General features: G+C 48.1%; 3 protein-coding genes and 2 non-coding genes across 7 annotated transcripts; 1 reads left to right on the forward strand and 4 right to left on the reverse strand.

The window, feature by feature from the left end:
- Window positions 1–11,962: 11,962 nt before the first annotated feature.
- Window positions 11,963–32,170, forward strand: LOC118075962 (lysosomal acid glucosylceramidase). The gene is made up of 10 exons (XM_035098400.3): window positions 11,963–12,614; window positions 17,694–17,885; window positions 19,180–19,326; window positions 19,422–19,558; window positions 21,219–21,391; window positions 24,651–24,891; window positions 27,591–27,815; window positions 28,547–28,710; window positions 30,199–30,324; window positions 31,872–32,170. The coding sequence occupies exons 1-10, from the start codon at window positions 12,551–12,553 to the stop codon at window positions 32,026–32,028; spliced, it is 1,626 nt and encodes a 541-aa protein (XP_034954291.1). The 5' UTR covers window positions 11,963–12,550; the 3' UTR covers window positions 32,029–32,170.
- Window positions 32,171–37,261: 5,091 nt separating this feature from the next.
- On the reverse strand, window positions 37,262–67,948 carry LOC118076292 (lysosomal acid glucosylceramidase). 3 transcript variants are annotated; one of them, XM_088659299.1, is made up of 11 exons: window positions 62,727–62,848; window positions 58,725–58,829; window positions 57,672–57,863; window positions 54,976–55,125; window positions 52,784–52,917; window positions 51,362–51,534; window positions 45,647–45,884; window positions 43,764–43,988; window positions 41,547–41,710; window positions 39,808–39,924; window positions 37,262–38,829 (listed from the first exon to the last, which is right to left on the reverse strand). In XM_088659299.1, exons 2-11 carry the CDS (start codon window positions 58,780–58,782, stop codon window positions 38,691–38,693), a joined length of 1,590 nt encoding a protein of 529 aa, XP_088515425.1. In that variant the 5' UTR covers window positions 58,783–58,829; window positions 62,727–62,848; the 3' UTR covers window positions 37,262–38,690. The 3 variants fall into 3 exon arrangements, with proteins under 3 accessions (XP_088515425.1, XP_088515424.1, XP_034954832.1); XM_088659298.1 differs by lacking the exon at window positions 62,727–62,848 and adding an exon at window positions 59,748–59,895; XM_035098941.3 differs by lacking the exon at window positions 62,727–62,848 and adding an exon at window positions 67,799–67,948 and having other exon boundaries at window positions 37,263–38,829.
- LOC118076614 (U2 spliceosomal RNA) lies at window positions 60,906–61,096 on the reverse strand. Its single transcript, XR_004691522.1, has one exon. It is a non-coding gene; the product is annotated as a U2 spliceosomal RNA (small nuclear RNA).
- On the reverse strand, window positions 62,213–62,403 carry LOC118076615 (U2 spliceosomal RNA). The gene has a single exon (XR_004691523.2). It is a non-coding gene; the product is annotated as a U2 spliceosomal RNA (small nuclear RNA).
- Window positions 67,949–89,309: 21,361 nt separating the features above from the next.
- Window positions 89,310–99,312, reverse strand: MTX1 (metaxin 1). Its single transcript, XM_035099285.3, has 8 exons — window positions 99,205–99,312; window positions 97,712–97,781; window positions 96,633–96,712; window positions 95,324–95,416; window positions 92,775–92,957; window positions 92,348–92,424; window positions 91,368–91,522; window positions 89,310–89,965 (listed from the first exon to the last, which is right to left on the reverse strand). Exons 1-8 carry the CDS (start codon window positions 99,283–99,285, stop codon window positions 89,739–89,741), a joined length of 966 nt encoding a protein of 321 aa, XP_034955176.1. The 5' UTR covers window positions 99,286–99,312; the 3' UTR covers window positions 89,310–89,738.
- Window positions 99,313–104,581: the final 5,269 nt, after the last annotated feature.

Raw genomic sequence — 104,581 nt, forward strand, 5'->3', positions numbered from 1 at the left:
CTCCTCGGTTGCGGATTCGTCCGGTCATCTCAGCCAGTTCCATAAATTCTATCATCTTCATCTGCCACTCGTCGATTCGTTGGTAAAACATGGGATTTCCAGTTCTTGGCTAATAGAATTCTTGCTGCCGTCGTAGCATACATAAAAAAAGACACATTTTTCCTAGGGATCTCCTTGCCAACTATGCCCACTAGAAATGCTTCTGGTTTCTTAACAAATGTGTTTTTCAACACTTTCTTAAGTTCATTATAAATCTTCTCCCAGAAGTCACTTGCTAGGGGGCACGTCCACCACATGTGGTAAAAGGAGCCTTCTTCTTTCTCATATCTCCAACATTTGTTGTCATGATTGTGATAAATCTTAGCAAGTTTTACTGGTGTAAGATACCATCTATACATCATTTTCATTATATTTTCTCTTAGCAAACTACACGCAGTAAATTTAATATTTTCTTTCCACAATTTTTCCCAGTCCTCCATCATTATATTATGACCAACATACTTTGCCCACAAGATCATAACATTTTTTGTTTGTTCCTCTTTCGTATGCCACTCCAGCAACAATTTATACATTCTGGAAAGTAATTTCGTCTTAGGTTCTAACAACTCTGTTTCCAACCTTGACTTCTCAAGTTGAAAACCAAATATTTTGTCCATTTTAAACACTTCATTAATCTGATGGTATTGGAGCCAATCGTCTAATTTGTATTTCAGTTCCTCATAAGTTTTTAATTTAAATTGGTCTCCATCTTGATTCAATAAATCTCTATATTTAGGCCAACTGGTTTCCGCATTTAACCTTTTACGAGCCTTGGCTTCTAGTGGTGAAATCCATTTAGGTGTTTTCCTTTCTAGTAAATCCTTATACCTACTCCAAACATTATACAACGATTTCCTAATTATATGACTTTTAAAACCTTTGTGGGCCTTTACTTTATCGTACCATAAATATGCATGCCAACCATAAACATTGTCATAGCCTTCTAGATCTAATACCTCCGTATTTTCTAACATAAACCAGTCTTTTAGCCAGCAAAAGGCAGCAGCCTCATAGTAAATCTTTAAATCAGGAAGGGAGAAGCCCCCTCTTTGCTTATCATCAGTCAATAACTTATATTTAATTCTTGGTTTCTTCCCTTGCCATATAAATTTCGATATCACCTTTTGCCACTCCTTAAAATGTTCCATCTTATCAATTATTGGCACAGATTGAAACAAAAATAACATTTTTCGCAACACATTCATCTTAACCGTTGTTATTCGGCCCAACAAAGAAAGTTTCAAATTTGTCCAGATTTCTAAATGCTTCTTAACCTCATTCCACAATTTAACATAATTATCCTTAAACAAATTCAAGTTCTTTGACGTCATATTAACACCAAGGTATTTCACTTTCTTGACAAAAGATAAACCAGTAGCTTCTTGTAGTTTTTCTCTTTCCTTACTATCCAAGTTTTTGTCTAACACTTTGGTTTTTGTTTTGTTCAACTTAAAACCTGCCACACTTCCGAATTCATTAATTACTTCCAGTGCCCTACAGGCACTGGACTCTGGGTCTTGTAAAGTCAAAACAAGGTCATCAGCAAAGGCTTTAAGTTAATATTGTCTCTTCCCTACAGACACTCCTTTTATTTCCTCATCTTTCCTAATCTTTTCGAGCAAGACTTCCAGAACCGATATGAACAACAGTGGGGAAAGAGGGCACCCTTGTCTTGTTCCCTTTTCAATTCTAATTTCTTCTGATACCATGTTGTTTACTATAATTTTGGCTTTTTGTTCAGAATAGATCGCATTAACTCCATTCAAAAAATGCTGGCCCATCCCCATTTTTTCTAAATTCTTTTTCAGAAATAACCAAGAAATATTGTCAAAGGCCTTCTCTGCGTCTATGAACATCAAAATGGCTTTTTAATTAATCTTTTGCTCCAGCATCTCCAATATGTCCACCACGTTTCTAATATTGTCTTTCATCTGTCTCCCCGGAAGAAATCCGGCTTGGTCGTGGTGGATAAAGTCTTTCAGCACCATTTTCAATCTAGAGGCCAAAATATTAGCAAAAATTTTGTAATCCACATTCAACAATGATATTGGGCGGTAATTCTTGACTTGTGATCTATCCGTGTCTGGTTTAGGTATCAGCGTGATGTAGGCCTCCTTCCAAGACTCTGGTGTCGCTCCTCATTACATAGGTCCTTTAGGGGTTGCACTAACCAGTCTTTCATTGTCTTATAATATGTAGCTGTTAGTCCATCCGGTCCTGGTGTCTTGCCCAGTAAGCACCTCCCATTCCTGGTCTGAGTACTCAAAGAAGGAATTGTAGGCCTGTAAAGGAGGCAGTAGGGATGCGAGTGGTGCTGTGGTCTAAACCACTGAGCCTCTTGGGCTTGCTGCTGAGAAGGTCGGTGGTTCGAATCCCGACGACGGGGTGAGCTCCCGTTGCTCAGTCCCTGCTCCTGCCCACCTAGCAATTCGAAAGCACGCCAAAGTGCAAGTAGATAAATAGGTACCCCTCCGGCGGGAAGGTAAATGGCGTTTCCGTGCGCTGCTCTGGTTCGCCAGAAGCAGCTTAGTCATGCTGGCCACATGACCCAGAAGCTGTAGGCTACGCCGGCTCCCTCGGCCAATAATGCGAGATGAGTGCCGCAACCTCAGAGTCGATCACGACTGGTCCCTTTACCTTTACCTAAGGAGTCTCAAAGCAGCTAACATTCTCCTTTCCCTTCCTCCCCCACAACAAACACTCTGTGAGGTGAGTGGGGCTGAGGTTATGCATCTCCTCATCTCTCCGTCTTCCCCTGTTCCAGCCATTGCCTGCCTGCCTGCCTTAGAGGGAGTTTGAGGCCAGCCCCTCCTTGCTTTTGGGGCCAGGGAGTCTGATTCAGAGCCAGGCTTTGAAATGAGCTTGGGTCATGCTTCCCTCAGGCTTTCCTGTTCCTCCTTTGCTAGGTTCAAAAGGCAGGCTGCCTCCCACATGGAGTGTTTGGTGTGGGTGGGTGGGTGTGGGGACGGAATGGAGTATCTTGGGAAAGGGCATGGCCAGCTGGAATCCAGAACATGAGCTCGGCAGTCCATTAGGATTAATGGGGCCCTGCTCCACCAACCCTCAGGCAGGCAGCTCCACCTGTCTGCTTTCTTGCTTGTAACCAGCTCAGAGTCACTGCCTCTCCTGCCGAACTCAGGAAGGAGGAGGCAAACGGGGACAAAATGAAAGTCAGTTGGTGCTGCTCCTATTTTTTGGCCTCTCTGCCTTCTGCCTCAGCAGATTAACTATCACCTCTCCACATTGTGATATTTCGCAACAGGTCAGATTGCTTAATTCAGTGATGACCAAACTTGGCCCTCCAGCTGTTTTGGGACTACAACTCCCAACATCCCTTGCTAACAGGACCAGTAGTCAGGGATGATGGGAATTGTAGTCCCAAAACAGCTGGCGGGCCAAGTTTGGCCACCACTGGCTTAATTAATCACTTTGCTTGCACAGAAATGGGGCCATGTGGCACTACCATTTACCCCAAGCGCCAGAGAGCAGGTGGGTGGCATAGAAGACCCAAAGGGGGTCTCCATCAAGTGCAGAGGATCCCAAACGTATTTGGCATACCGCCCCCTTTTCAGGAAAAAGAATTACTCACTATCCCCCCCCCCAAGATATCTACTACAGCAGAACAAACAGAAAGATGCAGTGACAAATTTGCATTGTATTTTTGTCAGCTGCATTATTAAATCACTGCGATTAGCTATTTACAATCGGTTTCAGAGAGAGAGAGAGAGAGAGAGAGAGAGAGAGAGAGAGTTAACTTGCATTTTGAGTGTCTATGTGGAAAATAATCACTATGACTTTATCTCCATAAACGCTGGCTCCCTCAGCCAGTAAAGCGAGATGAGTGCCGCAACCCCAGAGTCGTTCGCAACTGGACTTAACTGTCAGGGGTCCTTTAACTTTAAAGGAGGCAGTGGAAGGCAGGACTGCCTGGTGTGCTCTGGTCCATGGGGTCACAAAGAGTCGGATACGATTAAACGACTAAACAACAACAAAGGATAAAATACACCTCCAGGCTTCTTTGGGGGAAGCATCACACTTTTAACGCATGGCACGTAAGCAGCTCTAAAGGTAGCAATTATGGTTAGTGCGCAACAGCGTACCCCACCCTCGCATAGCCGGCTTGTGCATTCCCTCTTCATTTCTAATCTTATGAATAATGTGCAAATTAGTAACAGCACAGAAAGAAGCCTCGGGCACCAAACAGAACTAGTTTAGGAAGTCTAACCTCCTGGTCGCGGCCAGGAGGAATCGAGTGAATCAGCAGCTGATCCCTCAGGCTCAGAGACAGAAGGATCCCACAACCAGGAAACAGTGGAACTCTGCTATCCCCAAGGAACAGCTTGTAGGTTCCAGAAAACCATAATTGCAGCTGTCTCACTCTTCCAAAGCATGGCACAGGGTTGAAAGATTTCCCCACAAATGCACTCATGAGGGCTAGTAACTTTTAGTGTATGTGTTCTTAGATCGAAACTTACCTCTTTGGGACAGTAGATTCCTCAAGCAGAGGTCTCTTTAGCAGAAGCCAAAGTATATGAAGGTCTAGAAAGTTTTATTCAAAGTTTACTTGCAGAACCCCTTCAAAAAACAGTAAATACAGCAAATGCAGTAAAGGATACACCCAAAATATCCACAAGGTCTTGTGCAATGTCCAGCGCAGGATCAGCATCTTAGAAATAAAAGATCGCTCCAAAAAATCAAAATAAAAAAATTCCTTCCAGTAGCCCCTTTGAGACCAACTAAGTTTGTCATTGGTATGAGCTTTTGTGTGCATGCACACTTCTTCGGATACACTGAAACAGAAGCTTCACTATATATAAGGCTTTCAATGTATCTGAAGAAGTGTGCATGCACACAAAAGCTCATACCAAAGACAAACTTAGTTGGTCTCAAAGGTGCTACTGGAAGGAATTTTTTTTATTTTGTTTCAACTACGCCAGACCAACATGGCTACCTACCTGTATCCAAAAATCAAAACAGTCTCTCTCTCTCTCTCTCTCTCTCTCTCCCATTAAAACCTGCCTTAGGCTGCCTAAGGCTATATCCCTCTTGGAGAGCCATTATTATCACATCCTTTTGTTCTCTGCGGAGTTCAGAGAAAAACTAAAAGTCACCACCCTTTCAAGATGACTATTTGCAACTCCTTGCCTTTGTCACATGATCAAAGGTTACATTCAGTTTAGAGTAACAGAAAACAATCAACAGGTAATCATTTAGGCACTTAGAGTCCCCTTAGAAAACTAGTGCAGAAAAAAAACCCCAGGTTAGCAATACACATTTCAGTGTACACCATTTCAGGGTCAATTGTTAAGTATAATTGGTATGCGTACGCTAAATCCTGTCTGTGGTGCCTACCCGCTTTCCCAATAAAGAGGCAAGAGTCAAGGGTATGGATTAAAATTGGCCACAACTTTATTGAACTTCAGAAGTGGGAAACATGGCCCAGGCTTTGGCAGGTAACCCTCTCAGCCCGTCTGCCTGAGGATATGCAGGCTGATGAGGCCAGTGAGAGGGGACTGTAAAGCGCAAACTTACACAGCATGCCCTTCCACTAACCCCATCCGGGAGTTTGACCCACGAGCCGCCGCTCCAGAGCCAGGGACTCCCGATTTTAGCCCTTTTAAATGGGCCCCCTGCAATGCCGCCGCATGGGAAGGGAGCCTGATTGCATCCCTCCCAACTCGAAGATAGACAAAAGGAAACCTTGCTGAGGCCTAAAACCGCCACCCGAGGCCCCTAAGGGCCTCACCGCCAAGTCCCACGACCGAGTGACCTCTGACGTCAGACCCCGATGTCTAGCCAGTCCCTGAGGGTCTGCCGCAAGTCATTTAGCCAGAGGTCATTCCCAAGCGGTGTCAGATGCAACGCATCCGCCCTGATAATGCCATCCACATCCGCCCTAATGGTAGGGTGTGGGATAGAGAATCCCCCAATTTTTTGCATGGTGTTGCGCATAGCTCTGTTGATTTTTTGCACCGCATAGTTAATGCGAGAAGGATTGGGAACCCCCCTCCAGCACAGGCGGGGGATTAGATTGGACCAGCCTATTGGCATTGTTGGGTACCAGGTGTGCAGCCTCTCTATATCTGCCCTTGCCACAAAGGTAAGGGCAATGCCTTTTTGCTCAACCAAATCGTTTCCCCCCAGGTGTACCACCAGTACTCCCGGGGGGCCATACATCGCTACAGCCTTACTAAGCGTCGGCATCATGCCCAACCACCGCATGCCCTGGTGGCCCACCCAATAAATGTGTACCTTGGGGTGAATGTTAAGGTTAAGACCCCCTTCGTGTGACCAGGCATGTTCCGCCGCCCAGTGTACGAAGCTGTGCCCTACCACCCAGATCTTCGTGATGGGCAAACCTGCAAAAAAGTTAAATTGTAAGCGTTAAGGAAGAGGAGCCAGGGCGAATGTAGCTTTTGTACGCTGCTGAGCGCCAATGCCCTAATGTCTTGATGCGGGCCGGGTCCCAACCCTGGATTGCTGCTAAAGTGGCGGCCCCAATACCGAAGGAGTGCCCAGAGTATCCTTGGGGATCTGCTCCACAGGCTGCTAAGACTTTGCACAAGACTGCCATAAATTGAAACCACAATAAAGGCCGTGTGCATTTTAGCCGGACCCTGAAGAAACTGCGTGAGTCCCTATAGGGGCAGGCACCCTCTTGTCCTGTTGGAGCAAGCATCAGCGTGACTCCTCTTTGCAGTGGGTCTGTTTTTGAGGACCGAATTTGGACATTGACAATGTCCCCAGAGAACTTGACATCAGAATCCCTCAACCCTGCTTGAAGTGCCCCAGCTGCCAGACACTCTCCAATACACATAGCCCCAAAGAAGGCCAGAGAGAATGCCGCTCGAAAGAGACGTGTTTCAAAATTTGTCCAGCAAATTTCTGGTAATTTTTTCCAAATTAGATTCAGGGTGTCGATGGTAATGGGCTTTCTGCCATCCTGGCATGGAGGGATGATGCGCCGCCAGCCTGCCAGCAGCTTTTTAACGCGAAATGTGTCGCATGGATCCGGCCAACGAAGGAATTGACAAAAGAAGGATATAGCTGCCCTGTAAAGCATTAAAGTTTTTATGGCCAGGCCCCTGTGCTTCAGGAGAACTAGGAATTGAAGTACTTCCCCCTCAGATGTGTGCCGTGTTCTGGAGCCACAAAAATGCCCAAAGGCGTCCCAGGCCCTGGAATATGAACGTCTAGTGGAGGGGGCTAAGGCTGACAATACTCCCCGGTTCACTTCTCGCTTCCAATCTCCCACAGCTCGTCTGGAAAGGTGTCCGGGGTCTGGGCTGCCTCTGGTGCCAGCTCGTGGAAACGCTCCATCTGGAAACGAGATAATGCATCAGCAATGTTGTTCTTGAGACCAGGTATGAAACGGGCTGTGAAGGAAATATTGTGCCTCAGGCACTCCAGCACAAACAGGCGCAGCACCCTGATCACCCGGACGGACTTAGGGGACTGCCTGGATATGATTCTTACCACCGCTTGATTGTCAGACCAGAAACATACCCTGGAATTTGCGAAACGGGTTCCCCAGAGGCGTATGGCAACTAGAATAGGGAAGAACTCAAGGAAGGTTAGATCGCGAGTGATGCCTGCTGTATGCCAGGCGGGCGGCCACGGTTGAGCGCACCAGTGGCCCCTGAAGAATATACCAAACCCATGGCGGCCAGAAGCATCTGAATGGACCTGGAATTCCACCCCTGGATCAAAGATTTCTTGCCAAAATGAGACCCCATTATAGTCCTGCAAGAATGTGAGCCAAATCTTTATATCTTCCTTTATCTGCTTTGTCACTCTTATGTGATGGTGGGGAGCTACCCCCCCCAGGCTGTCAAGCATGCCAGGCGAGCACAAAAAGCGCAACTACCCTGGCGCAACCACCCTACAAGAGAAATTGAGATGGCCCATTAGCGACTGGACCTGGCGAAGGGTGGTCTTCTTAGCCCGCAGCATTGATTCCAATAGCACTTTCAAGGAATCAAGTTTGGCCTGGGGGAGGTGTGATGATTGCTGTTGTGTGTCAAGTGCAATACCCAAGTAGGTGAGAACTGTATAAGGACCCTCTGTCTTATCGACGGCCAACAGTATGCCAAAGTCCGCCGGCAGGCGCATGAAACTGGCTAAAGCTAGGGCGCAGGTGGGAGAATCAGGGGGCCCATAATCAAAAAGTCATCTAAGTAATGTGTCATGTAAGGGGAACCAGATGTTGTTTTCATGGCCCACTCAATGAATGTGCTAAAAGCTTCGAAGGCCGCACAGGCCACTGAACAACCCATAGGCATGGCCTTATCAAAGTACCAACTGTCATTGAATTTAAATCCTAAGAGCCAAAAATCCTCAGGGTGAACTGGGAGCAGCCGAAAGGCTGACTCAATGTCACATTTTGCTAATAAGGCCCCCGGGCCTAGTTCCCTAATCATTTTGATCGCCACATCCAAAGACGCATATTTTACCGAGCAGTGTTCCCGTGGTATGGCATCGTTTACAGACCCGCCCCTAGGATAAGACAAATTGTGAATCATGCGGAACTCACCCGGGACTTTCTTGGGCACTATGCCAAGTGGGGAAACTGTTGTTGTTGTTTAGTCGTTTAGTCGTGTCCGACTCTTTGTGACCCCATGGACCATCGCACGCCAGGCACGCCTGTCTTCCACTGCCTCCCGCAGTTTGGTCAAACTCATGTCCGTAGCTTCGCGAACACTGTCCAACCATCTCGTCCTCTGTCGTCCCCTTCTCCTAGTGCCCTCAATCTTTCCCAACATCAGGGTCTTTTCAAAGGATTCTTCTCTTCTCATGAGGTGGTCAAAGTATTGGAGCCTCAGCTTCACGATCTGTCCTTCCAGTGAGCAAGTGGGGAAACTATAAAATTATTAAACGGGGGGTCTAGCAGGAAGAAATAACAAAGAGGCTTGTCCACCATGCTCAGCCTCCTTTCTTCGGCCTTACTCCGCCCCCTCTGGCCAGGCGTCCTTTGTCCTACCTGGCTGGGTGATGGGTCATAGGCCAACTCACATAGGTGGGTGGTACCGGCCAGGTAAGCCCCACGCAGTGTCGCAAACCCCGCCCCCCCTGAGGGGAGGGGTGAGGGCGGATATTAATTGACACTGAAATGGAATGTCTGTGTAGTGGAGTGAAGGTTTAACGTTGAGAATGGCTAAATACGTATTGGATCATGATGGGCCATTGGCATTGTTGTAAGAATTTTGAGGTCATATATAAAAAATTAAATGTTCATAACTGTATATATAAACCACATGCCTGAAACAGTACAGGAAGACAGTCCTGAAACCATTTTGACTCTCCTAAACTGACCAAATGTTTCTCTGCAAGGAGGGAGGAAATGAAAAAACCTTCCCATTGTCTCTGTGCTCACAAATCCTGCCTAAAGGGCACATGTAAGGTGTGAATAGGGTGAGCCTGTGACCTGGATTCTGGAATTAAGTAGTTATAATAACAAAACAGTGGCCAAAACCCAGATAATCCAATTAGGTAACCTGACAGACAGGAGATAAACAACACACAGGATTCTGTTTTCTTCTTTGGCGATCACTCGTAAGATTGTCTTTCATAAACACGGTTTTAACAATGAGTCCGTAAGTGACTGCGGAGGCCAATTCTGGATCCACACGTCCTTCCACAGTGGGGACATTGGTTTCCAGGTGGGAGTTGATCATGGTGTGGATTTGCCAAGCGTGTCTTCCTCTTAGCACGTTTCTCCCTTGTGACCTGAATTGACCTGAGTTCGAGTGTCTTCAAAACCCATGACACCTTTGGTAAAGGCTGTTCTCCAACTGGAGCGCTCGCAGGCCAGTGTTTCCCAGTTGTCGGTGTTTATACTACATTTTTAAAAGATTTGCCTTGAGACAGTCTTTAAACCTCTTTTGTTGACCACCAACATTACGCTTTCCATCTTTACGTTCGGAATAGAGTAGTTGCTTTGGAAGACGATCAACAGGCATCCGCACAACATGACCAGTCCAACGAAGTTGATGTTTTAGACCGCCCCCATGATGTATTTCTGCTGGAGACCACCTCTTTCTGTGATGTATGTGTGATGTATTGGGGTGGTGGTGGTCCTGGGCTACACCCCTTCTGTGATGTATGTATGACGCTTCTGGGTGGGCAATTTCAAAAGTCTATATAGGGGCTGGCACACCTTGGGGTTGGGGTCCTTCTTTTCTCTTGTGTGAGAGAGAACACCCTGTTGCAACAGTTAATAAAGATCAAGCTTATTAACTGCTTTGCTTCTCAATATTATCTGGTTGGCCTCTGTTATTTTCTCCTACTGATGGAGACCCTAAAAAGGACTCTTGTGTGCCCCATAAGGGAATAAGGGCAGATTTTGTTTACAACAGCATAATTCAACAGGCTCCAAAATGCTGGTGCCGTATATTTCCATGAGGATTTTTAAAAATATAAATTTTGCAAATTGCTGCAGAATGTCTGTTGCTGGCATCTGTCTGTATCGAGAAATAATGGAATGTGCCTTCGGGGGTGAAGTGAAGCTGCTGGAGAATCGCAGCGCCTGCTGTGGCTGCAGAGACCAGTAACTCATAAATGCTGCCTCCTGTGGTGTTTTTGCTGCGTTAGCAGCAGCAAAATAACCCCTCCAGTGAGCAGCCAGCAATATCCCCCTCTTGACCTTACTGATGTGGTCTAAAGGAAAGCAGAGTAATATGTTTGGTACCAGCTTGGCTGCAGGAGTCGCCCGAAGGAGGCGTACAACGCCCACTCCAGATTTGTGTAGGGCTTGCCCCTTAGCCTTTTCTTATCCCAAAGATGCAAAATGTGGGGAACTGGGAAAATGAGAAACAGAGAGAATGGAAACGGACAGGTCCGTCCATCCCTTGTCCACGAAAGGGCTCTTTTTGGTGCTGAGACTAGGGTGAGGGCAGGGAGCTTGAGAATTTAGATCCAGGGATAGGAACAGATAGAGACAGGATGTGGAGGAGGTCGGGAACACGTACAGTTAATGCAAAGGTCTAGCCAAGACTTGTGCATAAGGCAGGGCAGGCTGAGTTGCCAGTGGGCATCAGAAAGGAAGCTAGTTTTGGCCTCAAAAATTTCAGGGAGTTGGATGATCATGGGAAGAAGGGGACTGCCTAAAGCACTTGAAATCCACTCCATCATTTCTGCCTGCCAGAAGTGTTATACAGTCAAACTTCGGTTGTCAAACGTAATGCATTCCGAAAGTCCATTTGGCTTCCAAAACATTTGACAACCGAGGCGCAGCTTCTAATTGGTTGCAAGAGCTTCCTGCACTCGTGGAAGCCACGTCGGACGTTCGACTTCCAAAAAATGTTCGAAAACCGGAGCATTTACTTCCGGGTTTTCGGCACTTGGGAGCCGAAATGTTCCAAAACGGAGCCGTACGGGAACCGAGGTTTGACTGTACTTAATAAATTGTACAATGTACAAGTACAATAGGTTCATCCCAGGTCGATGTTTGGGCTGCATCTTTGGCCCAGAGGATTGCAGCATGTAATGTTGTCGATTGCTCCTGGCTAACCGCCCAGGAAATCAGAAACGCACAGAGGGAGGGAGGGAGGGAGGGAGGGAGGGAGGGAGGGAGGGAGAGAGAGCGCACTTTTCAGTTCTTTTATTTCAACCGGAACACAATAAGACTCAGAAAAAGCAGCTTGCTCTCAATCTGACGTTGCTTGGAGTAAAGCTCCCCTCCGCTCTGGCTGTTACTTAGGGTTGCCATATTTGGAAGAGCAAAAAAGAGATTCTGTGTGTGTGTCTGTCTGTGTGTGTGGTGTGTGTGTCTCAGCTGGGAATCAGGAGCCTCCCAACTGCGTTAGTGCACACACACACAAAACAGAAACAAATAACCCTGAACATTTCTTGTAAATAGTAAAAAATCCCCCCCCCAGACTGAGATGTTGCCCATTGAAAAGAGGACATGTCCGGGGAACCCCAGAGGTATGGCAATCTCATGTCACTTACTAGCAATTAGACTCCTCCTCCTTCTTATGGCAGCTGCCAAGGATTCCCGGTTCTGTGATGGGCAGAGCACGCCTGCTTCTCGGAGAGGGTGGAGGTTCTGGCAAATGCTCCAGCGCGTCACTTGGCTGCTGTACAGATTCTAACGCATCTGACTCCTGCCACTGTTCAATGCTACCTTGCTGCTGTTCTACATCACCCATTGTTTCCCAACTCCCTTCTTCTTCTTTTTCTTCTGTATGACTTGTCTCAAACCAAGATTCTAGGTCCATGCTCTCTCCCCCTTCCTCCTCTCTGGAAGGCTCCTGGGGTGGGTGGGGGTCTCCACCATTCCCCCTTTGGCACTACCCACCATTGGCACACGGCCCCTGGACGGTTTTGCAGAAGGCAATGTGGGTGGCACATAGGTTGGGAAACGCTCCGTATCTTGCGCTGGGTCCTGTCACATTGCAAGGCAGTTGTTGGGTTACTTCAGAGAGAGAGAGAGAGATTTCCTGAAAAGTAGGTCTCAACCCTTCTGCACGTACTGTAGGTGTGACGTCTCTCAAGATTTGAGGAAAGCATCATGAAGACTGTGAGGCTCAGCCTTTTCCTCCTCTTCCTCCTTCAGGTGGTCGCAGATGCCACAGGTGAGTGGAAAGGGCCACTGTACCGTGAGCGCCCTCTGTTTCAGGGAGAGGGGAAGCTGGTCCCTCCAGGTGTTGCTGAAATGCGACTCATGGGAGTCAAAGGACACTGCTGGACTACAACTCCCATCATCCCTGGCCATTGGCCATTCTGACTGGGGCTGATGGGAGCTGGAGTATCAGGCGGCAGAGGAACCAACCCCCCACGGCAAGTTGCCAGGAACGGATAAGACAAGGAAAAGTCCTTACCATCTGCTTTTATTCAATATTTACACACACACACACACACACACACACACACACAGAGAGAGAGAGAATGTTTCGAAGATTATATGTTAAAGTATTGTTCTAAGAAATATAGGCTAATGTGCTTAGGATAAAAAATGTAAAGTATATGCATGAATTGGAAAAGAAAAGAGATAAAAGAAGCACAAACAACAATATATTTGGAGAATGCAAGGATAAATGTGGAGATATTAAAGAAGTCAAATGGGGGAAGAGATGGAGGAGCAGACGTCATCCAGGGATGGGTGGCTGAAGAGGGTTGGGTGGCTAGAGGCGCTCAGGGGTGGAGAACTTGGGAGGTATAGATTAGGTGGGGGGGGGAGGACTATACAACAAGTATATACAGTGGTACCTCACAAGACGAATGCCTCGGCCTTGCACAACGAAAAACTCGCAAGACGAAAGCATCTTGCGATGTTTTCGGCGCTTCGCAAGACAAAGTTTTTTGACAGGGTTTTTTTTTTTGTTTTTTTTGCTGCAGCAAACCGAGCTTTGCAAGACGAAAATCTCGCTAGACAAAGCGGCTCGCGGAACGAATTACTTTTGTCTTGCGAGGCACCACTGTATTTGTTTTCAATGTTTTTGAACTGTGTTTCTTTGTTCTTTTTAAAATTTAATTCCCCCCCCTTTCTGTTGATGTTCTGTTTTTGCTATATTAAATAAATAAATAAATACATGAATAAGAATTTACAGAGAGAGGGTTGGAAATGCGGCCTCTTGGAATAATGGCGCAACCTCGAGTAAATCTCCCCTCCCCTTCTCTCCCACTTCCTCATTCGTCATCCCTTCTACGGGTGGCGCTGAGGCCCCTTTGCTTCTGAGCCATTTGCTCGCCTACTTTTAAGTCTCGCCGGGTTCTGGGAGATGGTGGGTCTGGAATGCTTTCTAGTGATAATGTGTCAGCCAGCTGCTCCGGCTCTGCCTCTTCCTCCTCCTCCTCCTCCTCCTCTCTCATTATTTCCCAACTTTCCCCCTCATCTTCCTCTGAGCTGTGACCTCCCTCAAACCCCTGTTGTAATTCTGAGCTGCCTTCTTCTTCTCTGGAAGAGTCAGGCTGGGGAGGCGGTCTCCACCATTCCTCCTCTGCCCAGTCCCTGACATGGAGTCCTAGAGCACTGCTGAACTACAGCTCCCATGTGCCTCTGAATCCCAAGTGGGTGGAGTGCCCTTGCCACCCTGGTCCTACTTGCAGCCCTCCCATGAAGGTTGGGCCCTGAAGGAGCGTCTCCACCCCCATCGTTCTGCCCGGACACTGAGGTCCAGTGCCGAGGGCCTTCTGGCGGTTCCCTCGTTGTGAGAAGCCAAGTTACAGGGAACCAGGCAGAGGGCCTTCTCGGTAGTGGCGCCAGCCCTGTGGAACGCCCTCCCATCAGATGCCAAAGAGAAAAACAGCTACCAGACTTTTAGAAGACATCTGAAGGCAGCCCTGTTTAGGGAAGCTTTTAGTGTTTAATAGATATTGTATTTTAATATTCTGTTGAAAGCCACCCAGAGTGGCTGGGGAAACTCAGCCAGATGGGCGGGGTATAAACAAACAAACAAACAAACAAACAAACAAACAAACAAACAAATATTATTACTGTGAGAAAAGGGTTCTGGATTAGATGGGACCCCTTTGCTTGCTCCAGTTTGAACAGCACCAATGAAGAGCCCCAAAGAGGACAATAAATGTACATAGAGATTAGTATCTGCTCATCTATAGAGCAGAGGGGGAGAGCTCACTTGGCAGAGCATGGGACTCTAAATTTCAGAGTCATGGGTTCGAGCCCCACGTTGGGCAAAAGATTCCTACATTGCAGGGGGTTGGACTAGATGACCCTCATGGTCCCTTTCAACTTTTCTATTATTCTATTATCATCATCATTATTATTAATAGTAGCATCCTGCCTTTCCGCCTGTATTAACGTAAATTCAGGAAATAACAGACCCTCCAAGTTACCTAATTTCCCAGGGACAGTCCTGGAATTACAGAAGTCCCAGTTTCTGATTTGATCCCAGACTGTTACGCTTGTTGTTTTTGAAGGATGTTCCTATTTTCCTGTCCTCTAGGTTGAGGCCTTGTAGTGTTAATGTTTCCAGTGTGTACAACCAGAATTTCTCATTTTTTGTTTGTTTTTATACCAATGTTGAGGGATCTGTGGGCATCCCTACCTACAGCAGTTATAGCAATTAACTGCAATAGCAATTAACTAATTTATGATTAGCTGCACCCTTCCGAGACCCAGATCAAACTTGCCTGAATTATGATAGGGGGGAAATGTGCATTGCAAAGCATATATCAGTGAAAACAAGATGCAGAAATGCATTAAATTAGGGCCACTTGCCACAAACATCTGTGCTGTTAAGCGAGATTATAGGCACAGATGTGTGTTTTAAGAGAAATGCGAAAGTGATGAAGGATTCTTTTGAGGGCGGATTCTTGAAGAAACGCAGTCTGGTGCGAAAATGTGGTGAGCTGAAATTAAGATTGGGAAAAAAGAGAAACCACAATTATTATTTTGTAATTTGTTGAAATAATACCTCGCCCCTCCTCCCCAAGGGAGCCCAGGGCACAATTTAAAAGCACGAACAGAACAGAAGCATCTTAAAACAGTTAAAACATTCCAAAAGAAATTTATGATAAAAAAATAAAATAAAATACAAACATTCTTAAAGCAGTCTTCTATTTTATATATATAAATCATTTTTATGAAATTTCCCAAATTAACAATTCAATCAAATCACATTAAATCATCCAAATTATACATATCCAATTCTGCCATTTTTTTAAAATTATTATTATTATTATTATTATTATTATTATTATTATTATTTTGGACTTCCCATGCTTCAAGGGTTGGAGGACTCTGATCTTCTCATTTTCACTGCATTTCCTGAATTCACCAATATTCCTTTGTTTCCTTCTGTTATTCTCCTTCATTCTTTCACAGCCTCTGAGTTGTTTCCACAAACAAGTTAAAGTCATTAATATGTTTCTGTGTGGATTTTATATCAATCTGATTCCCTTCCATGGATTTGCAATATCTCCTCAGTCCAACAGTCCTTCGTTGTTGGCAGCCGCCATCTTACATAGTTCCGATAACATTCAGTCTAAGCGTCTGCTCCATAATTTCCCAAGCCGGTTACATGAAACATCAAACATTAGCCTTTCCAGGGGAGTTTTGCCAAATCACATAAGGGTATAGGTAAACCACATATTAGAGGCTTGCCTTCCCCTATGGCTGTTTGTCGTTCTCCAGCTCGGTCCAATATGGCAGGTTTCCAAATTGTTACTACGCCATAACTCACAGAGACGCTGGGAAACCATCCAAGTTTTTAATTAGATTCCATTAGCTGAAGAGATACTCATTCTGTCCAATATCAACAAATTAAAGAATCTTTTGGTCTTCCAAACCGACCAAAAATCAAAGTCTTAATTATTTAATATTTTTATTTCCACACAGTTTATGATTTTTAAAGTCATATCATACCCACGAATACCAACTTTCCGAATTCCATTCTCGTTTGCTATAAGTAATATAAGTAATAAGTAATATAAAGGGTTCTTCTGGGGGTTTTGCCAAGTAAATAATGAAGCAAAATGCCATAATAAAAATGAAAGCTCGGCCCCCCTTTCAGTTCCGTTCCCACATACCAGTCCGATTTTTACCTTCTCTCTCAGTCTTTTTTAGCACCTCAGTGGCTTGATTATTTAGCAGAGTAATTTCTCCCTCCTTGCTTGAAGCATGTCCAGAACTTAAATCCAATTTTGCATCTTAAGTAATGGAACTTGGGCCTCTCTCGGGGACAGCGTCGAGGAGAGCCGGTTCTCGAGGGGGCTTTCCATCCAGGGCCCCCCAACCCCGCCTTCCTTCTGAATTCAGAGCTGGGTTATTGGGCCGCTTCGGATGAAGCAGTGTCTTCCCATACCCCAGGAAGATTTTGGGAGGCTGATTACTCCCATCTCAGCCTCTAATTACCCCTTGGGAGTCAGAGCGATAGAATTTTCAGCCATCTTCCGAAGCGACTCAAGCGGAAGTCCGGCTAAAAGCAGTCTTCCATCCAGGTATCTTGACTTGCCTTCAGTCAGCCAATGCCCTGGCTAAACACATAACCTCCAACATTTCTCCGATGGAAACAGGGGCATCCTAAGGAACTGCGGGACATTCCGGGATCAAAAACAGAAACAGACGGCTTCTGTAAATCCGGGACTGTCCCTGGAAAATAGAGACACTTGGAGGGTCTGTAAACATAGAATCATAGAATCGTAGAGTTGGAAGAAACCACAAGGGCCATCCAGTTCAACCCCCTGCCGAGCAGGAAACACCATCAAAGCATTCTTGACATATGCCTGTCAAGCCTCTGCTTAAAGACCTCCAAAGAAGGAGACTCCACCACACTCCTTGGCAGCAAATTCCACTGCCGAACAGCTCTTACTGTCAGGAAGTTATTCCTAATGTTTAGGTGGAATCTTCTTTCTTGTAGTTTGAATCCGTTGCTCCGTGTCCGCTTCTCTGGAGCAGCAGAAAACAACCTTTCTCCCTCCTCTATATGACATCCTTTGATATATTTGAACATGGCTATCATATCACCCCTTAACCTTCTCTTCTCCAGGCTAAACATACCTGGTTATGACAACCAACAGTTATTGGTTGTTAAATTTGAACAGCAGCTTCATCCATGTTTCCCACTATTCAACAACAACAACAACAACAACGTTAGGGAAGGCCACCTCGGAGCATGTGCAGAGCACCCTCTCTGAAAGGTGCCATTTCCTTCCACCTGCTCAGCTTTGTGTCTTTCCCATCTCTCACCTAGCGAGCTGCCCTTGCGCGGCCAAGCATGTCGGCCCTGGCGCCATGGTGTGCGTCTGCAACGCAACTTACTGCGACATGATGGGCCCCCTCTCCCTCCCGCCCGAGGGCACCTTCGTCAAGTACCTGAGCAGCAAGACTGGCAAGCGCCTGGAGCGAGGGGAAGGGAAGCTTTTGGCAAACAGGAGCTGCTCAGGTAAGGAGGGCCTTCTCTAAACAGGTGGGTTGGAGGAAGAAACCCGCCGCTCCATCAGGCCTCCTCTCCCTCCGCTGTTGCCTGGGAGTAGCCATGCCACCCGACTACCTCAGCGAGAGAGATAGGAAGTGCGGCTTGTAACAAATTGACATAGTTTTTTAAAAAAATTCTTTCTTTTTTTTTAGCCTGGCTTTGCAAGGGTTAAACCCACATGCAGCCTGATTGACTGAACATTCTGATGGAGGCGGGTCTGCTTGGAGCTTAAAAGGAGGGAGGAGCTGTTTTGTCCGTTGGAGAGCGCAAGGGAGTGGGAGCGTGGGTGTTTGCAGGGTCAGGGTAACGGAGGGTTTAGATGAGGAATAAGCAAGTTCCGTGTTACGTGTTTGACAATAATAACTTGTGACAGTAACGAAGCTTGTACACGCATGAATCTTTAAAGCAACCATTATGAATTTGAGTTAAACGTTCATCTTTTATGTGCCAAGGAGAAATCGTCTTTCTTATTTCCAGCACGGTATCGAAAGCAGTATAGGTGGAGGCTCTTTAAAAGACAAAACGTCCCTCAAGAGTGGCGTCAATAGTTTGTGTCCTTGAGTAACACCGGTATAGGCTGAAGGTGGCCGACCCGGTGTGTCACTAAGTTGCCTAAGCGGATAGGCAAGCTTTTAGAGCGAGGGATTGCAAGCTGAGGGAATCTCCTCACTGGGGACAAAGGATGTTAGTCGCACAAACAGCCTCGAGTTTCATAAGATACCTGGCCACGTGTGTTGGAAGCAAACTCCACTTACTAATAAACCCAAGATTGGAGAAGGGTTTATAAATGATCTGTAGGGAAATAGGGAGGTGGATTTTGCCTCAGGATTCCCTAGGAGTTCCTTTAGTAAGTGAGAGAGAAGACGGGTTCCCTAGGTGCTCTTCTAATAATAGAGTAAGAGGGGCAACTGTCGCGCCGTTTTAGCATTGGGTGGAAGGGATCCGTTGAACGGCTCTTCAGCTTTCCCAAAAGCCCAACTCCATCAGGTACTTCTTGTCCCTGAGTAAAGGGTACCCTTGGGTAAAGACGGCCCTGGGAGTCAACGCTCCTGCTCTCAGTCAGGACGGAGGAAGAAGAAGAAGTAGCATCTCTTTCTTACCTCGCCCCACCCCACTGCAATGGACTCAGGGCAATTCTGGGCTGGGTTAGAGGCAATTGGGGGCCGAGATTGGGTGAGAGGGAAGGAGGCTATGAGCAGCTCTAGAAACCTCCTCTTCTCCCAGACCTAACTCACTTCCCCCCTCTCTACTTCCTCTGAAGGGCTCCTGTATTCCTACAATCCCTGTGTTCACTACCAGTGCATTAAAGGTTTTGGTGGCTCTCACACAGACTCGGCCGCGATTAATATCATGCAGTTGTCTCCACCATCCCAAGAGCACCTGCTGCGGTCCTACTTCTCCGAAGACGGTAAGCAAATTCGGAGGTTTGCATTTTGTATTTATTTTTAATCCCTGAATCGATTCACTTAAAGCCCCCCTGCTTCCCTCTCCATCTCGCTGCAGGCATCGAGTACAACCTTTTGCGCTTGCCCATTGGCTGTTCGGACTTCTCCACTCACCCGTACTCTTACGACGACGACTGCCCCAACGACTTTGAGCTGAAATGTTTCAGCCTGGCGCAGGAGGACACCAAGTTCAGAGTGAGTGGAGCAGGCTTGAAAGAGGAGCCCTCTGGTCCCCTCCTGTGTTTCTCCCAGATACAAGCAGCAGACTCCCTTCTCCAAGGGCCAACCTGAGGTCACATTCACACCACAAAAATGAAAGCTTGATGATGCCGCTTTCAACAGCCACAAAAGGCTTCTGGGTGCCCCTAAGAACTCTCAGCACCCTTTAAAAAAAACTGCAGTTCAGGCTTGTTTTACAACAACGAAGAGCTAAAGTTACAACGAGAAATTTTGTTTTAAAAACTGAAATGTAGCTGTGTGGAACAGCCACAGGACAGTTTGTGAAAATTCACCAGCATTTTAAGATATATTTTTCCTAAAGTACAGTCATACCTTGGATCCTGAACGCCTTGCGAGTCAAACGTTTTGGCTCTCGAACGCTGCAAACCCAAAAGTGAGCGTTCCGGTTTGCGAATGATCTTTTGGAAGCCGAACACCCAGTGTGGCTTCCGTGGCTTCCGAACGTTTTGGAAGTTGAACGGACTTTTCAACTTCTGAGGTACACATTTATGCAAGTAGATTTCCCTAACATAATGCATTTCTGTACGTATCTTATTTTCATGAATGTGTACATATACATATAATATACATATGCATATATGTATATGTATATGTACACATATGTATACAATATGCATTTCCCACCCCAACATTTTCCCCTAATAGACACATTTTGATAAACGTTATTTGGTTGGAGAACCCCACTGCAAATTTCAGAGAAGTTCCAACAGATAATTCTCTGACTCAGCCCATGTGAATTAGTGTGTGTTGAAACACAAACCAAACTGGATTTTGCCTCCATCCCTACACACACCCTAAAACCACAAATTCCCTCAGTCCACAGGGGGTTCTGCAATTCCTCCAGAGGCTACTCAGAATAGGAGAGCCTGGCCAATGGGGTGACTTTTTGTGGGGCTGGGGATGTTGCCAGACCCCCAAACCCAACCTGGAAGTCTCCAGGGGTTTTCCTGCTCACCCCTACCCCCAGGTGGATGAGAGCCCAATCTCCACCCAGCCTCCCTAAGCAGGTTAAGAAGCAAGGATTCCCTCCCTTTAGCTGAGGTTTGCGTCCATTTCCATCCAGCGATGTAAATTCCTCGTTTGTTTAGACCTGGCTTCCTCAACCTCGGCCTCCAGATGTTTTTGGCCTACAACTCCCATGATCCCTAGATAGCAGGTCAGGGATGCTGGGAAATGTAGTCTCAAAGCATCTGGAGGGATCAGGGATGCTGGGAATTGTAGTCTCAAAACATCTGGAAGGCCGAGGTTGGTTGAGGAAGCCTGGTTTAGACGCTGCATTTTCAATTTTCATTTTCAAGAACTTCCTGACAGTAAGAGCTGTTCGGCAGTGGAATTTGCTACCAAGGAGTGTGGTGGAGTCTCCTTCTTTGGAGGTCTTTAAGCAGAGGCTTGACAGCCATATGTCAAGAATGCTTTGATGGTGTTTCCTGCTTGGCAGGGGGTTGGACTGGATGGCCCTTGTGGTCTCTTCCAACTCTATGATTCTAATTTGAATTCCATGCCCCCAGAGACTGTGCTCCATGCTTAACCTGCCCTGCTTGGTGACGTCGCTGGGGCTGGCCCCCTAGGCCTCAGGTACTGGGCCCTAATATCTCCCCATCCACTCTCCCCGTAGATCCCTCTCCTTCAACGCATGCTGGCCTTATCTAAGGCACCCCTCTCCCTTGTTGCCAGTCCGTGGACTAGCCCTGGCTGGATGAGGCTCAACGGCAACGTGGAAGGCAAATCGAGGCTGAAGGGCAAAGCCGGAGACATGTACCACAAAACGTGGGCCCGCTACTTCGTCAGGTAACAACCAATTGTCCGCCAACGCACATGCGCACACACGCTCTTTGGAGAAAGGGAGGGTGGGATGATTAATGCCATAGACCTGTGCCCTGGAGCTGCTTCAAACAGTCCAACGCTGGCACCCCGACCCCAAATTCAGACGTGGGGGAAGAGCATGCAATCCCAAATTACCCCAACAAGAACTTGGGGGGGGGAACCCAGGGACGCACTCAGCAGAAGGAGCCGGGGGGGGGGGTTCCCCAGAATAACAAGGGTGACTTATTGCAATTTGAGCGGATCATGCTGCTGTCTATGTGGTAATTCTACTTTACAGAGTTGCGTGGAATTTGTTTGACCCTGTTTAGTAGTTCTCTTTTTCTCTCGAGAAAAGGCTGTGCGGGATACTTGGCTTAGAGCCGTGGTTCCCAACATGGGGCACAGGCCCCATAGGGGGGCAATTTGTTTTTTAGAGGGGGGGGATTCGAGAATGAGTTATTAACAGTAAATGGGCTTTTAGGCTTCCTCCACATGAATAGGAGTTCACTTTTTTAATAATAAGAATTATATGTCAGGATAATAATAATAATAATAATACCCCGCCCATCTGGCTGGGTTTCCAGAGCCTCTCTGGGTGGCTCCCAACAGGATATTAAAAGCACAATAAAACATAAAACATTAAAAACTTCCCTTCAGATGTCTTCTAAAAGTCTGTGTATCTGAAGAAGTGTGCATGCACACGAAAGCTAATACCTATGACAAACTTAGTTGGTCTCTAAGGTGCTACTGGAAGGTGTTTTTTTGTTTGTTCTGAAAGTCAGATAGTTGTTTATTTCCTTGACATCTGCTTAGGTGGGGCATGGCGGGGGGAAAAGGTTGGGAACCACTGGTTTAGAGTTTAGAAGACCGCACCGACTTTGACTCGGCATATTTGTCCTTGTCAGATTGAATGTACAAAGCGGGTGGATAATAACTTGTGTCTCTGAAACACGTTTACATGAATTCTTATCTGAGACCGGCTAACATTTGCAGACTGACTCTGAGGCACACGGTGGCATGCAAACCACACACCAGTTAAAACTCACTCAGTGGTCAATAGCTGAGCTAACTGAAAAAACTGCCTTCTGTGGTGCGACATCCTTATGCTACAGCATTAACCCTTTGCGTGGTATTTTGGATGCACCGTTCTCACAGTTTAAAGCTCTAAACAACACAGGCTGCCTCCTTCCTTACAGGCCCTCTTGGGTAGGGTTGCCATACGTCCAGAATTTTCTGGACAAAGCCCAGAATACTGCAGTCGGAGGCAGTGCCGTCGGAGGCAATTTTCGTTTAAAATAGCTCAACAACTTTGCAAAAGGTCGGATTTTCACTGTTGGAAAAATAGCAACCCTCGTAGGTGGCAGCCTCAGAGAGGGCCTTCTCTGTGGCAGCCCCTAAATTGTGGAAGTTCCTGCCCACAGAGATCCAAGTGGAAATTTCATTATACAGCTTCTGTCAAATTCTGAGGACACATCTCTTTGCCCTGGCTTTTGACACTTGAGCTGTATATTTTTAGGACCCACCTTTTTCAAGTTTTTTTCAAACTGTTTTTAATATTGTGTTTTAATGTTGTAACCCGCTTTGGGAACTTAGGGTGAAGGGTAGTTAAAATAATAATAATAATAATAATAATAATAATAATAATAATAATAATAATAATATACCTCATCTGGCTGGGTCTCTCCAGCTGCTCTAGGTGCATACCTGCCAAGTTCGGGACCTAAAGATCCGGGATCGGCAGCGCGCACATGACCAGAAGTTGCGTGACGCAACTTCCGGTGGCGCTTTGCCCTTCTATGGGCACCAGAAAATGACGGCGCCAGCGCCAGAAGTCGCTTCCGCGCATGACCGGAAGCACGTAAAAGCGACTTCCGGCGCCGGCGCCGGCATTTTCTTATGCCCATAGAAGGGCAAATCGCCACCAGAAGTCGCGTCACGCAACTTCCGGTCATGCGCAAAAGCGACTTCCGGCGCCAGCGCCGCCATTTTCTGGTGCCCATAGAAGGGCAAAGCGGCACCAGAAAAATGGCCGCCGGGCCGAAACCGATTTAAGGGACAATACCGGGATTTTAACCTAAACGGGAGACCGCCGGGAAACGGTAAGAAAAAGGGGTTTTCCCGGCGGATACGGGATACTTGGCAGCTATGTCTAGGTGGCTTACAGTATATATAAAAACATAGTAAAATGTTATTATTATATCCACTACATGGTGTATATTTGATGATGTGATAATATTCACATCTGATGTGAAATATTCAAGTGGGCAGGTCACATTGCAACATTCTGCCTCCTGGTTGAAAAACATACACAGATCAACTGCACTATAAATGTACATCACGACCTCTAGTGCCACCATCTATTAGTTTCAAAATAAATTACACTGCAGAAGTACAACTTGGGCATTTGTGTATCGAGGTCACAGGACATCCCCCCAATTAATCACACATCACACAGCAAATTTAAGTTTAAGGTTTTTGGCATTATTTTGGCCACAACTTTATTTAAAATACAACCAAATGTGAGTGGTTGCTTAGGCATTGGTTCATCCATCTGTCCCCTGCCCTGGGACAGATCTGACATCCCTAGCCGTCTAGGGAAGTCAAGAGTTGAACACCCCTTGAGAGAGGATGGAGCAGTGTGTCAGGCCCTTCACCCATAGCTGCCAGGTCTCCCGTTTTTCGCAGGAAACCCCCGTATTTTAAACCGTTTCCCGCTGGCAGCCCAGATTGGAAAAAATCCCATAAATCCCCCGGATTTCAGTACTTGCCCAGGAGGCTCCTTCTGCGCATGTCTGGACCGATTTCGGGTGCTCTGCCCATGTCTGGGCACTGGAAATCGGGCAGAGCAGCACCGGAAGTCGCTTCTGAGCATGTCTGAGCAGCAGCAAGAACAACAACAAGAACTACTACTACTACTACTACTAATAATAATAATAATCTGCAGTAAGGAAGGTTATATGCCCATTACCAACAAAACTTTAAATTCTAAAGGGTGAAGGCCTCCATTAGGACTTTTAAGCCCAAAGTCCAGGATTACTCAACTGCCCCACTGCATCTTTGTAAGCAAAAGGACTAGAAACTTTAAATTGAAAGCTGAACATTTGGGGACGGGGTAGAAAATCCCTGAGACCCTCGCAACCCCCTCCCAAACCATAGCTCTGGCCCTTTTCATGTAATGGTAAGTGCAAGACTGGGCGCCGGGGCTAACACCCTCTCTCTCTTTCTTCCATCTGTTGGGATCCAGGTTCCTGGATGAATATGCCAGACACAACATCACCTTCTGGGCAGTGACACCTCAGAACGAGCCCTTCAGTGCTCTCCTCATGCCCAGTGGCGACTTCCCCGTCAACCGCTATAATGCCGAAGAGGAGCGAGACTTCATCGTCCTAGACCTGGGCCCTGAGCTGGCCGCCAGCTCCCACAAAGATGTCCTGCTCATCATGCTTGATGACCAGAGGGCCGACATCCTCAACTGGGCCAAAGTGGTAGGTCCCCAGTTCACTACCTCCCATTAAAACGCTGCTCGGTCGCGGCTGTTCAAAGCCGTGCCGTAGTGCTTGAAATGTATGGTGGGAACGTGGCTTTGCCTTTGTTGGCTCCACCTAAAATTGGCTCTGGGTCCGCCTGCTGTTTGGCTCCCTGGCGTCCGCCTCCACCAGATCCCAATGGGCATGGCGATCTGAAAAGCCAGTTTGCCATCCAAACTGATCCCACCAATGTGACCCACATTTTAAGCTGAGAAATTCAAGATGTTACTGGCTGGGGGGAAGCGAGAGGCACAGAAATACTCTGTACATGTTCAGAGGGGCTACTGCCACCTCTTCATTCCCTCACACATGACTAGGCGGGACCAGCCCTCCTTCCCTTTCCTCCTGCCCTTCTCCCACCCACCATGGCCGCTGCTTCCAATCTGCACCGTGGCCCTTTTAAGCCCATGCCCTTCTGTCTTGCTCTGTCTCTCTGCCTCCCGCTCCCGGTGGAGCCCTGGCGAATGACATCATCAGGCTGTGTTGCCCTGTCTGGAGCTGGCAACTATATTTGTGAGGGGCTGAGAGAATCCATGTGTATTGGATCACAAGCAGCTGCTCCAAATCTTGCTGCTCCAAAATGCCTCCAAAAACCTTGACGTAATAAAAAGAACAATGGGAGGATGACATAGGCTATGAGATTAACCGAACCCAATGGACTAGAATGTGGTCTAAACCTCCCTTTAAATCCATATCAGTGAAAAGGAAAGAACTCACTCTGAAACTCACTTACAGATGTTACCTAATACCAAGGATACTAGCACTAATATGCCCAGGAACCTCACCAAATTGCTGGAGACACAGGCACATAGCTCCACATGTGGTGGGAATGTCCCAAAATCCAACTCTTCTGGACAGCTATCATTTAAGAAAGATGAAAAATAACTAAGCAAGTATTAGAGGTCACCCCAGAACTGGTCCTACTAAACATGTTCTAAGATAATAAAGCCCGCTCACATCACAAAGAACTCATAACCCGCCTACTCTCGGCAGCCAGAAACATCATAGCCAGACACTAGAGAGACTTGGCAGGAGTCATCATGGACCAATGGTATCAAATAGTATGGGAAACAGCCTTATTAGAAAAACTAACCAATAAACAGAAACAGACAAGGGGACAAATAGAAGAGGATGCCTTAATCCCAGTATGGCTCCCCTTCATCACATACATAGCCCAACAAGAATCCACCAACAGCGTACAAATAAATTTGGCTAACCTGATTCAAACACACACACACAGACAAATCTCACTACAGCCAACCAAAGACAACCAACCACACCCTAGGCCACCCCCAACCTCTCTCACCACCAAGGAAACACAACGAGCGAATAGTAAGAGAACCCACACAAGTGACGCTGACACAAAACTCCATACATAGAGGAAGAAGAAGAGTTTGGATTTGGTACCCCACTTTATCACTACCCGAAGGAGTCTCAAAGCGACTAACATTCTCCTTTCCCTTCCTCTCCCACAACAAACACTCTGTGAGGTGAGTGAGGCTGAGAGACTTCAGAGAAGTGTGACTAGCCTAAGGTCACCCAGCAGCTGCATGGGGAGGAGTGGAGACGCGAACCCGGTTCCCCAGATTAGGAGTCTACCGCTCTTAACCACTACACCACACTGGCTCCTACACTAAGTAGAAGAATAGAAACATAACCACCCCACCCCACCCCACTCACCATTCCCTCTCTCTCCCCCTCTTTTATTCCTAACCCAACATAAAATAAAAAAAGCAAGCACTTACCTTGGAGACTCTGCCTGGCCTCTGTGATTGGCCGCTGTCACCGCTCTCTCCCTCGCAGTGATTTCAAGTCAGAAGTTGTGGTGGCTTTATGAATTCCAGGACCTCCCTGGCAAAACTGGGGCAGTTGAGGGGTATGCAGCCATACCCAATCATTTTGGAACACTGCTTTTGACTCGGCACTCTGTCTTCTCTTTTGCCTGAGCAAGGGAAAACACATCTTTAAAGCCCTATGCAGCTTAGGACCCTCGTACCTACGGAACCGCCTCTCCTGGTATGCCCTGCAGAGGACCTTAAGGTCAACAAATAACAAAATTTTGGAGATCCCGAGCCATAAGGTGGTTAGACTGGTCTCAACTAGGGTCAGGGCCTTTTCAGTACTGGCCCCGAGTCGGTGGAACACTCTCACAGGAGACCAGGGCCCTGCGGGATTTGACACCTTTCCGCAGGGCCTGCAAGATGGAGCCGTTCCGCCTGGCCTTTGGGCTGGACTCAGTCTGACCCCTATGTTTTCCTCCCTTATGGTTTTGATTTGGGCTACTTCAAAATGAGGCTGCATTTTTAAATTTTTAAACTTAAACCGTATCTTAACCCATATTTTAATTAATTGTTTTTCTTTCTTTTATGTCTTATTGTAATTTTACTGGTGTCAGCCGCCCTGAGCCCAGTTTTGACTGGGGAGGGCGGGGTATAAATAAATTATTATTATTATTATTATTATTATTATTATTATTATTATTATTATTATTAGCCTGCCATTAACTTTAAGGTGGAGTGGAGGCGTGGGAGGCAATATTTTTAAATTGCCCCTGCCCACTGCACAAGCCAAGGGATAGGCAAAGGACACTTGAATTCCTTCCTCCCTGGTGCAAATAAGAATGAAAGCTTTTGCCCTCCCCCCCCTCCCTTTGGCAGATCCTTGGAAACAGCAGTTCCGCCAGGTACGTGGCAGGCATCGGAATCCACTGGTACTTCGATCCCATAACCCTTCCGAGCCTGACTCTGGAGGCCACACACTCCCTCTTCCCCAATTACTTCCTGCTCTACACAGAATCTTGTAACGGTTATGGGCCGACTGACGTGGATGTCGACCTCGGGAGCTGGGACCGGGGCGTCAAATATAGCCAGAGTATCTTGGAGGTAAGGTGCTGCTACCCTTGGGCCCACCATGGCAGTAACCTGAGAAGAGGGGGCTTTCAGAAAATCTTCATCTGAGGGGTGGGGGTGGCCGAACGCACTGCGGTGCCCACGCAGGTTAAGGCTGGATCTACACTCATGTTTTTTAACGTTAAGGGAGGGTTAATAAATGGTTTCAGTAAAATAGGTGGACACACGACATCCTACCTCTTTACGTTCGTAATGTGTTCTTACCTTGATGGGGAAAAGCCAAGGTACAAAACATTTTAATTAACACATGTGCCCTGTGAGGTTTTAGAACGACATACAGCGGAACCTCGTTTTTCTAATGTAATCCATTCTGGAAGACTGTCCGACTTCCAAAATGTTTGAAAACCGAGGAGCGATGGGCAGTCGGCAAAATGCATTGAGAAAAAAAGAAAAACACGCAGCGGAAGACGTTCAACTTCTGAGGCTCATTTGAAAATGGAAGCAATCACTTATGGGTTTAGGGCATTCAGCTTCCGAGACACTTGAAAACCGAGGTTCCGCTGTATCTAATATCATTATAATAGCAGGAATTAACGCTAAACCGGGTCAGTGTAGATCTAGCCCTGGATGGAAGTGGTTTTGGGGAGGAATCGGGCAGAAGTATTTTCCCAGAGATGGGACCCCCAGGACCTCTTGCAGGCAAAGGGCCACCCCCTCCTCCCCGCCACCTCCCCGGCTGACCTTTGCCCTTTGAACCCTTGCAGAACATCAGCAAGCATATTGTGGGTTGGATCGACTGGAACCTGGCCCTGGATATGCGCGGGGGACCCAACTTCATTAAAAACTTTGTGGACAGCCCGATCATCGTGAATGCTGCAAAAGACGAATTCTACAAGCAGCCCATGTTCTACCACTTAGCTCATTTCAGGTAAGGCTTCAGAGGGTGACTTTGGCTGTAACTGCCCACTGAGGATGCCCCTGAAGGTAATGGGGGGGCAGCGAAGGAGCTCCGTGGCACTGGCATAATGTACCTTTTCACATAGCTATCTTGCTTCTGGTAATTGCAACAATTAAAGCTTAATTAAAAATGCTAATTGCCATAATTATCTTGGGCTGTTAACGCTGTGCATGGCCCCATCGTAGGCTCAGGTTCCTATATAGAGTGGTGCCTTGCTTAACGAATGCCCTGTTTAACGAAATTTCCGCTTAACGAAAGGATTTTTCGAGCGGAGGTTGCCTCGCTAGACGAATTCATTTTATGAAAAATTCGTCTAGCGAATCGCGGTTTCCCATAGGAATGCATTGAAATTCACTTAATGCGTTCTTGTGGGCAAAAAAAAAAAATGCATTCCTATGGGATTCGCTAGACGAATTTTCCATTATAAGAAAAGACCCGTGGAACGAATTAAATTCGTCTAGTGAGGCACCACTGTATGTGTAAACAAACCCTATATCAGTCTCCCTCGTTGCCAAAAAGAAACACGAACCCCTTGGAGATTGGGGTGGCATGGAACAATACACACATTCAGAAAGAAATGTCAGTTTGCATTTCTTAGTAATGAAAGTATTGATCGGATGTGTAGAGATCTTTCCTATTCTAATTAATTCAAGAGGGTTCTGGAAGCTTCTGGAAGCTTCTCTGTGTGAAAGAAACAAGCAGAAGGTTCTTGATGTTTGGGTTATTCCTTCAGAGAAGCTGAGTACAGCTGGCTTGAATTGGTTCTCTTATCTCTTTCTGACAAGGTCATGCTGACTATAAAAATAGGCCAGAAGGACCCTGGGTTTGACTCTATCTATCTATCTATCTATCTATCTATCTATCTATCTATCTATCTATCTATCTATCTATCTATCTCTTTTCCTTCCGGTGTGGTGTTCTGTACATAGTATGCTATAGTGTTAAGGTTCAGTCTTATTATAAATTATTGGAATTTTCAAGTTAAGTCTGCTGCAACTGGATTTCTTATGGACAGGGCCAATCCTGAAAGTATTGGATTTGTGACCATTATGCTCATTTGCCTTCAGTAGCAGTAAAGCTCTGCTGGATGAAATATTAATTGCCTCTGGCCTATTTTTGGGGAATCCTGCAATGTGTTTAAGATGTTACTCTGCTAACTATACATCTTAAGTTCTGCTCTGGATCAATACTGAGTAGTATTTCAAAGACAAGATATACTGGGGGCTGCTGCTCCTGGTTGCTACTGCCTACCCCTTGGCCCTTCTCCTACCCCTGACCAAACCCCTCCCTCCCTTCACCCCTCACCCACCCCCTTGACTCCCCCTACCCCACGCACCCCAACTGTACTTTTTTATGCAGATGCGAAGATATACCGATGACACGTGGTTGCCGTATAGAGCACGCCGTTGATCCTCTTTCCCCGCCACCCTCCTCCTAATTTCTCTTTTCTCTCCCCAGCAAGTTCATCCCGGAAGGCTCCGTCCGAGTCTTGCTGGCTTGCAACAGCCTCCTGGGCAATTGCCAACTACAGACCGAGGGCTTCTTACGCCCGGATGGCGTGGCAGTGGTGGTTGTGCTTAATAAGTGAGTGCGCAGCCTTGGGGAAGGAAGATCAGGTTGCCTGGCCGTCAGCATGAATTTGTTAGAAGGAAGTTGATGGATTCGTTAGAATCATTTAAGTTGAGCAATGCAGTCTGGCTTGCCCAGATTGGATTATTCCTGGTTAATTCCCCTTTCTTTCCCTCTTAAAAATAATAGCAACACGGCAGTCTTCTTTAATTAAATAATGGTACAGTTTACCAGACGCAGGTGGCACTGTGGGTTAAACCACAGAGCCTAGGGCTTGCTGATCAGAAGGTCGGCGGTTCGAATCCCCGCGACGGGGTGAGCTCCCGTTGCTTGGTCCCAGCTCCTGCCAACCTAGCAGTTCAAAAGCACGTCAAAGTGCAAGTAGATAAATAGGTACCGCTACAGCAGGAAGGTAACCGGCATTTCTGTGTGCTGCTCCGGTTAACCAGAAGCGGCTTAGTCATGCTGGCCACATGACCTGGAAGCTGTACGCCGGCTCCCTCGGCCAATAACGCGAGATGAGCGCCGCAACCCCAGAGTCGGTGACAATTGGACCTAATGGTCAGGGGTCCCTTTACCTTTACAGTTTACTTACATTCAGTTCACAGCAGTATCCTGAAGGCAGGCTTTAATCTTGTGGTTACAGTTACATTTGCAGAGAAAGAAGTCTGAGCTAGGCCTCAGACTTTCTACCTTGTGGCTTCCATCCTGTGTAAGGATGAGCCTTGTGCTGCTGGCTAAGAGCCAGCAGAGAGGAAGATAGCAAAAGAGAAAATGGAAAAAGGCGAAAAGAGGTAGACGGCTGTGTGGCTAGCTCTTTTATAGGGTCTGCTGGGTTCACGCCCATCTACCTGGTCAAACACAGGGGGAGGGTGCTCCGGAACAGGTATGACAAGAAGTCCTCCCTGTCTGGAGCAACATTCCCCTGTGTGTCCACCCTAGGAAACAGGACATGTTGTATTTGACTGCTACAGTGATGATTCATCCCACAGAGCCCCACGTTGGGCTAAAGATTCCTGCATTGTAGGGGGTTGGGATGGATGACCCTCATGGTCCCTTCCCGCTCTACAATTCTGTGGTGATAATCTATGACCTAGGAGACCCATGGAACCCACGCTACAGCTTGAGGCTGGCTGCTGCTGGGCTGTGGATTTCAAGCTGAATGCACAGTCTTCTTAACAGTGATAAACAAATATTAAAGATGGAGACTCAAGCCTCATCCTGGCTCTCTAGAATGGGCCAGACAAACTTGAAAGCTTCAGTTCCGCCCTGGAGATCTGGCAACCCTTCCTCTTGTTGAAAGCAAGGCGGAGATGCCAGGGATTGAACTGTAGGACCCCTTGCATGCCCAATCTGCCCATTTCCCAGTAGTGCAGAAATCCACCAGGAAGCCTGGGGCAAACCAGCCAGATGGGTGGGTTATAAATAATGAAATTATTAAAATATATATAATATTCCTAAGAGCACCCCTACCTTTTCCTGGCAACTCTGTTGGGGATAGGGGTGGTTCTGTGCCCCGCGCCATCCCAACCCCTGACTCAGACCTTTCCTCTGTCCTCCAGGTGTTTCCGGAGTGTGCCTTTCAGCATCTCAGATGATCAGCTTGGCTACATTGAGGATGTTGCTCCGTCCAACTCCATCCAGACTTACCTGTGGAAGACTTCCGGTGCCTGCCTCAGAGGAAAGGGGCAAAGGAAATGCCTTCTCCCCACAAGGTGACCCGGAAGCAGCCTCAATCTTCCCCCTGCCTCACCCTGCAAACCTAAAGATCATGGATAGAGCCTGATTGCTGTCAGGCTTTGGGGAATTTGATCCCTCGCCCAGTGGCAGTAAATAAGCAGATCAAATGAAAGGAGCATCCTTACCAGTTAGTTCTTTAATAATCACAGCGAGAGACAAAGGAATGCATATCTCTCTAGAAATGGTGGTGCTCCCAGTAAAGGTTTCCCCTCCCCCATCCCCATTAATCTGCGTCACTCCTACGTCAGGTAACCCGAGCTTGTTGCTGCTGCGCTCTCCATTCTATCACTCTCCAGGGAGAGAGGGGAAAACAGGGAAAGTGAACAACTGGCTTCGCAAATGGTGCAAACAGGAACGGTTTGGATTCTTAGATCACGGTCTGCAGTTTCTTGAAGACGGACTTCTGGCAAGTGATGGGCTGCACCTCACAAAGTTTGGGAGGAATGTTTTTGCCACAAAACTCAAAAACCTCATCAGGAGGGCTTTAAACTGACTTATGTGGGGGAGGGAGACAGTGGTCCGGAAGGTAGGAATTTGCTGCCAAGAAGTGTGGTGGAGTCTCCTTCTTTGGAGGTCTTTAAGCAGAGGCTTGACAGCCATATCTCAAGAATGCTTTGATGGTGTTTCCTGCTTGGCAGGGGGTTGGACTGGATGGCCCTTGTGCTCTCTTCCAACTCTATGATTCTATGACTCTCAGAGCCCGTCTAGTCCTAGGCAAAGGGGGGTCAGGAATGCTGTCCAAGGACACTGAATCTGCCAGCTGTCTTCTTCCTGGTGTTTCCTCTTCTAGCTGTTCCTCACCCAGTATTTCCCAGCTTTTCCCCTCTGGACTATGCCCTTCTACAAACCACTGTTCTAAATCAACACTGTCCTCCTGCCCTTGGGAAGGTTCAGGAAAAGGGGGCAGCAGCTCCCACCATTCCTCCTCAGTGCAGCCCCTGACAATTTTTGGGACAACGTGGAAAGGAGATGAGGCTCTGCCCAGACCTGGAATAGGAAGAATGGAGGCTAGGAGATGCCTGCTTACGGATTCCCCTGCCCCTTCCGCCAGCCCACCAAAAGGCATACATAAACTCTCTCCCTTTTTCCCAAGGCTATAAACAGACACTCGTTTATCAAGCATGAAATGTGATTTGAACCTTGCTAACGCAGATATATTTTCTGCATTCGTGTGGCTGACGGGGTCCGAGCGAGCAGAGAGAACGAGGATAGGACTTGCGTGCTCCTTCTTGGGTTTTGTGCCAGGGGTGGGGGTGGGAGGAGGAATTGGTTTAGTTTATAGCTGGGTTAAAAGCTTGGAGGCTGAATCAGCCCAGTACGGCCTGCCACCCGTTCTGTCTCGTTCACACATCACTAGCATTGCTTAAAAGAAAGAGGCCCCATTGGCAAAGGCACAAAAAAAGTTTATTTCCTTCCTGAGGATCTGTTTTCGTTACCATTGGGGGAGGCCATATTCCGTTAGCTGCCAAGTATCCCGTTTTTCACGGGAAACCCCCGGATTTTAATCGGTTTCCCGCTGTTCTCCCAAATAGAGAAAAATCCCGGAAATCCCCCAAATTTCCTACCTGCCAGGGAGCCTCCATTTTGGGTGCCACTCTTCCCATGTGTGGGCACCAGAAATCGGGCAGAGCAGCATCGGAAGTCACTTCTACGCATGCCTGGCGGCCATCTTGGTGGTGGTCGCATGGTGGCAGCCGTCACCAAGATGGCCGCCGCCATGCGGCCACCACCAAGATGGCCACCAAGCATGCGTAGAAGCGACTTCCGGTGCCGCTCTGCCCGATTTCCGGTGCCCACACATGGGTAGAGCGGCCCCGAAAGTTGCTTCTACGCAACTTCCGGTGCTGCGCCGCTGCTGCTCCCGCATTTTTCAGTGGGAGACTTGGCAGGTATGCATATTCCAAGGCCAATGGCTTTATTCTTGAAGCAGGGAGTGTCAGTTTACAATTCTTAGTACAGAAAGTATTGATCTGATGTGCAGAGATCTTTCTCATTCTAATTAATTCAAGAGGGTTCTGGAAGCTTCTGGAAGCTTCTCTGTGTGAGCTGGTTCTCTGGCTTGAACTGGTTCTCTTTTCTTTCTGTCAAGATCATGCTGACTATAAAAATAGGCCAGAAGAAGCCTGTGTTTCACTTTCTCTTTTCCTTCTGGTGTGATGTTCTGTATATAGTGTCAAGGTTCAGTCTTATTATAAATTATTGGAATTTTTAAGTTAAGTCTGCTGCAACTGGATTTCTTGTGGACAGTGCCAATCCTGAATGTATTGGATTTGTGACCATTATGCTCATTTGCCTTCAGTAGCAGTAAAGCTCTGCTGGATGAAATACAATTGCCTCTGGTCCATTTTCTGAGAATCCTGCAACGCGTTTAAGTTTTTACTCTGCTAACTACACATTGGAATCTGCTTTGGATCAGTACCGAGTAGAATTCCATGACATCCCTCCTTCTGTATTCAGAATTTTTGTACTTGTGCTATTTTACATACAGGTGAAACTCGGGAAATTAGAATATCGTCAAAAAGTGCATTTATTTCAGTAATGCAACTTACTATTTTTAATTCTTCTTTCAATTTTTACAAATGCTTTCTTTTGGAAATTCCACAGTAATAAAACAAATAATTACAATAATACAAAAATAAACAAAAACATACATCGCTATTACATTTCATTAATTACATTCCATTTATAATTGACCCGCCTAACGACAAATAATTACAATTACAACAAATAAAGGCTTGACATATCTTGCTTTGCATGTCATGCATCTATCTCATATATTGGTTTCACCTTTTAAGTTGCGTTACTGAAATAAAAGCACTTTTCGACGATATTCTAATTTTCCGAGTTTCACCTGTATGATGTTTCATACTGTTTCTTAAAGGAAGGCATTAATCCTCTTGTTTTGCGGGGAAGATTGCTTGCTCTTAGGATAAAGGACAACAAAAGAACATCGGACGCAAGGGAAACTTCCCCTTAGCTGAGCCAAACCACTGGCCCATCCAGCTCAGTATTACCAACTCTGACTGGCAGTGTCTTCCCATCATTTCAGCCAGGAGACATTCCTATCCCTTCTTGGGGACACCAGGGATTGAACTAGGAATGTATGAAGCTGGAGCTCTATACCTGAGCTCTGAGACCTTTCCCATCAACTTGGGTATTTTGAGTTTTCCAGAGAACTGAAAAGGAGGTTGGGAATAGTCTCCCATTAGAAGTGAATTATTTACTTATTCCCCACCCTTCTCCGTTCTACATGTGCTTTGGAGAGATTAGGTAGGTAGGTGAGATAGACAGGAGCTAGTCTTTGGGTTTGGAAAGAGTGTTCGTTGCACAGTGGTCAAGGATGATGGGAATCGTAGTCCAAAACATCTGGAGGGCCGAAGTTTGGGGATGCCTGTGCTAACCCATGGGAAGGCAAACTAAGGCCTGGGGGACAGATCAGGCCCAATCACCTTCTAAATCCAGCCCATGGACGGACCGGGAATCAGCGTGTTTTTACATGAGTAGAATGTGTCCTTTTATTTAAAATGCATCTCTGGGTTATTTGTGGGGCATACGAATTCATTCTTTTCCCCAAAAAATATAGTCCAGCCTACCACATGGTCTGAGGGACGGTGGACCGGCCCATGGCTGAAAAAGTTTCCAGACCCCTGTGCTAACCTGTTTAACAATCCCAGGCTAGAGGGGAGTGTAGAGATGATGTGGGATTCCTGACTCCCAGCAGCCCCAACCACCACGACCAGCGATGGGAGCTGGGAGCCCAGCAACATCCAAAAGGCCACAGGTTCTGAACTCTTTGTTTAAGACATAAAAGGCCTGTGGCACCACGAGGCCCAGACCCCCTCCGATGTCACAAACCTCCCACTCTATGCACCCCAGCAAGGGCGTACCCACCACGGGGCAAGTTAGGGCAGCTGCCCTACTCTAGAAGCCAGCTGCCCCCCCCCACAAGGGCGTACCCACTGCGGGGCAAGTGGGGGCCGCAGGCTGCCCCTCCCTAGAAGCAGGGCTGGTGGGCAGAGGCGGAGCACAGCCCGGCGGAGCGCGAGTTCGCCATTCCCGCCACGCTGCGCCGCGCCGCACCCTCCCTCCAGCTCCCCGCCGCGCCCTCAGGCAAGGCCAAGCACGGCGGGGAACCAGAGAGCGCGGCGCGGTGGGCGGGAACGCTGAACTCGCGCTCCGCTGGGCTGGGCTCCGCCTCCACCCACCCGCCCTGCTTCTAGGGAGGGGCACAGCCCGGCGGAGCGCGAGTTCGCCGTTCCCGCACAACGCGCCGCGCTCCCTGGTTCCCCGCCGTGCTTGGCCTTGCCTGAGGGCGCGGCGGGGAGCTGGAGGCAGGGTGCGGCGCGGCGCAGCGCGGCGGGAATGGCGAACTCGCGCTCCGCCGGGCTGTGCTCCGCCTCCGCCCACCAGCCCTGCTTCTAGGGAGGGGCACAGCCCGGCGGAGCGCGAGTTCGCCGTTCCCGCCCGCCACGCTGCGGCCACCCTCCAGCTCCCCGTCGCGCCCTCAGGCAAGGCCAAGCGCGGCGGGGAACCAGAGAGCGCAGCGCGGCGGGCAGGAACACCAAACTCGCGCTCCGCTGGGCTGGGCTGGGCTCTGTCTCCGCCCACCAGCCCTGCTTCTAGGGAGGGGCACAGCCCAGCGGAGCGCGAGTTCGCCTTTCCCGCCCGTCGCGCCACGCTCTCCCTCCAGCTCCCCGTCACGCCCTCAGGCAAAGCCATGCACGGCGGGGAACCAGGGAGCGCGGCAGGGGGGCCTTCCTGCCCTGGCGAACTCCTGCCTTGTTGCCCCCTTTCCTGGCGCAGCGGCGGCTGCACTATTGCCAGCGCCTCCCCAGCTTTCCTCTCTGTGACAAAGGCGCCCGCCTTTGGCCAGGGTCTTTTCAATTGGGCCATCGCGAGGCAGCGGGAGGAGCTTGGCTCCGTCATCTGCCCGCATGCAAAACCGTGCAGGGGTCGGCAGTTGCTGAGAACAGGGTCGCAAGGAGAGAGGGGCGTCTGCACGGTTCCAGATCTCTCTTTCTCTCTCTCTCTCAATCTCTCAATCTCCCAGCTGGAGGGAGGTCGCGCCACGGTGCGTTCTGTCGGGCTGTGCTCCGCCTCTGCCCATCAGCCCGGCGCCTCTGACTGCACTTTCCCTGCCCACTTTGTGGCCCCTCCCCTTCTGTGCCTTGGCCCCTCCCCTTGCCCCCCCAGTTTTGATCCTGGGTACGCCCATGCACCCCAGGCTTTGGAAAACTGAGTGGGAGGTGTCTCTCTACTTCTTGGGAAACACTGACAGGGAAAGCGTTCACAATACAGTCATACCTTGGTTTAAGTACACTTCGGTTTGAGTACTATCAGTTTAAGTACTCCGCGGACCCGTCTGGAATGGATTAATCCGCTTTCCATTACTTTCAATGGGAAACTTCGCTTCAGTTTATGAACGCTTCAGTTTAAGCACTCTGCAGACCCGTCTGGAACGGATTAATCTACTTTCCATTACTTTCAATAGGAAAGTTCGCTTCAGGTTAAGTACAGACTTCCGGAACCAATTGTATACTTAAACCGAGGTACCACTGTACACAGGGGGCAACACCAACACCAGCCCTCCTTCTGTCCCTCTGCACTCCCACCCTAGCCCGAAATCCCATGAAAGAAAGCCAGGAAGCCGATGGGTTTCTAGAAAAAGGGAAAAAAAACTGATTTATTGTATGAAAACATCTGAGATAGGAGGAGGAGGAGATCAGCCCCGTGAGGTGGGCATGGCAAAGCCCTCTATGGAATGAATGGCAACTCAAATAGCAAAGAAAGGGCTGGCTTAGGTGTTTTTTATAGCCAGTGCAGGGTTTTGAGACGTTGCTGAACTACAACTCCCATCATCCCTTGGGCATGCTTGCTGGGGCTGCTGGGAGACAGGAACGTCGTTCAAATCCAACTTCCACCAGCCGCGCTCGCGGGTGGGAGCTGTCGTTCGGCAACGCCGTTCGGGTCAAAGGTGTGCCCCCCCCCGGCACCTGCCTAATGGCATTTTTATGCAGTCGATGCTGGTCTTCCTCAGAGTAGACCCGCTGGAAGTAATGGGCATGGCTAGCTTGGGTCCAGTAATGTTAACAGGTCTGCTCTCTGGGTCATACCTGCCAAGTTCCTCTCTGAAAAATAAGGGACCGGACCGAAATTAGCATACCGGAAGTAGCGCGACAGCCATTTTGGAACTGGGCGGAGCATGCTCAGAAGTGACTTTTGATGCTGCTGTGCCCAGTTCCAAAATGGCTGCCGCACCAGAAGTCGCGCTGCAGCCATTTTGGAACTGGGCAGAGCAGCATCAAAAGTCGCTTCTGAGCATGCTCCGCCCAGTTCCAAAATGGCCGCCGCGGCAGAATAAACCGGGGGGAAACAAAAAAATCCGGTTTTTCAGCTGGGGACAGCTGGAAAAACGGGGGTTTCCCGGGGAAAACGGGAGACTTGGCAGCTATGCTCCGGGTAAAACAGAGAGTGTTAAACCTATCCAACACCAGCTGCAGAGAAAACACCCTGTTCAGTTCCTGGTTCATACAGGCCTTCCCACAGAGCTGGCAGACCCATCCCCAGGACTCCTGCAGCAACCAATTCACGATCTCCCCTTCTCCCTGCTAACGCCAACCCATCTCACGGGCGCAGAATATTTATTGCTGGGCGGGGGGTGCTGCCGCTGCCTCCATGGGCCGCTCCCAGAGGTAGGTCTGGATGGAGTCGGCGGTCGACACGGCCTCGATGTGGCCCACGCCTGGGTCGGAGATGACAAACGGGACGTCCTTGTGGGACCTGAGGAAGAGGGTGAGACAGGGAACGATTTAGAAAGATAGGCAGGCGGCGGGCTGAGGGGGAATTCTGGTCCAGGAATAGTTCTGGAGAAATCCAGGGAAAAGCTGCTCCTTTCCTCAGCCCACAAGAAAAGGGCAACCGAAACGAGCTCAAAAAAGACAAGGCAGCGGAGAGGAAGGCATTGGAGAAAAGGTTCCGGCATTGCAGGGGCTGGACTAGATGACCCTTGGGTTCCATATCCAACTCTACAATTCTATGATTCCCGCAAGGTGCCTTTAACTCCACAGAATCACACGAGGCTGAAGGAACGGCAGGGGGCAACCAGAACGATCAAGGGCACAGAACAACTTGCCCAAGAGGAGCAAGGTTACAGAATTTGGGGCTTTATAGTTTAAGGGAAAGGCGAGCGAGCAAGATAGAAATTTGTATTTTTGCATGACGTGGAGATAGTAGTTAGTGAAGAGGTTTTTTCCCCCCTTTCTTAGAATCCGAGTCATGGAATTGTAATGCAGGAACCTTTTCACCAATGCAGGGCTTGAACCCGCCACCCCGAGAATAATCTTGTAGCGCTAGAACTGGAGGGGGCTGAATGTTGGAAGATCCAGGCCAGATAAAAGAAAGGAACTTCTTTATGCTGCGCTTGGTTAAACTCTGGAACTCCCATCCACAGGAGGCAGCGAGGGCCACTAACCTAGATCGCTTTAAAAGAGGACTTGACAAGTTCGTGGGGCGAATCAATGGCCAGTAGCCACGATGGCTATGCTTTGCCTCCATCCACTATTGGAGGCAGCCATGTTTCTGAATACCACTTGCTGGAAACCACAGGAGGGGAGAGTAGCTCTTGTGTGAAAATCCTGCTTGCTGGTTTCCCACTGAGGATCTGATGGCCCACTGAGAAGGTGACCTTTCAGGTGTTCGTCTTATTTTCTTCTGACAGCCGTTCAGCGGCAGCACGGAGGCCACCTGGCTCCCACTCACCTGTTCAAGACAACAACAGCCGCTGAGCCATCTGGACGCAAGAAGGCCGAATATTCCAAGTCGGTCCACTTGCTCCTCTGAATCTCAATCCTCTGGGTTCCCTCCGGGAGGAACTTGCTGCATTAGCATAGTAAAGAAGCAGGGGGAAAGGGGAATGTGGTTTAATAATAATAATAATAATAATAATAATAATAATAATAATAATAAATTATTTATACCCCGCTCATCCGGCTCAGTTTCCCCAGCCACTCTGGGTGGCTTCCTTCACAATATTAAAATACAATAATCTATTAAACATTAAAAGCTTCCCTAAACAGGACTGCCTTCAGACGTCTTCTAAAAGTCTGGTAGTTGTTTTTCTCTTTGACATCTGATGGGAGGGCGCCGCTACCGAGAAGACCCTCTGCCTGGTTCCCTGTAACTTGGCTTCTCTCAGCGAGAGAACCACCAGAAGGCCCTCGGAGCTGGACCTCAGTGTCCGGGCAGAACAATGGAGGTGGAGACGCTCCTTCAGGTATACTGGACCGAGGCCGTTTAGGGCTTGAAAGGTCAGCACCAACACTTTGACTTGTGCTCGGAAACGTATTGGGAGCCAATGTAGGTCTTTCAAGACCGGTGTTATGTGGTCTTGGCGGCCGCTCCCAGTCACCAGTCTAGCTGCCGCATTCTGGATTAATTGTAGTTTCCGGGTCACCTTCAAAGGTAGCCCCACGTAGAGCGCATTGCAGTAGTCCAAGCAAGATATAACTAGAGCATGCACCACTCTGGCGAGACAGTCTGCGGGCAGGGAGGGTCTCAGCCTGTGTACCTGATATTAGATCTAAGTAGCTCAAGACCAGCCCTGCTGCTGCAGAGTGAGGGTCTATTAGTCCCATCTCAACACAACCAAGGGGGTTATTCTGAGGTGGTTTGGAGGAGGGGGAGCTGGGACTGAGAGTGTTTATCTGTTTGGTTGTTTATTAAATTTGTATCCCGTACCTTCCTTCCTCTCAGAAGAGCCCAGGGCAGCAAATATCAAATATTTAAAAACATTATGGTTTAAAATAATAATGGTGTTTTTTTTGGGGGGGGGGGGAAACTTCCAAAAAAACATACTTACAACATCTAAAACGTTTTTATTTATTTACTGAAATTATATACCGCCCTATACCCGGAGGTCTCACGGTGGTTCACATAAACGATAACAATATATAAAATCAAAGTAAAAGCAATAACCTGATAACACGACACACACACACACACCCAAAAAGAGCTGCATTTTAAAAAGGTACAGGATGTCGATCAGGTCAACCAAAGGCCTGGTTAAAAAGGAATGTTTTTGCCTGACGCCTAAAGGTGTGTAATGAAGGCGCCAGGTGAACTTCCCTGGGGAGAGCGTTCCACAGACGGGGAGCCACTGCAGAGAAGGCCCCGTTCTCGTGTTGCCACCCTCTGGAGCAACCACATTCTCTCATGGTTTTTTAATTTAACCCTTGCCTTGGCCCATACCTATCAGCCATCTAATGCCCGGGTGAATGGGAGCATTTTTTTTAAAAAAAATCCGCCTGCAACCCAGCAGCACGAGCGACAGGCGCACGTGTGCCACAAACGAGGAGCCACCACCGAGAAGGCCCTGTCATCCATCAAAGCCAAGCAGGCCGCAGCCTGAGGCGGCGCCACCCACAGGGCCTCCCCATTTTAGGACTCAATATGGTTGGCACGGGGGGGGGGGTCATGTGTGGAGGGTCCTGCCGTCTCACCTGAAGTGTGCCATGTGATAAAACATGGGTTGTTTGTAAAACACATCGTTGGCTGCGTCTACAATGACAGGACTGTCGACATAATTTTTGCTCCAGTTGGGACCCCCTTCCATGTCCAGGACAAGGTTCCAGTCCGTCCAGCCTGTGACGTAGTTATTGAGATTCTGCAAGAAGGCAGAGAAGGACACTTGATTTGTTTATTCATCTTATTTATTACACATTTTTAATGTACTGCTAGGTTGATCAGATTTTATGCACCGGCTGCATAGAAGTACAGTGGAACCTCGGTTTACGAACACCTCGGTTTACGAATTTTCAGTTTACGAACGCCGCGGACCCATCTGGAACGGATTAATTCACTTTCCATTACTTTTAATGGGAAAGGTCGCTTCAGTTTATAAACGCTTCAGTTTATGAACAGACTTCCAGAACCAATTGTGTTCATAAACCGAGGTACCACTGTACTTTTCAAACTAAGGAAGGAAACCAATATATCTTAGTCACACATGCCTCTTAATAGGCTTAATTTATTCATTAATTCAGTTTTTGGCCTTTCCTTTCCTCCCAAAGCCACCTGAGAGCAGCAAACAAGAAATGATTAAACAATTGGAGAAAGAAATCTTAAAAACATCTTGGATTTGTATCTCTACTGAAAAGGCTCCTTGAAAGAGGAAGGTATTTAGTAGGAACCACTAAGGCAATAGAGATGGAGCCTAATATTTAACGGGAGGAAATTCCTAAGCAGTTGTAAGAAACCGATATTTTAGTGTTGAAACTGGGAAAATTAGAATATCGTCAAAAAGTGCATTTATTTCAGTAATGCAACTTATTATTTTTTCTTTTTCTTTTAATTTTTACAAATGCTTTCTTTTGGAAATTCCACAGTAATAAAACAAATAGTTAGAATAATACAAAAATAAACATCGCTATTACATTTCATTAATTCCATTCCATTTATAATTGACCCGCCTAATGACAAATAATGACAATTACAACAAATAAAGGTTTGACATATCTTGCTTTGCATGTCATGAATCTATCTCATATATTGGTTTCACCTTTTAAGTTGCGTTACTGAAATAAATGCACTTTTCGACGATATTCTAATTTTCCGAGTTTCACCTGTAAATGTCAGTTTGCATTTCTTAGTAATGAAAGTATTGATCGGATGTGTAGAGATCTTTCCTATTCTAATTAATTCAAGAGGGTTCTGGAAGCTTCTGGAAGCTTCTCTGTGTGAAAGAAACAAGCAGAAGGTTCATGATGTTTGGGTTATTCCTTCAGAGAAGCTGAGTACAGCTGGCTTGAACTGGTTCTCTTTTCTTTCTGTCAAGATCATGCTGACTATAAAAATAGGCCAGAAGGAGCCTGTGTTTCACTTTCTCGTTCTATCTCTTTTCCTTCTGGTGTGATGTTCTGCATATAGCGTCAAAGTTCCGTTTTATTATAAATTATTGGAATTTTTAAGTTAAGTCTGCTGCAACTGGATTTCTTACGGACAGTGCCAATCCTGAATGTATTGGATTTGTGACCATTATGCTCATTTGCCTTCAGTAGCAGTAAAGCTCTGCTGGATGAAATACAATTGCCTCTGGTCTATTTTGGGGGGAATCCTGCTCTGGATCAATATTGAGTAGAATTCAATGACACTAAACTTTGGAACTCCCTGCAAATTGACTGCCAATAGGTAGGCACCTTCACCGTACTCTTTTGGGTGCTGGCTGAAAACGTCTTTGTCTAGGCAAACCCAACCCAGACACATAGAAATTTACAGGTGTTTTATTTCTTTTTAGCTGGTTTTAATGATCTTTAGAATATTTTAAAATGCAGGCAGTGACAGATTTGTGCAGGGGTTACCTTCTGAGACATCGGCGCACTTACAGTACATGAAATCGCGTACAATCTGAACACCCGTCGAGAAAACACCCCATCCCACCCCTTTCCGTGACGTTTTTGGATCACTTCCGAGCGGCACAATGTGCAGTCGTGAACATATCAGACGTACCTAAAACAGTTGCTGCCTGCACTCATTTTTAACTGGGTTTTTAATCTATCGCTTTCCTCTTTCGTTTTGTATTTATCGTTAACTGCGGAGAGGTTTCCTTCAAGTTGATATATAAATTTTGTTCAAACAAACAAGCAAATGCCGGACTCTGAAATTCTACTAAACTTTCATTATTATTATTTTTTAAAAGCCATTGCCGCTCGAGCTCCTACCGCAAGGATGCTGTGGCTGTACTTGCTGCCGCGGTCCCACTCCCCCAACACCACACGGGGCTCCCAAAAATACGATCCTGTAGAGGCCTCGGTGGAGATGAGATAATACTTGGGGAAAAGGTGGTGAGTGATGGAGAGAGTCAAGTCGATGGGGGCCAAGAAATCTAAATACCAGTGGATGCCGATCCCATTGATGTAACTGGCCGCCACAGGGTCCTTGAGAACCTAGAAGTACACAAGGGATAATAAAATAATAATAATAATAATAATAATAATAATAATTGATTATTTATACCCCGCACATCTGGCTGGGTTTCCCCAGCCACTCTGGGTGGCTTCCAACAGAAAAATAAAATAATCGATTAAACATTAAAAGCCTCCCTAAACAGGGCTGCCTTCAGGTGTCCTCTAAAAGTCTGGTAGTTATTTTTCTTTTTGACATCTAGTGGGAGGGCGTTCCACAGGGTGGGTGCCACTACCGAGAAGGCCCTCTGCCTGGTTCTTCTGCCTGACAGAATTGTCAAGCTTACAGAGCTTCATATTCTATGTTTGGCCTTTCCACCTGTTAACGGAAAATCTGCATAGCTGTCAACTTTCGGATTTGAAAATAAGGGATCAGCAGCAGCCTCATCTGTCCCGGGGACAGTCTATGGTATATCTAACAATCCAGGATAGCAGCGGGAAACGGCGCTGGAATAAGGGAATTTCCAGCAAAAAAGGGGAAGGCTGACAGCTGCGGCTTGGAATAAGCGAGTTTCCCGCAAAAAAGGGAGGGTTGACAGCTATGAAAATCTGAGGGCTCCCTTGGGCAAAACAAGACTCCAGCCAAGAATATCAGAGCAAAACAGCAGCCAGTAGGCTTGGCCTTTGTTAAAAGAAGACTGTCGCGCGACAGGACCCCACCCGCAATGAGGTGAAGCAAGATGGAGTCCAGAACAAAAGAGAATCTCTACTTTTATCAGCTTTCCCATCACCAAGAAACACCCACAAAACACGTCATCCCTACATCATAACTATGTCACTAACACATCATGAAAGGGGAGGGGTTGAGGTAGTAACTTGAGGACTTTGACACCTATCCTGGTCCTCCTCTCACCCCTCCCAGGTGTGAATTCCTGAGCACAAAGAGAAGTTCATAGTTTCCTGAGGGTTGATTGCTGTCCTTTGTTTAAGGCCGGGTTTAATCCATTCCTGGAGGAGTCTTCTATTGTGGCACCATTGATGGGGAAATGTCCAGTTGGCAGAGCCTCCCAAGGATAGTCATGTGGAAATGTGTGTGTGTGTGTGTGTGTGTGTGTGTGTGTGTGTGTGATTCAGTGGGGTGGGGGAAATTCCTACAACACACCCCACACCGGCATGTTTCTAGACCTCATGGAGGAGAGTGAAGATGACAGCTACAAATCCCCAAAGCAAACTCAAGGCTAGCTGGTTTCAGTGGGCCTTATCTTAAGGATGCGCACATTTGAGACTCTGCAAGGTAGCAGCGAGGGGTGGGAGGGGAAGCCTAATTCCTTGTCCTGGATTATGAAGAAGGGAATTTAGCAATTGCTCCCCACAGGTGTGGGTAACCTGTGGGTATCCCTCCCCTCCCCTTGAGGCAATCAGTTCAGACCTCAGGCCAGAGCCATCGGTCCTTCCTCCGGCTGCTCTGATTGGGAGAAAGAGAATGGCGAACTGGATAGATATTTAGCCTGGTCCTTCCTGGTTTATTTGTATCATATAACAACAATTTATTGCTCTGGACTTTCAGGGTGCTTTGGGCAAAGCCATGACTGTCAAAATGGCCTCCTGGGGCTTTAAATGCATGGTGCCGACTTGGCCTTTAGCAAAATAAATAGGAAAACAGGGGTTTGGGTTCCACCGGTCCAAGGCGGCCCACTCACCACTTCGGCCCAGTATGGCAGCATCACCCTTTGGTCATCCAGAATGATCAGCTCAATGCCCTTGTAAGAGCTGTTGGCCAAGGCAGGACCCAGATCTTGGGCGATGAAGTCCCTCTGGTGCTCGGGGGAGAAGCCCAGGCACTGGAAGGGGTAAAAGATGATGTCGCCAGCCGTTGGCTCGTTCCCAGCCGTCACAGCCCAGAAAGTCAAGTTATGCTTGGCGTATTCGTCTAAGAACCTGCAGAGGGGAATGGCAACGAAAGTTAGCAAGAACAGCGAGCCAAGATGTTGCTGAGGAGATTTCCCCCTCAGATGACTTCCTGAGATTTTTCTTTTAAGAAACTAAACTCTTTTGTCCTCCCAGAATCTTCCCATTTTCAGCTTCATGGAATGTCCACAGGTTCTCGTTTTATGAGAGCGATACAATAATTTTGTCTATCCGCTCTCTCTCGGCCAAGCGTAACTTTCATAAACACCCACCATTTCATCTCATCCCGCCTTTTCTCCAAGAGAGAAAGTCGCTCCCTCCCCTTGATGATTTCTCAACCTTTCTCAGCTCTACGATATCCCTTTTCTCCCCCGAGGAAGAAGAAGGCCCCTTGGTGCTGAATTGTCGCCATTTTTCTCCCAGGAGCCTTTGCTGCACTAGCTGTGGGCTTTGTTAGTGTGCCTAACTGTTATGTACTGAGCTGAATCCTAGAACAATAGGATTCAGAATCAGTGGGAGCTACCCAATCCAACTCCAGGCGGAAGTGAATCCGCAACCTGATTGGCCTGCTGGAGCAGCCAATCAGGCGGCTGGCAGAAGTGAATCTGCTACCTGATTGGCCTGTAGGAGCAGCCAATCAGGCTGCAGGCAGAAGTCAATCCACAATATAATTGGCCCACAGGTGTAGCCCTGAAGTAGCCAATCACGCAAGGCCCATTGTGTAAATAATGTATATAAGCAGATGGTTTTGGGAAAAGAGCCATTCGTCTTCTCTTCTTCTCCTTGATGAATATGAGCTGAATAAAGAGCATGAAATTCACTCTCGACTCCGAGTATATTTCACTGGCGACGAGGATGGGATCCTGCTGAGCTGACCGCCACCACGCACTGCACCGCAGCACCGCCACCTGCTGCACCGCTGCATCGCACCGTGCATCCAGGCTTCAGCTCCAGGACCCAAGGAACCCAGAATGGCAACCGACAGCAGCTTCTTGCCATTCAAACCAGCATCAGGAGACTGGGAAGGGTACGCCGCCCGTTTCAACTTCCTCCTGCAAGCGAAAGAAGTCACCAACGATGCCATGAAGAGGGCGACATTCTTCAGCGTCTGTGGAGAGGAGACGTTTGAAATCGCCCGGGCTCTCCTTGCACCTAGAGATGTCGCTACCGTCTCTTACAAAACAATAATGGAACGGCTGAAGGAGCACTTTTCACCACAGCCCTCGGTGGTAGCTTGCCGAAATGCCTTCTACGCAAAGCGGCAAGCCCCAGGGGAAACCATAACTGGGTTTGTGACCTCCCTCCGCCAAGCCGCCCGGTTATGCAACTTCTCAGAGTTGGAGAACATGCTTCGTGACCGCCTCGTCGGTGGCCTGAGGGACGAGATGTTGCAACGACGCCTCTACGCCAAAAAAGACCTCACGTTCCAGATTGCTCTGGAGGAAGCCCTGGCAACCGAAGCCGCCGAGAGGTCAACGCAAGAGGCACGACCGGCCCCGCCATCCCAACCGAGGGTCTACCACGAAGACCTCACCGACGAATCTGAATCTGACAGGGAGGAAGTACACCGAGTACAGCGGCGCACTCAAGCAGCACACACACCACAGCAGCCTCGACGAGAAGGAGGGAACTGTGCAAGCTGCGGGGAGAACCACGAGAGGAGGACCTGTCGTTTCCGCAACGCAGAGTGCAGGCAGTGCAGAAAATTGGGACACATCGCCCGGGTGTGTCGGGCTCGACTCACCCGTCGACAAGCATCAGATGACCGACCCAGGAGCCCCAGGTCACACGGCACCATGCACCAAGGCAACTCGACGGAGATCACGGACTACCAGGTATTCCAGTTGCCCCATCCCAGCACAGAGAAAATTTATATAGAGGTACAGATAGAGGGAGCCCCATGCCGCATGGAGCTGGACACGGGTTCAACTCTATCCATAATCTCGGCCCGAACATTAAGGGAACTGTGCCCTAATGGGGGTCCCAAACTAAGGCCGGCCCCATTCACCCTCCGGGACTTCCAGAAACGTAAGGTCCCTACAATGGGGGTGGGGACCTTCAGGGTGCAATATCGAGGGCGAAAGCAACAATTGGACTTGCTGGTAGTTAAGGGCCCCTACGTTAGCTTACTGGGACTGGCATGGTTTGGACCTCTGGGGCTAGCCATTACTGGGGTGAACCGCACTAGCTTACAAGTGGACGTGGACGCCATATGCAAAGAGTTTCCAGGGGTTTTCGATGGGGCATTGGGACGATATACAGGACCCCCCATCGCCCTACAGCTAGACCCCGCTGTACGACCCATCAGGCACAAGGCCCGCCGGGTCCCGTTCGCCCTGAAACCCCGCATAGACGAGGAATTGGACCGGCTCGTGGAGCAAGGAGTGCTGGAGCCGGTGCCCAACGCCCCCTGGGAAACTCCAATTGTCACACCCGTCAAGCCTAACGGTTCGGTCCGCATCTGTGCAGACTACAAATGCACCATAAACAAGGCTCTCACGGCCCATGCATACCCAGTGCCAGTGGTCAGCCATGTCCTCGCCACCCTGGCTGGGTCAAAAATCTTTGGCAAACTGGACTTGGCCCAAGCGTATCAACAGTTGCCTGTGGACGAAGCCACAGCAGAGGCTCAGACGATTGTGACGCACAGAGGGGCATTCAGAGTAAAGCGGCTGCAATTTGGCGTTAGCGTGGCACCAGGCATATTCCAGAATCTAATGGACTCTCTCCTTAAAGGGATTCCTGGCGTCACCCCCTTCTTCGATGATGTACTGATCGCCGGGCCCACACCAGAGGAATTTGAGGACCGCCTCCGCTCCGTCCTGCACCGTTTCCAGACAGCGGGCCTCAAGGTGAAGCGGGAAAAGTGTTTACTGGGAGTGCCGCAGGTGGACTTTCTGGGATTTAAGGTGGACGCAGAAGGGGTCCATCCAACCGGTGACAAGGTACGGGCCATTTGTGAGGCCCCAGCGCCCAAGAGCAAGCCCGAACTTCAGTCATTCGTGGGACTATTGAACTTTTACCATGCCTTCCTTCCCCATAAGGCAGCGGTAGCGGAGCCCCTACACAGACTCCTAGATAAAAGGGCCCCTTGGGTGTGGGGCCAGCGACAAAGGGCCGCATTCCAGGCAGTCAAGGACTTGCTCGTCTCGAACTCGGTCTTGGCACACTTCGACGAGAGGCTGCCAGTGGTGCTGGCATGCGACGCCTCTCCCTATGGCATCGGCGCTGTCCTGGGACACCAACTCCCGGATGGAAGAGAGGTGCCGGTGGCATACTTCTCCCAGACGCTTGCTGCAGCCGAACGAAACTACTCACAGATTGACAAGGAGGGTCTGGCAATCGTGAAGGGCGTAAAAAAATTCCATGATTTCTTGTACGGGCGGCCCTTTACCATAGTGACTGACCACAAGCCGTTGCTTGGCCTGTTTGCCCCCGAGAAGCAGACCCCCCAAGTGTTGTCTCCACGTGTCCTCAGGTGGTCAATTTTCCTTGCCGGCTACCAGTATGCACTAATCCACCGCCCTGGGAAGGCGATGGGCCACGCAGACGCACTCAGCAGGCTACCACTACCAGAAACAGGCCCCGACCCAGCGCCTGCGCAAGAGGTTATGACCCTGGAGCTGCTTCCCGACCGACCCATTCAGGCACAAGAAGTTGCGCACCATTCCACAAAAGATAGGGTCATCTCCCGGGTCCTGGACTGGGTGTGGCGAGGATGGCCCAGCAGCAGCCCCGGGCCAGAATTCGCTGGCTACACAAACCGCAAACATGAACTGTCGGCCCACAAGGGGTGCCTGTTATGGGGAAGCAGGGTCGTTGTTCCCCAGCCCCTCCGCAAAAGGGTCCTCACAGCCCTACACGAGACACACCCAGGGGTAGTGAGGATGAAGGCCCTTGCCAGGAGTTATGTGTGGTGGCCGGGGATTGACAGAGAGATAGAGGCCTGGGTCCAACACTGCCAGACCTGCCAGGAATCCCGCCCGGATCCCCCAAGGGCCCCAGTCCAGCCCTGGGAGTCCGCCCGACATCCATGGTCACGCTTGCACGTGGACTTCGCTGGCCCCTTCCAGGGAAAAACATTCTTCATAGTGGTGGATTCCTACACCAAATGGCTGGAGGTCGCACTGGTACCGTCCACTTCTACGGCGGCAGCCATCCGGGTACTACGTAAGCTGTTTGCAACCCACGGGCTCCCTGACACCCTCGTCTCGGACAATGGAACCGCATTCACGTCAGAGGAGTTCCAGACCTTCACAGCGCAGAACGCCATCCGCCACATCCGCTCAGCACCATTCCACCCTGCCACCAATGGCCAAGCGGAGCGCATGGTGCGGACCACCAAGGACAGCCTCCGCCGCATAACACAAGGGGACTGGGAATACCGCCTTGCCGCATTTCTTCTAGCACAGCACAGCACCCCAAGCACAACGACGGGCCGGAGCCCAGCTGAACTACTCATGGGCCGGCGCCTTGCAACTAGACTGGACCGACTTCACCCCGACAGAGCTCAGGATGAGGTAGTGGTGGGGAAAGGCAGGAACCCCCGGACATTTGTGGCCCAGGACCCAGTGTATGCAAAGAATTTTGGGGCAGGCCCAGCATGGGTACCCGCCACAGTCACCAAGGTGACCGGTCCCGTGTCGTACGAGGTACTAACGGAAGGGGGGCAATGTTGGCGCCGCCACTGCGACCAGCTACGGCGACGATTCCCAGGAGGAACCCGGGAGGAGAGCGGGACAGAGGGGTCCCAAGGGGACAGCAGGGCAGTGAGGCCTGTAGAGCGAGAGGGGTGGGCAGGGGAAGCAGAAGCAGTAGGCACAGAGGGGCGCCCCGAGGCTGGAAGGACACCGGAACCAGAGTCACAACCTAGTGGTTCAGTGGCGCCAGACCAGACAGCCCCGGCACAGCCAGCAGCCTCGGAACACGAGCCAGAACCAGAACCCCTGACCAAGGAACACCCCAGGCCACAACGCACACGGAGGCGGCCAGCAGACCTTGGGGACTACGAATGCAACTTCCCGGGCAGGAGTGGAACTTAGAGGGGAGGGGTGTTATGTACTGAGCTGAATCCTAGAACAATAGGATTCAGAATCAGTGGGAGCTACCCAATCCAACTCCAGGCGGAAGTGAATCCGCAACCTGATTGGCCTGCTGGAGCAGCCAATCAGGCGGCTGGCAGAAGTGAATCTGCTACCTGATTGGCCTGTAGGAGCAGCCAATCAGGCTGCAGGCAGAAGTCAATCCACAATATAATTGGCCCACAGGTGTAGCCCTGAAGTAGCCAATCACGCAAGGCCCATTGTGTAAATAATGTATATAAGCAGATGGTTTTGGGAAAAGAGCCATTCGTCTTCTCTTCTTCTCCTTGATGAATATGAGCTGAATAAAGAGCATGAAATTCACTCTCGACTCCGAGTATATTTCACTAACTTTACTGCTCTGCGACCGTCGCAAACTGGTCAGCCGTCAAATAAAATGGAACCAAACGACGTCGGTGACGTTACCTGATGAAATAGTTGGCCCAGGTCTTGTGGTATCGGTCTCCCGGTTTCCCCTTGAGAGTCCCCCGGCCTGTCATGGCCCCGTTGGTCTTCATCCACACTGGGGACGTCCAAGGGCTGGCATAGAGGGCAAGTGGCTTCTTGGCCACGGCTTGGGCTTGCTGAAGGATTGGGATCTGGGGAGGGGATGTGGGAAATCGTTTGAGCATCACCGTCAGAGACCCTGGGAGCTTGGCTTGGTTCAGCGTTGGGCGATTGCCATAGGTTTGGCTGATCCTAAGACCTGCTGCCACGCCAGCCCCATTTCCCTTCGTAATCAATAAAGATTTGATCTGATTTCACCCAACACCTGTGTCGTGTCTCAGTGATTTCGCTGCTCTCACACGGTTGCCAGAAGGAACATTTCCCAGTTTTCTCTGGTGGCCCCCAGCTCTTGTTGGGCTGTCACCATCCCTAACCATTGGCCATGCTGGCTGATGGGGATGGTGAGAGCTGGAGGCCAAGAACTGCAGCGCCGACCGTCCCTAACTATTGGCCAGTATTGGATATGGATGATGGGCGTTGGAGTCCAAGAACGTTCTGAAGGATAGCAGGTCCGCTCGTCTCCAGATCAGTGGAAGAGAGCACACAGAAGACCTGCGGTTCAGTCCTTAGGATCTGCCGTAAAGGCAACAGAGCTGGCCAAGCAGGGGAGATCAGACTGTGTCTCTCCAGCGACCGTCGGACTACAACTCCTATCATCCACAGCCAGTATTGGCCAATAGTCAGGAGTGAAGGGGGCTCTAGTTCAACTATATTCCTGTAAGAGGATCCAGGATCCAAGAATCCTGCTTGGTATAAAGGATGCTGCTATTGTCAGAGCATTGGTCCCATGGTCCATCTATAAAACAATAACTAAATAAAATACAGTGGTACCTCGGGATACGAACTTAATTCGTTCCGGAGGTTCGTTCTTAACCTGAAACCATTCTTAACCTGAGGCGCGCTTTCGCTAATGGGGCCTCCCGCCACCGCCGCGCGATTTCAGTTCTGGGGCAAAATTCTCAATCCGAGGTACTACTTCCAGGTTAGTGGAGTTTGTAACCCGAAGTGTTTGTAACCCGAGGTACCACTGTAGCTTGGTATTGTCTACACTGACTGGCAGCAGCTCTCCAGGATTTTAGACAGGGGGCATTCTCAGAGGTGCTGGGGATTGAACCCTTGATCAGATGCTCTACCAGTGAGCTACGGACATTTTTCTTTTATCTTCTAAAATGGCATTTGGGGTTCTAAGTGGAGTCTGAGAGTCTTGGGCTAAGGTTTCTTAGTTAGTCAAGGACTAGCTGGTTCCCCCTAAGCACAAATGAAACGGGTTCACATTAAATCCACTTTCTCCCCTGGGAATGGACCTAAATCTTTATCCTGGGGATCGGCGAATCCCTTCACCTTCATTTTGGTGTCTTCCTCCGTCAGGCTGAAGTTTTTCAGCTCAAAGTCGTCCTCCGAATCGTCGTACGTATAGAGCCTCACGGAGAAATCGCAGCTCGCCATGGGGACGCGGACCAAGGTGTATTCGATCCCTTGGAGAAAGTGGAGCCAAAGTGGAAAGTGACGACAGAGCAGGGTTACTCCCAGGAATAGGGCTCACCGAGGAAAATTATTTGGGGTGGGGGCGGGGGTATGTGTTTCCTTCCACATTTCAAAGTGAATTCACCTGATCCGCAAATTAATGTGTAAATAGGAGAAAGTCTGATTTGGAATCCACACGCCTAACAAATTCTGTTAGATCATGCATCCCCAAACTGCGGCCCTCCAGATGTTTTGGCCTACAACTCCCATGATCCCTAGCTAACAGAACCAGTGGCCAGGGATGATGGGAATTGTAGTCCAAAACATCTGGAGGGCCGAAGTTTGGGGGTGCCTGTGTTAGATCTTTGGAGGTGATCAGTGTGGCTATTATTACTTGTTCAATTTATTTCCTGCCTTCACCATGGGGTCCTAGGGAAGGTCAAAATGATGTAAAAAAAAACCAGTGCTTTTTTTCCCCTAAAAAAAATATTTAGGGGGTACTCTCATTTTGACTCGAGAAAATCACCATTTTATAGTTCAAATCGGGGGAAATAAATGCAATAAATGGATAAAAGCACAAAGATTCACAAAATGTTTAGGGGTCTGTGTGCCCCTGTGTGTCCCCCCCCCCCGAAAAAAGCACTGTGTGAAATTATAATATTTAAAATCAGTTTAAAACAACCAAGAGAATAGATTGGGTCCTAATATAGATAGAAGAAAGAGGGGGGAGGGAGAGAGAACAGATCACTAGAGAGACAAATTGAGACAGAGTGAAGCTCAAGATGGGTTGTTAGAGCATTAGAATAGTTAAATAGTGAGTTAGACAGAAATAGAGAGCGAGTTAAACAGGGTTAGACAGCAATTGCACCACAAGCTGGGAAAAATGAGGCCAATCTTCCTGGGAATTGTATGGGGCTGCCCCTTGGGGTCACCTCCAGGGGCGTACCCAGGATCAAAACTAGGGGGGGGGCAAGAGAGGGGGAAGAGAGAGGGAGGGAGGGAGGGAAGAGAGAGAAGGAAGGAAGGAAGGAAGGAAGGAAGGAAGGAAGGAAGGAAGGAAGGAAGGAAGGGAGGGAGGGAGGGAGGGAGGGAGGGAGGGAGGGAGGGAGGGAGGGAGGGATGAGAGAGAGAAGGGAGGGAGGGAGGGAGGGGGAGAGAGAGAGAGACAGGAAGAAATAAAGAGGGGGGAAGGATGGAAGGAAGGATGGAGCTCCCGTCCGCGCTCCCCCCCCCAGCTCAGGCTGCTTCTCCCCCCCCCCCACGTTCCTGTCGCTGGCTGCAGCTGTGGAGGGGGTGGAAACAGCCCGATTTCCATAACCCGCAGTGACTTTTCCCCTTCAGTTTTTGGAGGGGAAAAGTGTGGGTTATGGTCCGTAAAATACGGTAATTTTTTTTTGCTTCCCGGGGGTGGCAGCTGCCCCCCTGCCCCTCGCTGGGTATGCCCATGGTCACCTCACGTGTGATTTCTATGTACAGTGGTAAAGAACAGTAAAGAACAAACAATCTTTACTGTGGGAGGGTGTAAAAAAAGTCCAGTGAGGACTGATCATAACTGCTTAGGGTAGTAAAGGATGAATCTGTCCATTGCAGTTTCTCATTTCCCCATTCTTAGCCCCCATCTGCACTGCACATTTGAATCAGCATCGTGCCACTTTAAAACACCGCTTACCCCCAAAGGATTCTGGGAATTGTAGTTTATTGCTGAGAGTTGGTAGGAGGAGGCCCCTGTTTTCCTCACAGAACTACAGTTCCCAGAGTTCCCTGTGAAGAAGGTTTGGACCAGGCATAGGCAAACTTGGCCCTCCAGATGTTTTGGGACTACAACTCCCATCATCCCTGACCACTGGTCCTGTTAGCTAGGGATGATGGGAGTTACAGCAACTCTGGGACTTGTCAGTTTCCTTCAAGATCGCCAACATTTTTGCTCTTCTGCCTTTCACGCCAGGATGGCATGCAGATATTAGACGGAGCAGAGCTTCCCCCCACCCATCCACTGGAATAGCAGAGGAGCAGAACCAGCGGTGTAAGTTGGCAACCCGGCTGCTGTTACCCAACTCTTGGCAACTTACCTTGTTCTGAGAAATAGGATTTGAGGAGATTGGTCTGAGCCTTTGGAGAAAGCGCCAGGATATTGATTGCCGCCGAATCTGTCAAGGCCCCACCAAAGCCCTTGATTTTTTGATATTTCTGGGATGTCTTGATCTCCAGAGTGAGGGTTTCTATAGTGAAGGAAGGAAGAAGGTGGCTTAGATTGGGATTCGAACCACCAACCTTCTGATCGGCAAGCCCTAGGCTCTGTGGTTTAGACCACAGCACCACCCGCGTCCCTTACTTTAGGGTAGGGATGGGCTAAATCTGTCCATTGGAGTTTCCTCTCGCTTTCTGATTTTTCCAGTCTTAAATTCTACATTTCCTCATCAGTTACTTACTTACTTACTTATTTAATGTTTTAATTAAATTTTCAAAAATAACAAAAACAAACAACAGCAAACGCAACAACAACCACAAACAAAGAAAAATATATGCCTGCCGCCCTGGTTCCTTAAATGTTCTTTTTCTACAGCATATCATTTCTACTCCAAATTAATATTTTCCCCCTCAAATTTATTGTGTTATTTCCAAAATTTATTTATTTTTTAAAGGCCCCACTAAAATACACCAGCATTTTAGTGTGAATTTCTCCTAATGTAGACTAGCAGTAGCCACACAGTTGAGCTCCTCGCAGATAAACATCTATATATATTACACACCAGGTAGCCAAATTTGTGCTGGCAGCCAAGAATGTGAATTCCAGCTATGTGAATGCCCTCCAATCTTAAGTCTTAATGTTGTAAATTTCTTTTTTTTTATGTTGTAAACTGCTACAGGTTACGTGTATGATTTTAGAAGGAAGTTTCCTTTTATTCTCTGTCATCAATTGTAAAGGCTTTTGGCTAAATATAATAAAAATTGCTTGAATGGACTAGCAATATTCCCAACAACTCTTGAAAGCTTGGCCTCATCCATAAGATTTGGGGGAACCTAGGCTCACATCTCTTCTCTTCTACAATGCTCTCACTGAGCCCACATCCACACCAGACATTTAAAGCACTCTTTTATCACTTTAGACTTCAAGTAAATGCTCTATATTAATTGCCATGATTTCTATAGGTATAATAAAAATGTAAGAATGTCATCAGGCTGCAGTTCCCTTGGCCACAGACAGGTGCTGCTGCAAACTACATCAGGCATCAGCAACCTCCGGCCCATGGAGGCTGTTTATCCGGCCCACGGGCCGCCCGTGAACCGAGCCGCCCGCTCAGCAAGTCCCCTGCGCGCTGCGGTAAACCAGCGCAGCGCAGCGTGGGGACTCGCCGAGCAGCGCCGGAAATCGCTTCTGCGCAGCCGCAGAAGCGATTTCTGCTGCTGCTGACATTTTGGAAATGGGCAGCCAGCACCGGAAATCGCTTCTGCACAGCCGCGGACATGCGCAGAAGCGATTTCTGGTGCTGCGCTGCCCATTTTCCAAAATGTCAGCAGCAGCAGAAATCACTTCTGCGCATGTCTGCGGCTGCGCAGAAGCGATTTCCAGTGCTGGCTGCCCATTTCCAAAATGTCAGCAGCGCCACCAGAAATGGCTTCTGCGCCTGTGCGGCCCAGGTCCGGCCCACCGCCGATAGGCCGTGGGAATCCTCCGGCCCACAGGAAGAAAAGGTTGCCAACGCTTGTACAACATCATGATAAAGCAGCCATTCTCAGAGTGGTTTAAAAATCTCTCTCTCTTCCTGAGGAACTTTGTGGGGGAAATAGGGGGTTTCCTAACTACTTTCAGCACCTTAACAAACTCTACTTTCCAGGAGTCTTTGGCTGCAGATGTGGCCTGAGGCATTTTGCACCAGTCATAGAACGACAGAGCTGGAAGGGTCCCTGATCACCATCTCATCTAACCCAGGCTTCCTCAACCTCGGTCCTCCAGATGTTTTTGGCCTACAACTCCCATGATCCCTAGCTAGTAGGACCAGTAGTGGTCAGGGTTGATGGGAATTGTAGTCTCAAAACATCTGGAGGGCCGAGGTTGAGGAAGCCTTTCTCATTGCAGGATCTGCAATGTGGGATTCAGCTAGGGTACCCCCTGAGACATGATCATCCTGCCTTTTCTTCAATGATTCCAGAGAAGAAGAGCCCACCTTCTTCTCACCCCATGGCAGGCAGCTCCACTGTACTACAAGTAATGCCCTTAGGAAGTTCTACTTCCTTCAGTGCATTGCCCTTTGGGTATCTGAAGCCTCCCTTTAACCTTCCATAGGTGCCAACTCCCAGATTGAAAAATCTGGGATTGGCTGTGGCACGGCAGCGGAAGTGGTGCTGCGGCCATTTTGGAACTGGGCAGAGCAGCACCGGAAGTCGCTTCTACGCATGCTCTGCCCATTTCCAAAATGGCTAGAGCGCCAGAAATCGCTTCTGCGCATGTCCAGAGACTCTAGACATGCACAGAAGGAGCCTCCCTGGGCCGGTAAGAATCCGGGGGATTTACGGGGTTTTTTAAAACGGCTGGAAAAACGGGGGTTTCCCGGGGAATACGGGAGACTTGGCAGCTATGTAACCTTCCCTTCTCCAGCCACCACATCTCAGTCCAGCCTACCTCACAGGGTCTCATTGTGAGGATAAATTGGAGTGTAAGCGTAAAATGGTGTGTAAGTGTAATCTTCTTGGAGAAAGATTAGGATACAGGGAGAGAGAGGGAGTCTCCTTGGAGGTAGATCTAAAAAAAAGTAGACAAACCCACCTTTTCCTGGAGGGTCACCGTGCAGGACTCCTTCACTGCGCTCCACACGCGACCCAGCTTTGTTGCTTTCATACTTGACGTAGGAACCCAGAGGAAGGAGGGAGACAGGCTCCAAGGTGTCACAGTAGGAAGCCCCACATTCACACACCAATGAGCCATGCCCAAAATTCCTGGCAGAGCATGGACGGCCTCCTGGGGGAAACGAAAGGAAAATCTGGATTTTTGTTGTTGTTCCATTTCTGGGAAGCGAGAGGAGGCCTTCTCTCAGCAGGAAAGCTTTGCCGAATCAGTAGCCACACAAAGCTGTATGCTCTAGAACAATTGCAATTTATTTCTATACATATAATAAAAATGTAAGCATGTCATCACACTGCAGTTTGCCTGACCACAGACAGGTGGCGCTATGAACTACAGCATGACAAGAGGCAGTGGTCCAGGCAAGTGTCAGAGGGACAACCATAACAGGAATAGGAATGGCTTTTCCCTGATAGGAGGAAACATCTGGGCCACCTCATTGGGCTGTGGGAGAGTGGGTGGTGCAGGGGTGAAGTGATGGCAAGCACAGAGAGCTGGTATAGTTAGAAAGCTAAAGAATGGCCAATGGTGGCTGAGCCTTGGATTATATTTGCAGAACCAAAAGTGCTTCTAGAAGGGTGTTCATTGTGGGATGATCAGTGCTCCTCATACCCGCAATTCTTTGCAGGGCCCACAAAGTGCCCACATCCTCCCTCCCTCCCCGATTACTCCCAATTCATCCTTTCTGGGAAGCCGGGGGGGGGGAGTTGATCTTTTTTGTTAATAAGACAGCCCGGTAGCCAATGACCCATCTTGCTTCTGCAATATTCAGCCTCCATCGGAAAGCCCCCCTTTGCCATCCAGCTCTACAATGACTGAGCAACACCTTTCGTCACCACAGGTAGACTGCCTCTGTATGTGGCTGCTCTACTTAGACCTCAAACGGGGCAGAGGGAGGTCATTGGCACATCTTCTGGAGGCAAGTCTCTTGGTTGGTAAGGCCAGGCTTGTTTGTACCTTCAGTCGAATGTCACTCACCTGCCACAGCAACCGTCAGCTGGAGAAGCAGGAAGCAAACAACAGCCCCTTTCCACATGGTTTCACAGCCAGATGCAGTAAATGTTGCTGCCGGGAAAGATGGTCCTGAAACAAAAATAAAGGGGAGAGGGAAGGGGGGGCGTGTTCAGTCATGATTTCAAGGCTCATCCTTGATAACCTCATGGCTAGCCAGCTCTGCCTGCAGCTGTGTTTTCACCAACAAGACTTCCATGGGCATGTGCAAAGTGCAGTGCAAAGAGTCAGGTGGCTTCATCCATTTCAGTGTCTGCCCACCTCATTTTTCCAGTCTCAAGTTCTGTTCTCCACATTTCCTCATCAGTTTGTGATTACTTAAAGGGGGGGGGAGAGACCTCATGAGAATTAATCAGCGTTTTAGCGGGCATTTTTCATGATTCTATGCCAAAAAATTTATTTCCTAATGTACTGCTTCCAAACCAGGTCCCCTAATATAGTGCATTTGGGTACATGGTTTTTGCAATTATATGCATTTTTATGTACATTTTATCCTAATGTATGCATTTTGATGAATGTGACTGGGCTGGAAAAGTGCATTGCAAAATGCAGAGGTGGTGGGGGATTTGAAAGGTGTTTTTATTGTTTCGTCTACCCACTACTGGTTTCAGGAAAGGCAAAAGAGGGAGGTTTGCCTTTAAATGCACTCAAATTCCTTCCGCATGACTGGCAGATCAAGATCTGGGAGATGGGGCAGAGCCAATCGAGGGGCTGGACCAGATGCCTTTAGTCAGCTGCACACTTCCCTTGTGAGGATGGACAGCAGGATCCATCTATTTCTTTTTCTCATTTTATCCATCTCAATTTTGGTTCTCCTCACTCCGGCAGCAACTGGGCAATTTTCTTTTCTTAAAACCCTCATGAAAATTCAACAGCAGTTTAGTCCACACACACACACACACACATTTTAGTGACTTTTGATATTTCTGCAAGCAGTTTCTCCTAATACTGTATATATAATGCACCTGTGTATCATTTGAAACAACATACTCATTTTTAGGGACTGATTCATTTTTGTGAACATTGGTTAGAGAGCTGTGCTGCAAAATTGAGCCAAGTGTGGATTTGGAAGGACGGATGTGGTTTGCTTCTCCTGTTGTTTTGGAAAGTGGTAAAGGTAAAGGGACCCTTGACCATTAAGTCCAGTTGCGGACGACTCTGGGGTTGCGGCGCTCATCTTGCTTTACTGGCCAAGGGAGCCGACATTTGTTTGCAGACAGTTTTTCTGGGTCATGTGGCCAGCATGACTAAGCCGCTTCTGGCGAACTAGAGCAGCGGCCGTTTTGCAGTTTGACGCGCTTGGCAAGAGCAACGGAATGAGTTTGCGTATTAGTGGATGGGACATACTTCCACTATACCAGGGGTCTGCAACCTTTAAGACAAAAAGAGCCACTTGTACCCGTTTCCGAAGAAAAAAAATAAACTGGGAGCCGCAAAACAGGGACGTAATTAGAAATCAGAGGGCCCCATAGCAAAATTTGCTATGCCCAATAATCAATGCCCCAAAATGCCATAGAAAATTAATCAGGGCCCCAGTGTACCATAAATCATAATCAGTGCCTGATGTAAATAATAATTAATAATGAGGGCCCAATGTCATCCTCGTCATTATAAAAATAACTTTGAGTTTGGGCTGCCTTGATTACTGGGAATGGGCAAAACTCTGACTCCCTTATTAGGACACCTATATGGTTTCATGTGTGTTGCTCCCATCAAGTGAACTTATAAAATTTCCTCAAATTGAATCAACCCATTGATTAATACATCTACCTCAATCTCCTGACCAGGCCGGCAGGAGGCCACAGGCAGGCCGCAGCCAGGAGCAGCAGCAGCAAAACACGCGCTCCGAGCCCGCAAGCCTTTTCTGCTGCTGGGCGGGAAGAAGCGCGCCCGTTTTAAAAAAAAGAAAACCTCTGCCCCTGCCCCCGTGAGCCTATTGGCTGCAGAAATGCGGCGTGGAGGGGCTGATGCAGGGAGGGGGCCGACCACGCTCCCCAGGCTGCTAACGTCACCTTGCCGCAGCAAAGGTGTAAAAGAGCCACATGCGGCTCCGGAGCCACAGGTTGCAGACCCCTGCACTATACAATCTTGCAAAAAGACTAGCTTTGTCTTGATCTGTTTTTTTGCACCAGTAATATTCCCCCCAAAGGGAGGTGCACCGTTCCTGGAGGTACTGCAATACCAGGTCGATGCATGGAGTGGACGGAGCAAGCCCCTATTCCATCTCCCAGCTCCAAAAATCCATTTAATATATAGTCCTCAAATAGAGGACATATCAGATATTAAACTGATAAGAACAGATACTACACTTGATCTTAGCCAAAAGGCCGAGAAGCGATACCAAGCACAACAAAAGTTACGCAGGACCGCTTTCCGGACGGTTTTTGAGCTGTCGGAGGGCAAGTGGTGTTGCAAAGCGCTCACCGCCTCATTGGACTCAGCACCGTTTCCAATTCCACAAAACATGCTTCGGCAACGTTTCTGCTTCTGTTGTCCAACTCAGCTGCCTCTTGATAGACAGTTTAATCTCAAAAATAGTGTATTCCATCCACCTTGTCAATTTCTCAGCCGTCTGCCTGGTTGCTCGATGGCCATTGGTGCTAAATCTACATAAACCCGCCCATTCAATCGCCCAGGTGCTGCATAATTTAACTCGCTGCCTGCCAGCAGAGGTCCCAAAAGTTTCCCTTAGATAAGTTCCTGCTCCTTCGAGAGCATCCTGCAAAAACACAGCTGTGCATAAGACACATCCGTGCTGACGCCTATTAGCAAAGGGGTCCTTGCAGGGCAAATGTTTCCTGTAAAACATTGTACAGTAATGCTGTAAAGAAATGTAAGGGCTGGAGAAAATGTATCTGTAACTTTGTAACTTTGTCATCAGAGTCTGGTTGATTAGAACCAGCGGCATCACCAGAAAAAAAATCGAGTGGGAGGAGCCATGTACGCAGCTAGGATTTATTTTAGATGGGGGCAGGCTTTATTTGGGGGGGGGAGCAGAACTGAGTTATCTGTAATGCAATTGGTCAGTTAGTTAAGTATTCTTATTTATTTGCTTGATTTGAGGGGGGCAGCTCCCCACCCCCCGCCTACACCCATGGAGGGAGCCCAGAGGGGCAAAGTGTATTTCTTAGTGGACAAAATGTGGGCCACAGGAAGAAAGATAGCAGAATATTTCATGTTAAGATCGCCATCCTAAACTGTGCATTTTCAACTGAAAATATAGCAGTGCTACTTAGGCATCCTTCACCCCTACTCCTCAATGCTTTCCCCAGAGTCGGTCATCACGACTGGACCTAATGGTCAGGGGTCCCTTTACCTTTTTGACGGTGGAAATGCAAGCTTGGAGGGGGGGGGGAGAAGAGACTGTATACTGTATAACATGTGATTTTTCCAAACAGTAGAACTACAGCCATAAAGTCAATTCTGTTTTTTGCACCAGTAACATTCCCCCCGAAGGGAGGTGCGCCGTTCCTGGAGGTACTGCAATACCAGGTCGATGCATGGAGTGGACGGAGCAAGCCCCTATTCCATCTCCCAGCTCCAAAAATCCATTTAATATATAGTCCTCAAATAGAGGACATATCAGATATTAAACTGATAAGAACAGATACTACACTTGATCTTAGCCAAAAGGCCGAGAAGCGATACCAAGCACATAAAAAATTTCGCGGGTCTCCTTTCCCGATGCCTTTTGAGCTGTCGGGGGGGGCATCTGGTACTGCAAAGCGCTCACCGCCCCCACGGAATCAGCACCGTTTCCAGTTCCACAAAACCTGCTCGGGCAACGTTTCTGCTTCGGTTGCCCAAAGCACCAGCCTTTTGATGGGCAGTTTAATCTCAAAAATAGTGGATTCTGTTGATTTTATCCATTTCTCAGCCGTCTGTCAGGTCGGCTCGATGGCCATTGGTGTGATATTTGCATAAACCCACCCCTTTTGACCATCGCGTGCTGCGTAACTGTTAACTCACTGCTTGCCAGCAGAGGTCCCGAACGTTTCAATTTGACGGCTCCTTGTTCCTTTTAAGCTGAATACTCGTGTTCCCTTTAACATTCATGCACATTAGCAAGGAAAAATGCTTTTTTAAAAGAGAGAGAAAGAGAGAGAGAATCAGCATAGCATGATGGCATTCAGCATTTGTTTTCCAGAGGCATTTTGGTTGTCCCCTGTTGGAAACAGGAAACTGGGTTAAAGGCATTTCTCTGCTTGGATCAGGGAAACCACCTTGAGCCTGATGTGCAGCAGTGTGTGGCTGCACACAGGGTCCACCTAAAGCACGTTAAAACACATGATTTCCCCCAGAGAATCCTGAGAGCTGAAGTTTGTTGAGGGTGCTAGGAAATGGAGCTCTGTGGGGTATAAACTTCGCTTCTCATGATTCTTTGCAAGGAAGGGGAAACGATATAATTCAAATGTATGGTGCCCATCCTTTTCCTTTCTTTCTTTTTTCTTTTTTCTTTTTGGTAAGGGGTGCATTTTTTTTCTTTTTTTGGTAAGAAGGGGTGCAAATCAGATGTGGCCAGCATGTGACCTGAGCCTCTTCACCAGTTCTTATCCGACAGACATCAGAGCCCATAAACCGAAGTGATGAGGAAGAGCCTCGCTTCCTTAATTAAAAGGCAGAGGAGCAGGACCATTTGAAATAAGATGGCAGCGGCCCCGACTAGAGGGCAAGTTACTACAGCATTAGACAAAAACAAACACGCCTGTGTCTGTTGGGATGAGCCAGAGAGGCCCTAAGGTGTGGCTGGCGTAGGAGGATGGGAGGGAGAGGGTGGCTGGGAGAATATTTTCCCCAGGCAGTCTGCAGGTGTCAACAGGGCTGGCCCAAGACGATTTGCCACCTGAGGTGGAGCCCAAAAATAACACACACACCCCCCCCCAAAAAACCAGCCTCCTTCCCCACCAGCGAAGATCTGCATCAGGAGCAAGCAGGGAAGAAAGATCAAACTACAAGAAAGAAGATTCCACCTAAACATTAGGAAGAACATCCTGACAGTAAGAGCTGTTGGGCAGTGGAATTTGCTACCAAGGAGTGTGGTGGAGTCTCCTTCATTGGAGGTCTTTAAGCAGAGGCTTGACAGGCCTATGTCAAGAATGCTTTGATGGTGTTTCCTGCTTGGCAGGGGGTTGGACTGGATGGCCCTTGTGGTCTCTTCCAACTCTATGATTCTATGAGCAACATCAGGATCTGCTGCCCTGGTGGTACCTGCCGCCAGAGGCAATCGCTGCACCTTGTGCCCCTATTTCCCAGGGACGGTCCTGGATTTACAGAAGCCTTCCCGGTTTCTGATTTGATCCTAGAATGTCCCGCTTCTCCCTATTTTCATCAGAGAAATATTGGAGGGTATGGAGTTATGCGACCCCCGAGCCAAGGAGATAATACAACCTTTAGAAGACATCTGAAGGCAGCCCTGTATAGAGAAGTTTCTCACTTTTTAATGTTTATTTCTGTTTTTGTAAATGTTGGAAGCCACCCAGAGTGGGCGGGGTATGAAATAATAATAATAATAATAATAATAATAATAATAATAATAATAATAATAATAATAATAATGGAATAGGACAGGCTTCCTCAACCTCGCCCCCCCAGATGTTTTTGGCCTACAACTCCTATGATCCCTAGCTACCAGGACCAGTGGTCAGGGATGATGGGAATTGTAGTCTCAAAACATCTGGAGGGCCGAGTTTGAGGAAGTCTGGAATAGGATGTCCCTATTTTTATCAGAGAAATATTGGAGGGTATGGGGTTCAAAGCAGGATCAGAGTAACTATGGGAAAGTGCTATAATAATAATAATTATTAATATTAATATCCCACCCATCTGGGCGCCACGTGTCATGCGCATTCAATGACCCCCCCCCCCCGCATGCTGCACAGAACTCAGAGCCTCTGGATAGAGGGATGTGTAAGTGTGAAAAAGCTAGCCTATTGCACAAATATAAAAACCTCCCACTTTTGTCTCTGGCCCCTCCCGCCGCTGGCAAGTGGCCCTCGGAAGGTTGTGGAGAAGCTGCCAAAAAAAAAAGGTATTTCCCTGATCGGCTCTATAGCGGCTCATCTTTCCAAAGTAGCCACTTATAAGGAGAGGCTCCTTGGAGGTGCTAGTACGTAATTGCTTTGCGGTTTCATTACAATCGAGCAATGTATAAAGGTTACAAAATGAATTAAGAGAACAGGTCCCTGCCTCACTAAGCTTACAATCTCAGGACCAAAGTCAACACTGTTGACTTTGTGCGGATGCAATCAGCACACGCTTTTCCGGCAGCACCAGGGAAACGGAGCAAGGCAGCGTTGCTTTTTGTGACACCACCCCTGGCCACGGGTTCGAGAAAAGGCACAGACAACATCAGAAGATCATATTTTTTTGCCCCCCATCATATGGTTATTCAGAGGTAGATTGCCTCTGAACATGGAAGTTCCATTTAGCCATCACCGGCAGAAGAAGATGTCTCTGGAGAACAAAAGAACAGCCCACCCAGACCAATAGCCCACCCAGCTCAGCTCATTGCTTTCACAATATAATAATAACAATAATAACAATAACAATAATAATTTATTTCTACCCTGCCCATCTGCCTGGGTTTCCCCAGCCACTCTGGGTGGCTCCCAACAGAATATTAAAAATACATTAAAACATCAGTCATTAAAAACTTCCCTAAACAGGGCTGCCTTCGGATGTCTTCTAAAAGTCAGATAGTTGTTTATTTCCTTGACATCTGCTGGGAGGGTATTCCACAGGGTGGGCGCCACCACTGAGAAGGGCCTCTGCCTGATTCCCTGTAACCTCACTTCACGCAGGATGGGAACCGGCAGAAGGCCCTCGGAGCTGAACCTGTGTACTGAATGATGGGGATGGAGACGCTCCTTCAGGTATCCTGGGCTGAGGCCATTTAGGGCTTTAAAGGCCAGCACCAACACTTTGAATTGTGCTTGGAAACGTACTAGGAGCCAATGTAGGTCTTTCGAGACTGGTGTTATATGGGCAGGTAGGGTCTCAGCCTGCGTATCAGATGGAGCTGGTAAACAGCTGCCCTGGATACAGAATTGACCTGTCCCTCTATGGACAGCTGTGAGTCCAAAATGACTCCCAGGCGGCACACCTGGTCCTTTAGGGGTACAGTTGCCCCATTCAGGACCAGGGAGCAATCCACACCAGCCTGCCCCCTGCCCCCCCAAAAAAACAGTACATCTGTCTTGTCAGGATCCAGCTTCAATCCATCCTCCAACTGCCTCCAGACACTCACACAGGACCTTCACCGCCTTCACTGGTTCTGATTTAAAAGAGAGGTAGATCTGGGTATCATCCGCATACTGAGGAACACCCAGCCCAAACCCCCTGATGATCTCTCCCAGCGGCTTCATATCGATCAGACATGTCCAAAAGGTAGATCGTGATCTACCGGTAGATCACTGGACGTCTGTGGTAGATCATCGGCTCCCCCCAAAGAAGCTGAAGAACTGCGACTCCCCTAAAAAAAGCTCAACATTTTACCTCCTCCCTGAAAAAACTCAACAAGTTTGACCTGAACCCCAAAAATGGGGGTAGATCACTGCCAGTTTTTAACTCTGTGAGTAGATCACAGTCTCTTGGGAGTTGGCCACCCCGATATAGATGTTTAAAAGCATGGGGGAGAAGACGGAGCCCTGAGTGAGAGGAGGAACCCAGGGGTCTGAGCACTCATCCCCCACCACTCGCCCCAACGAGAATCCCACAAGCAGGACGTGAGGGCAACAGCAACTCTCCCCTCCTGTATTTTCAAGAAACTGATATTCAGAAGCTTTACTGCCCAGGGACGTAGCCAGGATCAAAATTGGGGGGGGGGCAAGGGACAAGGGGCGGGGACAAGGCACAGGGGGAGGGGCCACAGTGGGGCAAGGAAAGCCATGGTCATTCAGGGGTGAGGGGGCACCAGGATCAGCCCGAAATCGGGCTGCTCCTCCCCCCTCCTCCCCCTCCGCGGTCAGCAGGGGTGAGGGGGCACCAGGATCAGCCCGAAATCGGGCTGTTCCGACCCCCTCCTCCCCCTCAGCGATCGCGGGGGCGGGTAGAGGGAAAGCTGGCTTTCCCTCCACCCGCCCCACAGCCAGCAAGGGAGAAGGGAGACGTCCCTTCTAGCCGGCTGGCTGTGGGGCGGGTGGAGGGATAGCCCCAGAGCCGCGCAAAGCGTTTGGCTGACTTTCCCTCCACCCGCCCCACAGCCAGCCGGCTAGAAGGGACGTCTCCCTTCTCCCTGGCTGGCTGTGAGGCGGGCAGAGGGAAAGCCAGCTAAACCCTTTGCGTGGCTCTGGGGCTTTCCCTCCACCCGCCCCACAGCCAGCCAGGGAGAAGGGAGACGGCACCGGGCGGCGGCGGGGCAGGCTGGCCAGCGGCCCTGCTTCTAGGGGGGGCAACTGCCCCCTCCTGCCCCCCTGCCTACGCCCATGTTACTGCCTCTGACTGTGGAGGTGGATCATAGTCAAAGAGCTTAGTAGCCACCAATAGCCTCGGCCTCTGCTAATCCGCCTCCGTTAATCCATTCCAAGTTGGAAGCCATCCCTTTCTCCTGTGAGAGGGAGTTCCGTGGCTTAATTGGAAAAAAATTAAAAGAAGCAGTAAAAGCATGCGCCTTCTGCTGCGTCACCTCTTAAGATCTTAAGAGTTCATCCACATTTCCTTAGGTCCCATTTCTCTTCCCGCCCCCCGTTTCCTGGGGGAATACGCTCTTTAGTGCTCAGTTTGGATTTTCTCCTGACTGACATTGCTCCGAGCTACGAGTGGGTTTTCCCTGGGAAAGGAGTGCGGCAAGGGGGAAACGGCTCGGATTCATGCTTTCTAGGCATGGAACAAGTGGGAGAGGAGACGAAGCCTTATTTGCTTTTTCTCTCAAGCTCAAAAACCCCAGATGCGGTGACCTTTCTTCGCTGGGGAAAGAAATTCAAGAGCAGCTCTCTCTCCCATGTGGGAAAGATGGAATGTGCGTGCTTCACAGGCCTGTCACAACCCCATCTCCTTCCATGCCCTGTCCCCTACTCCCTGCGACAACCCCTGACCCGGCTCACCTGTTTATCTGCCACAGATGTGAGACAGAGACCCCTGGTTCGGTCCTCGATGCTTCCAGAACCCAGTCCCTTGCTTGGCTCCCCGGGATCCTGAAACACCTGAGAGGAACTGGCTGGTGGATCTGCCAAGCAGCAGTGGGAGGGATCCCGGCTTTCTGGCTCAACAGGAAAATCCACTCCTGACGAAAAGCTGGTTCCCTGTTCCCCACTTTTGGATCTGCAATTTCTCTGGGAATTGGGGCCTGGATGTCGCAAGCGCTTTCTCTGAGTTGTGGAAGCAGGAGTTCTGTCTCGCCGCAGGGCCACACACAGACCTGCTCATTCCAAGTCTTAGGCAGAGAAAAAGCCCAAATTTTCAGGGTAGAGCCCTGCTTTTGAATTCAAAGCTGAGACACCTGCAAGGCTGGAAACTCGCCAGTGGAACTGCGGGGTTTTCCTGACTCACCAGGGATAGACTGGTCTCCTTCGATTTCCAGTTTTCTCTAGTGGGGATTTTATAAAGGAAAGTGCATAGGTGGAATTTTGCCCACTTGCACTGTCGGGAAGAATACAATTGAGGAACTCTGAAAGGTAGCGGTTCTCGCGAGAGGTGGCACAGCAGGAGTTTTTAAAATGATGCACGGCATGGGAAAAGTGGCTACAGAAAAGTGTTTCTTCCTCTCTCGTAACACTAGAATTTGGGGGCATCCAATGAAGATTTAGGACACATAAAAGGAATTTCTTATTTGCAGTCCGTATAGTTAGTCTTTGGAACTCACGGCCACAGGAGGCCATGGTGGCTGCCAACTCGGGTGGGTGGCTTTGAAAGAGAATGAGAGAAACTTATGGAGGAGAGAGGCCTATTGATGGCTGTGCTCTGCCTGCACAGTCGGAGGCAGCAATGCTTCCAAATACTGGTTGGGAGGGGAGAGAGCTCTTGTGTTCGAATCCTGCTTGTGGGTTTCTCACGGGTATCCGGTTGGACACTGTGAGAACAGGAGGCTGGACTCTGTTCGAACGGCGGTTCCGGATCACAACTAGGATTGTCCTCAGGACAAGAATGGATGTCTTTTTCTGACGATTTGAAGAATTATTACGGTATGGCAAACTCACGAGCAGGATTTGAGCTATGAGCAAACAGAAGTAATTTGATTATAATATTACGGTTATGATTTGATAGATAGAAGATAGGGTGCAGCAGAAGGAGAGAAACAACAACTCAGTGGAAAAAGAGGCGGGAAGTCGACAAAAATGAGAGAAAAGGCGAAATTGTGTTTTGATTGCATATGTTGAAAATGTTGAAACTTAATAAAATATAATTTTGGAAGGAAAAGATTGTTCCCCAGGATCATTCGATGCTGTTGCTCTCATCTTGAAAAGATATCTATCCATATTCTGCAAATATTTATACTACTCTGAAATGTTTAAATGTTTCTTTGCTTGTCCTTCAATCTTCCTATCACACTTGCCATCCTTTCCTGCCTCACCCCTTGAGACTTCCAGAATGTTCTTAACTGTTTCTACAGCATTTTTTAAAACTGTTTTCAAATACCCACAGGCTATGTAGGGATGGATGGAGCTATTCACACCAGTCCTCTCCATTTATTTACTTGCAGTATTCAAATGACACTTTTCAGGTGGAGCTCATAGAGCAGTTTGCGTAAGATTATTACAACAATGGGTTGTTTTTTTATATTAAAAAAAGTTATGAAAGAATGGAAAAGGCAACTTGTTTGTTAACCGGAAAGCTCTTAATGCTTCTTTGCCACTCTCTTCAGGACAATATAGTCCTGCAAATACCCCTGTGGCAGCAGTGGATGGCAGGGGGGAAAGGAAGGGAGAACATTTCTGCAGCAATTTGTGATTTTGTAGCCTTATTTGCTTATAAGGGTCCTTAAGTTGTGCCCAGGCAAGGACAAAGACAGTCAATAAGACACCGGGGTTGAGTTTCAGAGAAAGAGTTTTAATTCTTAAATTTAAGAGACTCTTGGTGACCAAGCTTCACGACAAGAGTAAAGAAACATAAATTTGCAAACATTCTTATACACTTCTTGGGCTGCTTTCCCCCTCCTCTGTAACGTGTGCGCGCAAGGGTGTCATAGGTTGCAAATCCATATAAGGAAGATCCGTATCCTGTCCTTCTCATGAACACAAGGGGGTCACAAGTACATATAAGGATCTTCCTGTGTCCGGTTCTGTGCATAAGCACATGCTGACTCAGCCTTGAGTAAGACTATGCGTCAAGCATAGCAGCTTCCAGCGTCAGGCTCATCCGTTGATAAGGCTTTCTCTGTGTTCCAGACAAGGTCAGCTCTTAGCCTTGATAGCAAGTTTCATTGTTACATTGCACTTTGACACACAGAGGCATAGAGGCAATTTTAAGAAGCATTTTAGGAGGAATATTGGGGGGGGGGCAATGCAGACTATAGGATAACTATAGGATATTGGCAATGCAAACCATAGGATCAGAATTAACTCAATAATACAATTGGCAAACCCCTCCCTTCAATTTGAACTTTAAAAAAAGAATCCTCTTGAAGATTTGGCAGGAAAGGGACCTCAGGGTTTCATGGCAGCTCACTTGATGAAAACGTCACCCCAGTGTATGACAGCTGTGAAAAAGGCAAAGTCTGTTCCTTTAGAGGGGAAAAAAAGAAAATATAACTGCCAGTGTGCCATAAAGATACAGTAATACCTCAGGTTGCGTTAGCTGCAGGGTTGCGTATTTTCAACTTAAGAACGTGGCAGACCCGGAAGTGTTTACTTCCGGGTTTCACCGCACGCCATGCGCAGAAGCGTTCTGCGGGCTTCGCGCGTGTGCAGAAGCGCTCTATTGGCGCTTCGCGCATGCTCCAAAGCGCCACTCTGGATTCATACTTTTCGGGGTGTGAACAGCACCCCGGAACGGATCAGGTACGTATCCAGAGGTACCACTGTATAGGCAAGCTTTTTAAGGTTTAATGTTTTATTATGTTTTTATATACCGTATGTCGAAAGCTGCCCAGAGTCAGTCAGATTTTACCCAGTCAGATGAGCGGGGTACAAATATTGTTGTTGTTGTTGTTGCTGCTGCTGCTATATCTGTGGTACAACCACACTTGGAATATTGTGTACAGCTCTGGCCGCCTCCCTTAAAGAACGATATACATTTCTAATTTGTTTTTAAATATATGTAGATATTACTGCAAAGTGCTTTGATCTTTCTCATAGCGGTAAATAAACATACTCAAGTAACAAAGTCAAGCAACAAAGCAGTCAATAAATTAAAAGAAGTAGAGAAATTGGCACTAAAATGCTGATGAGTCTTCATGAGGATATAGCTGTTATAGCTCTCTATATATCTCACAACATTGCTACAAGATGTGAACTGAATTTAGGATTGTAAAAATGAGAAACCAGGTCAGTTTAAGTGGACCGACTTTTCCATCCCTAGTGTGCACTAGAGACAGTCCTTTGGTCTGGCGCTGAAAACTCGTCTTGGCTTCTGAGGGACTACTGGAGTGTAAAGTGTTCATTTGACATAATTTGACATCACCCTAGGGTGGGAAAGTAACCGCTGAGGGTGGGTGGGGGGTCATCTAGCTCAACCCTCTGCGACACAGAAACCCTGTCCACGGCTGTCTTTGGGTGGGCTTGAACCACCAACCTTCTGGTTAACAGCAGTGACCCACCAACTCAAGGTTTTCCTCCGGGACCATGAGATCTAGAAACTTGGCGAGGAGCATTTTCGCCAACATATCTGGAAGCCAGATTCGGTTGCACCTTCCAGCTGCGAAACATTCAAAGGAACCTAAGGAAGGGAACGAAGGAAGAGTCGGCGCCATGGATTAAAACGCTCCGGGCTTGTGAAAAGGCAATGAAGTACATGTAGCAATCATTGTGGTTCTCATCGGACAGGTTTTTTTTTTGCCGCCACAAAGAGAGGGTGTGGGAAAGCAGGCGAGGTGTGTCAGGAGGCATGGAAGGTGAGGTTCACAACGGCTGCGTCATAATTACACCCGTGTAATTGATGCCTTCTCGCGGACACGGCAACAACCCTCCGGTGCTCTCCCCATGCTGCATGATCCTGCAATTTAGTCACTAGGGGCGTACGAAGTGGGGGGCAGAGGAGGCGGTGCGCCCCGGGTGAAACTCCGGGGGGGGGGGGGGTTTGACAAGATGGTCCCTGCCTCCCCCCTGTCAGGAGTATGGGCAGGAGTCAGGCTCTGGGGCCTGTAGTGCTTTGCAGGACTGGGGCCTGCCTCAGCTTGTGCTGGAGAGGCAAGGAGTGGCCACTCAGGTGAGGCCACTTGATACCTCACTGCACCTGGTGGCAGGAGCTGGGAGGGATAAAAGCTCAGCATTTCCCTGCAGCTCTTTGCCACAGCATCCCTGCCTGGTTGCGTCTGGCCTCTTGCTCCTTGGAACCTTGCCTTGCCGACGCCTTGCTCCTTGACTCCCAGACCTTCGCCTCTGCCTTGCTCCTTGACCCTGCGACTGCCTGCTGCTGGACCCTCAGCCCTGCACCTGTTCCTGCTTCTACTCCACCATCTTGCCTCTGGTCCTGACGTCCTCAGCCAGGGCTTCAACCGCCCGCCGACCGGACCGTGACACCCACCAGCTGTAGAGCGGCAGAGGGCACACACAGTCAGTATGGGCTGCCACTCTCGTGCGCCGTCCATACGGGCGCCTGTACGGGCTGTCTCTCGCACGGCAGTGGTACGGGATGCCGCACATGCGCACTCAGCATGAAACGGTGGCCACACCCCGAGAAACGGCTTTGACTGACCGGCTAAACCAAGAAAGGAGAGCCAATGGGTCACAAACCCTCAGTGAGCTAGGAAATGCCCCTGCGTGCGAAGACAGGCTCTGAAGGATTGAGTGGACAAGACCAAGAGTGGGCCCAACAGTCAAGAAGGTGATTTCTGCACCTGCTTTAGAGGGAAATGAGGGGCAGGTGGGGCTCGTCCACCTGGGAAGGGAGCCCCTCTAGGAGAAGGAAAACTCTGATCCTAAACCTCCACTGTCTTGCAGAACATCTTTGGGAGAAGAAAAGGCTAAGGAGTAAACCCCGAGGAAAAATCCACACCTGCTGCCTTGAGCAATATCATTGAAAGACACATATAAACCCTACACAAATATGGAGTGGAGTCCCTAAGATGGTTGGGTGACACCTTGTACACCTCCTTCCGGCAATTCCTGCAGCCAAGCTGGTGCCAAATGTATTGCTCTGCTTTCCTTTGGAACACATTAGCGAGGCTGAGACCGGGGGCGGCGGCGATTATCATCTGGGCAGCCCAGGACCTCCATACACACCGCCCAGGCATGCGCCCAAGGGGGTCACTTCAGTGTTGCTAGCACAGCAAAAACCATTCAGGAGGCAGGAGCTATGAATTATCAGTCTCTGCAGCCACAGCAGGCGCTGTGATTCCACGGCAGTTCCACTTCATCCCTAGAGGCATGCTCCACAGACCCTCCAAGTGCCCTTTTTCCCAGGGACAGTCCAGGATTTACAGAAGCCACCCCAGTTTCTGATTTGATCCAGGAATGTCCCGCTTCTCCTTGTTGTTGTTTAGTCGATTAGTTGTGTCTGACCCCATGGACCAGAGCATGCCAGGCACTCCTGTCTTCCACTGCCTCCCGCAGTTTGGTCAGACTCATGTTGGTGGCTTCGAGAACACTGTCCAACCATCTCGTCCTCTATTGTCCCCTTCTCCTTGTGCCCTCCATCTTTCCCAACATTAGGGTCTTTTCCAGGGAGTCTTCTCTTCTCATGAGGTGGCCAAAGTATTGGAGCCTCAGCTTCAGGATCTGTCCTTCCAGTGAGCACTCAGGGCTGATTTCCTTCAGAATGGATAGGTTTGATCTTCTTGCAGTCCGTGGGACTCTCAAGAGTCTTCTCCAGCACCATAATTCAAAAGCATCAATTCTTCGACGATCAGCCTTCTTTATGGTCCAGCTCTCACTTCCATACATCACTACTGGGGAAAACCATAGCTTTAACTATACGGACCTTTGAAGGAATTTTTTTATTTTGTTTCGACTCAGACCAACACAGCTACCTACCTGTAACTAGATATACGGACCTTTGTCAGCAAGGTGATGTCTCTGCTTTTTAAGATGCTGTCTTGTCATTTGCATGCCAAGGCGGTATATTGTCTCCCTGCTTATTTAACTTATATGCAGAATTCATCATGCGAAATGCTGGACTGGATGAATCCCAAACTGGAATTAAGATTGCCAGAAGAAATATCAACAACCTCAGATATGCTGATGACCCAACCTTGATGGCAGAAAGTGAGGAGGAATTAAAGAAACTTTTAATGAGGTCTGAAGCTCAACATAAAAAACAAAACAAAACCAAGATCATGGCCACCGGTCCCGTCACCTCCTGGCAAATAGAAGGGGAAGAAATGGAGGCAGTGAGAGATTTCACCTTCTTGGGCTCCTTGATCACTGCAGATGGTGACAGCAGTCACGAAATTAAAAGACGCCTGCTTCTTGGGAGAAAAGCAATGACAAACCTAGACAGCTCCTCCTAGGGTGTCCCTATTTTCATCAGAGAACCCCCCCCCCCAAGCCAAGGAGATAAGTAACCTTTAGAAGACATTTGAAGGCAGCTCTGCATAGGGAAGGTTTTTTAAAAATGTTTACTGTTTTATTATGTTTTTGATATGCTGGTAGCCGCACAGAGTGTATAATAATAATAATAATAATAATAATAATAATAATAATAATAATAATAATAATTGAATAGGATGTCCCTATTTTCATTGGAGAAATGTTGGAGGGTATGGGGTTCAAAGCAGGATCAGAGGAACTATGGGAAAGTGCTAGAAGGACAATTAGTTCTGTGTTCTGCTGCTCTGAAGTCGTAGATGTAAGAACATGTGGGCAGATCAACCTGTCTCTTTTGATTCTCCAAGTTTCTCTCCCCCCCCCACCCCCCAGGCTTAAATTCAGTTCTCCAAGAGTGACAGTAGCTTAATATAGATGTCGTCCCTTCTGGGAAACCCACAAGCAAGACTCCAATTATGCTCAATATGGTCAGCGTCCCCTCGCATCACCAACTCTGTAATGACCTGCAAAATGAAGCACGGAAGCCCTCCTCATATATATTCCACCAGTGTTCTTGTTATTACAGGCTTACAAATAAAGTCAAAAGTCTTTGAACATCTTAGTGCCCTGGCAGTTGCCATACAAGGTTTCTGGAAGAAGAGCAAACAGTGGGAAGGAATGGCCCCCTCCAACTTGGTGGGACGTGGGTGGCGCTGTGGGTTAAACCACTGAGCCTAGGGCTTGCAGATCAGAAGGTTGGCGGTTCGAATCCCCACGACAGGGTAAGCTCCCGTTGCTCAGTCCCAGCTCCTGCCCACCTAGCAGTTTGAAAGCAGGTCAAAGTGCAAGTAGATAAATAGGTACCACTCCGGCGGGAAGGTAAACGGCGTTTCCGTGCGCTGCTCTGGTTCGCCAGAAGCGGCTTAGTCATGCTGGCCACATGACCTGGAAGCTGTACGCCGGCTCCCTCGGCCAATAACACGAGATGAGTGCTGCAACCGACTGGACCTAATAGTCAGGGGTCCCTTTACATTTACCTATGGGGAAACAGGGGCCTCACCACAACTCTGAACAAACTACAGTTCCCAGAATTCTGGGGGGGGGGGGGGCGACAAACTGTGACCTTGCCTCCAACTTGGATGACTTTGAAAGAGGATAAACGGAGGCAGATTAGCAGAGGCTATTGGTGGGCTACTCAGCTCTCTGACTATGATCCACCTACATGCGAGAGGCAGTAACCCTTCTGAATATCAGTTTCTTGAAAATGCAGAAGGGGAGAGTTGCTGTTGCCCTCACGTCCTGCCTGTGGGATTCTCGTTGGGGCGAGTGAATACAACGAGCTGGGCCAGATGGGCCATTGGTCTGATCCAGCACCCAGGCCCTTCTTCTGTTCTCCAGAGATGCTTTCCACCGCCGATGATGGCTAAATGGAACTTCCACGTTCAGCGGCAATCTACCTTAGAATAACCATACGATGGGGACAAAACAAATGGGGAAGGGGTGTTATATAGTTATGCAACCCCCAGGCCAAGGAGATAAGTAACTATACAAACTTTAGAAGACACCTGAAGGCAACCCTGTCCGGGGCAGTTTTTATGTTTAATGTTTCATTATGTTTTTATATATGTTGGAAGCTGCCCAGTGTGGCTGGGGCAACCCAGTCAGGTGGGCGGGGTAACAACAACAACAACAACAACAACAACAACAACAACAACAACAACAACAACCTCTCACTAGTTAACTGCGGGAGGCAGTGGAAGACAGGAGTGCCTGGCGTGCTCTGGTCCATGGGGTCGCGAAGAGTCGGACACGACTAAACGACTAAACAAAACAAGTTAACTCCCTCTGATCAGAATCCTCCCCTGTTTTGGGCTCTCTAACTGAAGCGGTAGGGACGTGGGTGGCGCTGTGGTCTAAACCACAGAGCCTAGGGCTTGCCGATCAGAAGGTCGGCGGTTTGAATCCCCGCAATGGGGTGAGCTCCTGTTGCTTGGTCCCAGCTCCTGCCCACCTAGCAGTTTGAAAGCATGTCAAGTGCAAGTAGATAAATAGGTGGGAAGGTAAAGGGTGTTTCCGTGTGCTGCTCTGGTTCACCAGAAGCGGCTTAGTCATGCTGGCCACATGACCCAGAAGCTGTCTGCGGACAAATGTCGGCTCCCTCGGCCTATAGAGCGAGATGAGTGCCGCAACCCCAGAGTCATCTGCGACTGGACCTAATGGCCAGGGGTACCTTTACCTAACTGAAGTGGTTAAGAACCCAGGAAGAGCCTGCTGGATCAGGCCAAAGGCCCACCTAGTCCAGCACCCTGTTCTCCCAATGGCCAACCAGTTTCCTCAGTGGGAATCCTACAAGCAGGATTTGAGGACAAGAGCACACTCTCCCCTTATGGGGAGCTCAGCTGTCTCGGCTAGTAGCCTTATCTTCCAGCAACTTGCCCAATCCTCTTTTAAACTCAGAACAAGGAGTGCCTCTGTCGCAAGAGATAAGCCCCAGCTTTGCAAGACACAAAAGGAAGATCACAGACAAGATAGAACACATACAAGGACTGCTGTGTCGCCTCTGGCCTGTCGCGATTCTGTGAGAGGGATTCTGAAAATGTGGGGTGGTGGCTGATTGATCGGAAAAAAGATCTATAATCTCCCCACGGACAAATCAAGTTGAATGCTGGCCATTGGACAAAGAAATCGGAACGATTCCTCAGTAAAGAGCAGGCAACATATGTTTTTAGGACCCACCTCATTTCTGCATTTCTTTTGGATATTGCGCAGCATTGCTTTAATATTAATGTTGTGTATTAATTGTTGTAATCTGCCCTGAGACCTTTTGGGTGAGGGGCAGGTAAGAAATTCTAACAACCACCACCACTTTTGAGGAAGCTTTCTGCAAACATCCGCTCCTGCATTGATGGGGGTTGGACTAGATGACCCATGGGGTACCCATCCAACTCTACAATCCTGTGATTCTATGACCCTGCAAAAGTAGCTTAGGCTGAGGGATACCAACTGCCCTGAAGTTTTGTGGGGGGGGGCGCTAAACACAAATCACCCCCTCTTCAGTCAAAAATGGATTGGGGGGGGGGGCGGGAAGGAGCAGAATGGCAGACTGTTATCTTTCAGTATAAATACAAAAATTATAAGTTCTCATCATTAGCGCAAAAGACGATTGGTGAGCACTAGGGCTGTGGGTGGGTATGTGTGTGGCCACATAAACGCCATACATTTAAAGTACTGTGATAATACTGCTTTAAACAGTCATGGCTTCCCCCAGAGAATTCTGGGAGCTGTAGTTTGCTAAGGGTGCTGACCCCGTTTCCCCTCCCCGCAGGAGTGGTTTAACAACCCATCTCTCTTTACTAAGACCTCTGAGAAATGTAGCTCCATTGGGGGAATAGGGGGGTCTCTTAACAGGGGGTCTGGGCACCATAACAAACCACAGCTCCCAGAATTCTTTGGGGGGAAGCCATGACCTTTCAAAGTGGTATCAGATCACAAAGATGCTTTCTTCACCAGAAACACAATGTCTATTACATCTCTTGACTACGCACAGTTATTTGCTTCCAGGCGTCCTCTACAGGTCAATGTAGTGTATATAGTGCAATGAAAGCCAAGGCTGTGTACCAGCCTCTTCCGCACACAAATGAAAATAGATCTAAAGCTCGTAGCCGAAATACACGAGGAAAAGAAGGGGGGAATAGATAATTCCTCCCAGTTTCTCCTCCCAAGTCCCAAGGGCGCCTCCCAGCTCCCTCACCGAAGACTTTTAACTGCCAGAGATCTCACAAACGTGGAGGTGCTTCTTGCTATTCCTGCCAGAACACCTCTCTTGATTTACATGTTCCCATTTATCTTATAAATCAGGTTCTTCTTCATTAAGCAACATTTCCAATGAGCGAGCATCCCCAACCTCCTTTTCAATAGGGTGGGAATTCCCACAGTGGTTTAACCATTCCTCTTCCCAGGGAATTATGGGAAGAATAATAATACTATCTCAATAATCCTTGGCACCTTTAAGCTCCCAGCATTCCTTGAGGGAAGCCATGGTATCTTTAGTATTTCACATGGATGGTGTCAGTGTAGCCCATGCTTGCTGGGGCTGATGGGAGATGGAGCCAAACAACATGCAGAATTTAGCCGCCCCTTGATCCCCTCACAGAGCTACAATCTCCAGAGTGGTTTAACAATCAACCCCTTTTCCCAGGGAACTCTGGGAATTATAGTTCTGTGAGGGGATCAGAGGGTCTTCTAACAACTCTCAGCGCCCTTTAATAAACTACAGATCCCAGAACTCTTAGGGGAGTTTAAAGTGGTACCGTAATGCTTTCAGTGTATGTTGTTAATGTGCCCTCTGTAACTATATATTTCCCCACACAATTTTCTGCCATCAACATGCTTGCTTTTATGCCACGTTACTTTATCATGTTATTTCAAAACTAATTTACTTTTTTTAAAATTTAAATATATAAACATTCAGTGGGATAGCTCACTCTCTTTGCCGAATCCAAATAGAAGATTGTCTGTCTGGAAATGATGAGAAGAATTAAGTGTTCACTGTAATTGATTGATTGATTGATTTTAATGATTAATTATTCACTTTGTTAGTCTCTACCATTCGGCTTCAAAGCAGGTGGCAAGACTGACCACGAGCGTCCAATTTGAAGGAATTTCATCAGAAACAACAATGTTTATTTACCCCATGGGAGATCTGTCTCAGACAGGCATCCCCAATCTTCGGCCCTCCAGATGTTTTGGACTACAGTTCCCATCTTCCCCGACCACTGGTCCTGTTAGCTAGGGATCATGGGAGTTGTAGTCCAGCAACACCTGGAGGGCCGCAGTTTGGGGTGCCTGGTCTCAGAGATATTAGGGCAGATGTGAGGAATCTGTGGCCTGCCAGATGTTGCTGGACTACAACTCCCATCATCCCTGCCCTTTGGTTGTGCTGGCTGGGAGCTGGAGTCCAAGAACATGGCTGAACTACAACTCCCATCATCCCTGCCCATTAGCCATGCTGGCTAGGTCCGATGAGAGTTGGAGTCTGAAGTATCTGGAGAGGGTGAACTTCAAGCGGCCTCTGTGGCTTCCAGTGCCGTTTGCCAGCTGCATCTGTACTTGGAACGAGTTCGGAGATCCATGTCCCACTAGACTGCTGCAATGTGTTGCACGTGGGGCTGCCCATGGAAACGGCCTGGGAACTTCTGCTGGTGCAGAGTAAAGCTGCAAGGTTGCTAACATGAACGTGATGCTAGGAACATATTACATACAGTACACCAAATATCTTCTCTGGCTGCTAATTTGTTTCCAGGGAACTGGTGGTTTTGACCTTGGAGCCCACACTCACACCTTGGGACCTTGCTAGCATCCCTTCCGGTGTGTCCTGAGATCATATAGAGTCGAGTCCTTGCAAGGAGCGCCCACAACGATGAGAGAGATGGGAAGCAGGGCTCAATTGGACCGCTTTCTCGAAGGCTCGGCTCCACCAGGCACCTCCTGCCCCTGAACTAGGCCAGGTGGTCATTATAAGAGTAATTGTTTAAGAGGCCCGAGTTCGATCTTTTCCATCCCTTCTCCTTGTGTGTTATGTGATCCCACCCTGCCCTGAGCCAAGGAGATAAGTCACTCTACAACCTTCAGAAGACATCCGAAGGCTGTCTATAGGGAAGTTTTTCATGTTTTAGTACAGGCACCCCCAAACTTCGGCCCTCCAGATGTTTTGGACTACAATTCCCATCATCCCTGACCATTGGTCCTGTTAGCTAGGGATCATGGGAGTTGTAGGCCAAAACATCTGGAGGGCCGCAGTTTGGGGATGCCTGTTTTAGTATGTTTTTCCTATGTGTTGGAAGCCACCCAGAGTGGATGGGCCAATGCAGTCAGATGGGCGGGGTATAAATGATAAAATTATTATTATTATTATTATTATTATTATTATTATTATTATTATGGAATAAAAGGGCACCCCTGACCATCAGAGCTGTTTGACAGTGGAACAGTCTCCCTTGGGAGGTGGTGGACTCTCCTTCCTTGGAGGATTTTAAGCAGAGGTTAGATGGCCACCTGTCATATGTGCTTTAGCTGGGATTCCTCCATGGCCACGGGTCAGACTACATGACTCTGGGGATACCTTCCAACTCTACGATTCTATTATTCTATTTTCATTGGAAAAATGTTGGAGGGTATGTCAGGATTATGGGGCCAGAGCTTCCAGTTTAGGGATTATAGGGATCTGAGCACAAGAGAGAGAATATAAGAAAGAAAAGAAAGAAAGAAAAGAAAGAAAGAAAGAGAGAGAGAGAGAGAGAGAGAGAGAGAAACTGGCTCAAGGTCATGGACTTCTTAACCAAAACGAATACCCAAATGTTCAGGACCACCCATCACGTCAGCGGCTGAGTGTATGGCTCAGAAGAACCTTCAAAAAGCAGAACCAATTCCCCACCACAAGGACTTTGGTTTCCAGAAATTCATGATTGAGGCAGGGAGGGGGGGGAAGAGAGAAGGGGGTCCAGGAGCAGCATTGCCAAGATAAATGGGTCAACCACAGCGCCGATGGCCTACAGACAAGAGACGTCCGGCCAGCATGGGGCAAAGAGGCTTCAGGCCCATTTCCAGACCTCATTGCGGATACAGAAGCAGGCCACTGTGGAACTTGGCAGGCGAGAGACAGCCGACGTCACCCTGTCTGGATCAACAAGCCAGGCAGTAGCTTCTGTCTGGCAAACGCTGCCAGGAACTGGACCCCCTGGCCAAAGCCGCCGGTGCCTAGGCTTCAAAGCCTCACCAAACAGAGCGGATCCAGCTGTGTGAACGGGGTTGTGCGATTACGCACAGAATCGGGGTTTATGTAAGGCAGGCATCCCCAAACTGCGGCCCTCCAGATGTTTTGGCCTACAACTCCCATGATCCCTAGCTAACAGGACCAGTGGTTGTGGAAGATGGGAATTGTAGTCCAAAACATCTGGAGGGCCGAAGTTTGGGGGTGCCTGATGTAAGGCGAACAAGATCAGTGTGTGGAGTGGAGAAGGTGGAGGGTTTTTCCTTCCTCTCCTTTCTAATGCTATAGCTCAGGGAGAAACGCAGTAAAACTGAGGGGGTCTGTAGACTGAGGGGAGAAGGAAGTTCCTTGCTTTATTGTAGGGAACTCATTGCCACAAGGAATAGCCACAAGGGCATAGCTGCCAAGTTTTCGCTTTTCTCGCGAGGAAGCCTATTCAGCATAAGGAAAAATCCCTGTAAAAAAGGGATAACTTGGCAGCTATGCAAGGGTGAGCGATTTGAAGCAGGGCTGTTCCAATCGTAGCTGCCACCAACTGCTTATGTACGTTGCTCCCGGAGCCTTATCTGCTGAAGATCTTTTATCACCCACTTATGGAGTCCCAGTAAGAACCATTAACCGGGAGGTTAGGCTGTCATTTGGACAAGCCCATGTTGCGAGCGCCAGTCAGCCGGCCGTGCCCTTTTCCTAGGAGTGCCATTCCGTTCCCCGCCATTCTTGCTGTTCAGTGTTCCGTGCTGTCCAGGATCAAGTCCCTAGGGGGCTGTTTTGATTCCCAACCAATTATTTCCCTCAGGGTTCCTGAAAAGAATTGGGAGGCCCTCAGCCCTGTTGCATCGCAGCTGCTGTGAGCAGCCCTGCTCACAGAGGCATCAAAACAACCACTAGGGGAAACAGGATTCTGGTCTTTTCTGTGTGGTCCAGCAGATCTTTTGAGGAAGGCAAGCCTCTGCTGTTTGTCCAGCCTCGTCCAAAGACAGATCACGTCCCCCAAAATGAGATTTCTTAAATCATGGCTGAGTGCACAATTAGATGCACTCAGGTTTTACACAAGCTGGAGTTTTGGGAAGTGCGGCCTACATTCAGAGCAATGCAGTATTTACAGGTAAGCTGCTTCTGCACATGGAGGTTCCATTAAGCCACCAGAGAGCCATCAGGCTTGGAAAGGCGCAGGATCCTATCAGCAAGGGCGCAGTGGTGCGGGGTTGCAGGGGGTCGAACACCCATGACTATTTCTGCAGCATGGAGATCTGACTAGATCGATGCAATGCACTCACAGCTGTTATTAATAAAATAAAATCAAATCCTTCAGTAGCACCTTAAAGACCAACTAAATTTTTATTTTGGTATGAGCTTTCGTGTGCATGCACACTTCAAGTGTGCATGCACACGAAAGCTCATACCAAAATAAAAACTTGGTTGGTCTTTAAGGTGCTAATGAAGGAATTTTTTTATTTTGTTTCGACTCAGACCAACATGGCTACCTACCTGTAACTAGAGCTGTTATTAATGTGCAAGATAATACTGCATAATATTTGAAGGTTTTATAATCTTAGAATGGGGCATGGCTGTGGCTATCACAAAGGGCCGTACAATTCTGAATTTTCCACTATCCTGCTGCCCATCAGCCCCCGCCAGCCTGGCCAATGGTCAGAAACATATGGAAGGAGCCCAGCTTGGGGGGGGGAGGGGGGAAGGAAAAACCTGGTTGGAGACCGCAATGTTCGATTCCCAGCTGATGAGAACCACAGGGAGGCAGAGTGCTCTTGCGCTCAAGTCCTGCTTGCAAGTTTCCCAAATGGCAAAAAAAAAACCACCATGGAAATATATAATCAGCGCAAAAACAAAACTATGCCGTGATAAATCCCTGAAACGAGATATTGGTAAGGTGAAAAAAACTCAACTAATAATTGCTCAAAGAAACGTAATAGATTTAAATGTTCCAAAAGAAACTTTGATATAGAAAAGAAATAAGTATCTTGAAATAACCTCTAAATAAAGTAAACCTTTGATGAGGTGCCGGCTAAGTGACTTGTTTCACTGGAAAATATCTGTTTCCTCGGAAAATGTTAAGGGGCTGAGGTTTCCCTATCAAATCTAAACTAAAGTAATCAAAACTAAACAGGAGCTGTAAGCTCTGAAAAGAATTGGAAATACAAAGCAGTCAGGGATAAATTTCCCCAAGATAAGAATATAGTTGTTTAAACTAAAGGTTAGCTAACCTATGGGACAATTCGACTAATAAATGAGAAGTGCAAGCTGGATTTCGAAAGGGCAGAGGAACCAGAGACCAAATAGCAAACATGCGCTGGATTATGGAGAAAGCTAGAGAGTTCCAGAAAAACGTCTACTTCTGCTTCATTGACTATGCAAAAGCCTTTGACTGTGTCGACCACAGGAAACTATGGCAAGTTCTTAAAGAAATGGGAGTGCCTGATCACCTCATCTGTCTCCTGAGAAATCTCTATGTGGGACAAGAAGCTACAGTTAGAACTGGATATGGAACAACTGATTGGTTCAAAATTGGGAAAGGAGTACGACAAGGTTGTATATTGTCTCCCTGCTTATTTAACTTATATGCAGAATTCATCATGCGAAAGGCTGGACTAGATGAATCCCAAGCCGGAATTAAGATTGCCGGAAGAAATATCAACAACCTCAGATATGCAGATGACACAACCTTGATGGCAGAAAGCGAGGAGGAATTAAAGAACCTTTTAATGAGGGTGAAAGAGGAGAGCGCAAAATATGGTCTGAAGCTCAACATCAAAAAAACCAAGATCATGGCCACTGGTCCCATCACCTCCTGGCAAATAGAAGGGGAAGAAATGGAGGCAGTGAGAGATTTCACCTTCTTGGGCTCCTTGATCACTGCAGATGGTGACAGCAGTCACGAAATTAAAAGACGCCTGCTTCTTGGGAGAAAAGCAATGACAAACCTAGACAGCATCTTAAAAAGCAGAGACATCACCTTGCCGACAAAGGTCCGTATAGTTAAAGCTATGGTTTTCCCAGTAGTGATGTATGGAAGTGAGAGCTGGACCATAAAGAAGGCTGATCGCCGAAGAATTGATGCTTTTGAATTGTGGTGCTGGAGGAGACTCTTGAGAGTCCCATGGACTGCAAGAAGATCAAACCTATCCATTCTTAAGGAAATCAGCCCTGAGTGCTCCCTGGAAGGACAGATCGTGAAGCTGAGGCTCCAATACTTTGGCCACCTCATGAGAAGAGAAGAATCCTTGGAAAAGACCCTGGTGTTGGGAAAGATTGAGGGCACTAGGAGAAGGGGACGACAGAGGACGAGATGGTTGGACAGTGTTCTCGAAGCTACGAACATGAGTTTGACCAAACTGCGGGAGGCAGTGCAAGACAGGAGTGCCTGGCGTGCTCTGGTCCATGGGGTCACGAAGAGTCGGACACGACTAAACAACAACAACAAGTTGAATTGTCCCATAGGTTAGCTAACCTGTTTAGTTTTGATTATAAGGAAACCTCAGCCCCTTAACATTTTCCTTCTGAGGAAACAGATATTTTCCAGTGAAACGAGTCACTTAGCCGGCACCTCGTCAAAGGTTTACTTTATTAATGTTTTGATTAGAAATTAGAAAATATCATTATGTATTATGTCTTTTTATTTTTATTTTGGGTTTTTTCCTCTCTCTATTTTTCCTTCACTCTTCTATATAAAATGAACAAGAATTATTTAAGAATAAGGATATGAAATGGGAGATAAGATATAAGTCTATGATGTCTAGTTAAGATTTGGAAATGGTAAGAGTTAATTATTAATAAGAACTGTAAGAAGGGGAAGTGAAGAAGTTTGAAGAAATAAGATGTGATAGCATTGTCATTTTTTGTTTTTTTTTTGTATTTTCTTTTTAAATTTTTCTCTTTTTTCTCTTTTTCTTTTTTCTCTGTATGTAAAATTCAGTAAAAATTATTTTTTAAAAAAAGTTTTGTTTTTGCGAGTTTCCCAAAGGCACCTGCTTGGCCAACGTGAGAACAGGACACTACACTGGACTTAGAATCACAGAACTGGAAGGGCCACGAGGGTTATCCTGTCCAACCTACTGAAATGCAGGCATCTTCTTTGCCCAATGTGGACTTGAACCCGCCACCCTGAGATTTAAGAGACTCATGGGATTAAGAGTCTCTAACCTGCCTTGGTTAAGAGTCTCTAACCTGCCTCTTCATGGATCAATGCCTTGTCGTGGCGAAGGGGCTTGAATAACTCAGAGAAGCTATGAGCTATGCCATGCAGGGCCACCCAAGATGGACTGGTCATAGTGGAGAGTTTTGACTAAACGTGATCCACCTGGAGAAGGAACTGGCAAGCCACTCCAGTATCCCTGCCAAGAAAACTCCATGGACAAAGACAACAGGCATATAAAAGTTATGACGCTGGAAGATGAGCCCCTCAGGTCGGAAGGCGTCCAACATGCTACTGAGGAAGAGCGGAGGACAAGTACAAGTAGATTCAGAGCTGATGAAGCGGCTGGGCCAAAGCCGAAAGGACGCTCAGTTGCGGATATGCCTGGAAGCGAAAGGAAAGTCCGATGCTGTAAAGAAAAATATTGCATAGGAACCTGGAATGTAAGAACCATGAGTGGAGGTAAGCTGGATGTGGTCAAAAATGAGATGACAAGAATAAATATCGACATCCTGGGCATCAGTGAACTAAAATGGAAGGGAATGGGCGAATTCAGTTCGGGTGACTATCATATCTACTACTGTGGGCAAGAATCCTGTAGCAGAAATGGAGTGGCCCTCATAGTCAACAAAAGAGTGGCAAAAGCTGTAATGGGATGCAATCTCAAAAATGACAGAATGATCTCGATACGAATCCAAGGCAGACCTTTTAACATCACAGTAATCCAAGTTTATGCACCAACTACCGGTGCTGAAGAAAGTGAAATTGACCAATTCTATGAAGACCTACAACAACTTCTAGAAATGACACCAAAGAAGGATGTTCTTCTCATTACAGGGGATTGGAATGCTAAAGTAGGGAATCAAGAGATAAAAGGAACAACTGGCAAGTTTGGCCTTGGAGTTCAAAATGAAGCAGGGCAAAGGCTAATAGAGTTCTGTCAAGAGAACAAGCTGGTCATCACAAACACTCTCTTCCAACAACACAAGAGACGACTCTACACATGGATATCACCAAATGGGCAGCATCGAAATCAGATTGATTATATTCTCTGCAGCCAAAGATGGAGAAGCTCTATACAGTCAGCAAAAACAAGACCTGGAGCTGACTGTAACTCAGATCATCAGCTTCTTATAGCAAAATTCCAGCTTAAACTGAAGAAAGTAGGAAAAACCACTGGGCCAGTAAGATACAATCTGAATCAAATCCCTTATGAATACACAGTGGAAGTGAGGAACAGGTTTAAGGATTTAGATTTGGTGGACAGAGTGCCTGAAGAACTATGGATGGAGGCTCGTAACATTATACAGGAGGCAGCAACGAAAACCATCCCAAGGAAAAGGAAATGCAAGAAAGCAAAATGGCTATCCAACGAGGCCTTACAAATAGCGGAGGAGAGGAGGCAAGCAAAATGCAAGGGAGATAGGGAAAGATACAGGAAACTGAATGCAGATTTCCAAAAAACAGCAAGGAGAGACAAGAGGGTCTTCTTAAATGAGCAATGCAAAGAAATAGAGGAAAACAATAGAATGGGGAAAACCAGAGATCTGTTCAAGAAAATTGGAGATATGAAAGGAACATTTCGTACAAAGATTACCATAATCAAGGACAAAAGTGGTAAGGACCTAACAGAAGCAGAAGACATCAAGAAGAGGTGGCAAGAATACACAGAGGAATTATACCAGAAAGATATGGAGGTCTCATACACCCCAGGTAGTGTGGTTGCTGACCTTGAGCCAGACATCTTGGAGAGTGAAGTCAAATGGGCCTTAGAAAGCACTGCTAATAACAAGGCCAGTGGAAGTGATGATATTCCAGCTGAACTATTTAAAATTTTAAAAGATGATGCTGTTAAGGTGCTACACCCAATATGCCAGCAAGTTTGGAAAACTCAGCAATGGCCAGAGGATTGGAGAAGATCAGTCTACATCCCAATTCCAAAGAAGGGCAGTGCCAAAGAATGCTCCAACTACCGCACAATTGCGCTCATTTCACACGCTAGCAAGGTTATGCTTAAAATTCTACAAGGCAGGCTTAGGCAGTATGTGGACCGAGAACTCCCAGAAGTGCAAGCTGGATTTCGAAAGGGCAGAGGAACCAGAGACCAAATAGCAAACATGCGCTGGATTATGGAGAAAGCTAGAGAGTTCCAGAAAAACGTCTACTTCTGCTTCATTGACTATGCAAAAGCCTTTGACTGTGTCGACCACAGCAAACTATGGCAAGTTCTTAAAGAAATGGGAGTGCCTGATCACCTCATCTGTCTCCTGAGAAATCTCTATGTGGGACAAGAAGCTACAGTTAGAACTGGATATGGAACAACTGATTGGTTCAAAATTGGGAAAGGAGTACGACAAGGTTGTATATTGTCTCCCTGCTTATTTAACTTATATGCAGAATTCATCATGCGAAAGGCTGGACTAGATGAATCCCAAGCCGGAATTAAGATTGCCGGAAGAAATATCAACAACCTCAGATATGCAGATGACACAACCTTGATGGCAGAAAGCGAGGAGGAATTAAAGAACCTTTTAATGAGGGTGAAAGAGGAGAGCGCAAAATATGGTCTGAAGCTCAACATCAAAAAAACCAAGATCATGGCCACTGGTCCCATCACCTCCTGGCAAATAGAAGGGGAAGAAATGGAGGCAGTGAGAGATTTTACTTTCTTGGGCTCCTTGATCACTGCAGATGGTGACAGCAGTCACGAAATTAAAAGACGCCTGCTTCTTGGGAGAAAAGCAATGACAAACCTAGACAGCATCTTAAAAAGCAGAGACATCACTTTGCCGACAAAGGTCCGTATAGTTAAAGCTATGGTTTTCCCAGTAGTGATGTATGGAAGTGAGAGCTGGACCATGAAGAAGGCTGATCGTCGAAGAATTGATGCTTTTGAATTATGGTGCTGGAGGAGACTCTTGAGAGTCCCATGGACTGCTAGAAGATCAAACCTATCCATTCTTAAGGAAATCAGCCCTGAGTGCTCCCTGGAAGGACAGATCGTGAAGCTGAGGCTCCAATACTTTGGCCACCTCATGAGAAGAGAAGAATCCTTGGAAAAGACCCTGATGTTGGGAAAGATTGAGGGCACTAGGAGAAGGGGACGACAGAGGACAAGATGGTTGGACAGTGTTCTCGAAGCTACGAACATGAGTTTGACCAAACTGCGGGAGGCAGTGCAAGACAGGAGTGCCTGGCGTGCTATGGTCCATGGGGTCACGAAGAGTCGGACACGACTAAACGACTAAACAACAACACAACCTGCCTTGGTCAGACCACACACCTGGAATACTGTATCCAGTTCTGGGCACCACAATTTAGGAAGGATGTTGACAAGCTGAAAGGTGTGCACAAGGGGGCAACCAAAATGACCGAGGGCCTGGAAACCCAAGTCTTACGAGGAGCAGTTGATGGAGTTGGGTATGTTCAGCCAGGGAAAGAGGAGACTGAAAGGGGACAGGCTAGCCTCCTCTTCCAATATTTCAAGGGCTGCCACATGGAAGATTTTTCTTGTTTTCTCCAGCTTCAAGTTATAGCAAAGGAGATTTTCACCAAGCATCAGAAAAAACTTCCCAACAGTAAGAGCTGTTTGATACTGGCCATCTGTCACGGATGCTTATTTGAGATTCCTGCATTGCAGGGGATTGGACTAGATGGCCCTTGGGGTCCCTTACAACTCTATAATTTGATGATTTATTGACTTGGTGGGCCTTTGGCCTGATCCAGCAGAGCTCTTGTGCTGGTGGAGTCACCCAGTGAAAATCGATGGTGCCCCCTGATTCAAGGACGGCCTAAGAAAGTTCTTGTCCTGCACTATGGATGCAGAATCCGCCCGTCCCATTCAACGTGGCCAACAGCTAGGGATAATGGCAGTTGCTGCATAGCAACATCTACGCATTTCTCCTCCCCTCACTTGAAAATCACAGGTGGTCTGAGCAGTAGGCTTTTTTGCCTCCTGTAGATGTGCTAAACATTGCATTTTAAAATTGTATTTTATTGCTTATCTATTTCTTACACTGATATTCTATTCACATTCCACGGAATTCAAATTGCAACGCAATAAAAAAAATGCAATCTAAGAAAGAAAAGAAGCAACAATTCTTTATTTTATTTTATTTTTTAAACTCTCAATAAGGATGTTTAATGCCCACGGACAACCTCAGCAAAGCTTTAAAGGCCGCCAAGGGTCGATGGACCACAGTATGGGAACTTCCTGGATCTCGAAATTTCCTGGGGAGGAAAGGCCGGTCTGGACCCTTTCGACAGCCGTCTCCCCCCAAACAACAGGTTTCGATCCGACTTATGAGGTTGGCGACGAAGAGTGAAAGCAAGTCGTCTGGCAGAGGTTGGATCACAGAGGTTTATTGGGCCCGGCTGGGCCCCCACCCCAATGATTCTGGAATGAACGAGAGGGTCGAGTCTGAGGGGGCGACAGGGACGGTCTGGGTCCAGCGAGGTACAAAAACAACGGTCCGTTTGGAGAAGGCAGAGCAGGTCCCCGGAGCTCACTCCTCTTCCTCCTCTTCTTCTTCCTCGAGGGCGATGGCGCGAGGGCCGCCATGCCGGGGCTGCTGCTTCTGGACTGAGACGATGCCAGTGAGGAGAGCGTAGCCGACCATTGCCACCAGGCCCACCAGCACCGACAGGACCTGGTTGCGGCGCTTGTACGGCTCCTCCTCAGCGTCGCTCCCATCCCCGGCGGCTGCCTTGGGGACGCTGGGCGGCGGGTCGCCTGAGGGAGAGAACCGGCGTGGCCGTCAGGGGGAAGAATCGCAACATGACGTAGGCAAGGTGGCGGAGGCGTGGCGGCTGAGGTGACTCATCGGTCAGAGCAGGGCTGGGGAAGCTGCCCAGACGCAGCTAGACTCCAGCTCCCATCATTCCTGGCCGCTGGGAGGCAGGGAACATTCTGGTACTACAACTCCCATCGTCGCTAGCCAGGGCTGATGGGAGTTGGAGTCCAAAAGCGACTGGAGGTTCTCCCTAGCTATGGGAAGAAGGGGGTGAAATCCCATTTCCCATGGGCCTCCCTTCCCAGCAAGTTACCAACACGCCGTACTGGCTTCAGTGCCTGATTAAAACATTTTTGCTTAGGCAAGTTATCCAGACATGCAGAAATCATTTTATTTCTTTTTAAGCTACCATTGGTTTTAAAAATCGCCGTTTGGAATATTTTCAACACCTGCTTTTATCTTTTCTTGATAATAATTTATTGTTATTATTATTCTTTATATGACACCCATCTGATTGGGGCGCTGCAAACCACTTCGAGGGGGGTTGTTGTTGTTGTTTCTCAAAAAAAGAAATATTGGTATATAAAAGTTGTTAAATAAAAATAAGACCCCCTGCTGGTCGCCCTCAAGATCAGACCTGCTGAAGGTAATGCACATGACTAACTTAAGGGCCATTCATTTCAATGGGTCTCCTTCTGAGTGGAAACTAAGAAACAAGCCTAAATTCCTAAAATGATGCATTACATAAGAAATCAGTCAATGGAATTAAGATACCTGATTTGCCAGCGTCATGGTTAAGAGAGTCAGACTAAGATTAGGGAGAGACCAGGGTTCAAATCCCCACCCTGCCCGTGAAAAGTCGCTGGGTGCCTCCCAGCCTAACCTACCCCACAGGGTTGCTGTGGGGATTAAATAAGAAATGGGGCAGAGAACCATGTACGCCACCTTGAGCTCACTGGAGTAGGCAAGATATAAACGCTTTATATATCCCTCGCCGCGAGAAATGAAGTTGACAGGGCAGAGGGCCTTCTCAGTAGTGGCGCCCGCTCTCTGGAAGGCCCTCCTGTCAGATGTCAAGGAAATAGACAGCTTTTTGACTTTTAGAAGACACTTGTGTAGGGAAGTTTTTAATGTTCGATGTTTTATTATGCTTTTATATTTGTTGGAAGCCGCTTAGAGTTGCTGGGGCAACCTAGCCAGATGAGCTGGGTACAAATAATAAAGTTATTCTTAAAGTTATCGTATTATTGGCAATTAGAAGTAATGAATTTTCCAGCGCCATCTTGATCTTTTGCCAATTTCCCCCCGGGCCGCCTGGGTTTTGATGTGGTCCCTTCCTCCTCTCCCACCCTGGGTCCCTTTCTCACCCCCCCCCCTTAGGCGACAGAACCAAGCACCCACCTTCATCCCAGGGGAAGTAGAGACTTAAGATGGACGTGCAATAATTGCAGAGGTTCGGGAGGGACTTGAGATGCTGCTGGAACTTCGCGTTGGGAAGCTTCGCTTTCAGGAGCGGGGCCAAGTGGCTGAAGACAATGGCGTCCAGGGAGGCAGGCCTGAAAAGAGAAGGAGGGAGGAAGGAAGGAAAGAAAGAAAGAACAGAAGAGGTGAGGGAATCCCAGCAGGGCAAGTGGCAAAGGCTAACCCTCTCCTGTCAGCAGTGTGGTGGACTTGGGAGTCCAAGGTTCAAATCCTGTGGCTGACACACTAGTCTGTCTGCAGTTTTATAAACCACAACCCAAATTACCAAAATGCTGCACAATGAAAAGATTAAATGGGTATTAAATAAGGAGGGAAAGAGAACCATACATGTAATGAATTATTACTGTATTATTAGTCGTACCTTGGATCCCGAACGCCTTGCAAGTTGAACGTTTGGGCTCCCGAACGCCACAAACCCGGAAGCGAGTGTTCCAGTTTGCGAACGTTCTTTGGAACCCAAATGTTGTCTGGCGGGGCTTCCGATTGGCTGCAGGAGCTTCCTGCAGCCAATCAGAAGCCGCACTTTGGTTTCCAAATGTTATGGAAGTCGAACGGACCTCCGGAACGGATTTCGTTTGACTTCCAAGGTACGAATGTATTATTATTATTATTATTATTATTATTATTATTATTATTATTATTACTACTACTACTATTACCACATGTGCCACCTTGAGCTCCTTGGAGGAACAGGTTGCCTATAAATGCAGTAAATAAATGGCAAGCGTCGCCAGTGTTTGGCTAAATTAATGTGAAAGAAGACAGTGCCTCCAAGCATGGGCAGAGTGCGTTCCCACTCATGGCAGAGTCAATAAAGAACTTCAGGGATTCCAAATCCTAAGGGGACTTCGCACGCTCTCACGGGAGCCTATACTTCCGCTCACAAACGGGAAACTTACGAGTCTCCAAAAAAGAACTTCTGCCTGCCAAGGCGTTGGGACAGCAGGGTCAGGCACTCGCGGGCTTCCCGGTACAGCTGTGGGGCACAGGGAGAGAAAAACGTTGTCGGGCTGCGACCCTTGCCATTCTCAAGCGCTGCCCCTAACTTCCCAGACACCTTACCCCCATAAGAACCGCCTGCTTCTTTGGGCTGCGGAAATGACCCTCTGTCCAGGCAAGCAAGAGGCAAAGATCAGAGTTCAAGGACTGCCCTAGGGAGTGTGAATCGGGGCCAGCAGAGGGTGTGGCCCTGGGGAAAGGAGGCGGGGCCATGGAAGAGTTCCGAGGGCCAGGGGGAAGGGGCGGGAGGGCCGCCTCTTAAGTTCTCCACCCCCCTGCTGTCGCTGCACATGCTTGTTGTGGCCTCGTTTTTCTGCTCCAACTGACCTCCTTCTCCAGCTCCTCTTCGTTGTCCAGGCAGTTTTCCCCACAGACCATCTGCAGCCGCTCCAGCTGCCGCTTCTGCATGCGGCCCGGGAGGAAGAAGTTCAGCGGGAAGGGGATGGCCTCCCCGTACCACTTCCGGGTGTGCTCCACATAGTTTTTGGCATCCACCCAGAACGTGTGGATCTGTCGGAGAAAAAGAAGCCTGATGGGACAACAGCTCCCTTTCCTTGTTGCTTTCTGCGTATATATCCCTCCTTACTCTCCCCACCCCTCAGTTCTCTCCCCACAACAACCCTGTGAGGTAGGTTAGGCTGAGGGGCAGAGGCTGGCTCAAGGTCACCCAGGGAGCTTCATGTCTGGATTTGAACCCTGGTCTCTCCCAGGTCGTAGTCTAGCCCTCTAACCAGGGCCGTCTTTACCCGGCGCATAGCTGCCAAGTCTCCCGTATTCCCCGGGAAACCCCCGTTTTTCTAGTTGTTCTCAGCTGAAAAAACGGATTTTTTTGTTTTTCCCCGGTTTATTTTGGCGCGGTGGCCATTTTGGAACTGGGCGGAGCATGTTCAGAAGCGACTTTTGATGCAGCTCTGCCCAGTTCCAAAATGGCTGCAGTGCGACTTCTGGCGCGGCGGCCATTTTGGAACTGGGCAAAGCAGCATCAAAAGTCGCTTCTGAGCATGCTCCGCCCAGTTCCAAAATGGCGGCAGTGCTACTTCCTGTCTGCTACTTCCGGTCCAATCCCTTATTTCTCCCACAGGAACTTAGTAGGTATGACCCGGCGGTGTAAGGGGTGCAAGGCACCCAGGCGCCAAATTCTGGGGGCCACCAGGCGCACAGAGAGCTCTCTGGAAAGTCTCGCTCACCAAAGCCGGGAGGAGGGGGAGTGACAGGAAAGAGGGAGAGACAGACAGAAAGAGAAGGCGCCTATCTAGCGACGGGAGCGCGCACAGGCTCCGGAACCTTCCCAAGAAGTCGCCGTATATGCGCGCTTGTAAGGGCCTTCCCAGCTCCTCTAGAAATAAGGTTGCTCCCACAATGAAAGGCTGACCGAGATGGCGCTCCCACGCATGTGCACAATGACCGCCCGTCTCATCTTTCAGACACCTCCCTGTGACCATAAGCACATGCGTGGAGTCTTTGCATCGACTCCCAATGTGTTGTCTTCTTTAGAAAAGCTGGCTTTAAACAAAAATAATAATAATAAATTCCTTTTGGAGCCGTGCAGGCGTGAGAGCTGTTTATCAAATGATAATTGTGACATAAACATAATAAAGGTTAATTTGGGGGCTAAACTAAATATGGGGGCGCTGGACAGATCTTTGTACCCGGCGGCACATATGCTAAAGACATAACCACTACACCACACTGGCTGTATCTAACCTTGCTACCTTGACCCAGGGGCTAAACGCAACATGTAACCATGTGCCTGATGCCAAGTTTGGACGCAACAGCAGCTTTGCTACTCTTTTAAGTTTCTAGTCCTCATGGTTAAGAACATAAGAAACTTTTCTTTTGGGAATTCTAGGGACAGAACCACCTAAATTGTATAGAAATTTATTTATGTATGCTACTACAGTAGCAAGAATGCTACTTGCCCCAAAGTGGAAAGAAACAGAAGTCTCAGCAGAGGAAGAACAGATACAAAAACTTATGGAATATGCGGAAATGGCGAAACTTACCAGAAGAATAAGAAATCAGGATAACTTTTTTTTTATAAAAGAATGGAAATGGTTTATTGAATATTTACAGATAAATTGCAAACAGAATAAAAACATTAGCAGGATTATTGTAATAACCTGCGGCTTCGTAGGAGTATATATTTAAAGCGGATAATTAAATGAGCCAGTTAAATGAATTTGGATACGCAGAAGATATTAAAAAATAAATTTAAGGAACCGCAGAAAGAGGGGGAAGGAAGTCAAACTTTGAAATGTTAAATTGATTGTGAAACTAATGAAAAATATAAACTTGAAAAGTATAAATAAAAACTTTAAAAAAAAAAGAACGTAAGAAACTTCTGGATTAGGCCAATGGCCTATCTAGTCTTGACATCCTGTTCTTACAGTGGCCAGCCAAATACCTGAGTGAAACATGCAAGCAGGATCCGAACACAAGACCACTCTCCTCTCCTGAAGTGTCCAGCAAGTAGTATTCAGAACTATTACTGCCTCCAGCCATTCAGGCAAAGCATAGCCATTATAGGTAGCAGCCACTGACAGTCTCGTCCTCTGGGAATCTCTGCAATCCTCTTTTTGGCCATCACTGCCTCCTGTGGCAGCGAGTTCCATAGTTTAACTATGTGCTGCTGCAAGAAGAAGCCGGGGGGGGGGTTGGGTTGTGTGTGTGTGTGTGTGTGTGTGTGGCTGCATAATCTATTGTTTTTATTCATTCAAACTCGGCTTCCCTTTCCTGCATGAAAGGGAAAGTCAGACCCGTCAGTCACAAACACAGCCAGGCAGCCTGCTTTGGCTCTGAACCCACAAGCCTGGAGTGTAGGGTGCTTGCCCCCCCCCCGATCGACGCAGCAACTTCTCCCACCTGCCCCAACTCACCAGCACAGGCAGGAGCTTCTCCTGCAACAGGGAAACGAAGGCGAGCGTGTCGGCCCCCTGCCTAGCCGAGAGGTCGTAGTCTGCGTTGAATTTCTGCAGGGGGGTGGGAAGAGAGGATCAGAGCAAGAACGGACGTTTCCCCCCCCCCCCAGTTCCCTCAGGATCTGGCATGGGGAGGGGGGGCTACTGGCACATTTGGGCTCATGTGGTAGGGTTTTATTATTATTTATGTTTAATTAAAGGTAAAGGGACCCCTGACCATTAGGCCCAGTCGCGGACGACTCTGGGGTTGTGGCGCTCATCTCGCTTTACTGGCCGAGGGAGGTGGCGTACAGCTTCCGGGTCATGTGGCCAGCATAACTAATCCGCTTCTGGTGAACCAGAGCAGCACAAGGAATTGCCGTTTACCGTACCTTCCCACCGGAGCGGTACCTATTTATCTACTTGCACTTTGACGTGCTTTCGAACTGCTAGGTTGGCAGGAGCTGGGACCGAGCAACGGGAGCTCATCCCGTCGCGGGGATTCGAACCACCAACCTTTCGATCAGCAAGCCCTAGGCTCTGTGGTTTAGAGCACGGGGCCACCCATCAAATTATTATCAGGTTGTTGTTGTGTAGTTGTTGTTAAAGGTAAAGGGACCCCTGACCATTAGGTCCAGTTGTGACCGACTCTGGGGTTGCGCGCTCATCTCGCATTATAGGCCGAGGGAGCCGGCGTATAGTTTCCAGGTCATGTGGCCAGCATGACAAAGCCGCTTCTGGCGAACCAGAGCAGCACACGGAAACGCCGTTTACCTTCCCGCTGTAGCGGTTCCTATTTATCTACTTGCATTTTGATGTGCTTTCGAACTGCTAGGTTGGCAGGAGCAGGGACCGAGCAACGGGAGCTCACCCCGTCGTGGGGATTCGAACCGCTGACCTTCTGATCAGCAAGCCCTAGGCTCAGTGGTTTAACCCACAGAGCCACCTGGTTCCCTACAGAGCCACCTTTTTGTTATAGCACCCTTTATCAAAATCACAGGGCAGTGTTTGTTTGTTTAATTAAATTTGTACACCGCCCAATATAGCTGCAGGTCTCAGTGCGGTTACAACAAAATTTCACGAAATAAAAAACACAAAATAAATAAAAACGAAAACAACCGAATTAACACCCCCCTCACCAACGCATTTTAAAAGGGCCTTGGGTGTCTATCAGTGCTAGAGAGGTTGGGCAACTGTGATTTCAGAATCAGGGGGGACTCCTTACCTTTGCCCCCACCCGACCACGATTGCCCCAGAGGCGATCCCAAGGAGGCTGTAAGGGAGGTACCTGTTTCCTGAGGTGGGTGATGATCTGCTGAGTGTCTGAAATGATGCCTTCATCTTTTGTCTTCAGTGCTGGGAGGGTCCCTGCAAACAGACAACGACAGAGGCAGGTTGCTTCCCAGGCACAGTTAGGAGAGGTGGGTTTCAGCCCTGAAGCCCTTCACAAGTGACCCCACTGAATCAGGGAGTGTCGCAAAAAGGAAAAGTTATGGGCAAATGATACCTTTGATGACAAAGGCAGACACAGTGCCTATGGCCCCAGGGCTGGTTCTCCTTAATTTGTATATGTTGCAAATCAGGGGAAAAAAGAATTCATAACACATCTGTTAACCGCTGCAAGTGCAACCATTGCCAGGACATGGAAATGATTCAATATGGACCAATGTCATAATGCAACTGGGCAAACAGCATTATTGGAAAACGAGACACAAAAATTAAAAGGAGCAAGAGGCCAAAAGAAACGCAACCATTTTTACGCAATCTGGGGTGACTTCAATTACACAAATAATGAGGCATGTGGGAGAGCAGTACCCATCGTCTACCGCACAGTTTGGTGTGCACGAAGCACATATTTTAATTATTATTTTTTGCTCCTTCCTCCCGCCTTCATATAAACACCTGTAGATCGTAATTGCTGTTGATACAAAACCTCTCTCTTTGTAGTCAACAATCCAAACCAACATATGTTGCGATGCATTGTTTTGTGTCCGTTAAAACTGGGATGGTTTTGGTATATATACTTCGACATAACTTTGTTAGTGCATTTGAAGACGTTTCACTGAGTGATTGCCATTGCATTATTTTTTATTTTCATTTTGCGTAATCATTGCATGCCGTATGCTCTAATAAAAAGTAAAACGAAGAATAAGGTTTGGCCAAGGGCCCATCTAGTCCAGCATCCTGTTCTCACAGCGGCCGACCAGCTGCCTCTTGGAAAACCCACAAGCAGAACCAGAGCACAAGAGCCCTCTCCCCTCCTGTGATTTCCAGATGCTGGTGTTCTGAAACATTACTAACAACCACCTGTGCAGAAAGGAGGAGGCAGACGCCCTTCAATTTCCGTGCTTCCCATGAAAATCTTACCTGAGGGGCTTCGCCAAGGATTTGTGATTTTGTGAACCTTGAGGGGTGCACCTGTGAAACGGGCGTAAGTCTGGAAAGGAGGGGGGGGAACAAGCTGAGCTTTGTGTAGTGTGTTTATTTTTTACATTCCCTCAAGGAGCTCAGAGTGGCTTATAAAATCCCCTCTCCCCACTACAACAATCTTGTGAGGTAGGCAAGGCTGTGAAGGAGTAAGCGACCAAGCACGCATACAGTGAGCTCCATGGCTGAACGCCGGTCTTCCCAACCCTAATTCGCACAACACATTTAAAGTGGTATGATAACCCGTGGCTTCCCCCGCACCAAAGAATTCTGGGAGCTGTAGTTTGTTAAAAGATTGTTAAGGGATGAAGAGAATTGTTTGGAGGAGACACCTATTCTGGAACTACAATTCCCAGAGTGGTTTAACAATCCATCCCTCTCTCTGGGGAACTCTGGGAATTATAGCTCCATGACAGACATCCCCAAACTTCGGCCCTCCAGATGCTTTGGACTACAATTCCCATCATCCCTGACCACTGGTCCTGTTAGCTAGGGATCATGGGAGTTGTAGGCCAAAACATCTGGAGGGCCGCAGTTTGGGGATGCCTGCTCCATGAGGAGAACTGGGGTATCCTGACAACTCTGAGCACTCTTAACAAACTACAGCTCCCAGAATTCTTTGGGGGAACCCATGACCAATCAACCCAATGGCCCATCTAGCTCTCACTAAGGGCAACCGGTTGCCCCAATGGGAAGCCCACAAGCTGGACCCGGGTGCAACAGCAGCTGTCTCTCCACTTGTGGTTTCCAATAACTGTTAAGTCTAATGTGGTAGAGCCTCCGTTAATCTGTCAAATCAGCAGATTAAAAAGAAACTTTTAAAGATATGATTGCAAGGGGGAGGCTACAAACAAGCCTAAGAGCCACCCCAGGGGGAAAAATAAACCCAAAGCCAGTGACTAAATCACAGCTATAAACACAGCACTGGCCCATAATTGTCTAAAAGACCTTTAGCCATATGGTGGAAGGTCACGAAGAAAAGGGAGAAAGTTTAAGGGTTACATATTCCTTTAAAATGTTAACAACCCTCTGGGAATTGCAGGTCTGCTTGCCAACCTTTTCTGTTTTCTTAAACTGGCCCTGCTCCTTAATTTTAAAAAGGCGGGGAAGGGAGAAACCGTCATCCTTGGCGCTTTGCTTTATAATAACCTGCTTTGCTTAGGGGCTTCGAAAGCTCCAACGCTGCCGACTTTCTGCCTGCTAAAAAGCACCGGAGCAGCGCTGGAGAGTGAAGTTGGCCCAGGGAAAGGGCGAAGAGCAGCCAGGAGGTAAAGACGTGGCCACTCGCCTTTCCCCCAGGTCCTCCCCACCATGCCAGGGGGAAGAGGCAGAGGCTGCGTCCCAAAGGGCAAAGCTTTTGGGGAGAGCCTGCGGCGCCCGCGTTTGGGGAGGGGGGGTCCCCTGCTCGACGCCGCACGCTCTCCAAGGCTCACCAAAACGGCCAGGCAGTCGGGATCCACCGACGGCAACCCCCAGCCGCCAGCCCAGCAGTACAGCTCCATGGGCGCCGCCATGTTGCAGCCCTTCCGACCCGGAACAACACGCTTAGAGGGAAAGAGGGGGGTAGAAAAGAGAAGTCACTCCGATTCCGTGCAGTCTCTGCGCGCAAAAGCGTGCGCTCTGCGCTTCGGGCGCAGCGGAAAAACGGCCCCGATCGCAGCGCGGGAATTCAACCCGGTTCTGCGTTCGATGGCGAAGGGGGAGCTTTCCCCTCGACTTTCTCTTGCTTCAAACAGCGCGCTCTTCCTAGTCACGGTCTACCCAGGAGTAAGCCCCACTGAGTTTGGAGAGGCTGCTTGCTTTCTCGGGGAAGGGGAACTAGGATCGCAGACTTCTTCCCCCAAAGTGGCCACACACATCATTAAAAGCTCATGGCTTCCCCCATAGGTGCCAGTTCTCACCGTGAAATTGTTACAGTAAGTGCCACACTTTTAACATTTGGGGAAGTGCTGGTACTGCGTACCCTTGAGTACCCCCAGAAAAAAGCACTTATTATTAGTTAGTTAGTTAATTTATTGTTACGGTTCTCGACCAGCACACACATTTATACATCAAACAATCCAAAATACAATCTAAAATATATACAATAAATATTATTATTATTATTATTATTATTATTATTATTATTATTAGTGTTTAGATCTGGCCTTTTATCCCCAGGATTCAAGGTGGCTTCCAACATTTGCAAACAACCTTATAAAATACAAAGTAAAAAAAGCAAACTAAGCTGATTGACATCTGATACCCTTTAAAAATGTGTTGCAGAAGGGGAGGTTATTGGGTTGTCTTTGTTTTTGTTTTTATTGCATACAGTATCTTGTGTTTTTTATATTGTGATTTTATGTTGTGAACCGCCCTGAGATCTACGGGTATACGGTGGTATACAAATTCAATTTAAAAAAATAGAAAAAAGCTACAGGTGAAACTCGGAAAATTAGAATATCATCAAAAAGTGCATTTATTTCAGTACACAACTTAAAAGGTGAAACCAATATATGAGATAGATGCATGACATGCAAAGCAAGATATGTCAAGCCTTAATTTGTTGTAATTGTAATTGTAATTATTTGTTGTTAGGCGGGTCAATTATAAATGGAATGTAATTAATGAAATGTAATAGCAATGTTTATTTTTGTATTATTGTAACTCTTTGTTTTATTACTGTGGAATTTCCAAAGGAAAGCATTTGTAAAAATTAAAAGAAAAATAAAAAATAAAAAGTTGCATTACTGAAATAAATGCACTTTTCGACGATACTCTAATTTTCCGAGTGTCACCTGTATAATTACAACACACCAGAACACATTTAGAGCCAGCAATTCAAATGCAGTGTGATCTTGACAGCGGCCTTAATTTTCAAGGGCTGGTCTGTACAGGAAGGTTTTATGCTGCCTACAGAAGGGATAACAAGGAAGGTGCCAGTCTGGCTTCTCTCAGGAGGGAATTTCACAATGTGGGAGCAGCCACAGAAAAGGCTCTGATCTGATGTGTCACCCCTAACCGTGCTACTGATGTTGATGGATGAGGACAGAAGGCTTTTGCCTTATTTCTGAGAACCTCTACTCAGCCCCCACCACACAAATGGGGACCATAATACAGGGGTGGGGAACTTAAAGCCAGTCTCAGCACCCTTAACGAACTATAGCTCCCAGGATTCTTTGTGGGGAAGCCATGAGCGTTTTGAAGTGATGCAGTAATGCTTAAATGTACAGAGCAGTGGGGGCCTTGGTGTGTCAGAGTCAACATTCTTAGCTTCTACCTGTTTTCTTGTGTGTTACCAAAAGAGGGAACATCTCTCATTGTACAACTCCCCCCCCCCCCGGCACAATACATGCATGCAGAGGCCATTGGATAGCTCAGTTGGTTAGAGCGTGATGGTGATAATACCGGTACCAAGGTTGTAGGTTCGATCCCCATATGGGGTTGGCATTTTCCTGCATTGCCAGGGGTTGGACTAGATGATACTCAGGGTCCCTTCCAACTCTACAATTCTATGATTCTACATTATGGACATGCCTTCTCTGACATTGGGTTGCATTGATCCTTTATGTTCATTCATTTATTGATTTCATTTATATCACACCTTTCATCCAGGGACCTCAGGGCGGCACAGATGGTTCCTCTTCCACCCCATTTCATCCTCACAGCAACCCTGTGAGGTAGGCTAGGCTGAGAGTGACTTCCCCAAGGTCACCCAGGGAACATCATGGGTAGAGTGGCCATATTCCCCAAAGTTAAAATCCGCACAAAGTTGTTTTGGGGGGCTTTTTTGGGATTTTTAAAGCATTTTTTTAAGCCCGACTTTCCATATGTCTGGGTTTCCCCGGACATTTTGCCAATTCAACGAAAACCCACCCGGATGCCGTTTTGAGAGCCCAATTCCTGGAAATGTCCAGAAAAACCCAGACATATGGCAGCCCTAATCATGTGTCTAGTAGGGAATGTGAACCCTGGACTCCCAGGTCTTAGTCCAACACTCTGACCACTCCGCCACACTGTCTCTGACTGTCCAGCTACAGTCTAAGATCAAACCTATTGCTACGGTATTAACAGACCCAAGTTAGTCATGTTCCTTCGTTTCAACGTGTCTCCCTCTGAGTAGGGCTGACATTGGACGCAACCCCTCCATTTTAACAATAACCATTCATTTTGCCCGTGGTTCAGCCAAGCACAAGTCAAAAGACAGACGCTGACTGACGTCAAGGAGGCTCTCTTGTGTTTGCAGAGGAGCGAAGGATCCAAACCAGAGGAAACAAGAACAGATTGATTTGGTTGGGGGGAGAGGGAGAGACACGCATCCTGTCCCTTTTTGCCAAGGGAGGTGAGATCCAGCTCCGAGGCTGCAGCAGATGGGCCTCTGTTCTTGTTTGAGGCAGAGAACTCAATCTCGGGGGCACCCTTGGCTCAGAAAGGAGGTGGATTTGCCCAGGCAGGCAGCCAGCACATTCCTCTGTGGCTATTGCCTCATTATATTTCCCTTGCAAAAAAATAGTGCCTCCGCAATGATCTCATTCGAAGGGGACACCAGAACACGATTCCATCACATTCTGGGCAGGAGGAAGGGAGAAAGCCTCTTTTACAATACCGTTGCTCAGATCTGCCACTGAAGAGGGAGCCAGAGTGGATGTAGAGTTGGGAAAGGTTCATAAAAGGGCAACCAAAGTGATCCAGGGGACAGAGCAGCTCCACAATGAAGAAAGGTGGCAGCTTTTGGGGCTTTTTTGCAGCTGGATAGCTCAGTTGGTTAGAGTAGGGCTGCCGTATTTTAAACAGTGAAAAGTTTGAAATATGGCAACCCTATGAAATATGGCAACCCGGGCAGAAAAGTTGTTCAGCTTCTTCATTTTTTAGTTCTGCCCAACGTTGTTGAGCTTTCTTGGCAAAATCGGAAAAAAATGCTGTTTTCCAGCAATTTTTGTGGAAGATCGGCAAAAACGGCAGTGCCAACATTGCCAACATTGGACAAATTGGACATTTTTACCAATTTCCACTCGGACACTGCTGCAGACTGCAGTATTCCGGACTGCAGAAATCCCAGACGTATGGCAACCCTAGGTCAGAGCGTGGTGCTGATAACACAAAGGTTTCAGGTTCAAGCCCCATAAGAGACAGCTGCATTGCAGGGGATGGACTAGATGATCCTCAGGCTCCCTTCCGGCTCTATGATTCTTTGATTCAGGGACTGAATCTGCAGCAACCACTGCTGACAAACTTCTTGCTGGAGGAGTAAAGGCGAGTAAGAAGTTTAAAAAGGATGGAGAAAGTAGAGAAAAGTTTGGTCTCCCTCTCTCTTCCAATGAAGCTGAATGTTGGAAGATTCAGGACAGATAAAGTCCTCCTTTGCACAGCGCGTACTCGAACTACGGAACTCCCTGCCACAGGAGGCATTGCTGGCCACCAACTTGGAAGGCTTTAAAAGAGGACTGGGCAAATTCGTGGCTGCTAGCCGCGATGGCTACGCTCTGCTTCCACAGTTTGAGGCAGCGATGCTTCTGAAAGACAGGGCTTTTCATGTGAATGTGCAAAGACTTCACTGTCTTCTCAGCTGCCTTGCTCATCCCGTCTCAACCTGCAGTCCTTGCCAGAAGCCGGCTGGTTTTTTTTGCGAGAGGTGGCGTGAGGCTTCGATCCAAAACCTGGCCCGCGCGCCACACACTCTCCGAAACGGGTTGCCATGGAAAGACAACAAGGCTTCTGGAGGCAGGGGAAGGGGGGGGTGGAACCCTTGCTCTGTAATTTAGAGGGAATCCAGAAAGGAATATTCCTCCAATTCCCGTTTCATGAGGAAATATTTGGATCGGGGCCCTGTCTGGCCACAAAAGCCTGGCTCGAGTTTGTCTCTGCGGCCTGATGAGGCTCCCCTAGGCAAGAGGAGAAGCGGAGGGAAGGCCCACCTGGACACGACTAGGCCCCGTTGTTATGGCGGCAGGGGAAACAAAGCGTAAACACAGCTTGGCCTGTCGCGGCCCAGCTGAGGGATTGGCCTCCGCTCGGGGGACAACCGCCCTGGCCAACTTTCTGGGGAAGGGAGGCTTTTTGTAGGTCCTGCCCCAGCTGCATCTCCGTATTTCACAAAGGGCTGAAACACATTTTTGTGTGTGTGTGTCAAGGACGAAATCATCAATGGGCACGGCTAACTTTATTCATTTCAATGGGATTGCTCTGAGTAGGCTAGCCATCACGCGTGAGAGCACAGAAACCGGAGTTCACATTAAACTGAATTAATCAGTGGCAGAACCGAAAGTTTGAAAGGCAAAAGCTGCCTTGAGTGGCTGGGGCAACCCAGTCAGATGGGCAGGGTACAAATAAACACCGTATATTCCGGTGTATAAGACGACTGGGCTTATAAAACGACCGCCAAATTTTCCAGTTAAAATATAGCGTTTGGGATATACTCGCCGCATAAGAAATACGACCTGGCGTGTAAGACAACCCCCCAACTTTTGAGAAGATTTTCCTGGGTTAAAAAGTAGTCTTATACGCAGGAATATAGTATATATGATTATGACTTGGACAGAATGCAACCAGACGGGAAGATGGCCTAAGTGGCTTGTGCTTTTCGCCGACCCACAAACCACTAGGAAGTCTTCCCACTCAAGGGAGCTGTGCAAGGCAATAGCTCAGTGGCAGAGCATCTCAAGACCCCTGAGTCTCATGGGATGGGTGCTGGAGAACCCCTTTTCAACCAACCCTTTGCTTGGGACCATGAGGACTGGAATCTTGATTTATTTTTAGCGGAAGGGCTTGTAGCTCAATGGTAGAGCTACAATCCCCTACATCTCCAGGTAGGGCTCGGAGAAACCCACCGCC

This window comes from Zootoca vivipara, chromosome 16, assembly GCF_965207765.1.
Source record: "Zootoca vivipara chromosome 16, rZooViv2.hap1.1, whole genome shotgun sequence".
Classification (NCBI taxonomy): Eukaryota; Metazoa; Chordata; class Lepidosauria; order Squamata; family Lacertidae; genus Zootoca; species Zootoca vivipara.

Coding starts and splice junctions, on each gene's coding strand:
- LOC118075962 (XM_035098400.3), top strand. CDS start 12,551: ATGAAGACTGTGAGGCTCAGCCTTTTCCTCCTCTTCCTCCTTCAGGTG. Junction 19,559..21,218: donor AGGAGGACACCAAGTTCAGA/GTGAGTGGAGCA, acceptor CTCTCCCCGTAG/ATCCCTCTCCTTCAACGCAT. Junction 24,892..27,590: donor TCCTCAACTGGGCCAAAGTG/GTAGGTCCCCAG, acceptor TCCCTTTGGCAG/ATCCTTGGAAACAGCAGTTC.
- LOC118076292 (XM_088659298.1), bottom strand. CDS start 59,781: ATGTTCACAAAAATGAATCAGTCCCTAAAAATGA. Junction 45,885..51,361: donor TGGGCCAACTATTTCATCAG/GTAACGTCACCG, acceptor TCCCCTCTGCAG/GTTCTTAGACGAATACGCCA. Junction 39,925..41,546: donor TATCACATGGCACACTTCAG/GTGAGACGGCAG, acceptor ATGCTAATGCAG/CAAGTTCCTCCCGGAGGGAA.
- MTX1 (XM_035099285.3), bottom strand. CDS start 99,285: ATGGCGGCGCCCATGGAGCTGTACTGCTGGGCTGGCGGCTGGGGGTTG. Junction 91,523..92,347: donor AAGTTCTTTTTTGGAGACTC/GTAAGTTTCCCG, acceptor TTCTCTTTTCAG/GCCTGCCTCCCTGGACGCCA. Junction 89,966..91,367: donor CTACTTCCCCTGGGATGAAG/GTGGGTGCTTGG, acceptor TCTCTCCCTCAG/GCGACCCGCCGCCCAGCGTC.